The 139,907-nt window shown below is 43.4% G+C and overlaps 4 protein-coding genes and 1 long non-coding RNA gene across 7 annotated transcripts; 4 read left to right on the plus strand and 1 right to left on the minus strand.

Annotated features, from left to right (window-relative positions):
- Nucleotides 1-1,015: 1,015 nt before the first annotated feature.
- Nucleotides 1,016-15,275, plus strand: LOC130109121 (aldo-keto reductase family 1 member D1-like). Its single transcript, XM_056275862.1, has 11 exons — nucleotides 1,016-1,028; nucleotides 7,875-7,954; nucleotides 8,055-8,159; nucleotides 8,354-8,521; nucleotides 9,419-9,535; nucleotides 9,719-9,796; nucleotides 9,999-10,121; nucleotides 10,743-10,852; nucleotides 11,025-11,190; nucleotides 14,562-14,644; nucleotides 14,734-15,275. The coding sequence occupies exons 2-11, from the start codon at nucleotides 7,886-7,888 to the stop codon at nucleotides 14,774-14,776; spliced, it is 1,062 nt and encodes a 353-aa protein (XP_056131837.1). The 5' UTR covers nucleotides 1,016-1,028; nucleotides 7,875-7,885; the 3' UTR covers nucleotides 14,777-15,275.
- A 5,545-nt stretch (nucleotides 15,276-20,820) lies between these two features.
- Nucleotides 20,821-63,243, plus strand: kdm5a (lysine (K)-specific demethylase 5A). 2 transcript variants are annotated; one of them, XM_056276090.1, is made up of 29 exons: nucleotides 20,821-21,854; nucleotides 22,843-22,920; nucleotides 23,280-23,402; nucleotides 24,500-24,670; nucleotides 25,286-25,477; nucleotides 30,339-30,417; nucleotides 31,421-31,512; nucleotides 32,049-32,207; nucleotides 34,673-34,792; nucleotides 35,498-35,656; nucleotides 35,917-36,098; nucleotides 36,490-36,652; nucleotides 37,749-37,868; nucleotides 38,737-38,931; nucleotides 39,253-39,434; nucleotides 41,098-41,222; nucleotides 41,727-41,877; nucleotides 42,256-42,376; nucleotides 42,635-42,811; nucleotides 43,357-43,535; nucleotides 43,839-43,977; nucleotides 44,739-44,918; nucleotides 45,952-46,512; nucleotides 48,034-48,192; nucleotides 48,661-48,789; nucleotides 51,642-51,789; nucleotides 52,070-52,290; nucleotides 54,253-54,726; nucleotides 62,033-63,243. In XM_056276090.1, exons 1-29 carry the CDS (start codon nucleotides 21,708-21,710, stop codon nucleotides 62,339-62,341), a joined length of 5,235 nt encoding a protein of 1,744 aa, XP_056132065.1. In that variant the 5' UTR covers nucleotides 20,821-21,707; the 3' UTR covers nucleotides 62,342-63,243. The 2 variants fall into 2 exon arrangements, with proteins under 2 accessions (XP_056132065.1, XP_056132066.1); XM_056276091.1 differs by having other exon boundaries at nucleotides 42,259-42,376.
- Nucleotides 63,244-70,520: 7,277 nt separating this feature from the next.
- Nucleotides 70,521-82,284, plus strand: LOC130109691 (sodium- and chloride-dependent GABA transporter 2-like). The gene is made up of 15 exons (XM_056276685.1): nucleotides 70,521-70,542; nucleotides 71,236-71,427; nucleotides 73,245-73,379; nucleotides 74,453-74,593; nucleotides 75,812-75,899; nucleotides 76,163-76,295; nucleotides 77,306-77,440; nucleotides 78,603-78,706; nucleotides 79,317-79,441; nucleotides 79,705-79,817; nucleotides 80,216-80,353; nucleotides 80,901-81,003; nucleotides 81,391-81,491; nucleotides 81,666-81,836; nucleotides 82,135-82,284. Exons 1-15 carry the CDS (start codon nucleotides 70,521-70,523, stop codon nucleotides 82,282-82,284), a joined length of 1,851 nt encoding a protein of 616 aa, XP_056132660.1.
- A 2,112-nt stretch (nucleotides 82,285-84,396) lies between these two features.
- On the plus strand, nucleotides 84,397-130,624 carry LOC130109277 (ubiquitin carboxyl-terminal hydrolase 15-like). Of its 2 annotated transcripts, XM_056276092.1 has the most exons (22): nucleotides 84,397-84,485; nucleotides 85,247-85,374; nucleotides 85,808-85,938; nucleotides 89,066-89,192; nucleotides 91,088-91,233; nucleotides 97,482-97,543; nucleotides 98,338-98,427; nucleotides 102,268-102,415; nucleotides 102,736-102,909; nucleotides 103,384-103,542; nucleotides 115,919-116,143; nucleotides 117,289-117,372; nucleotides 118,364-118,458; nucleotides 118,753-118,941; nucleotides 119,556-119,674; nucleotides 121,379-121,660; nucleotides 121,979-122,049; nucleotides 123,655-123,770; nucleotides 124,647-124,796; nucleotides 125,466-125,569; nucleotides 125,929-126,017; nucleotides 128,264-130,624. In XM_056276092.1, exons 1-22 carry the CDS (start codon nucleotides 84,397-84,399, stop codon nucleotides 128,606-128,608), a joined length of 3,123 nt encoding a protein of 1,040 aa, XP_056132067.1. In that variant the 3' UTR covers nucleotides 128,609-130,624. The 2 variants fall into 2 exon arrangements, with proteins under 2 accessions (XP_056132067.1, XP_056132068.1); XM_056276093.1 differs by lacking the exon at nucleotides 98,338-98,427.
- LOC130109278 (uncharacterized) lies at nucleotides 118,709-120,105 on the minus strand. The gene is made up of 3 exons (XR_008809990.1): nucleotides 120,021-120,105; nucleotides 119,613-119,671; nucleotides 118,709-118,810 (listed from the first exon to the last, which is right to left on the minus strand). It is a non-coding gene; the product is annotated as an uncharacterized LOC130109278 (long non-coding RNA).
- Nucleotides 130,625-139,907: the final 9,283 nt, after the last annotated feature.

Consider the following 139,907-nt stretch of genomic DNA (forward strand, 5'->3'; position numbering starts at 1 on the left):
CATCTGTGAATGAGTCTAAGCCGGCCACAGTCATTGACCTGCCGAGTGTATCTGCTGACACTCAGAGAGAGGGGATTCATACTAGGCTGGGTAGGCTGGTTAAACCAGTTAACAGGCTGATTCAGATGATGCCCCCCCCCTTTTTTTTTTGGTTATTTATCTGACATCCTTTGAGTCTTATTGGAAGTTATAAGCCTGTGGTGGTCATCGCTGTCTATTGCATTAGACATAACTTGGTAACCTTAGGTGTGATCCAAGAGTATAAATGTGTACATAGCACGTGTTCCTATGGTTAGGTGAAGGATTAGCTACCCCTTATCTTTCCTAGTCCTTTGCAGGATAGCCTTTCGGCCAAACCTTTTGTGATTTAGAATGAAGGGATTGCATCGGGTTACATGTGACACTATAGGAGTGGTATTTCATTTCAGTTTATTGTTTTTTTCCCTTTCCTGTAATGGAGGTTACTGATGTGAGCTCGGTTCACTATCTAGTGTAAAACAGTGGGGGTGGATGTAGCAGAGTGATGTTGTTAAACTAGATTGTGGACTGAGTTTTTAATTTGATATACATCATAAGAATGACTGGTCTCTTATTGTGAAAGGTTACAGAGCGGAAGTTCTAGCGCAAAGGACGATACCAACTGGTTTTGTTTATGTGGGTGACTTCCTGGTTTCATATTAACTTCTTACAACGCACTAGTACACATATAATGGTCAAAGTACATTTCGGAAGTCATTATAAAGTTGATAGAATCCGGTCATAACATTTCAAAGCTGTTATTTGGCATTATGAAGAAGCTATAATATAATGGACTCTTCCGTTGTGGAACAAGCTCTTCGTTCGCACCTGGTGCGTTGAAAGAGACGGCTGTAGGCACTGTATGCGGAAGGCGACCTGTATATTCACTGCGGTGTACTGGTTTCGTACAGGCTCCTGATGTCAATAAATACGATATCATCTACCTGGTTAGCGTCGTCAGTCACACCAACAAACTACACAACGCAGAGAACCACGCTACACCTCCACAGGTATGTGATCTGAACCAACTGCCTTTCCACTCTTCATCCTCTTCATAGCTGCCCTCACTTCATCCTTGTTAAGCCACTGCACTTCCTGATTCACTATCCCCACATCAGCCAACCTTCTCTCGCTCTCATTTTCTTCATTCATCAGCCACTCAAAGTACTCCTTCCACCTTCTCAACACACTCTCCTTGCTTGTTAGCACATTTTCATCTCCATCCTTCATTGCCCTAACCTGCTGCAAATCTCAGCTCACACCCTGTCTAGCCAGTTGGTACAATTCCTTTTCTACTTCCTTAGTGTCCAACCTCTCATACAACTTGCCATATGCCTTTTCCAGCTCTCTCTTCGCCTTATGCCACATCTTGTTGTACTCCTGTCTACTTTCTTCATCTCTCTGACTATCCCACTTCTTCGCTTACCTTTTTCTCTGCATACTTTTCTATAATTTCTCATTCTACCACCAAATCTTGTCTTCCTCCCTCTGTCCAGATGACATATCAAGTACCTTCCTAGCCGTCTCCCTCACTATTTTTGTAGTAGTTGCCCAGCCGTTCGGCAACTCTTCACTACCACCCAGTCTTAGCTCCTCCCTGAACTCCACACAACAGTCTTCTTCAATTTCCACCATTTGATCCCTGGCTCTGCCTTTAATCTCTTCTTCTTGATCTCCAAAGTCATCCTACAGACCACCATCCGATGGTTCCTTACTAGGTTCCCCCATCACCACCTTGCAGTCTCCAATCTCTTTCAGACTGCACCTCCTCTGCAAGATATAGTCCACCTGTGTGCACCTTCCTCCTCTCTTATACGTCAACGTGTTCCTCCCGCTTCTTGAAATATGTATTCACTACAACCATTTCCATGCTTCTTGCAAAATCCACCACCATCTGTCCTTCCATGTTCTTCTCCTTGACACCATACCTACCCATCACCTCCTCATGACCTCCGTTCCCTTCACCGACATACCCACTGATGTGTACTCCAAACACCACTCTCTGCTGCACATGACGACATTACATTACAGTCATTTTGCCGATGCTTTTATCCAAAGCGACTTACAATAAGTGCATTTAACATAGGAAATCAGGAGAACTACTAGTCATCAGAGATCACAAGTGCATCTTCTCTCTAAACAAGCATCTAAGAGCAAAACCAGTGCTAAAGTAAAAGTGCAAGAAATAGATTTTTTTTAAATGAGTGAATACAATAAGTGCTAAGAGCAAGTAACAGGGTAGTAGTTCTTGAAGAGGTGAGTTTTCAACCTGCGCCGAAAGATGGGCAGTGACTCCGCTGTCCTGACATCAGTGGGGAGTTCATTCCACCACTGTGGGACCAGGACAGAAAAGAGCCGTGACGGGTCGGTCGGCAGCAGGGGCCTCTGAGCGACGGGGCAACCAGGCGTCCCGAGGCAACAGAGCGAAGTGGTTGGGCAGGAGTGTAGGGCTTGACCATGGCCTGGAGATAGGAAGGAGCTGTTCCTTTCACTGCCCTGTAGGCTAGCACCAGAGTCTTAAACTGGATGCGAGCAGCTACTGGGAGCCAGTATAGGGACATGAGAAGGGGAGTTGTGTGGGAGAACTTAGGGCGGTTGAACACCAGATGAGCTGCAGCTTTCTGAACAAGCTCCAGAGGTCCGATGGCCGATGCTGGGGCGCCAGCAAGGAGAGAGTTGCCGTAGTCCAGCCGGGAGATGACCAGAGCCTGGATGAGCATCTGTGCTGTCTCATTGGTGAGGAATGGGCGAATCCTCCTAATGTTATAGAGGAGAAATCTGCAGGAGCGAGCAACCGATGCAACGTTTGCAGCAAACGACAGTTGGTCGTCCAGGATCACACCCAGATTCCTTGCAGTCCGAGTTGGCGTCACCATGGTGATGGCCAGGTCTCAGTGCGGGCAACCTTTCCCCAGGAGGAACATCAGCTCTGTCTTGTCCAGATTGAGCTTCAGGTGGTGTGTTGCCATCCACTCCGAGATGTCAGTTAAGCTCGCAGCAATGTGTGTCAGAGGGAGGAAAGGACAAGATCAGCTGGGTGTCATCGGCATAACAATGGTAAGAGAAGTCATGTGAGTGAATAACAGAACCCAGGGATGTCGTTTACAGGGAGAAAAGGAGAGGACCCAGAACCGAACCTTGTGGAACGCCTGTAGTCAGTCTGCAAGGCTCCAACACAGATCCCCTCCATGTCACCTGGTAGGAGCGACCCATCAGGTAGGATGCAAACATTGAGAGTGCAGAGCCTGTGACACCCAGCCCCTTGAGGATAGAGAGGAGGATCTGGTGGTTCACTGTGTCGAATGCAGCTGACAGGTCCAGGAGTATCAGGACAGAGGAGACAGAGTTTGCTCTTGCAGAGTGCAGCGATTCTGTCTCTGCAAGGAGGGCTGTCTCTTTTGAATGACCCACCTTGAACCCAGACTGGTTGGGGTCCAGGAGGTTGTTCTGGTGGCGGTACAAAGAAAGTTGGTTAAAGACAGCACGTTCGAAAGTTTTGGATAGAAAGGGTAGAAGGGAAACCGGTCTGTAGTTTTTGACATCAAAGGGGTTAAGTGATGGTTTCTTGAGAGGGGGAGTGACTCTAGCAGTCTTGAAGGCAGATGGAAAGCATCCTGCCTGGAGGGAGGTGTTGATGAGGTGGGTTAGAAAGGGAAGGAGTTCAGGTGCTATAGACTGAAGAAGAGGGGAGGGGACCGGGTCAAGGGAGCATGTTGTGGGGCGACTGGATGTGATGAGGTTGAGGACCTCGTCAGGGGAGAGGGGAGCGAGGTGGGATAGGGTGGGGCGTGGAGAGGTGAGGGAGGGTGCAGAGGGTGGGCTAGTGCAAGGAGCACTAACCGGGTGGTGAGAAAAGGAGGATCTGATGTCGTTTACCTTCTTGTCAAAGAAGTTAGCGAAGTCATCAGGGAGAAGGAAGGAAGTAGGAGGAGGAGGTGGGGGTTGAGAAAGTGTAGAGAAGGTTTCAAAGAGTTTCGTAGGATTAGAGGCAGAGGATAGGATTTTAGAGTGATAGAAGGCAGCCTTAGCAGCAAAAAGGGAGGAGGAGAAAGTGGAAAGAAGAGATTGGAATTTGAGAAGGTCCTCTGGGAGTTTGCCTTTTCTCCATTTGCACTCTGCCATTCTTAGGCTCCGTCTGTCAGTACGTACTGAGTCGGACAGCCAAGGGGCAGGTGGAGTTGGGCGTGCAGGCCTGGAGGTGAGGGGACAGAGATTGTCCAGAGAAGAGGAGAGGGTAGAGAGAAGAAGATCAGTAGCAGTGTCAGGGGGTAGGAGAGAGAACGATTCAGGTGTAGGGAGGATAGAGGTAACAGAGGAAGAAAGATCAGTGGCAGAGAGAGAGAGCGGAGGTTTCTATGGGTGGAAACCATGTGGGTAGGGGAAGGGGCTGAGGGGGGGTGAAGAGAGGGAGAGAGAGTAGGACATGAAATAGTGGTCAGAGAGCTGGAGGGGGGTAACAGAGAGATTGGAAATAGGACAGTGTTTTGTAAAGATAAGGTCCAGCTGGTTGCCGGCCTTGTGGGTAGGAGGAGAGGGTGAGAGGTGAAGGTTGAAGGAGGAGAGGAAAGAGAGAAGAGGATCTAGCTTGTTAGTGTGGATGTTGTAGTCACTGAGAAGGTTAAGTGCAGAGTCATCAACAGGGAAGTGCGAGACAAGTGTGTCAAGCTCCTTCAGAAACTCACCAAGGGGGCCTGGTGGGTGGTACACAACCACAATGGTGAGGTTGACTGGATAAGAGACAGTAACAGCATGAAATTCAAAAGAGGGCGGAGAAAATTGTGGAATGGAAACAAGAGAGTATTTCCATTTCGGGGAGATTAGCAGGCCAGTACCACCACCTCGCCTCCCAGCTCTGGGAGTGAGAAAAAGAGTACACATCTGACAGAGCTGCAGGCGTGGTAGTGTTTTCTGGCATGATCCAGGTCTCAGTTAGAGCAAGAAAGTTGAGGGAGAGCAAGGATGCATAACCTGAGATAAACTCAGCTTTCGGCACTGCAGACTGGCAATTCCAGAGCCCTCCCATCACCACTTGCTCAATGTCAATGTGAGTAGAGAGAGTGGGATAGATGAGATTGGTAGGGTCACAGTGCTTAGGAGTGACCCAATGTCTATGCCAGCCCTGGGAAGAGGAAAGGACAGGAATGTGAAAGAAACACATAGTCTATACTAGGTACACAAAACACATATGACTGACCGGATCTAAAAAGACACACTCTCCACCACTTCATCCAACTCACTCCAGAATTCTTCTTTCTCTTCCCTCTCACACTCAACTTGTGGGGCATATGCGCTGACAACATTCATCATCACACCTTCAATTTCCAGCTTCATACTCATCACTCTGTATTACACTTCACCTCCAACACACTCTTGACATACTCTTCCTTCAGAATTGTCCTTGCCCCATTTCTCCTCCCATCCACACCATGGTAGAAGAGTTTGAACCCTCCGCCGATGCTCCTGGCCTTACTCCCCTTCCACCTGGTCTCTTGCACATACAGTATAGCTACCTTCCTTCTCTTCATCATATCAGCCAGCTCTCCCTTTACCAGTCATAGTGCCAACATTCAAAGTTCCAATTATCACTTCCACACTCCTACCCTTCCTCCCCTCTCGCTGCCTCTGCACATGCCGTCCCCCTCTCATTCTCCTTCATTCATCAGTAGCATAGTTTCCACCAACACCCTGCTGGCCTACAGTACCAGTGGCAGTCATTGGTAACCCAGGCCTCGACCCATCCAGTATAGAAATCTGATTTATGATCTGCATATTTGATTTGGCCAAGCTTTTACACCGGATGTCCTTTCTGACACAACCCTCCCCATTTATCCGGGCTTGGAACCAGCACTAAGCATGCACTGGCTTGTGCATCCTCAGTAGCTGGGCTCCCAACATACCTGTCATCTTCTTCTTCTTCTTTTTCTTCTTCTTTCAGCTTATTCCCTGTTTCTCAGGGGCCGCCACAGTGGATTTTACAGTTTCCATTGGTACCCTGTGATGGCACAGCACCAATGGCGGCCGTTGTTAACCCAGGACTTGACTGATCCGGTATGGAGCCTCGACCAATCCAGTATGGTCTTGTCAATCTGCATACTGATTTGGCAAAATTTTACGTTGGATGCCCTTCCTGACACAACCGCTAACCCTATGGACAGGTAAAGCACTGGATGCCATCCCACAATTCATGGACTTGCGCCCATGCCTGTCGCTGTCCCAACATACCTGTCTGATCTCCTTAAACTTTATAGTCCATCTCGAGCTCTCCGCTCTCAAAATACAGGGATCCTGTGTGTACCCCAAGTTAAAAAGAAACCAGCAGGTGGCGGGGCCTTTTCTTCTCCAGTTTCTGTGAATGGTGTGATGTGAGTCTACCCTGTGTGCATGTATAGTCTGTCCTCCTGCCAGGTCTACATGGTGATGGTGATCACGTGGCTCAGGTCCTAGGCTGTTCCGGTGGCATCTGGACACTGCTTGATTTTGATTTGATTTGATATACTTTAATGATCCCCATAGGGAAATTACGTTCTGCATTTAACCATCCTAGCTGTGTAGCTAGGAGCAGTGGGCAGCCACTGTGCAGCACCTGGGGACCAACTCCAGTTCGCCTTGACATGCCTTAGTCAGGGGCACAGACAGGAGTATTAACCCTAACATGCATGTCTTTTTGATGGTGGGGGAAACTGGAGCACCCGCAGAAAACCCACCGCAGACACAGGGAGAACATGCAAACTCCACACAGAGGATTACCTGGGATGACCCCAAGGTTGGACAATGCCGGGGTTCAAACCCAGGACCTTCTTGCTGTGAGGTGACAGTGCTAACCACTGAGGCACCGTGCTGCCATGCCGCTTGGCATCCTCCTCATCACAGTCTTTATGTATCTTATAATTCCATTGTAATTCTGTTATCCTCTTTCAATGTTGTATTCTGTAAATTGTGTTTTATTCTGTACACACATCCATTGCACGTCTGTCTGTCTTGGGAGAGAGATCCCTCCTCTGTTGCTCTCCCTTAGGTTTCTTCCTATTTTTTTCCTCCCTCTTAAAGGTTTTTTTTTTAGAGAGTTATTCCTTAGCTGCTACAAGGGTCTAAAGACAGGATGTTGTATTGCTGTAAAGCCCCCTGATGTCATGGTTGTGTTTTTCTGTTACTGCTCCTGCTTTGCTCACCTGTTCCCCATTACCTGATTGGCTTGCCATGCCTGGTCCTGCCCTGCCTTGCTCACCTGTTCCCTATTTCCCTGGTTGGCTCTCCATGTATATATTCCCCCCTGGTTGTAAGTGAAACTTTACCCTTGTTAGTTTACGTTGGCCTGGTGCTTCATTCCTTCCCTGTGTTTTTGTACCTATCGTTCAGTAAGTACCTTTGTTTCATTGCAGGCGTGTCCAGCTCCAGGCCTCGAGGGCCGCAGTGTCTGCAGGTATTTGTTGCAACCATGCACTACACCACCTGATTTAACTAATTCCTTTCCCTCCTTGGTCCAAGAGGCGAGCTAATTAGATAAATCAGGTGGTGTAGTGCATGGTTGGAACAAATACCCACGGACACGGCAGCCCTCGAGGCCTGGAGTTGGGCAACCCCTGCATTAAGGCCTTGCTTTATCCCAGCCTGTCTCCGCTATCTGCATTTGGGTCATGTTCCTGACACCTGAGGCAAATTTATAATTTGTGATAGTGGGCTATACAAATAAAACTGACTTGACTTGATCATGGAGATGGTATTTAGGACTATGTTATTAAACTGTTTACCTATGAGGACTATGAATAAATGGTTGCATTATAAGAAGTATGTTTACCTTATGTTTATAAGTCACCTTATCCATTTGAATCGGAGTTAATGTGCAAGCTGCCCTGTAGTCACATTCTAGATGACTTTATTGGCCAATGGACTTTATATGGAGGTGGGACTTGGGAAGAGTCTGGGCTGTTTGCAGCAGGTAAACAATACAGGGTCATATAATAAACTTTCTTGCAGTTGTGTGAAAGAACAGGCTTTTAATTGAAAGTCAAGTTATCACTTTCTGGGTTGCCTTGCAGAAAGTCAGTGAGATGGAGCTAACAGCTGAGAGTCACGCCATTCCTTTAAATGATGGCAATAAAATACCTTTAATAGGATTGGGAACTTATGGGGATCCCCGTACGGTAAGACACAGCAGCCTATGTTCGTAGTGTGCTTAATTTTGAAAGGTTATTCATAAATGTGGTACAACTTAGATATTTTATAAAAGAAGGCTACACTTGTTTCAAAAACTGAATATTACCCTTCATAATAATGATACTTTTACTTTCATGCTGATATAATAAAGTCACAATGTGTGTCTGCATGTGTTTGTTAGACCCCAAAAGGAACTGCATATGAATCCGTGAAAGTGGCTCTTGAAGCTGGATATCGACACATTGATGGGGCTTTGATTTATCTTAATGAGCATGAAGTGGGACAGGCCATACGGGAGAAAATTGCAGATGGGACAGTGAAAAGAGAGGATATTTTCTACTGTGGAAAGGTAAAAAGCGAGTTTATGCCTGTTAATGTGTAACAAAGATGTGTGACTTTTATACAGAGAGTAATGGTCAAAGGGAGGTTTTTGTTGTGGTCCAGACGCAAGGCGCGTCTCCGCTTGAGTCTACCGGTAGGGTTCAATCAGCGCGCTCGTTGAGAGCGCAGCTACGCACCAGAGGCTCATCGGCGATCAGCGCACCCGAAGCCAATCTGCAGCCAGCTATAAGAGAGGACGCTGACGTGCAATCGTTGCCAGATTGGGCCATCTAGTACGGTAGTTACCCAGTCGATCGCTAGACTCTTTGGCTGTGTTTTTCTTCTGCGATTCCTGTGTTGTGATTCCTGGGCCTAATTCTGTGTCTCTTTCCCCCGTCCTCCCAGAACCGCCGGTGCTTCTCGGGCTCCGTCTTCCTCGCGTCCCTTGTGTTCCTCGGACTCCTCCCTTGTGCTCCCACACTGCCTCCCGCAGAACCCCTACTCCTGGACTTGCGCTTCACCAACACGCACAAACACCCTCCAGTCATTTACATTCTTGCACACACGCACCACACTCGCCCTGCACACAGACACATAGTCTTTTACACACCCCACATCCAGGAGTCTAGTCGCACCATACACATCCCGCATTTCCCTTCCCTGAATAGAAATAAACGTGCCTACGGGCTTGACCCTGCCGGGCCCCTGCACTGGTTCCTTTCCGACCCTCAACAGTTTTGCGCCACAGTATGAAAATCACATCAGCCTGTTGCTCTGGTGTCAATTAGCCTGCACTGAATTATGTAAAAAATATCCAATTATATAATGAATATAAAATATAAATATAATATATATATAATATGATCTATGATACTAATATATATATATAATGAATATAAAAAAATATACTTACCATTGATTGCAGCTGTGGAATACTTTCCATCCACCGGACTTGGTGCGTCCTGCTTTAGAAAGAACTCTGAAGGCGTTGCAGCTCGATTATGTTGACTTATACATCGTTGAACTACCAATGGCCTTCAAGGTAAATCAATGTGTAAACCATCAAAATGAAAGAGACGTCAGTCTAATATGTGAAAAGAAAATTCAAAAATATGAATTAAACCTGATTATAAATCACAGTGGTATACACAAAGCATTATTTAATCCTTTCAGTTTATTTACTCATTTATGTATCTTTGTGTCTGTCTATCACCATTTTCTGAAGCCTGGTGAAACATTTTACCCCACGCATGAGGATGGGAGGTACATTTACTATGAGACAGATCTCTGTGCTACATGGAAGGTGAGACACATTGCTACTCCCCATTCCAGAGAGTGAGTCATCTTGTAGCAACGGTTGCAAAGTGTCCTGTACTTTGTTTTTATTGGTCAAAGATTGGAGAAAGAAAATCACACATTAATGAAGGGAAAATTAAAGTCTGAATCCTGACTTTGGACTCATGCAAATGTCTGGGTATTTTCTCTTTCCCTATGTGGACGAAAAGGCTTTGGAAGCTTGTAAAGATGCTGGGCTGATCAAATCTCTGGGAGTATCTAACTTCAACAAGCGACAGCTGGAGCTGATCCTAAACATGCCTGGACTGAAACATAAACCTGTTTCAAATCAGGTGACATTACATCACCATTACTATGTTCATGTTTTTGAATATGTGTACCCATGACTAGATCTAACAATGAAAAGCAATTTACAGATTGCAACTTAAGATGTAAGATAGTACATTGAAAGGGGCATCCGGGTGGTGTGGCGGTCTATTCCATTGCCTACCAACATGGGGATCGCCGGTTCGAATCCCCGTGTTACCTCCGGCTTGATCGGCGTCCCTACAGACACAATTGGCTGTGTCTGCGGGTGGGAAGCCGGATGTGTGGATATGTGTCCCGGTCACTGCACTGGCACCTCCTCTGGTCGGTCAGGGCACCTGCTCGGGGGGGGGGGGGGATAATGTGATCCTCCCACGCGCTACATTCCCCTGGCAAAACTCCTCACTGTCAGGTGAAAAGAAGCAGCTGGCAACTCCACATGTATCGGAGGAGGCATGTGGTAGTCTGCAGCCCTCCCCAGCTCGGCAGTGGGGGTGGAGCAGCGACCCGGCTGGCTCGGAAGAGTGGGGTAATTGACCAGATACAACTGGGGAGAAGAAGAAAAAAAGACAGTACATTGAAAGAAAATGACAACATCACACTTAATTTCAATAAACTTTGGTTGTTTTTCTCTCTTATGAGAACAGGTTGAATGCCATCCCTATTTCACCCAGCCAAAGCTGCTCGACTTCTGCCGACAGAAAGACATTGCCATTGTGGGATACAGTCCCTTGGGGACATCCAGAGACGCATCCTGGTAAGTGAAAAATAAGCATTTTATTTCCATTCAGGCTATGCACTGTTGGGGAACCTGAGGGCCACCTTCTCAAATATTAAAATACAGCATCAAAACAAGATATGTAAGATTCAGTTGGGTCACTAATGCAACTAAATTTTATGTCTGATAGATCTATCTATCTATTTAATAGGGTAAACCTAACATGTCCGCCATTAATGGAAGATGAGCTGCTTGTATCCATTGGCCAAAAGTACAATAAGACAGCGGCACAGGTAGCCCTGCGATTCAATGTCCAGCGAGGAGTGGTGGTCATTCCCAAGAGTTTCAACCCCAGTCGTATTAAGGAAAACTTCAAGGTTTGTTTGGTTGATATATATATATATATATATATATATATATATATATATATATAGAGAGAGAGAGAGAGAGAGAGAGAGAGAGAGAGAGAGAGAGAGAGAGAGAGAGAGAGAGAGTGAGTGAGTTCTGACAGGACCAAGCTACAAGCTTGGCTGTTCTTCTTTTCTTCTTTGAGAACAGATAAATTAAAAATGGATTGTAAATGTTATCAAACAGCTATGGCATTATGTACACACAGCCTTCACAAAGTATTCAACCCCATGAAGTTTCACATTTTGTTCCTGTTACACCCTCACATTTTAATACATTGATATTATTTTCCCCCTTCATTGAGAATAAATTCAATATGTTTATGAAGCAAAAAACTTTCCCCCCCCCCCCAAAAACTTGTATTTCTTGTGGTCAAAAGCATTCAACACCCCAGAGTCACTGCTTTATACAGCAGACATTTGGCAGCAATTATATCTGTGAGTCTTTTCAGCTGTGTTTGTTTGAGCTTTGTGATTAGATTTTCAAATGTTTGTTTAGTAAAGTCTCCTGGGGGCATCCTGGTGGCTCAGTCAGTCAAGTGCACGCAACATCTTTTTCTACACTCTCTTCCTCTTTTCTGTCTCCACTGTCCTGCCCAATAAAGGCTAAAATGCCATAAAACTTTGTAAAAAAAACTATTTATTTATTTATGGTTTATTTGATAGGGACAGATACAGTGTACATACACAAACTGAAAACAGCTATCTGATACAAGTATCATATTGTTTATAGCAGATGCTAATTTGCAACACTGTCATGAAAATAGAGATTAAAACAGTGAGGTAAAAAGAAGGTAAATTTGGTACAGAAAGATACAATAAAGCACATATTTAGCAGTAACTAGATTAGAAAAACTAGAAAACTTGGCAAAACTAAAAACTAGATATGAGTATAGCTTTGTTGCTGAATTAACCAGAATTTCGTAGTAGCTCTCTTAAAATTGGAGGAGTTTGCAGCAAATCTCAAGTGATCAGGTAGTGAGTTCCAGGACTTTTGTCCTTTCAAATAAAAAGCTGCCCAAGCAAAAGATGTTTTGCAGAATGGTAATGCGCATACTACATAAGGCTGAGTTCTTACCACAGCAGCCTGGGTTCAAATCTGGCCCCGGCCCTTTGCTGCATGTCATTCCCTCTCTCTCCCCTGCCTTTACTGTCTCTCTCTCGACTATTGCTGTCAAATAAAGGTGGAAAATGCCAAAAAAAAGAATGAAACTGTGTAGTTACCATTTGAAGCTGCTCTGGTGGATCTGCTGCAGCTCTGTAGTCTCTTGATATATTTGCAGAAAGGCTGAGGAACAAGTCCATCTAAAATAAGCTTTACATAATGAAAGACAAAGTTTGCTAAACTTAAAATCTTGTATTTACTTAAAATGTGGCAATGATGGTAACTTGTTTGCATTTTTGTCCAAGATTTTAAAGGCCCAACTGTAAAGACACTATAGATTTTATTACTGACTGGTTGGCCTGGGACCAGGTAGTTAAACCACAGGAGAACATCATTGAATTTAGAAACAGCAAGGCACAGTCAAATGTTAAGCAATTTCGTATCTTCCTAAAACAGCTAAGGTTAGCCTTAGTCATTTTACAAATCCTTTTGGCATGACTTTTAAAATTTAACTGAGAAGCTAAAATTATCCCTTCCCTAAGTACTCACCTCTGTTGCTTGTTCAATAAGCTCACCTTTAATTCTAACATTCAAGGATTCTGTTGCAGGCAGCTTTTCAATGGAAAAACAGATTGACTTTGTTTTCTTAGTGTTTGTTTAGTGTCAAACAGGAGGCATCAAGCCAAGCTAATACTTTTTCTAAGTTCAAGGTTAGCTTACCTGCAACAGCATCACAGGTTTTGCCAGATACATAGACAACTGTGTCATCAGCGTATATCTGAAGACCTATACCACAGCATATTTCTGGCAAACCGTTAATATACAAACTGAAAAGAATGGGACCCAAGACTGTTCCTTGGGGGATTCTGACACGCCTCGCTCTGTGCCCTAGCAGTGCCACTCCCTACCCTGTGTATTCCTGCCTGATTGCATGCCCTGCCCTGATTGGATTCATCTGTGCCTTGTTACCTCAAGTGTATTTAGTCTCTGTGCTCCCCTCTCTCTGTGGCAGTTCGTTTTGTGCCATGTCAACTCTTGCCAGCCTTTCTCTAGTGTTTGTATCTCTTGTGTATTTCTTTGCTCTGCCTTCGGACCTCGCTTTTGCCTAACCCCTTTTGAATCATCTGTTTAGACTATTGGATTTGATTACTTTGCTTTGAACCTGGGCCTCGCCTTCGCCTACTCCTTTGGTATTGGTTGCTTGGACTGCCTTTTCTGTGTACCGAACCCTGTCTTTCAGTAGAGACTTTTGAACTCTTACCTCGTCTCTTGTGTTGTGCAATTGAGTCCTCTGCCTAGTGTGTGTCTCAGATTCCTGTTTCAATTTTGTAAAAAACAGACTTGATGTTTTATTAATAACACTGTTAATGACCCTTTAAATATGAGTCAAACCATGATGGTGACCATTTTGACAAATTAAACATTGATAATTTTGAAATTAGGATGTTGCGATTTAATTGTTTAATCTTTTGTACTATGTTTTGCTTCTTTTTTTTGTCTTGCACTTAAATTAAAAAAATTTTAGGCTGTGAGTACACTTGGTTCCTCTTAAGTGATTTAATCAGTTTACATTCCTCCATGCAACCCCCCAACTCTGTCAAATTAAAGAGTGTCAGTAGAAGGCAATTTTCAAGCAATGCCAATGATGTTCAATGGGAATTACATCTGAGCTCTGGCTGGAACAGATCAGAATATTAACTTCTTTTTTAAAAAAATCCAGAGTATGAACTTTTGGTAACACTTTCTATGAAGCTTGCATCTATAACAACCTATAAGTGTAGCTATAAGTCATGTAAGATTCATTATAACCATGTACTATACGCCCTCACAACACCCCATAACCCCCTTTATGACACATTGTCAATTTAAAACGGATTTATGCATTATAAATATGTCATCATTAGCCTGTTTATCTGTCAAATGTAAGTGCATCATTGCCAACTTGTTTTGCCGAAGTTTTGTAGAAATGCATAATGAGACTTCAGTGCTATTTCACAGTCTTCAGCCATAGCCATTACTCATTGTAATACACATTATAGGAAAGTATGGCGTTATAGATGCAATAGATGCTTATAGGGCGTTATAGATGCAAGTTTCATAGAAAGTGTTACCGAACTTTCTTTTTTTAAGCCGTTCCTTGGGAAATGATCCATAGGGGTGAATACTTTCTGAAGCCATTGTATTTCTAGATAATTTTGTGCTTGCTGTGCCTCATGCATGTTGTCAACTTGTGCAGATTTTTGACTTCTCCCTTCCCGAGGATGAGATGAAAGCAATTGAGGGGTTAAACAAAGACATTCGTTTTGTGGAGCTTCTCATGTGAGTACACTCATGGAAACCTGCTCTACTCATTTAATGGCATAACAATAGATGCTATTCCTCTAATGAGCAATATGTTGGCTCAACAGGTGGAGCGATCATCCAGAGTACCCTTTCCATGATGATTACTAGATTGCCAAGATGTCAAGGCATTAAAGCTTATGAAATGAATGTATATGGGCTAATTTTTGTCCAGAAGCCTTCCCTCATTCTCATTAACATCAACCTGTTTATGCAAAAGGGTTCAATATCAACTGCCGAGAAAAAAAATGGTGCCCTCAATCTAAAATCAGTTTCTCCGGTGACCTCAACCGACATGTCCTGCCCTTTGAAAAAGAAGTTGGTTAATAGGGCCAAAATATGTATTCTAAGCCAAGAGGGCAAACTTCCAAAACAAGTATTTAAGAAGGAAACAGAAGTGAGAAAATGTCATTCTACCAGTTTAGATCTTCTGTAAAGCCTCAGTTCAGGTGCAGACTTGCGTATTTGCAGATCTTTTCAGGGACTTCAAATGTTGATACAGATTAAATGTAAATTCAACTGAGCAACCTCTCAGGTAATGTCCTCTTTAAATATACCTTCATAAACATTCTTCTGAGTGAGAGAGGAGAGGGAGAACAGACCCCAGGACCCCCCCCCCCCACACACACACACACACAATGCTGGAGCTGCTCCTTCAGACAGAGCGCAAAGAAAGCATGGAGAACTTCTGCACTAATCTACACTGGTAACAGTGAGCTATCATTACGTTCACATAAGTTATACCCTTTTCCTACTGGCCAAAAAACCCGCTAACATCTGCCTTTTTACATTGACCAAAGGCGGACATTAGTGGGTTTTTTTTTTTGGCCAGTGGGAAAAGGGTATTAGACGTCTGTTAATTTGCCACTTATGACCTTCCCTTGTGCTGTCCCATCCAGATCTATTTATGTGTAACAAGTTTCGACTGTAGGCGGCCTGTACAGGGTGTCCCCCCGCCTGCTGCCCAATGATTGCTGGGATAGGCTCCAGCATTCCTGAAACCCTGAGAGCAGGATAAGCGGCTTGGATGGATGGATGTACTAAGTTTGCTGACTCTCTCCTTTCTTCTGTATTGACATATCCTCTTACTCCACACATCGTATGTAAAGGAGTCTCTTTTCTGTTGTTCTTCAGGTCAGCCTATCTTGAGAGACATTTAATAAAATTTCTCTCCTGATGGAAATAACACCAGAAATTGACTCAAGCTGAGTTTCGACACTACATTTCAGGGTTGTTTTCTTTCTGTTGTTTTCAAGTGGCAATTTACAGTCTCATGGTTCAAAATGGTAGAATTAGGTCTTAAGACAAAGACATCTACATTTTCTTACTTTTGATACTGTTAATTGTAAGACCCTAAATTTAAAATAGTTGACTTTGATACTATATAGATTGTAACTTCTCTTATACAAAAATCATTACATCTCTCACCCACCATACTGCCGGTGCAATCATAAAGATAGTTAGTGTATGCTGTAAATGTATATACAACTCGATTTTTATGTAAGCAGTTTGCTATATAATTACAATTCTGAAGTTTGACTTCGCATAATTTGAAATAATTGTTTATTTGTTGAGAAAAATTGTGTCCTTAGCACAGTTTTACTTGTTTGACTTAAATGTAATCCTTTCTTGAAACCACACACACACGCGCGAGAGCTGGGTTTGATGATACTAAGTAAATTTCTTCTTCTGAAAGACTGCTTTTAAAAATAAATACAATTTTGCTTCGACTCTTGTAGTTGGTTTTTAAATGCATTTGTTTTGTTTTTTTAGGAATTTTCTCATTTAGAGGCGGCACGGTAGGCAGTGGTTAGCGCAGTCGGCTCACAGCAAGAAGGTCCTGGGTTTGAGCGCCGGGGTTGTCCAACCTTGGGGGTTGTCCTAGGTCGTCCTCTTTGTGGAGTTTGCCTGTTCTCCCCGTGTCTGCGTAGGTTTCCTCCGGGGGCTCCGGTTTCCTCCTACAGTCCAAAGACATGTAGGTCAGGTGAATTGGCCATACTAAATTGTCCCTAGGTGTGAATGTGTCAGCTCTATGATGGACTGGTGGCCTGTCCAGGGTGTCTCCCCGCCTGCCACCCAATGACTGCTGGGATAGGCTCCAGCATCCCGTGACCCCAGTTGGGATAAGCGACTTGGATAATGGATGGATGGATGGATTATGCCTTATTTGTAGGTTCATGATCACAAATACTCCACTCTTCCGAGCCATCCCGATCGCTGCTCCGACCCCTCTGCTGATCCGGGGAGTGCTGCAGACTACCACATGCCTCCTCTGATACATGTGGAGTCGCCAGCCGCTTCTTTTCACCTGACAGTGAGGAGTTTCACCAGGGGGACGTAACACGTGGGAGGATCACGTTACTCTCTCCAGTCCCCCCCCACCCACCCACCCACCCACCGACTGACCAAAGGAGGCACTAGTGCAGCGACCAGGACACATACCCACATCTGGCCTCCCACTTGCAGACACAGCCAATTGTGTCTGTAGGGACGCCCGACCAAGCCGGAGGTAACACGGAAATGCATTTGTGTTTGGCTGTAATATGATAGATATCAAGTTTCTAATATGCCAAAGTGAAGCCTTTTGTCAACAAGCAAAAGGGGTTTTCAAACACGGACATCTACCTTACCTCAGTTAAACTTTGAAAATGATTAAACAAGTCCTTAGTAACTAGATAAAAATTTTCTCCAGAGGGTTGAGGTCATGTCATTTACCTTGCTTAATGAGAGCTTGGTGACATTAATCAAGGTAACATCAACACAATTATTACATGCATAATATCCAAGTTGTACACTTTTGTTTATTTTGTCACCAAAATCAGTTTGATAGAAATGGGCAGTAAGCGGTCTATTCCGTTGTTTACCAACATGGGGGATCACCAGTTCAAATCCTTGTGTTATCTCCAGCATGGTTGGGTGTCCCTACAGACACAATTGGCCCCATCTGTGGGTGGGAAGCCGGATGTGGGTATATGTCCTGGTTGCTGAACTAGCACCTCTTCTGGTCGGTCAGGGCGCCTGTTCAGGGGGGAGGGGGAACTGGGGGGAATAGTGGGATCCTCCCACGCACTACGTCCCCCTGGCAATAACTCCTCACTGTCTGGTGAAAAGAAGCAGCTGGCGACTCCACATGTATCAGGAGGCATGTGGTGGTCTGCAGCCCTCCCTGGATCGGCAGAAGGGGTGGAGCAGCGACTGAGACGGCTCGGAACAGTGGGGTTATTGGCCAAGTACAATTGGGGAGAAAAAGGGGGAAAGCAGCCAAAAAAAGAAAAGAAATGGGCAGTAGGGTGGTGTAGGTATAATAGAGGATGTCAAACCCATGTTTAGATAATTATTTGTCCTGCTGCAAAGTCCATGAGGCAGAAAGTGAACATCTTACAATCACAAGTCATAGGGTTTTCACACAGCCATCATTGAGGCCATCCTCACATCCTCCATTAGCCTGGTTGGGTTCAGCCACCTCATGGGACTGAGGCGGACTAAAGCACATCAGAGGAGAACATTGGCAGGAAACATCCACCCGTCACCACCACCATCACCTCCAGATCCCTCACCTCCAGATCCTGGGAGCACACAGGCAAGATCACAGCTGACAGACAAGCATGCGCAAAAACACCACCTTGCTAAGCAGTGGTCCTCATTAACAATTAAGCTATCCACTGCACACCCTGCCAACACACACACACACACAAACAGGCTAGATTTAGACAAGATATGCAATTGTTAAAGACATTTAGATTTACATCTTATGGCCTTCAGCTGATCTCATGGTTGTCTTCAACTTATTATTCACCTGGATCGCCATTTTGCCATGGTGGAGAAGCTTGTGTGTACCAGTGATCCCAAGAGCTATGCCGCCTGGAACTTGGCCTCCTGGTAGGGGGGAGGGGGGTCCAGATGAAGCGCAATCCAACAAAGACCTCAACGGTGGAACTGGCGAAAGGTGTCTCCAGGTCATAACGACAGTGTAGGTGGATGAAGGCTGCAACAGAGGGTGGTCCCCAATCGTCTTGGTTCTCCATGCCTTTGGACTCTGGCCACCCCCTGCCAAAGATCGTGTGGTGGCTGTAGGCGCATCAGCCACTCCACATAAAAAGCTGTCACATGCAGGTGTCCTCCCATTATGCGGCTCCAGGATCGGTCTCTACGCCCACCTGAGGACCCAGAGGGAGGACGGTTATACTCAACCCTGACTGAGTGACCGCCGATGATGACGATTAGTTGAGTGGCTTATGAAAAGTTTAAAAGCAACATGCTTGATTACATTACAGATTACATGTTAAGCAATTACCATCTACTGTATTCATAAAATGACTAAATTATAATAATACATCTTGTTTACAGTGGCCTATTTTTTCTTTCAGTCACCATGTTCCATTTGCCTTTAAATTGAGTGGAGCCGCCACCTGGTGGTAAAAATGTAAAATGACTGCAAAAGTTGTCCCCATTAAAAATAATTGTCTGAAATATACCAATAAAGATGACCGGACTATTACTAAAGAAATATTAATGAACTTACATAACATGTAAAATGGTTTCAGCTGTTAGTAACCCTGGAGACGATAGACCATCAGCTGACAGCATAAATACGTAATGGATGATACATTTGAAACGTTTTATGGATTACAATATTTTGTGTCCAATCCAAAATCCAGGTGTCCCTGAGATTCAAAATGTGGGAACTACTGGCGGTAAATTTCAGGAGGCTCAGTCCCAAATTGCATTGGAGAGAACTCAATTTAGGCTAGTTTGATTGACATCTTTGCTATTTTAACTTCAGTCTTAAAAGCAGGAAATGTGAGGATGGGATTAAGCTTTTTTTTTCAAAGTCAACATGGTGCTGGATACTGAGGCGGCTTTCTGTGTCTCATTCATGCGGCCAAACAGCAGAAATGAGTTTGACTGTTCGGGCTGATGTTGATCATGTTCCAGAGAGCATCTCGTCTGAGGTTTTAAACCTACAGCAGACAGAATGCTTTTCCACACATTTAGTGGTTTAACAGCAACAACGCTGTTCCTCTGACGCATTGCTCTGCAGGTAAAGTGTTACTGCTCAGTATCGTTTTTTTCCGTTTGTCGACCGATCCCAAGAAAGTCTAGACGTCTCCCATTTACAAATGAAATAAACAGCCTCCCTACCTTGATTTTTCGTACCACAACTATGTCCGTCTAATGGGGGGGGGCTTATTTAGCAACAAAACCCAGTTAGTAATTCAAAATGTCATTTGCGAGATTTTGTAAAAATAAATCCTAAGCAGCTGTAGTGTTTCGTTTAATTCTTCTTACCCCATAAAACTGGTTAACTTTTATAAGGACGAACGCGCGATCTCGTTTGCGTAAGGATTGCAAATCAGTGTTTCCAATGTTGCGCGTGCGTTAGTCTAAGAAATAACAAAAGCTGCATAACATTAAGATTTGACAAAACAAAAAAAACAAAACACGAAATTCCTTGTTCAGATACTGTAAGAGAATTCGGTAAATCAATGTTAATCTTGTTTAATGGCGATAATGAGGATCTTCACGTTTGAACAGATGGCTCTACTTTTCGTCTGAAACGGAAGTGGAGGATCGGCACAATGTTATTACTTGGTAGTAATGCGGCTCGGGAAACGTTAGCAAAGGCTAAGTCAAACTTTATGTTAATATTAACTTTAATGCCAAGATTGGACGAGATGATATACTTATAACAGAACAATGGTCAAGACGTGAAAGTATCTACAGAGGACGAAGACCCGTTGTAGTTCCCACAATTTGAAGCTCTGTTTCCGCAGCGAGCTCACGAATTAACTCCAGGCAGCTAACGGCTGGCTATCTGTAGACTTGCTAGTCTTCATAGCGAACTCGGTGGCTAACAACAACAAAAACAACGTTGGCAGAAAGTCGCACCTCCGTGGACACAAAGTGAACAGGATGCTGTAAATGAACGACGTTGTGATTTATACTTTATCTCTGTACAAGAAATACGCCGCCCTCGTCGGATCGTGTCAGTGGAAATACTGCGGTTGGCCTTTCGCCGATGTAGCTAAGCTGCTCAGCCACTAGCGCCGACGAGCTGTTCGTTGCTAATATCGGTTAAGCCGATGTTAATTTATCCAACGCATTTGCAATTCTTCAATGAATTGGATTTCTGCAGTTGACGGATTGGTCAATACCAGGCCAGTCAACGATGTAACGCCTGTAGTTTATGCTACTAGCGAGCACCAAATCCATTGCTGTGGTCCGTCCGGGCTTCTCATCCGACGCCCTCGCCAAAGAACACTATGAGAATGATGGATTTCACCGGACGAAGCTGTACACGTTAAAAGCGATAAACCACCAAACTTTGGACGTCCGTTTAGCAACTTTGTTCTAAGATGCCATATGAGGATATCATCCATTACCCTGGCACCTAAACTAGTAGTGGTTGTTATTGTTGTTGTACTATCCCGGAACCTGTCCCAGCGGTGGCGTCCACTAAAATGTGGCAGCAGGTGTTGGATACCTCGGATGCTGTGTCTTGCAAGAGAATACAGACGGATATTTGATTCAGTTAGAGCGAGTGTGTTGAGCTTCTACCGGAGTGCATTTGGTTTCCTTCGCCTGACCCCCATTTTCAATGGGAATGATGGCTTTTTGGACTGATCCTGCCCTGCGTCCTGGGTAGCTTGCAACCCCGTGGTTCAGGTTGCTGCGTAGGGGAGTGGTAGGGAGGACCCCCCCCCCCCGGCTTGGCCCTGTTGTTTTGTGCGATGGAGAAGGCTTGAAAATTGCTTTGAGCTCATATGCTGTGTCCCCCCTCCCCATTCTTCTACATCTACTTTTAACATTTTTTTCTCATTGTGATACGTCACAGCAACTTGGCATACCTACAGATGACCTCGTCATTGGAGTGATTTTGCTTTTTTTTAGGTTTAAAAAACCATGCACACAGAGGAAATTCCCTCAACAAATGATGTTGATCATGACTTGATTTTACTCGGTCAAGTTTAAACGCTATACTTTTTTTTCTTTCTCCAAACAAGTGCTATTTCAAAGAGATTTTGACTGTTACAAATCCAACATGTCTGCGTTTGCCGAATTCGTGCCCCCTCCCGAATGTCCGGTTTTTGAGCCGAGTTGGGAGGATTTTTCGGATCCCTTAGGATTCATCAACAAGATCCGACCCATTGCCGAGAAAACGGGCATCTGTAAGATCCGACCCCCCGAGGTAAACTTTATTTTTTCTGACGTTGATCATTTCTCTTGTTCCACATAGGTCCGTGGGATTGCCCGGTTGCTCTTGTCATGTAACTAGTAGGTTTCTTTGGGCCTAACAGCTGCGTGGATCTCGCGTTGGAAACAAACCGAGGTCAAATTCAACATCTTCTCTGCGCTAAACGCAATTATCTCCTGAAGTGGGTGAAAGTTGTGTAGCGTGATATTGGGGGGAAAAAATGTATCTCGGTTTGGTAAAGGTGACTTCGTTTCAAAATTTCCGCCGTTACTTCTTTTGTTTTTGTTTCTTCAAAGCTAACGTTGCATTTTAACGCGTTAGCTGCAGAGACTGGCCGTCACATTCGTTCGCTCATCGTCTTGTTTAGAGAAATGCAGTCAACACTAATTATATCTATCTACGTTTTGCCTGTTTTATTTGTTTGTTCGTTTATGCACAGTTAGTCACCCAAGGATTTGTCATTTTATGACCAGTCAAGAATATACTTAATTGTTACCCAGAAGAGGCTATACCCTATTAAAAGTTTCCCTTTACCTGAAAAAAAGACTAAAGAAACTGGTGGCAATGCCTTTCAAACCAGATGATTGAATAACACTGCTATGGTTGCTTGAAGATGAGCACCAATTCAACCCTGCTGATGCTAAACCTAATTTTGAGTAAGACGGTGTTTTTGCTACCAACTGCTTAATTGTCTTTGTTGTCTTTTCCTTATTGCAGCAGTATTCAGTCCTGTGCTGTGGGGGGCAATGTGTATGCAGGTTCTTTTTCTAGTCCAACACTACACCAAAGAATTTTACTAATCTCTCTTCCCCTGTCTGAGTTCTAGTTTAGTATAGCTTATTAGTGAAATCAGCTGTTGCGGGGGGGGGGGGGGGGGGGTGATGCTTACACGTGGCCCTGCTCCATGGCACATGATTAAATACCACAGCCTAACTATTTGATTTATTGGGTTTTGCTCATGTTTGGGTTTTCCTGTTTTCAGGACTGGCAGCCTCCCTTTGCCTGCGATGTTCGAAACTTCCGCTTCACCCCTCGAGTCCAAAGACTCAATGAACTTGAGGTAATATTCCAAAGTTTTAAAATGATATATCATAGTATCATATCAGCATAATAATAACAACCCCCTTTTTAGCTTGAGAGCCATTAAAATTAAAATTAAATTATCACAGTGATGTTGGGTTTGCACTTTAGTGTAACAAGCCTCTGACCTGTTGATAAATGTGTTTAGTGCGTTGGCATGTTAACTTTAAGTGCTATTAAACAAAGAAAAATCCAGAATTAGGATCAAAAGGTTTTCACCTACCTCAAGTGATATGACCTTACAGTTGAGTCCAGGCGCTCAAGTGCAGTCTTGCTCAGTGGTCATTGTGGGTCTGCATTCTGATTCTTTACCCCTCAACCCCTCCCTCGCCTCTCCAGGCCCTCACCCGGGTCAAGCTCAACTTTCTGGATCAGATCGCTAAGTTCTGGGAGCTGCAGGGCTCCAAAATCCGCTTCCCACACGTGGAGAGAAAAATCCTGGACCTCTACCGGCTTAGCAAGGTAAAACTGGACCTTCTGTTCTTTGAGATTTTAGGTTGGGCATTTCCTTATGAGAAAATTGACCTAGCATCAGTGTATTACAGGACACACTAAGGGATAAACAGAATACAAAAGATGTGATACAAAAAGTGCATAAGATCATCAGCATAATAAACAGTAGAAACATTTTAACTAATAAAATAGGAGAGATAGATAAATGAAATTGTCATATGTAGGATTAAATGTGCAGAGAGCAGCCGTATAACCAACTAGCAGTATACCACACTGTACATTTATAGAAATAGAAAATGAATTAAATGCTTTTATGCAATACATTTTATATAAGAAAAATTCTTACCTGTTGGATTGATAACTATTTTGAATGGTGTCTTCTAGTAAAGGGTTATAATATTTTTTTTCTGGTAAAACACTGTAAAACAGTTTTCAAAGAAAAAAGCAAACACCAGTTAAGTGTTTGCATTTGAGTGCATTTTTACCTACTCTGATTCTAGTAGTCTTCAGATTGAATGAGTTGTTAGGTGGGTTATATTACTTATCTTGTTACAAGGTCTGCTTAAATTTAAAAAAAGAATATGAGGATTTTCCAGGCCCTGAAAAGTTTGAAAATGAGAGAAAAGGTGGAAAAAGTGCAAAAAACTTAAGCAAGTCCTCATATTTGTGATTTTGACTTGCTTTCTTACCATTTTACTAAATTAGATATTTGCTTTGAGCTGTAATCATCACCTGTTGAGTATTACGATCTGTGTGACAATCATATTCTGTGTGACAATCATATTTTCCAGCTGTCCTGTTGTATATTATCCAAATGCCGACCAGAATCTTCATATCCATTCTACAAATTGTAGTCTTGAGAAAGAATTGCATGTTGGAATTAGAGTACTGATGTTTTACATAAGTCTTCTTTCATAAGTGACCTCATAGTTTTTTTTTAAAGGCGCAGTGTGACTCAGATCTTCCCACTTATTTCTGTTATCTCCTCCTCAGTATTAAATTTGTTTCCCTGTTTCCCCACTAAATGTGGCCTACTTTCCTGTGTTGCCTCAATCACACCCTCAATGCTGGCGAGTGTTTTCAGATCCGACTGTTCCATGTTTCAGAACGTGTCATCGGAGGGTGGTTTTGAGAATGTGTGTAAAGAGAAGAGGTGGTCCAAAGTGGCCAGCCGGATGGGGTTCCCACAGGGTAAAGGCATTGGCTCGTTGCTTCGCTCCCACTATGAGAGAATCCTCTACCCCTACGAGCTCTTCCAGTCTGGAGCCACGCTCACTGTGAGTACTGACAACAGATGAACAGACAAAAATAGACGCCACCCTAGGGTTGTCCGTGTCACAGACCTTCACGATACAAACAAAAGAAATCAACATAGGAATTTTTCCTGAATTCAATGAATATTCATTGAGTATTGTCATTGAATTTTGAATGTATGATTTGCGGAATGTGCTCATGATGTGTTTTCGAAAGTTTCTGCATGTGGGAATGTGTCAAAATTGCGGAAATTTGGTTTGTGTGTTTTTTGTGTGTGCACACTCAGGCAGACCAGGTTACGTCACATTTTTGTGGTATAGTGCCCTTGCGTGTTGCCAGGGTGCAATCTGGAGCTCTAAGGAATGTTTTTGCTGGTATAGTACAGATGTTGTTACCAGCTAGTCAAACCTTTTCCAAAGAACTAGCAGCTAATTCAGAGGTATGACTCCCTCACTATATTATTTCCATCTTGATTAAAAAGAATCACAGATTAATCCTTGAATTCCTAATCCTTCCACTAGACTAGAGTTTACTCTGCGTGCTTCAGATGTCATACTTATGAAATAACTGTTTCTTTGTAGCCTCAAATGGGCAAATCTTTGTTGACTTTTGAAGAATCTCATTTCCTTTCACCCCAGGGCATCCAGCGGCTGTACGAGGAGGGAGACGATGGAGAAGAGCCAGATGAGGGGGTAGGTGATGAGGCAGCGGAGGAAGAGGAGTTTGAGGAGGAGGAGCAAAAGGAGAAAGACCGGGAGGGACTTGGGGACGGAATGCAGACCAAGGAGCGGCTCTTGCCTGAGAGGCGTTCACGGCGGCTGAAATCTGAGGTAAAAAGAAAAGGAATTTAAAGAAGTTTACAAGAGGGTTTTTGAACACAGGGGTCTAGATAGTGAACTGAGAGCTCTTATGTCTTGTAAACCAGGATACCGGATACATTCAGAATGATACATTTTACCCCAGGATGCTCTAATGCACATGTAATAAGCTGTGGTTCAAGGAAAGTTCACTTTTTAAAAACCCAGACATCATTAAAACATTTGCATCATTTAGCATCATGCAGCCAGACTTCACTTATCGCTTCAATATTGAGAAATTTCCCACTCTTGTTTCTACTACTACTACTACTACTACTACTACTACTACTACTTTCAGCTGCTCCCGTTAGGGATCGCCACAGTGGATCATCCATTTCCATCTCTTCCTGTCCTCTGCATCTTCCTCTTGTCACACCAGCCCCCTGCATGTCCTCTCTCACCACATCCATAAACCTCCTCTTTGGCCTTCCTCTTTTCCTCTTACCTGACAGCTCCATATTCAGCATCCTTCTCCCAATATATCCAGCATCTCTTCTCCACACATGTCCAGGCCATCTCAATCTTGCCTCTCTTGCTTTGTCGCCAAACTGTCCAACCTAAGCTGTCCCTCTAATATACTTGTTCCTAATCCTGTCCTTCTTCGTCACTCCGAATAGAAATCGTAGCATCTTCAACTCTGCCACCTCCAGCTCCTCCTCCTGTCTTTTCGTCAGTGCTTTCCAAACCATATAACATAGCTGGTCTTATAACCATCTTGTAAACCTTTCCTTTAACTCTTATTGGTACCCTTCTGTCGCAAATCACTCCTGACAATCTTCTCCACCCTGCCTGCACTCTTCTTCACCGCTCTTCTGTACTCCCCGTAACTTTGGAAATTTGACCCCAAGTAAACTTAGCACAAAAAGTAAGGAAATTTGTGTTTGGTAGATGATTTCTTTGTTGTAACACTGCTTCTTGGCAATAAATCTTATATCAGGCACCTGATTGTCAGCACCTGGGGTACCAGAAGCTCAAAACAAGAGTCAATAGCAACAGCAAAATAAGCTGTTTGGCATTGGCAGAGAAGATTTGGCAAATTTTTCATGGGCGCAACCCACATCCTCAGCTCTGCTGCTCATCCCACAAATACATGTTCCTTACGAATTTGGCACCATTTAAAAGGGAAATAAACAGGCTTTCCAACGACATAAGATTTATTGCCAAGAAGCATTGTTACAACAAAGAAATAATCTACCAAACACAAATTTCCTTACTTTTTGTACTAAGTATATTTAAACTCGTAGGCCTTCGTCACCTCTACTTCTTGCATCCCCACCATTCCACTGTCCTCCCTCTCATTCACGCATATGTATTCCGTCTTGCTCCTACTGACTTTCATTCCTCTTCTCCAGTCACTCTTCCCGCTCTTGTTTAAGCCCTCAAAAACTATATCTCCTCAAAAGAGGAAGCTCACAGAACAGTCAGATATGTTTTAATGTGTTCTGTCAAAACAAAAGGTTTCAAATCATGTTTTTAATTACAAACCCCAATTCCAATGAAGTTGGGACGTTGTGTGAAAGGTAAATAAAAACAGAATACAATGATTCGCAAATCCTTTTCGACCTATATTCAATTGAATATATTACAAACAAGATATTTAATGTTCAAACTGATAAACTTTATTGATTTTTTTTGCAAATATTCACTCGTTTTGAATTTGATGCCTTCAATATGTTCCAAAAAAGCTGGGACAGGGTCATGTTTACCACTGTGTTACATCACCTTTCCTTTTAACAACACTCAATAAGCACTTGGAAACTGAGGACACTAATTGTTGAAGCTTTGTAGGTGGAATTCTTTCCCATTCTTGCTTGATATACGACTTCAGTTGCTCAACAGTCCGGGGTCTCCGTTGTCGTATTTTGCGCTTCATAATGCGCCACACATTTTTAATGGGTGACAGGTCTGGACTGCAAGCAGGCCAGTCTAGTACCCTCACTCTTTTACTACGAAGCCACGCTGTTGTAACACGTGCAGAATGTGGCTTGGCATTGTCTTGCTGAAATAAGCAGGGACGTCCCTGAAAAAGACGTCGCTTGGATGGCAGCATATGTTGCTCCAAAACCTGTATGTACCTTTCAGCATTAATGGTGCCTTCACAGATGTGCAAGTTACCCATGCCATGGGCACTAACACACCCCCATACCATCACAGATGCTGGCTTTTGAACTTTGCACTGATAACAATCTGGATGGTCCTTTTCCTCTTTAGCCCGGAGGACAAGATGTCCATGATTTCCAAAAACAATTTGAAATGTGGACTCATCAGACCACAGCACACTTTTCCACTTTGCGTCAGTCCATCTCAGATGAGCTCGGGCCCAGAGAAGCCGGCGGCGTTTCTGGGTGTTGTTGATATATGGCTTTCGCTTTGCATGGTAGAGTTTTAACTTGCACTTGTAGATGTAGCAACGAACTGTGTTAACTGACAGTGGTTTTCCAAAGTATTCCTGAGCCCACGTGGTAATTCCTTTACAGAATGTCGGTTTTTAATGCAGTGCCGCCTGAGGGATCGAAGGTCACGAGCATTCAATGTTGGTTTTCAGCCTTGCCGCTTATGTGCAGAGATTTCTCCAGATTCTCTGAATCTTTTGATGATATTATAGACTGTAGATGATGAAATCCCTAAATTCCTTGCAATTGTACATTGAGAAACGTTGTTCTTAAACTTTTGGACTATTTGCTCACGCAGTTGTTCACCAAGTGGTGAACCTCACCCCATCCTTGTTTGTGAATGACTGAGCCTTTCGGGGATGCTCCTTTTATACCCAATCATGGCACTCACCTGTTTCCAATTAACCTGTTCACCTGTGGAATGTTCCAAACAGGTGTTTTTTGAGCATTCCTCAACTTTCCCAGTCTTTTGTTGCCCCTGTCCCAGCTTCTTTGGAACGTGTTGCAGGCATCAAATTCAAAATGAGTGAGTATTTGCAAAAAACAATAAAGTTTGTCAGTTTGAACATTAAATATCTTGTCTTTGTAGTGTATTCAATTGAATATAGGTCGAAAAGGATTTGCAAATCATTGTATTCTGTTTTTATTCATGTTTTACACAACGTCCCAACTTAATTGGAATTGGGGTTTGTAAGATTACTTTAATTTGGGGTATCCGGGTAGCATAGTGGTCTATTCCGTTGCCTATTAACACTGGGATCGTCGGTTCAAATCCCCGTGGTGCCTGCGGCTTGGTCGGGCGTCCCTACAGACACAATTGGCCGTGTCTGCGGGTGGGAAGCTGGATGTGGGTATGTGTCCTGGTCGCTGCACTAGCGCCTCCTCTTGTTGGTCGGGCGCCTGTTCGGGGCGGAGGGGGAACTGGGGGAATAGCGTGATCCTCCCACTGGCTACGTCACTCTGGTGAAACTCCTCACTGTCAGGTGAAAAGAAACGGCTTGCGATTCCACATGTATCGGAGGAGGCATGTGGTAGTCTGCAGCCCTCCCTGGATCAGCAGCAGGGGTGGAGCAGCAACTGGGACAGCTTGGAAAACAGGGTAATTGGTCAAGTACAACTGGGGAGAAAAAGGGGGAAGATTCAAAAAAAAAATTAAAAGGGATTAATTTGCAATGCTGCAAATATGTTTTCCTTGATACAACCATGGCCAGTCACTGGAAGTACGCAACTAATGCTATGGACTCCCGCACTCACAAGTATAGAGTTTACAGATGGTTTAGAAATACTGTCAACTGCAAAAAGTTGTTCCAAAAGTTGTTCGACTGTGCTGTAATGCAGAACATATTCTTAACAAGCATAAAATGTACCTGACTCTTCTGTGAAATTCCCATTTTTGAGAAGGAGATAAATCATGGTTTTTGAAGGTTTAAATGATTTCTCAGTTGAACAGGCTGAAGCCAGCAAAGAGATCCAGCAAAGTGTTGTCTTTCTCAATACCGGAGTGATCAATGAAATTGTTGTCTGTACAATTCTAAATGATGCCTCACAATTTATTAATTATGTCTGTTAAAAAAAAGTGACTATTTTAAAGGGAAGATTCACCAGTTTTTAGCCTTATCTCTTGTCTACCTGCAACAGGGATAGTGCATGAAAAACACCTGCAGTTGTTCTTAATTATTTCTGCATCTTGGAGTGGCAGTGAAACAAGTTTTTTTTTGGGCAGCCAAGTGACGTCAGTTGGTGTCTGGAAAATATACAGCTTAGTAGGGTTTCTAACACTCTAATCTACTCTAAACATGCTGTTCAAAAAACACATCCTTGTTCTCTCGACAAAGCAACGTTTCCGTTGGTGTAAATGATGTCCCACAACACTAACGCAGAGGATTGTATGGTTGACGATACAGAGCTTGCGCGCAATACATTCTGGTACGTTTAGGCACCATGGGAAAGACTGAGCAGGACAACACCGATTTCTCCATCAGTAAAGGACACAATGAGGACTTTATTGCTTCAATCCACTAAACATAAAGGGTTGGTTCCCCAGACACAGGTTTAAGACTTGTTCTGGATTAAACTGAATTTTGAGAGTCTCCATACAAAAGTCACTTTAGTCCAGGACTAGGCCTAATCTGTGTCTGGGAAACCAGCCCAGAGTGTGCTAATTCTTAAGCTTGCTTTGTGGCCAACTAACTAAATTTTGGACTCATGTTGTAAAATAATTTGGGTGCTTGTTTTAGAGGAGAAAAAAAAATCTTGTTTGTTACCTTAATATCCCTTCCACTGCCACATCCTCTCCCTCCCTGCCCTGCCCTAGATTCTCAGCTGCAGCAGACATGCTCCCCAAAGGTTGTTAGATATTTGGCCTTTTTAGCAGGATCAGAGCTTTTCTTCAACATATCCCCAGTGCTGTGTCATGATCTGCTGTTGTTGTTTGTTTCCAGCGGGAAAATAAGGAACCGAAAGGCCTCAAAATTTTTGGCACAAGTCCCAAAATGGTGGGACTAGAGATTGTACCAGCTGGTAAGGAAGAAACTTCATATTTCTACTTTTTTTTTGAGTCAGTTTCCAATTTAATGGTGTATGAGCTTAAATGGGTTTGATTTTATGCAAATAGACTGAACTGGTATTTGTCAGTGTGATATGTCCTGGCAAATTAGTTCTACCTGTGTTGACAGCGTCACAGTGCTAAATCTAACTTGTATTAGTAATAATAATAAGCTATATGACAAAGTGATTAACATATTATGTTTGTTTATAAACGGACTAATAGAGCCCCTAGTGTCTGACAGGCCATGCACAATTTGTCGAGTCGAGCCGGTACCATGCAGTGGAAAAGCGCAATTGGTGCCGAGCCAAGGCCGGTAACAAAGAGATCAAATTTCAGTAGGGGTGGGTCGGGGGAGATGCACACGGTGCAGTGTGTTTGTTTACTTTGTTATGGGGGTGATGAGAGAGATGAGATATGGCAGAGTTAGTGTCAGTGAAAACGAAAACTGCGCCAACATAGCAACATTTCGGGTATGAAGCCGACAAAAGAGGTGAGCCAAAAAACATAGACAAGATTTTGATATTTTGATTATTTGATATTTTTCTAAGTTGCACTTGGACGAAATAGTATTTTATTTACTATTCTGAGGTTTAGAAGAAGAAAAGTTGAGTTGAATGGTTGTTGTGAGGAATAAAACACAATGTCGCTGCAGTGTCATTATGTTCCACTCGGGAATGGCAGCTGCCGAGTCAAGTGTGACACCTAGTGGTAAAATTGGGTATATTGGTCTAGTCTGGTGTTTGGCTTAATATCAAGTCAGTTTGAAAATTTTAAACCGGCCCATCCCTAATTTCTGCAAGTATTTGTACGCAGGATGGATTTTAAACAACAAAGCACTAAGGGTCACTAAGATTTGGGACTCCCCTCCAAAAAAAAATTCATTAACAATACTGTAATAGAACTTTTGCGTTGATGCTCTTTTAGTTTCTTGTTCTATGCTTTTTCTGTTCTAACATTGTCTCTTCAACAAACTAGATGATGGATATAACAAAAGGCAGCGACATCTCAAGGCCCAAGCCTTTGCCATCAAAATGCGTCCACGTAAGGAGACGTTGGAGGTCAACTTTGTGAGTACCAATTTGTGGTTTGGTTGCCTCTAAATTGCTAGTTAAACTTAGTTTTTGAAGACAATTTTCAAGACATGTCTTAATGCATGCGCATAATCCACGTAAGACAATCAAAGAAAGTTGAATCAGTTCATCTGGACACACGTTTATTGAGAGATTCAATGGCCATGTGTACTATTCACAGAGGATTTGGGAATGTTTGCAATCTATGTGAAGAGGCCATCTATGCTGTGATTGCAAACATTCCCAAATCCTCTGTGAATAGTATACATAGCCATTGAAACTCTAGTTAATGGTCAGGCCTATTTGCATGTGAAACTGATCGTTGGTTTGGGTGGTTATGCAGCTGTATTGTTTATACTGGTAAGGATACCTGCAGTCAGTTGAGACAGAAGAGGTCACTTAGATGAACATTGTGTCCAGATGAACTGATTCAACTTTCTTTAATTTTCAGGACAATTTTCCAGTTAATCATGTCATGTGTAATTTAGCACTTTAACCACTCTTGCATGTGTTCTGTCGTACTGATCCCCCAGATTGACCTCTACCTCTGCCTAATGTGTGGGCGGGGTGACGAGGAGGATCGTCTACTACTCTGTGATGGCTGTGATGACAGCTACCACACCTTCTGTTTGATCCCACCCCTGCATGATGTGCCTAAGGGAGACTGGCGCTGCCCAAAGTGTGTGGCTGAGGTGAGACTTTAATGCTGACTTACAAGTCCAAATGTAAATTAGTAGTACTGCAAACACAAAAGCCTTTATATTATATATACAATAGCCTTTATAGTTACAGACCCACAGTCTGTTGTGATATTTTTTGTTAAGAGGCATGAGCTGAAGCTATGGGGTGTTATATATTTAAAAGTCAAATATCTCAGCCTCTTTCAGGACAGCTATCTGAGCACTTATCAAAGTCTTGAAACGAATCAATAATTTAAAAGGTCTTTAAATTTGCTCTACTGTTTGTCAGTGCAAGAATGATTTGTCTTGAATGAAATACAGTGCCATGAAAAAGTATTTGCCCCTTTCCCGATTTCCTCTATTTTTGCATATTTGTCACACTTGTTTCAGATCTTCATATAAAATGTAATATAAGACGAAGAGAACCCAAGTAAACACAAAATTCAGTTTTTAGATGATAATTTTATTTATTTAAGGAAAAATGTTATCCAACTAACTATAAACTTCTATAACTTCTATAAACTAATATATACATTTATATGTGTGTGTGTGTATATAACTATTGAAAAGCAAACAAAAACTACATAAAAAACCTCTTCAAACAACTGAAAAATACAAAAATATGTAACTTTGGTCTGTCTCTTTCAATAACTGTATCCTCTCGCTCTCTCTTTCAATACATTCTCTTGCTCAAATACTCCTCTCCTCAAAGAGAGAATTTGAGGTGGAAGGGCGTAGCCAGGGATTGTGACTTGTATTACATCACATACCCGAGCCTATAGGCCCAAATATACTTGGGTGGAACGTACGCGGAGCGGACTCCGCCAGACTAAAAGTGGACTAAAAGCGGACGTCCGCGAGCCCTGTGCGCGCAAAGCTCAGATTTTACGACCACGATGAGTCCGCGCCGCGCACCAGTGTCAGCGGTGCGGACTCATCGCGGTCGTAAAATCTGAGCTTTGCGCGCACAGGGCTTGCGGACGTCCACTTTTAGTCCGGCGGAGTCCGCTCCGTGTACGTTCCGCCCGAGTATGTTTGGGCCTTAAAACAGTCCATGGTTGTAGTAATGCAGTTATAACCACAGAAGCAGCATGTAGCTGAAATTTACTGCTTCACGTATAAATCTTATAGATTGCGCTAAATTGTCAAGATAAGCACCAGGGTCAATGTCTCCGACTTGTATGTATCCAGGTACATCATATTAAGTGAAAATAAGTTGTTTTAGTGTTGTGTAGACTTTTAGATGAGCAGTTCATGTTCGAAAACCCTCCAGTGTCACTGAATTGGAGCAATTCTGCAAAGAAGAGTGGGCCAAAATTCCTCCATAGCGATGTGAAAGACTGATCTCTGATTATAGGAAGCATTTTGTTGCAGTTCTTGCTGCTAAAGGGGGTACATAGTCAGTTATTAAGTTTAGGGGGCAATTACTTTCTCACATGGGTGATATGGGTGTTGGATAACTTTTCCCTTCAATAAATGAAATGATCATTTAAAAACCATATTTTGTGTTTACTCGATTTCTCCTTGTCTCATTACATTTTGTATAGAGATCTGAAACCATTCAGTGTGACAAATACGTAAAAATAGCGGAAATCAGGTAGGGGGCAAATACTTTTTCACTGCACTGTACGTAAGGGAGTCCTATTCTAGAGAGCAAAACTGGCCTAGTTTTGGTATGGATTGAGCAATGCCAGATGTTAGTTATGTACTGGTAAAACATGGTATTAAAACTACTTACCATTTTGCCATGGTTTGTGTCAGGCGAAATAAAATCACATTGAAAAACAAGACTAGGTTAAAACTTAGTATATGGTTGGACTGCGACTACATTTAGAAAGCAGCTGTTTTTGCACAACTACATTTAAAATGCGGCTGCGACTACATTTAAAAAGTGGCTGTTTTTACATCGGTTTCTTGAACAGCGGTTGTACTGGACAGCAGTTTTCAAACCATTAATTTTCACTCTTAACTGCGTGTGGCTATTAGCGCTGGTGTTTGTGAATTGGACTTGTTTGTGCAATGAGGGGTTTCAGTATTATCCACGAGCAGCAATATATTACATTCATTAGCGTGCGAACCGCTGCACTGATTCATGGCCAATAGGGAAACTCCCAATTCCGTGTTTACCAGCTGTGTTATTGGTCAGCCGAGCAATCGTGTAACTTCAGTGATATTGTTGGTCACGTGATCCAGCGGCCCAATCGTGTCAAAGCGATCACTCAGTCTGTCAGTCAGACACACCAAACATGAACACTCAGTCAGTCAGAGGGTTTGTAGGGCTGGCCCTGCCGGCCAGTCCAGCCAAAAACTAACCTACTAAATAACATTTTTAACCTATTGCATAATCACACCCCTGGACAACTGCTACATTGCAAACCAGGGGCAGTTTGTCACTCGTCAGTCAAGGAGCCACTCAGGGTGTGCATTAATTCCTACTGTTCATATGATAGCGTCTGCTGTTCATCTTATCCCTACAGGAGTGCAGTAAACCAAGGGAGGCCTTTGGTTTTGAACAGGCTGTGAGGGAATATACTCTGCAGAGCTTTGGGGAGATGGCTGACCACTTCAAGTCTGACTACTTCAACATGCCTGTCCATGTATGTAAAATGCTGTCACAGTGTTAGTCGATAAATGAGTGGACATAAACCCATACAAACACCTAATAAAGTTTGTGGACTGCCCACAGTGTTGCACTTGAATATGTGTAACTTAAAATTTTGTTTTTCAAGGGAAGGTTTGTTGAGAACAATCGTATTTCAATAAATGCCTTCCTTTGCATCTGTAGTGTGAGATATACTGGCACCTGGGTGCTGTCCATTACAACAACCGCCTTCTACTGTTGGGTGTACACTTACAATTGAGAGGCACTTCAGTTGTTGGGGGAAGCTTTTCCCGACACAGATTTTCCTCTGCTGTGTGGGGGTTTGAATCTAGTCACAAGGCTGCTTCACAAACCTTAAGGCTGCTACATCTGTCAATCAGGTTCTCACTGATGACAACAAAATGTTTCTCCCTCAACAGTTTTAAAAGTTAGGGTTCTGAAAGACATTTCTCCTTGGAAAATTAGAGCCCCAACCCCGTAAAACCACATAGAATGATACCGCTCAGGTAAAATATGTTTACAGTTGTACATACTATTATTAATTGATCAGTGGTAAGTTTGATTTCCAACGCAACAGTAGACATCACAGTCATTACTTAGCATCATTCACATGTAGCGTACACCTGGACTAACTGAAAAAAGGATAAATATCTGTGTGCTCTGTGGCTTAGTCTCCTGTATTCCCCGTCATTTTTCCCAGATGGTCCCCACGGAACTGGTGGAGAAAGAGTTCTGGCGCCTGGTCAGCAGTATCGAAGAGGATGTTATCGTAGAGTACGGAGCTGACATTAGCTCAAAGGAGGTTGGCAGTGGATTCCCGGTACGGGATGGCAAGAGGAGGTTATTGGGAGATGAGGAGGTAAGAAATTTGCTCATAAAGAATTAATTCTAAACTGGTTAACATACATTTGGAGACATGACATGAAAGGTATGAGTCAATGGATAAACATGCAAATGATTCTGTCCTAAAAATGAAACTACTTTGTTAGCAGTGAACTTCTATGGCGACTCATAACTTAAATTGAAATCAGTGTTATTAAAGGCACAATCCTGAATATTTAAATGCAACTGAATGTCCTTTTTGAAACATTGTAAATGAAAAGAGATTTTTTTTCATAGGAGTATGCCAACTCAGGCTGGAATCTGAACAACATGCCAGTGCTGGAGCAGTCGGTGCTCACCCACATCAATGTGGACATCTCGGGCATGAAGGTACCCTGGCTGTACGTGGGCATGTGTTTCTCTTCTTTCTGCTGGCATATTGAAGACCACTGGAGCTACTCTATCAACTTCCTGCACTGGTGAGGTGCTGCACACACTGGGGATCTGATTTATTCATACCAACTATTTTCCCCATTTGAATTTAGTGGAATGTATTTGTTTAAACCTGATGAGACCTGTGGCTATTAGCAGTTTAGGCTCATTACTGAAGAGAATGGGCAAGGTTTTAGATTTTACTGAGTTAAACTGATTGTGTATATACAGTTACTTTTTACAGATTATATCTGCCGAAATTAGTAACAAGTATCAGGCTCAGTTTGGGTATAAATCAGACAAGGACTTTAATTTCAAGCCTATGCAGACTTCTTATAGAGATTTTCTCTCTAAGTCATTCTGGATAAGAACGTTAATTAAATGCCTAAGATATGAATGTATTTTAACACCTCCTTCCTCTCCCTGTGTCTCCTTCAGGGGGGAGCCGAAAACATGGTATGGAGTTCCAGCCTCAGCTGCTGAGCAGCTCGAGGCGGTGATGAAAAAGCTGGCACCGGAGCTGTTTGACTCCCAGCCTGATCTCCTTCACCAGCTGGTCACCATCATGAACCCCAACATCCTCATGGAGCATGGCGTTCCTGTATGTGGGCTGGGCCTTGTTGGTTTATGTGGGGTTGGGGCAGTTCCATGATCAGGGCTCACACAAACATTTTGAAATTTGACCAAAAAAGTCGAGAGAAAATGTAAATCAGTTCCAGCACACATGGAAAACCACTGTTATTGGAATATTTGCTATTATGAAGAAAAAATTTAACCCACAGAGTGTAAGACAAATTGACTACTTCCAGTGTTAGCATATATCATATTTAATATCTACCAAAATATAAATCCAAGAAGAAACTAAATGTCTGGAGGGGAAAATGGAATTTAAGAAAAACCGTAAAATGGGTGGCGTACAAGAGTTAAATTTATTGTATTCTGGAATGTGATTTTTATTGATTAGTTATAGATTTGTAGTATATTTTGGGCAAACAATTTTTTTAATGAGAAATTACTTTTGCCCTGTCATTATGCGTTATGGGTGGCATGTTGGTACAGTGGTTAGCGCGGTCACCTCACAGTAAGAAGGTCCTGGGTTCGAGCCCCGGGGTAGTCCAACCTTGCGGGTCGTCCTGGGTCATCCTCTGTGTGGAGTTTGCATGTTCTCCCTGTGTCTGCGTGGGTTTCCTCTGGGTGCACCGATTTCCTCCCACAGTCCAAAGACATGAAGGTCAGGTGAATCGGCCATACTAAATTGTCCCTAGGTGTGCGTGTGTGTGTGTGTGTGTGTGTGTGTGTGTGTGTGTGTGTGTGTGTGTGTGTGTGTGTGTGTGTGTGTTAGCCCTGTGATGGACTGGTGGCCTGTACAGGGTGTCTTCCCCGCCTGCCGCCCAATGACTGCTGAGATAGGCTCTAGCATCCTGCGACCCCGGTTGGGATAAGCAGCTTGGATAATGGTTGGATGGATGGATTAAGCCTTATTTGTAGGTTCATGATCACAAATAAATCAGTGGGACAGCTATTGTGATATAGTTCATCTCATTTTTATTTGACATTAGTGTTATTATCAGCGTTCTCATCATCATTTTATTTATATGAAATGTATACTTTTCTGCCTTTGTGTGAGTGTTTTCCTGTGATGTAACATTTGCTGACTATCTAATTGTCTCACAGAAGCGTGCGTTATCCCCCTTCAGGTGTACAGGACCAATCAGTGTGCAGGGGAGTTTGTGGTGACCTTCCCCAGGGCCTACCATAGTGGCTTCAACCAGGGCTACAACTTTGCTGAGGCTGTCAACTTCTGCACCGCTGACTGGGTAATGGGAAAGCTGCCATCTGTTTAGTTTAAGCCATTCACACAAATGCAAGAGGTGGTCATATTTGAGGGAAAAAAAGAAAAGAAAATTTAGTTGCCAACTTCCCAAATAAATGAATTTTCTTAATTTAGCAGTCATAGTAAAACAATTTTAGCCATACATCCCTGTCTGTCTGTCTACAAATAAATGAAAGAAATCAAAATGGAAAGATGTGTTATTGATAAATCAATAGAAACAGTTCTGTATTTAAAGATTTCTGGACCCACCATATGCTCTGTGTTTAGGATGTGACCCCCCCCATTGTTCCACAAAGAGATGCATCATATTTTGTCACTGACAACAAAGTTCTATTGAACCTCACCAACTTGCTGCCACTCAGAAATTACTTGTACAGGGGGTCCGCGGTGGTGTAGCGGTCTAAGCATCGGCTTTGTGTCGATGCAGTTGCCCACTGGGGACTGGGGTTCGCGCCCCGGTCTCGTCAGATCCGACTATGGCCGGACTCGATGAAGCAGCAATCATTGGCAAACGCTGTCTTCGGGAGGGGGGCGGAGTCGGCTTGTGTTCGTCACGTGAATGCGTCTCTGTGTGTGTCGGAAGAAACAGTGGTTCGGCCTGGAGTCGCCTTGTCACGAAAGTGGGGAGGCGGTCTCCTTCGAGACTGCCGGCCGGAGAGATGCAGTTGGCGAATGCATGCAGTACGAGGGTGGGTGTTTGAATTAAAATAGGGATCGATTGGCCACTAAATTGGGAGAAAAAAGGGAAAAATCAGAAATAAATTTTTTAAAAAAAAAGAAAGAAATTACTTGTACCCACCTATTTTCTTTGTCTCTGTGGCTGTGTCTGACATTCTCGGGCCCACTTTCAGTTACCCATGGGCCGTCAATGCGTAGCACATTACCGGCGTCTCCATCGCTACTGTGTCTTCTCCCATGAGGAGCTGCTTTGTAAGATGGCTGCTGACCCTGAGGGCCTAGATGTTGAGCTCGCCGCTGCTGTATTTAAAGAAATGGGGGAGATGATGGATGATGAAACACGCCTCAGACAGGGCATACAAGAAATGGTATTAATTAGTAAACTAATTCGTTTTCATTCATTTTTTTAAAGAACATGTTTTACTTCAATTTTTCTTTTCATGTTCACAGTAGGCGTGAGTCTTTGTTGAGCCGTTCACTGAAAAATAACCTGTTAATTTTTGAGTAGGTTAATTGTATTTATGGACTTTGTCTACAATTTTATTCCCATATGTTCAGTCTCCTTGCTAGTGCCTCTCCTGTGGTCCTTTCAAGTGGCAAGCTGCAAACTTTTATATTTCACAATACTGGTAAATGTCATGTGGCAAAAGTAGAGCTTTTCAGCTGTTCTTCTTCCTCCTTACCAACAGGGGGTGCTGTCCTCAGAACAGGAGGTGTTTGAGTTGCTGCCTGATGATGAGCGGCAGTGCCATAAGTGTAAGACCACTTGTTTCCTTTCTGCACTGACCTGTTCCTGCAACCCTGACCGGCTGGTCTGTCTTCACCATGCAACAGATCTCTGTGACTGCCCCAGTGGCAACAAGTGTCTACGGTAGACATCCCTATTTCTATTGTATTTTATTTATTTGTTTTTGTTTTGGCACTTTTAAATCACTTTGAGAATATACTTTTTCTGCTGTTTAGTTGCTGTGGTATGTAGGGCTGCATGATATTGGAAAAAACTCATATTGCGATAGGAAAAAATACAGTTCACCAGATGACTTGAATAGCTCTATTTGGAAAGAGATAATCATTCTAGACTGATTGGGGTGATGTTGTAGGGTAGTGCATCTGCATAGAAAATAAGAATAATAATCAACTAGAAGAATGACCTCAGTAGAGTGCAGATTAGATCCCCGCCAGGCATATCTCCCTTCTTCTGGTCTTTGGACTTAGCGACAAAATACTCCTTTTTTTTCACCTACCGGGAGAACAGAAAATACGTAGGCACTGCCTGCGTATCTCCCCCTTCTCCGGTGCTCAGACTTAGGCGAAAAACCAGCTGAGGAGTTAGCAATCAATGAAAGTATAAAACGTGTTTTTCAAAGGTTTTGAATTACCGCAACCGCGAGAGGTCCTTAATCATTCAGTTATAACTGTGCACAAAAATCATTAGTGTCTTGATGCATGCTCAATAATCCAGGTAAGAAAGTCAAAGACAGTGGAATCAGTTCATCTGGATACAGCGTTTATTGACAGATGTGTTTCATCACTCAACTAAGTGACATCTTCAGTCTGATTCAACCTTCTTTGGAAAATTATTAGGCTGATAGGCCCAGTTGTATGCAAGATTATGAGTGGACAGATACACGCACATACAGACAGAAAAAAAAGTTTTTTTCCTGCCATTATAAGACATTTGTGCAGCGTCCAAGTTGATTGAAAAGGAAATATGGAAGAAAAAAAAGTGTTTGATAGCGCTCAAGCTAAAAAAAAATCTACCTAATAAAAACATTTAGCCTGTCTGTAGATGTTCAGCCTCTCGACCAAGTGTAGTATGAACTTGCACTTTCCAAAAAGAAAAGGTTTGCTGTGCAACCATTTTGGTTGCAGTGTAGTGGCTCTGCTTTCGCTAATGTTCTGGACGATCACAGTCAGGTCAGCTCTGACTTAAGGAGAATGAGAGAGAGAGAGAGATTTGATTTGATAAGACTTTTACATATTTTCAGGAAAAACGGTTTAAAACATGTTACAAAAAGGACACTTTTGGGATTGTGAGATTTAAAATATTCACAAATGCATTTACCGCAAGACTACCATAGAGCAAGTAAGAGAGTGAGAGACGTGGTCGAGTGAGCTAGAGTGAATGTAGGTTACTAATGGTGAATTTTCTTTTTGTATCAAGCAGCAAAAAGTTGAAGCATGGGGTGTTTGAGTTTATTTGCCTTACTTCACATCATACATCCTGTGACGTAGCTATTGCGCATGCTCAAATCACGATGATGATGCTGAAACGATATATCGTGCTGCCCTAGTGTTAAGGCAGAAAAATTTTCCACTCAAGGTTCAATAAATTATATCTAATCCTATCCCATCTGATTTATACATTTTTGTTGTCTAACAGAACCATTAGATATGTGTTTATTTTCTTTTATATGTCAAATTTGCTGTGTTTTCATTTCCCACATTGAACAGTCACAAGAGGAAAAATCTCCAGAGCATCCTTATATATATATTATAATGTCCCTTCATCTTAATGTTCCACGTTGTTCCAGTTACCGGTATGATGTGGAAGAGTTTCCGTCCATGCTGTATGGGGTGAAGACACGGGCCCAGTCTTATGACACTTGGGCCAAGCGGGTCACCGAGGCCTTGTCTGCGGACCAAAAGAACAAGAAGGGTAGGCAATTGTGATGTTGGCAGCTATTGGTCAGATGCCTACTTTGCTTTTCACCACAACATGTATTTCTCATCTTTTCTGTTCCTTTGTCTGTAGGGTGTGTGTGTGTGTGTGTACAATAATAATAATAATAAATTAAACTTATATAGCACTTTTCTAGCACTCAAAGTCGCTTTACAATAAACGGGGTGAAACAAGACAACAGATAAACAACACAGACATACAGGGGTGGATGGGAAGGGGGGCTACGAGAGGGAGAAGCGGCAGCCACACATGACGCCAGCAGTACTCTCCGACTTAGACAGATACAAAAGGGGAAGAAAAACAATGAGAACATTCACAGACAGGAAGAAAAACATTCACAGACAGGAAGAAAAACAAACCTCATAAATCACGGATGAAGTCTGAAGAGGTGAGTCCTGATTAATGACTTTAATGTGGGCAGATCGCACATGTGTGTGTGTGTGTCTCTCACTCTGTTACCTGTCTCTGTCTCTCTCTCAGACCTGATTGAGCTTAAAGTGCTGCTTGAAGATGCCGAGGACAGGAAGTACCCAGAAAACGCTCTCTTTCGTCACCTAAAGGAGATGGTGAAGGAGGCTGAGACCTGCTCTTCTGTAGCCCAGCTGCTGCTCAGTCGCAAACAGAGACATAGGTTATTCAACAAGTTATATACACACACACACACGCACAATTCTGCAAATATTTGTCCAGTTGAAAAGTGTACTTACTTTTCAGATACAAACATGCACACAATGTAGATAGTGTAGTCTGTATACTGGCTAATCAGATAGATAAGCACACAAAAACATATACACGCCTACCCATGCATAGCAATGCCACACACAATCACATACCAACAAAAGTGTGAATGCAGTATGTATAACCCAAAATCAGACACAGCTGCAAACAGTTGTTCACTTGAAAATCGATAAATTTATTGTGCAGTTCAAAAGTGTACTAAGTTCCAAGTATATATGCAAGTGCTAAACGATTAGTGTTGTTGACTTTGTTGTTCCCTGTGTGTTTCCAGCAGCCGTCTGCGTCCGGAGAGTAGTCGGGGTCGTACCAAGCTGACAGTAGAGGAGCTCAAAGCCTTCGTTGAGCAGCTCTTCCGGCTGCCTTGCATCATCAGCCAGGCAAGACAAGTCAAGGTAAGTCCCTGATTGCCTTGGCTAATCAAATTTGAAGTTAAGTAGACTTTGCTGTCATCATTTCAATCATAATGTAATTCCTTACCTTTTTTTGGTTTTCTTTTCTTTTCTACCTGAATCTGTCTCTTCTCCTCTTCCTTCTTTTTGTCTGTCTCTGTTTTCCTTTACCTCTTATTCCTATATCTGTTCTGTTGAACTACTACTGCTGTTAAATCTCTTCTTCCATCTGTCTCTTTCTCGCCCCCACACCATTTCTAGGAGTTATTGGAGAATGTGGAGGATTTCCATGAGCGTGCTCAGATGGCGCTGGCAGACGAGATGCCTGACTCCTCCAAGCTGCAGGCCCTGTTGGACCTGGGCAGTGGCCTAGATGTGGAGCTGCCTGAGCTTCCCCGACTCAAGCAGGAGCTCCAACAGGCTCGCTGGCTGGATGAGGTGGGCGCCCACTATGCTCAGGATCACTGTGTGTGTGTGTGTGTGTGAGAGAGAGAGAGATTTGAGATGAGTGGTTGTATTCAAACCGTCCGCTTTAATTTTTCTGAAGCTGTGGATTTCACCTGTATTCCCCTCCACTGGCTATTCACTACAGGTGTTACCTGCAGTTTTCCCCCCCAATTCCTTGTTGGGGTGAGGGCTCTGCAACCTGTTTTCTCTCTTAAACCCATGTTCTCTTCCATGCCCACCAAGGCTCTGAGGCCAATCCAGGATCAGCTTAAGTACAGTAGCTGTTTTAGCTTAGAAATTGATCTAATTTTGATATTTGTCATAAGAATTGGGCAGTCATTTAGGAGGCTGAGTGTAACGCAGCATAATGAACACAGGGGAGATACTGCTTCAACTACTCTACTCCATTTTAGACAGGCAACTTGAAATGCTAAACAAGAGGATCCCACAGTATGAAAAGTCAGATCCAGCCCAATTGAAAACATGTCGACAATTCCTCTTTGAAACTTGACTATAGTGTCGTCATCACATCCAAGGTGCGAGTGACTTTGGCAGAGCCCCATCGCGTCACACTGGAGCTGATGAAGAGGCTCATAGACTCTGGGGTGGGACTGGCCCCACACCATGCTGTGGAGAAGGCCATGGCCGAACTGCAGGAGATCCTCACTGTATCAGAAAGATGGGAGGACAAGGCCCGTGCCTGCCTACAGGCTAGGTGAGGTCACATGCATACACAAACACACACATCTTTGTATTGCTACTTTTTTCCTGTGCATGGTATGTTCATAGAAATGCCATAGTTTGGCTTACACAATATCAAAAGTCTGAGCTCTCACATGGAAAGATCAAAACATGATAGTTTTTATTATTATAAGGGCAGTGTTACAGATTTATGCTTCAGTAGACAGTTTTCACCCTCAACAAATCATCCAGTTCTGACACATATTCAAACATCATAGCCTTCCCCACTTGAATCATACTTCACTGTTTTGTTTCTATCTGTCATTTATCCCCAAAGGCCTCGCCACAGCTTGGTGACCTTGGAGAGTATTGTGCTGGAGGCCAGGAACATTCCAGCCTATCTGCCCAATGTGCTGGCCCTCAGAGATGCTTTGCAAAAAGCCAAGGATTGGACCACCAAGGTCGAGGCTATCCAGGTAACAGTAAAACACATGGTAACATACACTAGATATGCGGAAATCATATACGTTCATGCTGGTAAATGTGCATGTAAGAACTTTAAATATTTGGTTTGTACATTGCAAACCTAAAATTGTGAGTAGAGAGACTATCCCAAAGTTAAACCAAAAGGTTTAAAGGGTTGGATACCTGCCATAGCCAGTCATTTTTCATCATACACCACATATCCTGTTTAAGTTCGCTTGGGCAAAGGTGCTGCATGTATACTTGCTCATGCACTACAAATCTAAAAACTTTGGTTTTTCTGGGATTGATCAACTGGTTTTAGATTGACATTATGTATGTAACAAGGCTCAAGCTCTTTGGAGAGATTATGCAGAGACAGTGCTCCAATTTACAGTATTTATCAACAGCATACTTAAAAAGCCTGGCAAACTGATCTGCTCTTTAAAGGGAATTTTTATTGACTAACAAAACAGCCATTGGGAGATTTGCATATCCAGGCTTGCTCTCCTTTCCTGCTAAGGCACACACCCCTTAAAAATGCAGGGAAATTTTTTTCGAAACTGGTGTTCCTCATTCTCCAGATGAGCCACTCCTAATTCTCACTGCCCCCAAACCAATGCCCAAACCATGCCCTTGCCACAATGCTTTTTTTCCCCTACTCATATTACAGGGAAGTAATGAACCCATAGTTTGTTTATCCAGTGCACTCTTGACATGAAATTATTTGAATTTGTGTTTCTAACCCCAATCACTGTACGCGTTGCCTATCCAGAGTGGCAGCAGCTATGCCTATCTGGAGCAACTAGAGAGCCTGCTGGCCAGGGGCCGCTCCATCCCTGTAAGGCTGGACCCTCTGGCTCAGGTGGAGTCTCATGTAGCCTCAGCCCGAGCCTGGAGAGAGAGGACTGCCCGTACCTTCCTCAAGAAGAACTCTACATATACACTACTCCAGGTGGGACAACATATCTAGATTATTCTGTTGAACTGCACACAGTCAATGCGTTTACATGCACAGTTAAGTCGAGCTACGGTTATAGCTTGATTAGGCCATGTAATTGGACTACTGTCATTGTCCCAGTATACAAGAACTGGGGGAGAATCAGTTTATTGACGGAAGTATGTCCGGCCCCGGTACGGTAGATGGCGATGTGCCCCCTTTCAGTTGGTTACTATTGGTCCTTCTTCCAGTTGACCTATTGCGTCACATACCAAACAAGCGACAAACAAGTTAGCAAGCAGCAAGTGGGTTCCATGTGGAGCGGTGAAAACATGGACAACTGTTTTTCTTTGCATTGTAGTAGGCCTGTTTGAGGTGCTTCCACCAAACACGGATTTGCTCGGGGGGTTCTTTTAAATCCTGCTTCATCCAACTTTTCCACCACTTTCTTAAATAGGTCGCCATTCCGCGTTCTCCTTCCATCCATGTACTTTAGGATATTCAACTCCTTTTAGCTGACACAACATAAAGTTTGTCTCCTCATCTGTCCAGAAATGCATGGTTCTCACTCTAGCACTCGCCATGTTGATACTGTTGATACTATGCTGTTCAACTTCTGGGTGAAAGACCGCCGCGGGAACTATGGATCATGCACAGAACACCTAGGCCAGTGCGGGGCCGATTGAAGCGTATAGATGCCAGAGTAAATCGATCCCCAACTGCATTATCAAGGTGTGTTAGTCCGACTTTGAGAAATTCGATTTAGTACGATTTCAGTCGGACTAACACGTTTACATGTATTTTAAAAGTCCAGTTTTAGTCGGACTAACACAATAAATCGACTCTTTCTAACATTATGTGAACGTACTGAGTGAGTGCTTGCAGTGCACAGTCTGTGTGTATGTGTGTGTGTGTGTGTGTGTGTGTGTGTGTTTTAAGCCAGGTTGCATGGTTGAATATAGGATTAAAACCAACACCCCATAAGCCTCCGTTACTTGCATTGTAACCATCCTGTGTGCGTGTGCACGTGTGTGTGTGTTTCACTCAGGTACTCAGTCCGCGTGTAGACATTGGGGTCTATGGCAACAGCAAAAGCAAGCGGAAGCGTGTCAAGGAGCTGCTGGAGAAGGAGAGAGGAGGCTTTGACCCAGATGCTCTTAGCGACTTGGACGAGGGCCTGGAGGAGGTGCGAGACCCGGCCTCCGTTGTAGCAGCCTTCAAAGCCAAGGAGCAAAAGGAAGTGGAAGCCATTCACTCTCTGCGAGCGGCCAACTTGGCCAAGATGGCCATGGCTGACCGCATTGAGGAGGTAAAATTCTGCCTGTGTCGCAAGACCGCCAGTGGCTTCATGCTGCAGTGTGAGTTGTGCAAGGACTGGTTCCATGGAGCCTGTGTGCCGCTGCCCAAGACAGGCTCACAGAAGAAGATGGGTACAGGCTGGCAGAACAACAGCAAAGATTCCAAGTTCCTGTGTCCTCTTTGCCAGCGCTCGAGGCGGCCGAGATTAGAGACTATTCTGTCATTGCTGGTGTCACTGCAGAAGCTGCCAGTGCGATTGCCTGAAGGAGAGGCTCTTCAGTGTCTGACAGAGCGGGCCATGAGCTGGCAGGTATATAAGGATTAATGGCTGCGACATTGTTTGACTGGTTCTTCTTTTAAACCTCTAGCTCAATCTTAAAATATTATCCATAACAATAATCCATAATGTTTTTCATTAAATGTATGTGTTTTTTCCAAGGTTGTCAGCTGCTGTATATTGCATAATTTGTTGTCATGCAGGCCACTGTTTCTTTCATAACCACATCCCAAATCACTCAAAAGTACAGGTTGTGTGTCTTTATGCATGCTCAATAATCCAGGTAAGAAAATCGCAGAAAGTTGAACCAGTTCATCTGGACACAACGTTTATTGAGAGAAACGTTTCATCACTCATTTAATTGACCTCTTCAGTCTCAACTGACTGCAGGTATCCCCACCCTTATAAACAATACAGTGGCATAACAACTGAAAACAATGATCAGTTTCATATGCAAATTGACGTGACTTTACAACGGCAATGTGTGCTTTTCACAGAGGATTTTGGAATGGTTGCAATTATTACATCCATCTCCACCTTACAATGCTATGATTGCAACCATTCCCAAATCCTCTGTGTTTAGTACACATAGACATTGTAACTCAAGTTAATGGTCACAGCAATTTGCATGTGAAAACGGTCATTGTTTTCAGTTGTTATACCACTGTATTGCTTGTAAGGGTGGGGATACCTGCAGTCAGTTGAAACTGAAGAGGTCACTTAGATGAGTGATGAAATGTTTTTCTCAATAAACGTTGTGTCAGGGGCGTCCGGGTGGTGTGGCGTTCTATTCCGTTGCCTACCAACATGGGGATCGCTGGTTCGAATCCCTGTGTTACCTCCGGCTTGGTCGGGCATCCCTACAGACACAATTGGCCATGTCTGCTGGTGGGAAGCCAGATGTGAGTATGTGTCCTGGTCGCTGCACTAGCGCCTCCTCTGGTAGGTTGGGGTGCCTGTTCGGGGGGGAACAGGGGGGAATAGTGTGATCCTCCCACGGGCTACATCCCCCTGGCGAAACTCCTCACTCACAGATGAAAAGAAGTAGCTGGCAACTCCACATGTATCGGAGGAGGCATGTGATAGTTCGGGACAGCTCATAGGAGTGGGGTAATTGGCTGGATACAATTGGGGAGAAAAGGGGGGGGGGATCCGAAAATAAATAGATAGGCGTTGTGTCCAGATGAACTGATTCAACTTTCTGTGATACAGGTTATATGGCTCTGTATTTTCCATAATCTTTTTCCCCTTTTTGTATGTTATTACAAATCTACCATCCTATCACCTCCACTTATTTATTGCATAACTTATCTAACAATTCACCCAACCCACTTATTAGATTAACAACTTGTTGCTTAGTTAGTTGAGAAATTACTTTAGTTACTTAAATGGAGAAATTTTCTGCTATAGAATGAGTCAGTACTCTGTTATTATGGAAATGGTCAGTAAAAAGCAATAGATTATTACAATCTAAAAGAAATAAGAGTTTGCACCATGGTTTGCTTTGGCATCAGTCACTTACTAAGTTACCTGCCTGGCTCTCTGTACTTTTAGGACAGAGCACGTCAGGCCCTGGCCACTGACGAGCTCTCCTCTGCCCTGGCCAAGCTGTCTGTTCTGAGTCAGCGTATGGTCGAGCAGGCTGCCAGGGAAAAAACGGAGAAGATAATCAATGCTGAGCTGCAGAAAGCTGCTGCCAACCCAGACCTGCAGGTACAAGTCATCTTTTTTTTTTGTGTGTGTTTTTCACTTTATTTGACAGTGACGGTAGAGAGAGAGACAGGAAAGGGAGAGGGGATTACATGCAGCAAAGGACCCGGTTCAGATTAGAACCCAGGCTGCTGCAGTCAGGACTCAGCTTGTATGCGCTCTACCAGGTGAGCCACCAGGGCTCTCCAGAGACAGTCATTTTAACTGATTTTTTGTCAGACCTTCTTTTATCATTGGAATTGGACTAGAACAGTGAAGGATTCGAAATAACTAGGATTTGAGTTAAAGTTTATTATCTTGGGAAAATTCACTTGATTGTCTATTGCAATCAAAACATGGGGTTGTGCTTTGTACTTTCTCAGGGTAAAAATAAACACTGTCATGACATTTATGTGTGTGTGTGTGTGTGTGTGTGTGTGTGTGTGCGTGCGTGCGTGCGTGCGTGCGTGCGTGCGTGCGTATCTTTTCAAGGGGCACATCCAGACATTCCAGCAGGCCGGCTTCAGCAGAGCCACATCTCCTCGCCAGTCTGTGGACTACGATGACGAGGAGACGGACTCAGATGAGGACATCAGGGAGACCTATGGCTACGACATGAAGGTAAATATGACAGGATGTCAGATTTAAATTGGGAATATCATTGTGAGCCCAATAGATTTGGGCAATTGGACATATACACTCACTGGCCACTTTATTAGGTACACCTTGCTAGTACCGGGTTGGACCCCCTTTTGCCTTCAGAACTACCTTAATCCTTCGTGGCATAGATTCAACAAGGTACTGGAAACATTCCTCAGAGAGTTTGGTCCATACTGACTTGATAGCATCACGTAGTTGCTGCAGATTTGTCGGCTGCACATGCGAATCTCCCGGTCCACCACATCCCAAAGGTGCTCTGTTGGATTGAGATCTGGTGACTGTGGAGGCCATTTGAGTACAGTGAACGCATTGTCATGTTCAAGAAACCAGTCTGAGATGATTCGAGCTTTATGACATGGCGCGTTTCCTGCTGGAAGTAGCCATCAGAAGATGGGAACACTGTGGTCATAAAGGGATGGACATGGTCAGCAACAATACTCAGGTAGGCTGTGGCGTTGACACGATGCTCAATTGGTACTAAGGGGCCCAAAGTGTGCCAAGAAAATATCCCCCACACCATTACACCACCTCCACCAGTCTGAACCGTTGATACAAGGCAGGATGGATCCATGCTTTCATGTTGTTGACGCCAAATTCTGACCCTACCATCCGAATGTCGCAGCAGAAATCGAGACTCATCAGACCAGACAATGTTTTTCCAATCTTCTATTGTCCAATTTTGGTGAGCCTGTGCGAATTGTAGCCTCAGTTTCCTGTTCTTAGCTGACAGGAGTGGCACCCGGTGTGGTCTTCTGCTGCTGTAGCCCATCTGCCTCAAGGTTCGACGTGTTGTGCGTTCAGAGATGCTCTTCTGCATACCTCGGTTGTAATGAGTGGTTATTTGAGTTACTGTTGCCTTTCTATCAGCTCGAACCAGTCTGGCCATTCTCCTCTGACCTCTGGCATCAACAAGGCATTTTCGCCCACAGAACTGCCGCTCACTGGATATTTTCTCTTTTTCGGACCATTCTCTGTAAACCCTAGAGATGGTTGTGTGTGAAAATCCCAGTAGATTAGCAGTTTCTGAAATACTCAGACTAGCCCGTCTGGCACCAACAACCATGCCACATTCAAAGTCACTTAAATCACCTTTCTTCCCCATTCTGATGCTCGGTTTGAACTGCAGCAGATCGTCTTGACCATGTCCACATGCCTAAATGCATTGAGTTGCTGCCATGTGATTGGCTGATTAGAAATTTGCGTTAACGAGCAGTTGGACAGGTGTGCCTAATAAAGTGGCCGGTGAGTGTATATTGGCTATCGGTGATTGGCTTAGTCCAAAGTGGCACAGTGGCCCAGTGGTTAGCGCTGTCGCCTCACAGCAAGAAGGTCCTGGGTTCGAACCCCAGGGTTGTCCAACCTAGGGGGTCATCCCAGGTCGTCCTCTGTGTGGAGTTTGTGTGTTCTCCCCATGTCTGCGATGGGTTTTCTCCGTGTGCTCCGGTTTCCCCCACCATCAAAAAGACATGCATGTTAGGGTTGATACTCCTGTCTGTGCCCCTAACTGAGGCATGGTAAGACGACGAACTGGAGTTGGTCCCCGGGCACTGCACGACGGCTGCCCACTGCTCCTAGCTACACAGCTAGGATGGGTTAAATGCAGAGCATAATTTCCCCACGGGGATTACTAAAGTATATGAAAAATCAATTGGCAGTTGTTTTTTTTTGTGTCTTTTTTTGCGTCAATTATTTATTTATTTGCATGATTTTTGTCCTTTTATTTTGCTGATTTAATGGTCTGCCTCCTCAAGAATTCAACTTGGTAAACAAGTAACCTGTAAAGCGTAATTCAAAGCGTGCACGAATAGGCACTGCCAGTTTGAGTTGGGTCATATGCATGTTCTCGGTGCACTGATTTCCGATGAGTCTTTCACATAACAGGGCAGTGACTGCAGTGACTAAATGACAATTAAGCCATCTTTAGTGGTTGCTGTCCAATCAATTGGTGCTGAAAAGCAGTGTCAATTCATAAATCTTATTTGAGAACTAGACCAAAAACTGTATATGCAGTTAGAATCTTTTGCTGGAATTACTCGTTTGCAAAGATGGAGAATTACTTAATTAAGGTCCTTCAGCTTGCCAGTTACGTCCAGTTTAAAATCAAAATAATCCCGAACAGGGGATTTTGTATTCTTTTACGCAATGAGCTCTTCCATGATTGCATTCACTGAAAATGGTCAGCACACATGGAGGGCAGGGCGAATATATCAGCAATCGCCGTTTGTTGGGCTGATGGTGGCCGGTAGAAAAATTTCTACAGATCACTCAACCCTAGATCCCAGTATTGTCAAATGTCTTGTCTGCTGAAGTGTCCTTGACCAAGATAATAAATCCCATACTAGGATGCTGTTATGTAAGTGACCTTGTGCTGTGGACCCCACAGAAAGAAACTAGGTGCAAGCACAAAGAAGTTTTGCTATGGACTTTTCCCCACAATACATTTGACTTTATTGCATATAAAACATGATGACATTGAGTCACCTGATCCCAAGATATTTGTTGCCTCTCTTCAAAAATAAACTGATCATCTCAAATGTTACATACCTCACCTCAACAGTGTGCTTCACATCTCTCCCCAGCCACGTTTAAATACCCTCAAATGATTCAGAAAGAAAAGCTTTCCTGTGTAATCCAGCACACACGTGTTGGGTAGCAATTTTCAGCCTGTTGATTTCTGAGCCACTAACTTCCCATTCAGGTTTCCATTTAATTTGGTTGAGTCTACGTGACCTACCTTGATTTTTAAATTTTATTTCTATGATATATTCGGTATCTGTCTCTTTCTGAGTTGAGTTTTCTGTGCTTCCTCCCAGGACCCAGGTGAGGTGAAGCCATACCTGTTCTGTGATGAGGAGATCCCCGTCAAGTCAGAGGAGGTGGTCAGTCACATGTGGCCAGCTGCCACACCTTCCTTCTGTGCTGAACACGCCTACTCTTCAGCCTCCAAAACCTGTGTCCAGAGTAAGATGGGACCCAATGCAATACTCTTGTCCATTTCATTTATCAATGCATTTAGGATGTTAAGGGGACTTTTATCTTACAGTTGTTTCTCTGAACAATGATTGCTGCTATTTTGTTTTAGTTTCTTTTATTGTTGCCGATCTTATCACTGGTGATTATATTATGTTCAACATCATTTATTGTAAACATTTCTGTATCTTCTGTTTCCCAATTTTGACACTTTCCTTGTGTCCACCTCTCCATCTTTCTCTCCTCTACTTTTTTAACCACCCCTACCTAGACATGGGCACCCCCAGGAAGCAACCGAGGAAGACTCCCTTGGTGCCTCGCAGCCTAGAGCCCCCAGTGCTGGAGCTTTCCCTCCAGGCCAAGGCCCAGCTAGAAGAGCTGATGATGGTGGGGGATCTGCTCGAGGTGTCCTTGGATGAGACCCAGCATATCTGGAGGATCCTGCAGGCCACACATCCTCCCTCTGAGGAGAGATTCCTTCAGGTCATGGAGGTAGGGAACACACCCATTATGCAACCTGGTCTCACAGCTGGACTCATTGGTGGACACAGTCAAACATTAGGTTTGGGATAGAAGAAATTATTGTTGGTAGACTTGGTTGGAAATTCTACTAATAGACAGGCCTGCACATGGATGAGGAGGTCTGTGTAAGACAGTACACAGCTGCAAAATAAGTACTTCTCCTTGTCTTGCTTCCAAGCCCAAATCGTATTATTTTAACATTATGTGGTTTTTGTTAGTAACAATGTTATCCAACTTGAATCTTTCATATTTGGCTGTGTCCACTGTCAATAGACTGCGAAAGTGATCATTTTTAGTGCAGTATTATTAAATTATATTATGTGTGTGTGTGTGTGTGTGTGAGAGTGATGATGATGATATATATAGTGTGTATGTATGTATGTATGTATATATATATAGAGATATATATATAGATAGATAGATAGATAGATAAAACTTTGTTAAAAGAAACACTCAAGTAGGAAAAGCGCTCAACAAATAAGGAGCAAAATAATCCAGTGATTCAAGTACATTCTTTAATAGACAGTACAAGCCTGTTTCATGCCCTAAGCTGGTGATGCTTATGGCATGAAACAGGCCTGTACTGTCTATTAAAAGAATTTACTTGAATCACTGGATAATATCTATCTATCTATCTATCTATCTATCTATCTATCTATCTATCTATCTATCTATCTATCTATCTATCTATCTATCTATCTATCTATCTATCTATCTATCTATCTATCTATCTATCTAAAAATATACACACACACACACACACACACACACACACACACACACACACACACACACACACACACACACACACATACACACACACACACAGATGGGTGAAAAATTAAAGGAAAAACCTGAATGCTTGATCCCTACAGTGAGGGGGTCCAGGGACTCTGTCATGCTGTAAGGGGCATTTTCCAATCATGAATTAGGTCCACTTGTCCCCTTAGAGAGAAGGGTCACTGCAAATCAATACAAAGTTATTCTGAGTGATCACCTTTATCATATGAGGAAGCATTTCTATCCAGATGGGAGTGGTTTCTTCCAGGATGACAATGCCCCCATCCACAGGGCACGAGGGGTCACTAAATGGGTTGAGGAGTATGAAAATGATGTAAATCATATGCTATGACCTTCACAGTCATCAGGTCTCAAACCAGTTGAACACCTATGGGAGATTTTGGGCTGACCTGTTAATGCTCTCCACCACCATCATCAAAATACCAATTGAGGGAATATCTTTTGGAAGAGTGGTGTTCTATCCCTCCAGTAGAGTTCAGAGACTTGTAGAATCTATGACAAGTAGCATTGAAGCTGTTCTGGAGGCTTGTGTTGGCCCAACACCTAACAAAGACACTTGATGTTGGCTTTTCCTTTGTCATCCGTGTGTGTGTGTGTGTGACATAAACAGAACAGATTGGTGACAAATTAAAGGAAAAGGGCACAGACGGCTTAATACTCTCTCTCTCTCTCTCTCTCTCTCTCTCTCTCTCTCTCTCTCTCTCTCTCTCTCTCTCTCTCTCTCTCTCTCTCTCTATATATATATATAAAAAATAACAGTATTAAGAAGAAATTGGTGATGACAGTAGCCTGTTGAACCCCTGTGTTTTACATACTTATTGAACAGTGATCTAGGGCTAGCTAGTTGTGGCTGCGTTAGAGAGGACCTCCAGTATTGTAGCAAATGGTGGAATGTCCTGTCAGTATGGTGTGTCAACTAGACTGGCATATGATTGGAAGGTCCTAGGCTCGCTGTCTACCACATCCAGTGTTCATCAATAGCTTTGTGTCTCAGTGTCTTCAACCAAGTAATTGAACCCCTACCTGTTTACTCGTAAATCACTGGGGCAGCTGAGTGTCTCAACTGTAATCATAACATTTTCCACACCTCTGTCTCTCTTCACCCTTCCTCTCCACATGTCATCCCTCCAGCCTGATGATTCTCTGATGGAGAAACCATTGAAGGTCAAACTGAAAGATTCAGAGAAGAAGAGGAAGAGGAAGCTTGAGCGGGCTGAGCACCACCACATGCTGATGGCCGCCGCAGCAGCAGGTGGGGCTTCTGGCATGGGAGACATCCGGCCAGCTAAATCCAAGGAGCTGAAGAGGTCCAGCTTGGAGCTTAGCCTTGGAGGGAAACCCAAGAAGAAGAAACTCAAACTCAACCTAGATAAAAATCGTGAGATGAAGCAGCTGGCCAAGAGGCTAGCAAAGGAGGAGAAGGAGAGGAAGCGAAAGGAGAAGGCAGCAGCCAAGGCAGAGGCCATCAGAGAGGGGCTGGAAAAGAGAAAGGAGAAGAAGATTTTGGACATCCCGTCCAAGTATGACTGGTCCGGTGCTGAAGACTCCAATGATGAAAATGCTGTGTGTGCTGCCAAGAACTGCCAACGACCCTGTAAAGATAAGGTGAGTACCTGACACTGTGGACATGTTCATGACATTGTGATTATGAAATAGTTTATGATACATGTAGATAACAGCTTTTTTACCTAAATATAGTTTAGATTACTAGCACTTGGAGCCTGGTATTTGGGGGGTGGGGTAAGGTGAAGAATTAAACAGTGTTTTGTCATTAGTAGTAAGGACTTGGATTTACAATATTTTCAGTTAAGAGGATAGCTCTTTTTACAGTAGATCAAACTGTTGCCTTTCTAGATTTACCTCATTTAGATAAAAAATTAAGAGTTAGTGAATGGGACCCCAGCTGAATGAAAGTTTAAGGATATTTGCTGTTTTGAAATGTAACACAGTGTTTAATTGCTGATATCAACAAAGAATATGTTGTAACTGATGTTCTTTAATATCCGAAGACCTTTTTTCCTTGGGAAATAGACCCCCTTAGAACCATATACTATATAATTAGCAATACGGTTCTTTTTTTTTAAACTGGTGACCTTTTTAAAAATGAACAGTTTCCTTTACAGCAAAAAAGCAATTACCTCAGTTTAGCACAAATCCAATGAAAATTTTTCAGATCAGTCACAGTATGAGGCTACAGCCCAAGTTTTTCTTAATATCCTTTATTTAGTCGTTATTCACAAAGGGTGGCCATTTTTTTATTTTATTTTTTTGTTTCTCCACGAATCACCTCTAGAACAATAGGTTAGGAATTTCAGATCTTCGTAATTTTTGATACACATAGTCTGGACTCTCACAATATAGTCAAAAAGAAAAATTATAATCTTTTTTTTGCCCGTTATTTATATTGTGCAGACCTTAGAGGGATTTTATATAGTATTCCTGTGTGATTTTCAATATGAATAAAATGTCTGTTTTAAATCTCAGTTTTTCACTCCAACTCAATATCTCTGACACTGTTTCCCTTTGTCTCTTAAAAGTGCATTGGAAATTTTTTTTTTATAAATCGTTTGAGTCTTATCTGGTTGTTAACTGCATACATTTTTTGAACATGTGACGATAGGGACCTATATTTCCACTTGCTTTTGTGAAAATTATAAAATGAGTAACCCATGTGATAGTATGATACAGAAATGGCTGTATCTCAAAAACTACAAGCAATTATATCAAATGCTCGGTACCATTGGATTCAAAACAACTTCAGTTGCAATAATACGTGCTTTGATCCAGTATAAATCATCAAATGAATGTTAAACTTATTTTGGCCCTTTTTTTTTGCATTTTTAAAAGAAAATCAAAATTGTCTACCAATTAAGGCACGATTTTTGTCATGTGTAGCCGAGTCTTGACAGTTTCCACAACAAATTTTGTGTTTCCAACTCTTAACAGAAAATATTCTTTGGGGCTTTTACCTAACATTTACTTAAATATACACGTTAGTCATTAGTGGATTTGCTGTATCTTGAATGAAATTCTTTAAAAACACAATGACATGATACAGTGGTTCTCAACTGTGGTTTAGCCTCAAGACCCACTTTGTATGTGGTCATTAAGTCTCAACCCAAAAATAATTGAACTTGCAAATCATTCTTATTTATTTTAAAATATGATCAGTGAAACATTCAACAATACTATCACGTACTGTTCAAAACATGAAAAAGCAAAAAGGCCATCTTCCCAATACAAATAGCTCTGTTGCAGTGCAACATGAACAGGTCAAAACATGGAACAAACTAGAAAATGTAACAAGGGCTTTTTCAAAATAGTGCCATACATGAAACCAAAGTGCATGAAATGAAATGAAATCTATTGAAACGTAAATAATTTTTGGATTCCAAAACCCCTATTAAGCCTAGCTAGCATGAATAACATTTACAAGTTCCTTTAGGGAGGAACATATCAATGGAACTGAATTTAGTATGCTGAGTATAGATGCACTGCTGTGAACTAATCGTTTCGGATGCTTTTTGTTCCTGACAAGTCTCAAAATCTGGGATGATGATAGACAAGGCAACTCTTAAGACCATGTTCAAAGTCCATTCTGTTCCTGTGTTTTGTCTTCAGCTGGACCAGAGCTGAGAAATCACTCTTACAAAGATAGGTTGTGCTGAATGGCAGGACGATTTTGATCACATGGGTGGTGACGGATGGATATTCAGTCAGCACTACACCAGGACTGAGAGGCTAACCTTAGTGAATTTATTTTTCAATACCTGAATCACATGAGAGCTCCACCAACTGGCTTTCTTCATTGCTTTGCAACATGATGCTTTCCATCTTGATTCCAAAGGGATCACATACCCAGTCATTATCCCGGTGTTGCTCAGAGAAGTAGTCATTGAAACATTCCTGCAATTTTTTAAAATGTGGTGTTAATGTTTCCTTCAGTGTGTTTTTGCCTGTGCTGTCCAAGTTTGTAAAGTCATGACGAGCATTGGGGAACATATCAGATCTCCTTTTGGAAACATGACTTGCCCGCGTTGCCATTTTCTTTTTGAAAGCCCTGATTTTTTTCAGGTTCTGCAAACATATTGTTTGCCTTCCCTTGCAAAGATACATTTAACATGTTTAACTGCTCAAAAATATCCGCGAGACAAGTAAGTTGCACAAGCCAGGCATCATAATAAAACGGGCTGGCGAGTGGTGCATTGCATTCCAAGAGGAAAGCTGCCATTTCAGTTCTCGGTTCATAGATGCGTAAGAGAACTTTCCTGCTCCATAACCAGTGCACCACCGTATGGTACAGTACCTGCAAATGTTCATTGCCCAGGTCTCGGCACAGCTTCTGGAAACATCTGTTGTTCTTTAGGCTCCATTTAGTAGAGTTCACAATTTTCACGACATCGTTCAAAGTGTCATGAAGCACTGTCACCATATCCTTGGCTGCCAGGACCTCTCTATGCAAACAGCAATGATTCCATGTAGCATTTGGAGCCCTGGAGGGTTTCCCAGTCATGGCAGCTGTGCCATCAATTGTAATCCCAACGCGTAATCCCGACGCACGTATCCCAGGTCAGGTCCACCAAGCCCAAGTAAAAGTCCACAGAATTGAAAATGTCCCATGTAGTTGTGGTGGGAAGCTTTCTACTGCAGGGAAACTGTTCTTCAAAGTTCTTTTACCACACATGGGTCACATACACCAGCAAAACTGCATGGTTTGTCAAATCTGTGGATTCAGTCATCTGTAATGCATAGTATTCATTTGCCCTAAGTGAGCTGTGGTCTTGTTTTATGTCATCAGACATGTCTTGAATTCCCCTCCTTATGGTATCATTGGACTGCTACAGATTGATCCAGCACCTCTCTAGCGATGTCAGTGGCAGCTAGTAGAAGTTCTTCAGCAATCATGTGGGACTTTTTGCATTTTGCAATATGATGAGCTATGTGGTAAGACATGTGCAATACATGCTCTTGCATAGAACGTGAAGACTTCATCAACTTTTGGGATGACCTCAGCAATGTGTATTTTTCTTTGGAAATACTCAACTGGTTTCTCTGCATAGGCTGAATGTTTCATTTCTAAATGGCGCTTCAACTTCGACGGCTTCATGCTTTCATCTGCTTGGAACTTGTTACAGAAAACGCACTGAGGTTTCTTTCCATCTCATCTGTCTTCAATTAAAAAAAACCCGTATTTAATGTAGTTTGTGTGTCATATTTTCGTTCCAAGGCCATGTTGAAAAGAGCTGGCGCTTAATTAGTAAAGTTCGCTTAAGCTGGTTGCCTTGACAACTGTGTCGGACCAGTATGAGCACTGTAGATAGGAAGCACGCACCTACTCAAAGTGTTTCAAAATAAAAGTGCATAATAGAAAGTTCTGTAAGACCTATGAAAATTGAAATAAGATTTTTTTTATTTTTTGGAGCAGAGCACGTATGAGCAAGTACCCGTCCGCGACCCACTCTGCGTCTGTTCACGACCCACTTTTATGCCACTGATACAACTGTTAGTGTAACATAATTTAGCCAAGTAACAGGTTAGTGTGAGAGTGTAACACCAACACACTGTTTAGTTTGTTTCATTTGCCAAGCCATATCAAGTCCTGGCATTGAGTCATCAGAGGGCAGGATTTTATTCTAAAGTTTTACAACTAGCTATAGAAGTCAAGAATGATATAGCTTCATTCTTAGTGGATGACCCAACACTTATCTTAACCCTGTGTCCAGGTCCATGGGAAAATACCGCCATCTGATGAAAACGGTCAAACGTGTAGTACGTTTTTGTTTTTCAGGATAACCCCGTCTCCTCCCCCTCTTGCACATCAAGGCTACACCAAGGATACTTTGATATTCATACTGCTACTCGTATCTAGTATTGGATCAATACCAGGATGAAATGTATTATGTCAGTATTTCCCTAGCCAGTAAAAATTCAAAAACAAGAGCTGTGTATAACTTTGAAAAGCAAAATTACTTTTTTTTTCTTTTTGAGTGTGTTTGTAACAGAAAATTGGAAAGAAATGAATTATATTTCATTGATTTTTGCCCTTGGACAAGCATAGGAGAGAAACTGAAGTCACCAGCCTTTGCTCATAAGGCTGATGTAGCCACATTATCGTTGGCTGCCTAAAACTAAAAGTCGTAGTCTATAAGGTTCAATAGAAGTAATGGATCTAAACTGGTAGCCAGAATCATTATTAGTAACGGTAGTTCCGGGGTAAAAAGTTGTTTTCTCAGCAGAGTTATTGGTGCCACCTTGGCTATTAGAGCTGATCTGAGGGGCCAGTGAAAGCCTACTGATATAGAGCCCCACATGGAGGCCAGGGTTGCCTGGAGAGGTTGTGTTTCAGTAAACAGGAAAGACAGATGACCCATAGATGATTGACAGATACAGCCAGGGTTTACCAGTTAACAGAAGTCAAAGATATTCTGATTTGGCTTAGCTGTTGGGTATTGGAAAAATAAAGCTCCATGTTTCATGTGCTTCAAAATAAACTTCAGACTTAATACATTTAAAAAAAAAAAAAATAGGACGCTGACGCATATTTTGGTTTAGGCTGTCTCATATCACTATTGGAACACAGTAATTTGACATTATTCTATTTAACACCAAAATTCACAAGGATCTGAATTCGTCCAACTGGACTTTCACGTCACCGTTAATAGATTGATAACAACAAATGCTTAACCTTTTATTTTTATCATTTTATTCCAGTTCTTTTTTCTTTCTTTTTTTTTCCATTTCTTGCACTGTACTGTTAATGTCCCTTTAAAAGTTCCAAGATGTCAGCATTCACTTGCTAGCACCCACATCATGGAAAAATCTATAGGCTTCATCTGGATTGTGTTTTGGTCTTATTCTGGTTCTATTCTGAACTAGTGGAGTGCACTCAGTAGAGTGCAGCTCTCCGCCAGGCATACGTATCTCCCCTTCTCCGGTGTTCGAACTTGGTGACAAACCACCCTGGAAGAAGGGAAATACACGCAAACACGGACAGAAAAACCTTTGTTTTGCCTGCCATTATAAAACTTTGGCGCAGCGCCCACGATTGAACAGGAAATATGGGGGGAATTTTTTTTTAATAAGCAGCGCTCAAGCTAAAAAAAATCTACCTAATAAAAACATTTTGCCTGTCAACCTGTGGATGCGAAGCCTCCTAGGCGGACCCTCGCACAAATACAACTAAGTCTGACATGAAATTACAGAGATCAGGCTATCATAATTTGAAAGACTTTATTAGAAATGTATAATCAAATGTTTTAACCGTCATTGTTTTCATGATCTAAAATGAATGAAGGCGAATGGCTGCTCTACTGATTGACTTTCATTCATTGCAATAAAACAATGGTAAGAAAAGACTTCAAATGTGTTTAACCATCGCAATTTTCATGATATAAAATTAATCAAGGCAAATGACTATGATTCAGATAACAGTAAGAAAACATAGCTCAGCTATGGGAAATGTTTTATTGTAGCTACTGAGATGGTTCCAGCTGTGACTGATTAATCCTACTCTTGAAATTGTATTTTTGTAGCGGCATTTTAACATTGGAGACTATGGCACTTCTGCGTAGTGGCGAGATGAATAAGGCGAATTATTTTTGATTTGTCCAGTGTTCCTCCAGTTCTCCTGTACTGAGATCAGCAGTGGATGATTTGCTGGCTTGTGGAATACGATCGACTTTTCCTTTACTTTCAAGACTCGTACCCGAATACGTAATGTTTTGGTTTTGACACTGTCGCTGCCCGATCTGACTCAGCTTTAGATGGGAGTCGCGCATGTGCACGGTTGACTTGGATCAGGCAGCGACCAAGCGCAGTGTTGGTCGAGCGAGCTAGAAAGTGAATGAAGAGAGGGAGGGGCGATAGCAAGAACCAATGTTTTTCGAAGGTTTTGAATCACAGCAACCATGAGAGGTTCTTCATCATACATTCATAACTGTGCACAAAACAATTGCAAGCTGATAGGTCAAGTAGTTTGCAAGATTAGCCATGGATGCACACACACACACACACACACACACACACACACACACACACACACACACACACACACACACACACACACACACACACACAAGCATGATAATTATCTCCCCTGGCGGAGATAATTATGAGCGTTCCTTCCAATGCAGTCTCAAGGACGTAAATTCCATATGATACAGGCCCCAATGTCATGTGTTAAAACTTAACCGGTTCCCGGAGCTTATTCCACATTGTGTAAGGCAGCATCTTGATGTTTTAACCAGTCACCAAGATGACCCTCAGTATCCTCCATGGGTACTGCAACCCTGAGAGAGGTGCAAGTTTCCCTTATTCGATTGTAACATTTCCTGAGTGCAAATTAGAACTGGGGTCTCTCTCTCTCTCTCTCTCTCTCTCTCTCTCTCTCTCTCTCTCTCTCTGAGTGACTCAGAGCTTTTGTCCTTGCTGAGTACAGAGTTAATAACAAACACCAAAAAACAAAACACCTTTCGAAATGAACATGACACTTGAATATCAACAGCTGATAACAGCACTGGAACACCTTAAAGAGAGTTACACATAACGTATTAACAGGATCAGCCAATGGGGTCCCTTTTGGAGACGACGCTGTAAATTAGCCACTGAGTTAACTAGTGGCCAGTCTCCTTTCCCTCACTGTCCACCAGTCAACCAGTGAGAGTGATGGAAATTGTAGGCTTGCAACAATGTGAGGGGAAATGGAGAAGAGATTACCAAAAACGGCACACAGCCATGTGATCTCTTGTGTCAGCATTGCAAAGCATCAGCAATACATGCGTTGTTTCATGGATGCATTTAAAAAGAAATTTTTTTTTTTAAAATTATTCCGTCGGCTTTTCGGTGTTACCTTAATCACATGTCTAATTCCATGTGTGTGTGTTTGCACATGTGTGTGCTTGTGTCCCCTCAGGTGGACTGGGTGCAGTGCGATGGGGGCTGCGATGAGTGGTTCCACCAGGTGTGTGTGGGCGTGTCATGTGAGATGGCCGAGAATGAGGACTACATCTGCACAGACTGCTCTCGCAAGGCCGTCAGCATGACCACGGGCGGGGCCACTGTGGAGGTCAAGGTGGAGGAGATAGCAGCAGAGGAGGATGTGGTTATGCTGTCTGTACCAATTGGCGGCTCGCAGGGTCTTCCCTCAGCGTCCTCTGTCTCCCACCTGGCCCCAGGCACAACACATCACCACCAGCAACTACAGCCACAGCAGGGCAGCTAGCACTAAAGGAGAGCCTAGGACTGAGAATGTAAAGGGCAGAAGACTGGACCGTGTACACACACACACACACACACACACACACACACACACACACGCGCACACACACACAACATAACAGAAAACACTGTACCCACACACAGGATAGCCCCAGGCTAGCATTTAACCTCTTAACCTGAAAGACTACCCAGGGTCTGATTAAGGTAAATATCCCTTCTTTATTAAATGGGCTTGCCAGATGAGGGCACATACGAAGAGACTGTCATAAGCCTGAGTTTTTCAGCACATACAAAAGACAGTAAGAGGGGAGAAGGGGGGGAGCAACAGTTCCCCCACCGCCACACAGACTGAAACTCCAGCTGATTTCCAGAGTGTTGACTCAGAAAGGGATGGGAAATGAATAGCTATGCCATAAACAGGCCTCCTTTCCTGTATGATGTGACGGATAATGAGGATTTTGATGTAACCTGCTGAGAAAGGTTTAATAGTGCACAGACGGGCAAGGTGTAAAATCCTAGTGCTTCTCTAGAGTTTAAAGTCCAGAACCATCAACCAGCCACGTTCCAGTCCTCCCAACTAAATCTCTTGCAGTAAAAGTGTGTCAGTACATATACAGACAAACAGCTGTTTTCCCCTTTAGTGCTCACTGCAAAAAGTATTGTCACTCTTATGACTCAGTCTATCCACCATCAGTTCAACCCCATTATCTTGAACCGCTCCTCTCTGGCTTGCCCCTCAAATGGTAACACCCCAGAAATAATAGGACTCAAGACTAGGAACAAGAGCCGGTTGTAACGTAGTCAAATTATTTATAATGTACATAGCTTTTAAGCAATTAAGCAATTGGATTGTGAGTTTTTTTTTGTTGTTTTCTCACCTTTAATAAACTATTCCTAGTCAAATGACCTATTTTTCCCTCTGATTTTAATGAGCGGCTTGTTTGAGTCTTGTGCTTGTCAGAATTTCAAAGCTGACATCATTTCATCAAAATGCAGTGTGTTTCAGAATCAGAGTCAGAATACTTTATTCATCCTCGAGGGGAAATTGGATTTTATAAAGGGGCTCATATTAGTCACACTCTGCATAGCCTTGATCCCATTTTAGCCTGTTTACCAAAACACAGGACAGGAAGCGGGTATTCCTTGTGTCATTTTAGGGTGAGTGCATGTGTAGAAAGCAACAATGTTTGTTAGTACAGAACTGGTTTGTACAAGAGCGGATATTTCATTGCAGTGGACTCTTCCTATCGTTCATGGGATTTCACTCGGGGGGGGGGGGGGGGGGGGGCTCCAGAAAGTTCAGAAATCTACAGACATGCTCACGTTCAGCCCTGCTCAGCATTGCAACACACTTTACATCCTCTCACATTGCGTCCCAGCTGATGCTTGGACCTAGTCCACAGCCGGTTTACGTTTGCAATAAAAGTGTGGGAAAACAGACCCTTCAGGTATTAAATAATCCTTGCAGCAGTTTGGGCACAGTGCTGTACCAGCAATTGATGACCATGGGGACAGACAGCGGCTCTCCTGCTGAAGTGGTATTTCCAGCAGCTATAATTTCAAAATGCCTTCATTTAGAATTAGATTTTTTTTTTCTGAGATGCTCGGCGGATCTTTTTAGGAGGCTAATGGATTTTAAAATGCTTGTTGACATATCCCTTTACTTTTTACCGCCATAAAGCGGGCCGTGCTAGCAGGCTGACTTTCTACTGTTTTCAATCCACTTCACCAGCTCAGTTCTGGACAGATTATTTATCATCTTAAGTTTCTGTGTCCAGTCTGAAAGTACTCGAATTGATCAACAGTCCTTTTTCCAGTTTCAGGTGATTTTATATTTAATTTTGAGATGATGGATTTTTATTTAATGGCTGATATAAAGGTCTTCTCATTTAATATTGATCAGCAGCATACCGCTTCCCTCGCTTTGTTCATCACAAGTCTCATTGTGCATGTGAAAATTCACAGGCAAGGATTTCTTAAAAGGCTCCGATGGACACCTCAGTGTGGTGAAGCTGTTACAATAGTTAATATTGGAAAAGTTTCAGAACAGATGGCATGTCTTTTAAAAGCTGATGACCAGTAGGAACAAAGAAGTAAATGGTAGCATTTGGATGCACATGACATCAAAGATCCCACTTGTTCCTGGATATGAAATTGTGCCATAGTATTTAGAAAAGTATTCGTGTGTGCATGTTTCAGCTGATGTGCACCTCCAAGAAGTGCTAGTAGAAGGAGGGGGTCAGTGAAGACCACTTTAGTTCAGTCAAGTCAAATCCGGTATGAACTTACCTCAGTTGCCCCCCCCCCTCCCCATTCCCCTTATCTGAGCCTCTCACTTCTGTTACGGTACCGTCACTGGGAGAGCGAGTTAGAAACAGGCAAACAAGAATGGTATCGCCCTTCCTTTCTAGTCAGCACAGTATCATTAACAAAGATGAACTGTTGTGATACTGTAGCGATTGCACAATTTCTGCACTTTTGTCATTGGTGTGGACATTCCATTACATCTTCACCACCTGTTGCTTGTAATGTATACTTGTTCTCTCTCTCTCTCTCTTTTTCCGGATGTGCTGTGGAACTGCTGACCAGAACTGTGCTTTAATCAGCACAAAGGGCTTTGCTGTCCAGCAGGTATGCTGTATCCTGGCAGCAATGGTCTAAAGTACTCTGGACCATGCGTTAAATTGGGTCGGGGCTCAGCGCCGTTACATAGCATCTCAGACGTCATCAATCGGAGTTGAGCACTGGCAAAAAAAATCTCCCATCAACAGTTTATTTATATATTTTTATTCTGTCTTTATTGTTAAAAGAATACATATTACATGCTGACCATTCAAATAAATAACTATTCATGATTTTTCTTGAGTTTAAAATGATGTTGCGTTATCACTTTTGCGGTCAGCGGCGAGCTGAGGGTCGTGTCCACCGCCTGCCGCGCCCTACTTGTGCGGGACCCAGCAAAGGAGCACCCCCGGAAATAAAGTCCCGGTCAGTGTGTCCGGTAACACCTGCTGTCATCATGATTTCATTTACTGGTGGTAAAATTTCCTCACTGTGGTGCGAGTGAGTACACCACGCAGTTCGTCCGATATTCCCACCAAACAACGTCTCCTCTGTCAACACTGATGTTTTAGCAAACTGCTGTAAATTTAATTAACTACAAACCAGTGACCATGGTCATTCATTATAGTCTAGTGGTTAGTTTTAAATCAAGGCAAACTCATCATATCCTCAAGACAACCAAGTTGCTATGTGGGTATGGCAGTAATCTCAGCACACTGGCTAGATTACTCTTCGACTCTGTGCAACCAGGCCCATTTTGCTCGGCTTGATTCTGTGACTGTAAATTGATATGAACCATCCCGTTATTCAAGTTAGGCTGGAGGCGAATGTGGCAGTAGGTGGATGGCAAGGTAGGGAGAAAAATAGGTTAGAAACTGACAGGTTTAATAACAATGTGAATTGCTCTGATATTCTGCTTAAACAACGGTTTTACCAAATGATACTTACGCAAGCTTGTTTGCGGCAGGTTGCCTCCAATCTTTGGTAGCTAGCTATTACATTAAGCTAGCTGGTAAGCTCTAGTTCGAGTTAAACTGTCAAGCCAGCTAGCATGTATTGAAATCTATGCGCGCACATGTGCATCCATAGCAACCATGGTACTGCATCCATTTGTTGTCTTTTTCTTGGGAGGTGGGGGGGTCTTCAGAAAGGTCCACTGTGTTAGCCTTTTATGAAAGACAGTCAGTTAAACCACTCATTCTTTATCTTTATTTTATTTGTACAGTTTGTTTGTCATCCTGTTTGCCACCCCGAACTCGGCAAAGTCGAGGTGAGCTTGAGATGTTTTCTCTCCCACGTCACGGCTGTGTGTCTGTCTTTCTTTCACATGCACTGAGTCAGCATAATGTAAGGGGGACCTGCTCTCTGTGGAAAACAGACCAAACAAGTGAGACAGGTTGGGATCCCTTACTGATTTTCACCAATCAAATCCACTCCAATTTTCAAGGGGGTGGGGTTTTGGTGGTGGTGGGGGGGGCACCTCTGGAATTCCGAGGGGAGATGGCAAAGTTCAAGGCATGTGGCATTCAGTAGTATATGAGGACACTTATACGTATACATACATGGTTACCATGAAGGGGTGTACTTAGTCCGCAACAATGTTGAGGCAGGTGGTACATGTCAAAGTAACAGCCACATGAATTCCAGGACCCAAGGTTTCCCAGCAGAACATTGCCCAGAGCATCACACTGCCTCTACAGGCTTGTCTTCTTCCCACAGTGCATCCTGGTGCCATCTCTTCCCCAGGTAAATGACACACACGCATCTGGCCGTCCACATGATGTAAAAGTAAACGTGAGTCATCAGACCAGGCCAACTTCTTCCATCGCTCCATGGTCCAGTTCTGACGTTCACATACTCATTGTAGGTGCTTTCGGCGGTGGACAGGGGTCATCATGGACACTGACTGGTCTGTGGTTATGCATCCCCATACACAGCAAACTGTGATGCACTGTGTGTTCTGACAGCTGTCTGTCAAAGTCAGCCTTAACTTTTTCAACAGTTTGAGCTACAGCAGCTCTTCTGTGGGATCAGACCAGATGGGCTAGCCTTCGTTCCCCACATGCATCGATGAGTCTTGGGTGCCCATGACCCTGTTGCCAGTTCACCAGTTGTCCTTCGTTTGACCACGTTTGGTATGTACTGACCAGTGCATACTGGGAACACCCCACAAGACATGCCATTTTGGAGATGCTCTGACCCAGTCATCTAGCCATCACAATTTGGCCCTGTCAAAGTCGCTCAGATCCTTACCCTGGCCCATTTTTTCTGCTTCCAACACATCAACTTCAAGAACTGACTGTTCACTTGCTGCCTAATATATCCCACCCATTGACAGGTGCCATTGTAACAAGATAATCAATGTTATTAACTTACCTGTCAGTGGTTTTAATGTTTTGGCTGATTGGTATACGTCACCAATCAGCCAGTAGGCACTTCCAGGGAGACCTGTTTGGTATTTTTGGCCTGATGCATGTAATCCAACCAAACTGTGGAATAATTTTCCTACAGCAAAATAAATTCTCAAAGTCAGCACTTGTACAGTGAAGCGTTCAGTTCACCAGGGCCGGCCCAAGGCTTTATGGGGCCCTAAGCAGAATTTGATTGGGGGGGGGCACTGCCTTGGGCACTGCCCGCTGCTGATTATTGACTATAGTCAATGCTTGATAATTCACACAACTACTGTAAATCTAACACACCCGTTATCAATTTTATTAGTTGTAGCTGTGTTGCTCACATCATTTCAATGTCAGCCTGGCATGTTTTACCCTTCTATGGTTTTTAAACTCACAACAAGAGTGGTCTGGTGTTAATTTACACTTTAATCTTTAATATTCAAAGTGATACAATACTTAGTGGCATACTGAACACGATGTACTGAAAAGTAACAAAATAAACCAGTACACAATGCATTTACTGTAAACATGTTAACCACTTTAATTGCTTTCGGTTTGAAAAATTTGCTACATGCGAAAGTGCAGAACAATCAACCACAATTAAAATCAAATAACTTTGATAAACAGTACCTCCCTCGGTAAAGTTTCCTTCTTGTATATAAAAAATAAATGCAAATGTAAAAAACCGGCAATATTAAAGTGGAAGTAGACAACTTTTCAACCCCTTCCTCCTAGTGTTTCCAAGTTGTGGTATTGTTTGCAAGAGGATCCTGAGTTCGAGCCCTGGGGTAGTCCAACTTTGGGGGTCGTCCCAGGTCAGCCTCTGTGTGGAGTTTGCATGTTCTCCCCGTGTCTGCGTGAGTTTCCTCCGGGTGCTCCGGTTTCCTCCCACAGTCCAAAGACATGTAGGTCAGGTGAATCAGTCGTACTAAATTGTCCCTAGGTGTGAATGTGTGTGTGTGTGTGTGTGTGTGTGTGTGTGTGTGTGTGTGTGTGTGTGTGTGTGTGTGTGTGTGAGCCCTGTGATGGTCTGGCAGCTTGTCTGGGGTGTCTCCCTGCCTGCTGCCCAATGACTGCTGGCATAGGCTCCAGCATCCCCACGGCCCTGAAAACAGAATAAGCGGATGGATAATGGATGGATGGATTATTGTTCGCGCCACTGTCACAAAGACAACAACAAAGGATCGCTTTCTATTTATTAGCAGCCTGGCTACTGTCCAAAGCAAGAAACAACCGTAAGCATCCCAATTTGAGCTAGAAACCCCGATCTCAGTGCTGTGATAAGGGCAGAGTAAAACATCCGGTAGTATTAATAAGTAGGCAGTTTGTGTTACTTACTGATCCAGTAGAAATAATGCCGGCTGAAAGTCGGTGTGTACCCTCTCAAGTCCCGGAGATCTCTCCATCGAGTGAATGCCTGTCTGAGGTTCACTCTTATTTGATCTCGTCTTTTATCACTCTCCCTCTTCACCTTCTTTGCCTCCTCCATCAGCTGGATTCTTTTTCTTTTGCTGGGTAGAGTTTCTACAGTTACTTCAGCTGTTCCACCGTCTGCCATTGCCTAGCCCGCTACTGGGTGGTCGATGCACTCTCTGTCCTGTAAATTGATTTGCCATGAAAAGTCATGCCTGGTGGCAGACAGAATTGCATAGTGAAAGCGAGGCTTATAGAGAACCAGTCTAAACACTGATGGTGTCATTATTCTATAGCCATTACACTGTGCAATCAACATTTACTTCACTATGACAAGTTAAAGCAAAAAAAAGTTGTCTATTTCCTTAAATAATGACATAAAATGAACAGAGGAACCTATAACGAGATAACAAGAATGGTTCAAGCATAAAATGCAAAGCTGAATAATTATTTTTGAAAACGATGTATAGAAGTGCAAAAGGTTCAGAAAAAAAGGCAAAAATTCCAAAATAAACCACTTTAATTCAGACATTTACTCTTCTTATTTCTTCCTCTTACAAACTACCAATCAATATTCCACTTTCTCGTGCTCTTGGGGGTCCTCTAGTGGCCACGGGGGATGGGCCCTGAGCAGGCACTTAGTTCACTTGTGTGTCTGGCCAGCCCTGCCAGTGGCGTACAGTAGTTCTGATGGACTGGCTCCCCAAATGTAAAGGAGCAATTCTTTTTATACAGTGAATAGCAATATATACACACACACACACACACACACACACACACTCATATATATATATATATATATATATATATATATATATAATATGGTTTGAATTCACAGGGTTGTGTCAATTTCATTCACGATAGCATGATAGACTTACAAGCTCCAATGGCAAGGTGAAAACAATGTAAATAAATTAACATTGAACGCCACTGGGTTTTGGCCTGGGAGATAGACTGATGGGTGTTCTTGGCAATAAACCAGAATAGTTAGCATATAGAAAGGGCAGCAATTGTCTCACAGGTTGAGCGAGAGGAAGAATCCTCTAGGGCAAGTGATGGATAACTCAATAAGGGTCAAGTTAAGTAAGGTACTCAGAACTATGTGCCTTCCTGTCTGAAGCAAAGCCCTTGATTATATCAAAGGTGCTAAAAAATATGCTCCCACAAAAACCATCACAAAAGTCTGTACAAAGGGCATTGTGAACGTGCTCCCCCCTTTCCCTCCCATTAGTGGCACTGTATCGTTAGAGGAGACATCCATGGTTGTCGAGCAGTTTATTATAATGCAAATAAAGAGGCATGCATGCATCAAGACACCAGCCGGTTAAGCAAGGGCAGCAGTCGCGGGTAACGTTTGTCGCAGTTACTACACCATGATGAAGGCACAAAATCTAAACACTTGTCCATGTTTTGGAGTTGAATTACAAGACTTGTTAAGTCCAGCCTATCAGTTTTGGCATGGGCCGGCTGAGATGCTGTGTTTTCTTGTAGCAGCGCTCCCACCTCTGCTAAATGACTATAGCGGTTATCCTGTTCCCGTCTTGCAGTCGTCTGCTCGGGTTTCCGTGTGTACTTTTAGACCCAGACACATGGAAGGTACTGTACTTTGCTCAGAAGAGGGCAGACAATGGGGGGGGAGAGTAGAGGCCGTCCTAAGTTTAGCATTACAGCCCCCCCTTCCCCGCCCCTGATTCCTGTCATGTTAAATACTAAAACTTGGAACGTTTACAGATCAATGTTCAGCCATAGCTTCAGCCCTGAGTCAAGAGGTACGCACATCAGAGCCACTGACACTGCAATGAATGGTAAGACATGATCACCGCGAGGACAGAAGGTAACTCCATCTCGCAATTTTTGCGCATCGTCTCTTAAATCTCGGACCATTTTCGGTTCAGTTTCAACTGAAGTTGCTTCAGGCCCAATTTTCTTATGTAAACGGACTCTCATTCATTGTTTGTTTAAGACTTCATGATGCATTTTGTTCTCGAGCAATTGTAAAAGGTTAAATGGAAATAAGGAGTAGTACATCACACATACAACATAGGCAAGCACACCCAACATAATGGATCTTCTCTTGAAATGTGTACTATTAAGACAAGAAATTCCACTTTAATCTTATTCACTGTTTTTGTGTGCTCCATTCAGTCTTTTGTAGATAAGAGTTTGAAGAGATAAGTAAACAGTTAAAGTAGAAGTCAGTTTTAGATTATATTGGCCCAGGGATGGTTGACTTCAAATGCATGCTTTTCCCCTTTTATTACGTACAGTTACAAACATGTACAGCTCGAGTCTGCTCTGTATAGCGACGGTCCTCTACTTTTGAACACCTCAGCAGCAAACCAGCAGCGGTTTTAGGTTGAAACACCTTTTGCATGGGGGCTTTCATGATCATTTCTAAAAGAAGGTAGAACATTCCCATTCACCCCATCCTGTCTAAGATTCAAACCTGTGAATGCTAAGGGACAAAGCTACCTCTCATATATCCTGGCTTCCAGATTACACTCCCTTGTATCCATTTTTTTTTTAGGAGGCGCTGCCAAATCGGGTTTCTCCAATGGCACCAGCCAACCCAAGGGGCTGCTGCCTCCCTCAGAGGAGAAGATGGAGGAGAGAGGTCAGTGGAGCAACAAGCTGGAGTTTGTCTTATCGGTGGCTGGCTCAATCATCGGACTGGGCAACATGTGGCGCTTTCCTTACCTCTGCTACAAGAACGGAGGAGGTGAGCAGATGGATTGCTTGGATGGACGTATGGATGGGTGGATGGATGGATGGATGAGTCATTGAGAGAAAGAAAAGTAAAACAACCATTTACTATTGACCGGATACAAAGATACCTGTTTATAGATACAAAATAAAGACCAAAAAAAGAGGTGCAGTTGTGCATAGCTGTGAACACAAATGTACCAGTGGACATGGATATCCTCATTTATATCCACTGTAGCTGTTCTTAATGTCAGAGGGGATACGCGCAGATGTGTACTGTAAATATATTAATATGAATGAATGTCCCTTATTTCCTGTATGTGAATTTTGAAAATAAGTAATATTGGAAGTCTGTCTTGACCGTAAAACATCAAGTTTGTCGGGTTTGTATTTGGATAATTCCTTGGATCTAGTTGTCATTAATTCAGTTAAGTAGTGGTTATTTCCCACTTGGCACAATATTCATATGGGACAGTGCTCATAAGTGACAGCTGAGAGTCCACTAAAGTGTGTCAAAGTCTAAGTCATATTGGAGCAACACTTTCACTATTACTATATATACCCATTACCTTTAGAGCTGCATACTTATCTAGGATAGTATGCTAGTAAATATGGGGACTTGTTGTACCCCTAATATTTGAACAATTTGTCTCTTCAGTAAAGATCAGTTCATAAAAACTGGGCAAGGTGTTTTTTTGGACAAACTTTAGGCTTATCTATGCCTTGCAAATAATCCGTTTTAAAGCGTCACAGTTCACATTTTTCCACACAGTGTTGTGTGAGGGCATGCTTGTGTAGCTGCTAAATCCAAAGTGCCTCCCTATTTGTCTCGGTGGGGTAGCTAGGTCAAGGGGTCAGGGGTCAGAGGGGGTCAGACAGCTGTTGTTGCTCCGTCTTCGCAGGCCATTGGCAGCTGTCCCTGCAGAGAGGCAGAAATTTAAGAAACCAAACATCTTTAGATGTCCAAAGGAACATAAACGCAAAAACTAAGGAAAGTGGCATTAAAGTCCCCCCGAAGTCCTTGAACGGAGCTATTTTAAAGCGGAACAATTCAGAAAATATTTCATTTGTGGTTTGGTGCATTTTTGTTCATCATGGCAAAGTAACCTGAAGAATCATTGAACTTGAAATGGTGCATTACTCATACACTTCACTGCACATTATTCCCAGATTTCAATGTCATCAAAATATTGAGGACTTTTTTTAAAATTATATTTTCAACAAATCTCATCAAGACAGTAGCACCATATTTAATCAATTATAGTAAAAAAAACAACAACACACAACATACTTGACTTCTGCATAATACAGAGAGACGAGAGTGGCACAGTCCTTAAGCAAACAAACAGGCCAAAAAAACCCCAACCCTCTCTAATGGATTCATATTTAATCATCTTTACAACTGTTTTAAAGTCAACTGTTTCAAGCTAGCGGTGACAAGCCCCTTTAGTTTTTAACTTTTTTTTGCATTGTATTTGACACAGATGGACTTTCTAAACAGACTGTCCAAGTTTCAGAGACCATCTACAGAAATCGTCATTAGGACCTGGGCACCACGTGTCTTAATATTTTACACAAATAGTGGAAAACGTTTCCAAAACAGAGCTTAACAGGTAAATGTATAACAGCCTTTTAATGGACAGGGATGATCAACAAGCGGCTTATATTTTCACAGCGTGACCCCAGCAGGACCTCGGTTTTCAACTTTCTGCTTTCGTATGTAAACTCGGTATAGCGTGGCGCCGCCAACCCCACCCTGCCACCGCCACCGCCACCGCCACTAAACACCCATCAGCTCCTCCTTCCTAATCCCTCTGCCTCCTCTCACCTCAGGAGCCTTCCTCATCCCATACCTGATCTTCCTGTTCACCTGTGGCGTTCCCGTCTTCTTACTGGAGACAGCCCTGGGCCAGTACACCAGTGAGGGAGGCATCACCTGCTGGAGGAAAATCAGTCCTCTGTTTGAAGGTAGGGGAAGACGCTTATTAATCCTCGCTACCTCCTCCAAGTGTAGAGATGTATTATACAAGTATTTGATAACTCTTTGTAGGCATTTGAGCCAGGATATTATTATTAAAACAGATGAAAAAAGAATTTCTCTCAAAATGTCCCCAGTGGGGGCGTCTGGTAGCGTAGCAGTCTATTCCGTTCCCTACCAACATGGGGATCCCGGTTCGAATCCCCGTGTTACCTCCGACTTCGTCAGGCATCTCTACAGACACAGTTGGCCGTGTCTGCTGGTGGGAAGCTGGACGTGGTTGTGTCCTTGTCACTGCACTAGCGCCTCCTCTGGTCGGTCGGAGCGCCTGTTCTGACCTGGGGGGAATAGCGTGATCCTCCCACGCGCTACGTCCCCCTGGTGAAAGTCCTCACTGTCAGGTGAAAAGAAGCGGCTGGCGACTCCACATGTATCGGAGGAGGCATGTGGTAGCCTGCAGCCCTCCCCGGATCAGCAGAGGGGGTGGAGCAGTGACCGGGATGGCGCGGAAGAGTGGGGTAATTGGCCAGATACAATTGGGGAGAAAAAGGGGGGAATTTAAAAAAAAAATGTCCCCTATTGTTTTGCAAAAAGAAATTTTTTTTTATCTTGCGACCAAAATAATCCAATCAGCTCTTTGTAGCTAGCTGTATTTTTTAGAATTGAAGGAAAAATTATTCGTTTCCAAACAGACACCTTGCTGTTTTCCCCGTCTGTCATGGGCTTTGATTAAACTGTTTTAGTAATAAAACATGTACTCCACACGCATGAAGTTACTGAGTTATCTGATCTTCATAGCTTCGAAGTTGAATCTTTTACTTTCATGACCTGCGAGGTCCTCGGGGTTGATGAGAAGGTGTCCTCTGTATTGCGGAACTCAGTCTGACTGTGGGTTAGAACACCTGTTGACTCATCTATGTGTATGATGCATGCCGCGGACTCTTAGGCGCCTCACATTTGAAGAGCACTTAAGCGCCTAATGATGTTAGCTATGGTGCAAAAATGATTGACTATTATTTCATGCGTAATTCAATATGAGCTGAAGAAATTGTCATTTCTGCAGGTCTAGGTTATGGCACCCAAGTGATCGTGACCCTGTTAAACTTTTACTACATTGTGGTGTTGGCGTGGGGAATCTTCTACCTGTCTTTTTCCTTCTCCTGGGACCTGGCATGGTCCTCCTGCAACAACACGTGGAACACAGGTGACCACACAATACACTGGTAACCAGTGAAACAACACACTAACACACTGGTAACCAGTACACAGGACACACCAACATACTGGTATCCAGTGTTATAGCCTGGCTCGACAAACCACAACAAATGCGGGAGGAACAACTAAATTTATTGTTTAACCAGTCTCCACTAAATACGAATAAGTCTCTAAACATCTCATCCGCCATCAAGTGGGCAACAGCCTGTTTTAAAGCCTGGGAGCACTGGGCCCATGTGCTTCCACTTGGCACTGATGAGCCCCTGCTCCACCCACCGGGTATCTGCAAAACAGGAAGACAAAAGACAGACTGGCAGGGAAGGGCAGGGGCCGTCACACTGGTACACATAACACATCAGTCAAATCAAGTCAGTTTTATTTGTGTAGCCCAGTATCACAAATCGCATCAAAATTACATCAAAAAGGTCCGCGGTGGTGTAGCGGTCTAAGCATCGGCTCTGTGTCGATGCAGTTGCCCAATGGGGACTGGGGTTCGCGCCCCGGTCTCGTCAGATCCGACTATGGCCGGACTCGACGAAGCAGCGATCATTGGCAACGCTGTCTTCGGGAGGGGGGCGGAGTCGGCTTGTGTTCGTCACGTGAATGCGTCTCTGTGTGTGTCGGAAAAACAGTGGTTCGGCTTGGAGTCGCCTTGTCACGAAAGTGGCGAGGCGGTCTCCTTCGAGACTGCCGGCCGGAGAGATGCAGTTGGCGAACGCATACAGTGCGAGGGTGGGTGTTTGAATTAAAATAGGGATCGATTGGCCACTAAATTGGGAGAAAAAAGGGAAAAATCAGAAATAAATGTATTAAAAAAAAATTACATCAAAAAACGACATCAGTCACAGGTAACCAGTACACACAACACAACAACATACTGGTGCCCAGTACACGTAACACATCAGTCATAGGTAACCAGTTCACACAACACAACAACATACTGGTGCCCAGTACATGTAACACATCAGTCATAGGTAACCAGTTCACACAACACAACAACATACTGGTGCCCAGTACACATAACACATCAGTCATAGGTAACCAGTTCACACAACACACTACTGTCAGATGGACAGTTTTCCCAAATTACATCATATTTCCAGCCCCTGTTTGCTTTTAAATGGTGGGAGGGAAGTATATTTAACAAAGTGAGGGAGGTTTAAGCCGATTGGTGCATTTTATATATTTTTGTTTGTTTGTTTTTCAGAAAATTGTGTGGAGTTTCAGAGGAGAAACAACACAGTCAACTTTACAATCAATCCAAATGTTACCTCTCCCGTCATTGAGTTTTGGGAGTAAGTTCTCATACGTTCTTGAATGCAGTTTGTGTTACGTTACTAATACGGTTTTGATAATGACAGCGTATCTGTTTCTTTTGCTCTCTTTTTTCTCTGTCCCTGTTTCTGTGTCTTCATCTTTTCTCTTTCTAATTCTCTCTCTCTCTCTCTCTCTCTCTCTCTCTCTCTCTCTCTCTCTCTCTCTCTCTCTCTCTCTCTCTCTCTCTCTCTCTCTCTCTCTCTCTCTCTACCTCCCTCCCTCTCTCGGTCTCTGTGTAAAGGAGAAGAGCTCTGAGGATATCACCAGGCATAGACCACATGGGCTCTCTGAACTGGGACCTGGCCCTGTGTCTGTTCATTGCCTGGGTCATGTGCTACTTCTGCATCTGGAAGGGCGTCAAATCCACAGGAAAGGTGGGCAAGGGACTCTCTGGGCCCCAGGTCGTATCAGTGACGATGCATGCAAAAACAAACTCGACTTTACATGTGTCTGGAGTAATGGCCCAATTTTCTAGATTTAGTTGCCCTACTTTGTCCTGGAAAAAACAAACAGTAACTGTGTGGTGGCACAGCAGGCATTTTATCAGTACGCTGTGAAAATCAACATCCCAAAATGCTCAACTTTTCCCATATTGCCAAAAAAAAAAAAAAAAACATTGTTTGCAAAATGTGTTTTTGAAATTCTTCACAGGGTTCACATTAGATTATCATTTTTCTTTGGGTTATAAAAACGCCTGTTCTCAAAACATGGATTTGGTTTCAGTGAGATATCTGCTATTTATCAGCATAATTATCTTAATATGAATTAAAATTGATATAAAGTTTTATACTGGCATCCCGGTGGCATGGCAGTCTATTCCGTTGCCTGCCAACATGGAGATCAGCGGTTCGAATCCCTGTGTTACCTCCAGCTTGGTCGGACGTCCCTACGGACAAAATTGGCCATGTCTGCGGGTGGGAAGCCGGATGTGAGTATGTGTCCTGGTCTCTGCACTAGTGCCTCCTCTGGTTGGTCAGGGTGCCTGTTCAGGGGGGAGGGGGAACAGGGGGGAATAGCGTGATGCTCCCACATGCGACATCTCCCTGGTGAAACTCCTCACTGTCAGGTGAAAAGAAGTGACTGGCGACTCCACATGTATCAGAGGAGGCATGTGGTAGTCTGCAGCCCTCCCCGGATCGGCAGAGGGGGGTGGAGTAGTGACTCGGATGGCTCGCAAGAATGGGGTAATTGGCTGGATACAACTGGGGAGAAAAAGGGGGGAGATTATCATTGTTCTTTGGGTTATAAAACACCTGTTGCTCAAAACACGTATTTGGTTTCAGTGAGATATCTGCTATTTATCAGCGTAACTATCTTTATATAAGTAAACGTTGATATAAACTTTTATGTTAATTAACACTACTGTATATGGATGCACATGTAGGTGGTGTACTTCACGGCCACTTTCCCGTACCTGATGCTTATTGTGCTGCTCATCCGCGGGCTGACATTGCCTGGGGCCGGGATAGGCATCCAGTTTTACCTTTACCCTGATTTAGGACGGCTGGCAGACCCACAGGTACCACATACACAAGCAAGCAGATACCAACTCATACAGCACTTCACTCCTCTGGTAAATATGGAAAGCCCATGTTTTCTTACATTTGTGTTTAGGATGGTGGGGTAAGTTTTAATTTGACCTACATCACCAGTAGTGGGTCTCATCACGGTATTATCGTAATCAAATTAGAGAAAAAAAACCCACACCACACACCTCACTCATGCACGGGCGACATCAGAGATTCCCTCTCAGTACCTTTGTGAGGAGTTTCGGGGTGTACTGCTCCCCGTAGGCTGAGGCCAGGTGCAGGTATCCCAGGGCTCTCTGCTGGGAGGCCCAGTGTCTGCTAGGTCCATCTGCGCCCCATGTAAGGAACAGGGAATGCAGGGTTCACACGCCGGGACAGGACACCGTGGGGACGGTAAACAAAAAAAAAACCTCCACGAAGGCCTTGGTGCAGTCCGTCAGCTAGCTAGGTTTCACTTTAAGGGAGGACGAGGTTGTTCAAACCAGCTCGGCCTTGCTTAAACCAGACACAAGGTCCCATCGGCCCCTCTCTCGTTCGGATCGGCCCCATCTGTGAAAGAAAAGGGGAAGGTGAGGTCAGATGGAGAGAGGCGTCCCCCTTTATTGATTCGAAAGATTCAACACAACTCTCAAGTCATCTGAAAAATTGAATTCCTGTTATTCAAATTATCGCATCTTTGTTTGTCGTGTGGTTTTTATTGAGTTTGATCGGTTCTGCCTGTGTTTATTTTACCACACTTTCCTGGTCGATAACTTGCAATACATGTTATCTTCCAATTTGAAAAGGATTTCTTGCTGTTTTCAAATCACTCCTCTGCATCAGATTCCATCTTCATACCTTGGTCATCCATATGCATCTTCCCTGTCATAGTTTTTTTGGTGGGCTAAGTTTGTTAATCAGTCTCAAGACAAGTCACACAACCAAAAGAGTTTACCTCCATTGTGACAGTCAATGATTATGTTTGAACTCTAAGGAAAAATGAAATTACGTGAAATCTTTTTTTCCGAACACCGCACAGCCCGCTCCCATGTATACATAAACTCGAAATATATCTTGCTTTTTTCCTTTCTTTTTTTTAGCACTTTTTGTAAAGTTGGTGCTAGTGTTGTATTACCTGAGGAAACCTTGCGATGTTTTCTTGTGTGGTTTCAGGTGTGGATGGACGCCGGCACCCAGATATTCTTCTCCTACGCCATATGCTTAGGCTCTCTCACCGCCCTGGGCAGCTACAATAAGTACAACAACAACTGCTACCGGTAGAGCAACACTATATTTATCTCTTCACACAAGGAAGTGTAATGACCTTTTGATCGTTTTGCAAAAGAAGGTATCACTTTTGTCAGATGGTGGACGCCTCATTGCAGAACCTCATTGCAGAACCTAATGAATGGCCGGCACGGTGGCCCAGTGGTTAGCGCTGTCGCCTCACAGCAAGAAGGTCCTGGGTTTGAACCCCGGGGTTGTCCAACCTTGGGGGTCATCCCAGGTCGTCCTCTGTGTGGAGTTTGCATGTTCTCCCCATGTCTGCGGTGGGTTTTTTCTGGGTGCTCTGGTTTCCCCCACCATCAGAAAGACATGCATGTTAGGGTTAGTACTCCTGTCTGTGCCCCTGACCGAGGCATGGCAAGATGAACTGGAGTTGGTCCCCCGGGTGCTGCACGGCGGCTGCCCACTGCTCCTAGCTACACAGCTTGGATGGGTTAAAAGCAGAGCATAATTTCCCCACGGGGATCAATAAAGTCTATCAAAATAAAAATAAAAAAAAATGATTCTTCAACAGGAGCGTAGCATTATATTCGTAATTCTCAGGCTTATATTTGCACCAATTACCGTGAATAACCAGTTATCTTTTTCTTGTTGTTACAGGGATTGCCTGGCACTGTGCTTCCTGAACAGCGGGACCAGTTTTGTGGCGGGCTTTGCTATCTTCTCCATCTTGGGGTTCATGTCCTACGAGCAGAACGTCCCCATCTCAGAGGTGGCCGAGTCTGGTGAGTCTGTCTGAATTACGGTTGTTTGATGTCACTGTGTGTACATTCTGGGATGTCTGTGTCTCCTCCTTGCCTATTTCTTCTCACTGCCAACCATTTAGACACTGCGTGTTGAGGGGCTTTTTTCTACCCTATTGAGTTTCTCTATAAACACAATGAATAATCGATGTACTGATACCTTCAAAATGGCAGGAAAAGAAATTGCTGCTTGAGACATTTTCCATTTTTATAAACTTTTATATTTCCGGTTCGTCTTTGCGCAGGTCCAGGTCTGGCTTTCATAGCTTACCCCCGTGCTGTGTCCATGATGCCCTACCCTCCTCTGTGGGCCTCCCTCTTCTTCATCATGATTGTGTTTCTGGGGCTGGACAGTCAGGTGCAGAGTTCAAGACTTTAATTATGTTCAGTTATTTGGCAGCTCAATTTTTTTTTATTTTGTACGTGCTTTCTCCTATAGTGAGAATCACTTTCAAACAAAAAATAACCATTAAACAAAAACAAAACACTGAGATAAGTTCACCTAGAAATAATAGGGACTTCCCATAACTTCCCTTAATTTTTGATAGTCCTTCCCTTTATTGTGGTCTTCTGTTGATGTGTTTTGTTTTACGCAAGCATCATTGTTATTATTAGCAGTACTAGCAGTTGTAGTTGTCGAGGTGGTAGCAGTGATGGTAGTTAGTTCGCATCAGTAGCGGTGGTGGTAGTTGTAGTGGTGGTAGTAGTAGTGATAGTAATTCTCTCTTTCCCTTTTCGCCCACCCTGTCATCCCAGTTTGTGTGTGTGGAGAGTCTGGTGACGGCGATTGTGGACATGTACCCTGCTGTGTTCCGCCGCAAGAACCGCAGGGAGCTCTTCCTGTTGGCTGTGGTCCTCGTCTCCTTCCTCATGGGCCTCATCATGCTGATGGAGGTGGGGGGGGGGGCTGACACACAATGAGGCCACACACACACGCTCTCTCTCTCTCTCTCTCTCTCTCTCTCCCAATCATGCTGATTCTGGGGGTCACACCTGGAGGGTTGCTAAGGAACAAACTGTGTCAGGATGCTTCGTTGTGTGGAAATAAACTGCAACAGAGAGCTCCACGGTTCACATGTCTTCAGCTCTGTGCAGCTGGCAGCACGAATGCCCCATGTAGCATGTTCATGTAAACAAGACGTGAAGAAACTCTGCTTGTTTTTCATAGTTTTTTTTTATTGTCTCATTCGAACTTCCTCTGTTGCGTTTGTATACGTGTCTGTGCATGTTTCTACAGTATGTGAGTTTGTGCTTGTGGAGGATTGTGGTAGTTAGTTAGCAACTGTATGGCGCCACATGTATGGCAGGGCAGCTTAAAGTAAACAATATCAATGTTCGCATTCAATTCTCGTATGTAATTCTTAGCATTTTTGCCACATTTGTCTATTACTCTTTTTATATGTAGACAAATGGGTTCTCATCATGTCCCTTTTCTGTGTAGGGCGGAATGTATGTCTTCCAGCTCTTTGATCACTATGCTGCCAGTGGCATGTGTCTTCTGTTCATGTCCATCTTTGAGACAGTTTGCATCGCATGGGTCTACGGTAGGTCAGCTTCTCTGTATTGCATGAATCCACAAGGGAATCTAATTGGTTAGTATTGACAGAAGAAATGGGTTTTTACAAATGTTTTCAGATAATTTAGATGGCTTTTTTTTTTAAAAATCTGCCATACAAATGGCATGATTTTAAAATAATAATTATCTAATAATAATAATAATAATTAATAATAATATTATTATATATATTATAATATAATAATATTATAATATACTACTACTACTACTAGTACTACTGCTACTACTACTAATAATAAATTACTTAATTAATAATCATAATCCAAAAAAAGGGATTTTTTAAAAATCCTTTTCATTCTCACACTGCTTTTGCTTTTAAGGAACTGTGTGGCAAGATACGTCTGTGTTTTCACAGGTGTGGATCGCTTTTACGACAACATTGAAGACATGATTGGCTACCGCCCAGGACCTTACATCAAGTACTGTTGGTTGTTCTTCACCCCAGCCACATGCATTGTGAGTAACAACAAACTAATTCAAGGGCTTTCCAGAGACGATGGAAAGACTTGAGAGCAACAAAGGGAAGACCTTCTCTTTGGTTCTCCTCTTGGTGACCCTTTGAGGAATTGGGAATGGAGATAGTTGAGAATCAGTTGGATGTACCTCATGATCGAATCCTCTTTTCTGCAGGGTACCTTTGCATTCTCTCTCATCAAATACACTCCCCTGAAGTACAACAATGAGTACGTGTACCCATGGTGGGGATACTTCCTTGGCTGGCTGCTTGCTCTCTCCTCGATGGTCTGCATCCCCTTCTGGATGATCTATAAGATTAGCACCACCCAGGGGACACTGAGAGAGGTGACTGTCGATCTTTGAGGAATAATAAGTTATTTTCAACATGTGCACATGTCTAGTAAGGGACGTGGGGCAAGCTTACGCCTCTTTTTATGCAGCTGAGGCCATTGTCCTTCATGATGATGTGTTCTTTGTCACCTTGTCTGACTGAATAAAGATGACTGAGCAGACTGTTAATGGTCCAGTCACTTGGAAACCTTGATGAGATGAGAGTAACCCAACAACTGCTAAAAGGAGCTATGTTTAATTTCATTGTTGTTTTTCATTTTAACATTTCTTTTCTTTTTTTGTCTTTCTACAGCGCATCCAGCTGCTCATCGTACCTTCTGATGATTTACCCAAAACCAAGAGGGAACAAGAGAGATTACTGGCCATCTTTGCTCCTGAAGGCGACACCCCCATTAACAAAAACGGCTACTTTCCCGTCTCAGAGAAGGACTCCAACTTGTGAGGCCTGAGCGATGAAAAAGCAGACATGGAATTTTGGTTCCTTCTGGAAAGTCCGTCCTTGATGTGTTGCATCTGTCTCCCCGCAAATAAAAAAAACTCATTATGGTCAAGATAGGCGTGTTATCCTCTCCTAATGCATTTTGAAGGTTAAGGAAGGGGCAGACAACTGAATAGGAAGAATTTTGGATTGTGGAAATACGTGTCAAAGATTGCAAAAATGCTCATTATCTGAATAAATAGAAAAGTACATATGCTTTGGGGAGAAAAGATTGAACTATTGGTTGCTCGGAAACATGTTTGAGGAACAAAGGCATTCATGCTACGACGCTCGTTACAGTCTGTAAATTTGTATAAATTGTTTGTTCATCTTTATGTTTTATGGATTGTGTAGGCAAACTGATCCAAATATAATCCGAAGAAATCCAGTTTCATTATTAAATTTGGATGACTTTGTCACTGGTTACAAATGAAAGGAGAAAGTCAGTATGGTTTGAAGACTGCTTTTCGGGAGTAACCTTTCCAATCCTGGCCAGAGAAGGCATCGAAGTGTTTGAGATTAAACTGTTTTATTTATCACTTTTCCATCTAACCTCTCTACCTCTCTCTAGTTATTTTGGTATTTCTGTACTAACACCACAGGTATACACTCTATAAATGATGTATTTCATTCAAATCACTTGACAGCCATTTTGCAAACAAATGTATAGTGATGGCCAGTGACCTCTGTGATAACCCATGGGTTAATCTCCTTATGTTTGTCATCATTTTATTTGAATAAATGTATAAATGGTTATCTAATTTTAGAAGAAAAATCTTAAAATCTGTTTCCCAGGAACATCATCACTGCACTTTGGAAACAAGACGTACTGGTTCCTCCTAAGGTTTAAATTCAAAGAAATTATTACTTTCGTGTGAATGGTAAGGAGGCGTTTGTCTTGCAAATGCAATGAAATTAGGTCACTGAAAAAGTAATAGAAGGAAAAAAAATGTTATACACTATAGGGTGCAGTAACATCTTTGTATTATCTCCCTATATCTTTCTCAGCACAAAGATTATGAGAAACATTTGTATATTATTTTCATATGTCATGGGTCAAATGATTGTTATTGTTCTCCTTATTGCAATTAGATGAATAAGTGCGAATTCTTAATATTCTCGTAAGTGAAAACATCAAAGATCATTGAGTAAAACGGCACAACAGAAACTGTACAACTAACGTGTGTGCGTGCGTGCGTGTGTGTGTGCGTGTGTGTGTGTAGTAGGCTCATTTTGTAACATATGACTGTACAAAGACATGTGAATCCTTTGTGTTGGAATAAATGACATGTACAACGACTTCCTCGAACTTTTCCCCACCACACATTTGAAATTCCCTCTTTCGTATTTTGATCATATTGTGCAATATCATATCATATTACATCATATATCATATCATATCATCAAGGATAGTCAGCGGTTAGCACTGTTGCTTCACAGCAAGAGGGCCCTGGGTTCGAACCCCAGGCCGTCCCAGATCCTTTCTCTGTGGAGTTTGCATGTTCTCCCCGTGTCTGCGTTGGTTTCCTCCGGGTGCTCCGGTTTCCTCTCACCATCGAGAAGACATGAATGTTAGAATACTCCTCCTGCCTGTGCCCCTGAGCAAGACAATAGGAAAAAGAACTGGGGTTGGTCCCCGGGCGCTGCAGCTGCTCACTGCTCCTATACAAGAGGATGGGTTAAATGCAGAGAACACGTTTCACTGTAACCTACAACGAGAAAATAAAGTGGCTTTTTTTCTTCATAATTACATGGACAATTCTTGGTCTGTTGCTTATCCGCACTTGAGCAGCATGTCGCGCCAGCATGGGCTGGCATCGGCTCAATTTTTGCTTGCTTTGTGGAAATGACATGGTTTGCACGTCGAAAAATATAAATAAAAAATGCGTTAGACCTTCGCTGCTAGAACGATCCATATTTCTAGAAACTGCATCGCCAGGGGGGTGTCACACTTTTCTCACGCTGCCAACCGGCCGTTGATTGGTTAAAGAAATCCATGCTCGTACTCATTCACCATATGTACGTCGGTGACGCCTTCCTTTCCCAGCATGCAACGGACGATGTCTAAGAGGAAAGATGGCGGAGGGAGGAGCGGCTGACTTGGATACCCAGAGAGGAGAGGTCGCGTTGCTGTTGAAAACACAGTTGCGAAAGGGAGACACTTGGTGAGAGTTAAGCCGTAACTCCGCGTCTGCCGTTGACACCGCTGACTGGCTTCATCGAGGCTGTCCAAGTGCTGAAAGATGGCAAAGGAGGAGTGACAGGCCGTGTTGACAGTTGGCTACCAGTTAGCCTGTTAGCTACGAGTTAGCCTGTCAGATTCATGTGTGTCAGTCTGGCAGCCGAGCCGAGTAGAGCCCGCTAACGCTAGTTAAGTTTACCCTAGGAGACAGACACCACAAATTTTGTATTCTATGGGTTGCGTTTGATACGTTTAAAGGGCTGTCTTGTTTACTCTTGGTGACATGATTTGTTTGCGTTGCCTTTATACTGATCAAGCCAGTCAGCGGTGTAAGCTAAGCAGCCCTGCGGAGCTTCAAGTGGTTCACCCGTGAGCTCATCCAGGGCGGAGTCGGGAAAAGCACCTGTCAAAATCACAGAGCCAGCTGGCTAGACGAGCAGCAACCTGAACTAACTTGTTGGTTGCAACGGTGCTACTTTCAAAACGTACAGTCTGTCTTATGTTAGCCTCTGAGAGCTAACTCCATTTGCGTTGATGACGGCCGTTGATGACGTAGCGCAATCAATATCTCAGGCTATAAAGTTGCTAAAGCGTCACGGCTGTGGCCATTATGCCTTTAGAAATACTGTTATCCTACAGAGCTTTTGTTCATCCTGCATGTGCGTACTGTCAAAAACTGCATAATACTGAATAATTGTCATTCATCTCTTGTGACTGGAATATTTTCTGATACACATTCACCAGGTACCTAGTGGACAGTCACTGGTTCAAACAGTGGAAAAAATATGTGGGATTCGATAGCTGGGACAAATACCAGATGGGGGACCAGAATGTCTACCCAGGACCTGTGGATAACTCAGGCCTTCTCAGAGGTAAGTTGTAGATAAATCCCGCCTTCCTAAATATGACAGCCTGTTATAGGATTGTTGTGTCATTCCTTGTCATATTTTCCATATATTGAACAGAGAGCCTTCCTTAAAATTTCAGGAGCCCATTTAGAGTGTGGCCCCTAAAACACCAATTATCTAAGGTCAAGTTCAACCCAATAGTTCTAGAAGTAATGATAGAGAGAATACAAAGGAGAAGGTAACAAAGAATCATTGTTAGCATACAATATGGAGTAGCTTGTTGTGAGCTTCATAGAAAGATCTCTGGCATGCTTTTTCTCTTTGTGTGTGTGTATGTGAGAGATTTCAGAGAGTTTGTTGGCTAAGGGTAACCAGTGAAAAAACATGGCGTTATTTAGCAGGCCTGGATTTTACCTGCTTAAATCTAAACTCGCGCTTTCTCTCTCTTCCCCTCTAGATGGAGATGTGCTGGCCATTAAGGAACACCTCATCGATGAGCTTGACTACATCCTGGTACCCACAGAAGGCTGGAACAAGCTAGTCAGCTGGTATGGATTGACAGAGGGTCAGGAGCCAATCTCACGCAAGGTAACACTTACAGCATTAGTGTATGACTGTAAATGGCTTTTTCTTTGATGTAGGGTGTACTGCCATGCTACATGCATGACAGATCCATTGGGGCTCAGTTGATTGTTGAAATTGCAGTACCAACAAGTGAAATTGTTGGTTTTCTGAGATACATTGTAATGGCTGTAGTTACTGGCAACTATGAGCTACATAAAAGAGTAGCATGACTTGCTCTTAGTTGTTAGGAGATGCTCATAAAGCCATTTGAGGCCTGGGTTTAGGAGTGCACAGCAATTGTAAATGCGAACTTGAGTTATTGAGTCAATCTTGCTCAACATAGAGCACAAAAGGACACAGATAGAAGATAATGGTGAATTTTATTATATCAGAATACCCTCAATGTCCCCCTCAAGAACAATATGATTGGAAGCTGAATCCCAGAGGTCATGGGATATTTTCACCTAAGCCGTTGTCTTAATGCATATTGGAATGACTCTGCAGTCACTGGGTTCACATTTATGCAAACGAGCCCTGACAGCAAATGATAGCAAAAGATAAAGTTCTATGCCAGGGTTTAACCACAAGGAACACGGAAGCATGTCTTGGACTTGGTGAATGTGGTAAATGTCTGCTGTGAAAGGCCTTATATACTTTTATTGCCTAATACTCATATTTATCAGAGAAATTGTTTTTTATGTGCAGAAATTGCTGATGCAGCTTTTCATTCATTTGAATTATGATTTCTTTCATTCTTTTTAAGAAAAGATTTTCTTTCCTCAAGAAAAGTCAGTAGTTTCGAAGGAGTTCTGGGACAGTTACACACTCGACTGTTTGTATTAGCAGCAGGGTAGTCAGTGGACATCTTCACTTTGGCTATTTCTAACTAGTGTACTTGCACAAAGCGCACAAGTAGCTTCAAATCTTACTAGTCATGGCATAATGGCTGCTGCATTGGTTTTTTCCCCCCATCTGTCTTGCTCTCTTTCTTTGTCTGTCACACTTTCACTCTCTTTCTCTGACACACTCTCTCTTTCTCTCCTTCCAATGACCCTCCCATTTTGCCATGTATGTCGCATGGGGTATCGGGTAGCTACAGAGTTTCTATTTTCAGCCAGCGTTCTGGATGACTGAAAAGCTCCATGGAACAATCTGCGAGACACAACATGCAGGAGGTTCATCATTATATTTTTCGTCTTCCTCTTTTTCTTTTTCTTCTGTTTTGCACTTTGTCACTGTTGCGGGGGGCAGCCATGCGAGCGTTGAAGAGAATAAGGCAGACTGTTTTTGTGGGCACACCACCGCCACGGCTCTCTGCTGCGTCTTCCTCACGTCTGATGGCCGAGTGATTCTGCGCGTCCTTGTTTTGTGAAGTGGGAGAATGCCGGCTGAGGTCAAACCGAGAGAGAAGGAGCAAGGGGAGAGAGAGAGTGATAAGCAGGATGGAGGGGGTCGGTGGTAGTGAACAGTTCTGGCTTGGCTCTACTCTGAGAAATTCTCAGAGTTTGGCGAGGAGTTTGGCTTTGTGTTGTTAGAAACACGTGTATTGTGCAAGAAGCAGGGTGGGCACTAGATGGGTGAAGGGGCTTAATGCAAGGAGAGTGGGTGGAGGGGTCTTGTCTAAACTGTGTGTGTGTGTTAGGGCTGGGCATATCGATATGACAAGGCTAGAGACTCCTGAGATTTTGGATATTGTAATGTTGTGATATGATGTAACTTTTGTATTTTCCTAGTTTTAAAGGTGTGATTATAGTAAAGAGAAGCAATTTTCTGAATTTATTAGATTGCGCTAGCTGTCATTATTTGTCTCTACCTGTTTGGACATTATTATTATTGGACATTACATTACTAATGAATATTTATCAAAAAAGTCATTTTGTGACAGCAGCGATAGTCATCTCTACAATATCATCAAAATGTCGATATCGAGATATTCAGTCAAAAATATCATGATATTTGATTTTGTCGATATCGCCCAGCCCGTGTGTGTGTGTGTGTGTGTGTGTGTGTGTGTGTGTGGTTGCATCTCACTAGGACAGCAGTTGAATGCTTGGTGCTGTGTGTATGTGTGTGAGCATGTGGTTGTTGCATCTTACTAGGACAGCAATTGAATACTTGGTGCTGTGTGTGTGTGTGTGTGTGTGTGTGTGTGTGTGTGTGTGTGTGTGTGTGTGTGTGTGTGCGCGCGCGCGCGCCCGCATGCATGTGTGTGTATCAGATTTGGGGGCTAGCAAAGGGGCTTGATGGGGAAATAAATAGGCTGGTAGCCCTCAGCTGTCTCCACGCACTGAGGCTAAATTAGGAACCTCTCCCTCTAACTTGTGCCTGTCAAGGCACCCACATGAGTAACAACCAGGACTGGAAATTTTAAAGTTTGTCATCCATTTAGGACAGTGGCTGGTAGTAGCAAAAATCCACTAGCCATTTTCACTAGTTAATTAGACAAGAAGGTTTATAGGATATAATGGAACCTCAGAATAATAGCTGGCTCTCTGTCCAAGTGGCTGATAGAGTAGGTAACCTTACTAGTCAAAGTCAAAGATGAACTAGCATGGCTGGGGTTTATTTCTCATTGTGGTTGAAACTAACCTAATGGATAGTTAATGCCAAGGAGCAAATATGTTTTGCATCATGAAAGTCAACAACAAACAAGTCATATTTTCACCTACTGTGGCTTGTTGAAAAGTGCATAAATGGTGGGAAAGGATGAAAGGGAGAGACTTCTTTCTTTTCACTTCTTGCTGGGTTTAGGTTGTTGCAGTAGCTAAATCAAGTAAAGTAAAGAAGTCAGCTCACGTGTTTTCTGGGTGCATTAAATTAACGTCACACAGGGTTGCTCATCCTCAAAATAATGTGATGGAAGGAAGCTTATTTGTTTATTTGTCATTTAACCTTTTTTAAAAAAAAACATGTACTGCTGTGTGTGATGCTTTGACTATGAGTGATGTTGTTACATTATAGGTTTGTAATAGTAGTGTCATTAGAATAACATAATGATCTATAGTAAACACCTTACTGTTATGCGTAAACACACTGTTTGTGTATTTAATTGCTAATAAATTGAATATGCAATCAACTAAATCAGTCAATGCTGACCTGAATAACTTGATACCATTTGCCACCATCTCCACTTAATTCCTCTTTTGCCCAGGTGGTTGAACAGGGGATGTTCGTCAAACACTGCAAAGTGGAGGTGTACCTAACGGAGTTGAAGCTGTGTGAGGACAGCAACATCGACAATGTGGTCACCAGGCGCTTCAGCAAAGCCGACACAATAGGTAGGCCTGTTCCCCTCACCCCCACCTCCCTCAGAAGTCTCAGTGCCCACAAGATGCTGAAACTAACTGAGTGAGCTACCCATATGCAGTAGAAAACCGTAGTAAATGGCACATGTGACTATGAAGCAACATCTAATGCTGACTCCTCACATTTTGTACAAAATGCAATTCCATTCATAAATGATTTGATCAAGGAGTATCAATTCCCACAACAGCGGCCAAGTCTTTGCTTCCTGTGGGGCAGAAGATTTACACATGCACACACACAAAGCAACAATTACGCATTAGCTGTGTCACAGTTGAGTAATCACAGCACATAAACATCTAAATCTTAGCTTGATACACCTTAGATTTTGCACGTTCTTGGTGACTCGGCTAGTTTAAACTTCTTTTGGCTCAGGTATTAGTTCGAGGTCCTAGGATGAAATCCGGCCAAAGATTTTTGTTGCATGTTGCCCGTTCTCTCTCCACCCCGTCCTTCCTGTCTGTCTTCACTGTACAGTCCAATAAAGGCAAACTGCCAAAGAAAAACGTCTGTAAAGCCCATAAAAAGCTTGTCAATTCTACCCTTGTTCCTGCATCCTAAACAAAATTCTGTTTATTTTTCCAAAGTCTATAGGTCATGCCATCACAGAGGGGCCAGATCTTGTTAGTAAAAATGCTGACTAAAACATCATGTGCTCAAAGGCATGACATCCTTATTTGGGAATTTTACCCCAGTTCACCTCCTCAATCTCCATTCATTAAGATGCAGAGAATAAAATGTTCCTAAATGCTGGAAAGTCCATGGATGTATGGAAAATAGATTTGAAACCTGTTATTTCCAAATTTGAAGGTTTGGAAATAGCTGAAGGTTTGGAAATGCCACATAAATTTGGAAAAAGTGTAGAAGATGTTGTGTGACTGCAAATTTTGTCTAGTTTTAGTTGCATACCCTCTGTCCTTTAACATATTGTCATAAGTCATTTTGAGCTCGTGACTGAATCAGCCTTTTTTTTTTAATCCATTGCCCAAACACCACGAGCACCACTCGCATGTCTCACATCAAAAGCTGACCAAAGGATTATCAAGACTTCAAGAGATATTATAGCATTTTGAAATAAAGATGTCTTGGATGCAGATGATAAAGAATCACATGAGATTTAATTTTGGGAAAAATCCAAGTCTCAGGTTGGGATTACACTTGAGGTATTTCTCTGCGATGGAAAGTTACACCTTTTGTTTTTGTTTTTTTATTTTTCCCATTTTCTTCCCAATTATACCCGGCCAATTACCCCACTCTTCCAAGCCGTCCCGGTCACTGCTCCACCCCCTCTGCTGATCCGGGGAGGGCTGCAGACTACCACATGCCTCTTCTGATACATGTGGAGTTGCCAGCTGCTTCTTTTCACCTGACAGTGAGGAGTTTCGCCAGGGGGACGTAGCGCGTGGGAGGATCACGCTATTCCCCCAGTTCCCCCTCCCCCCGAACAGGCGTCCCCCGACCGACCAGATGAGGTGCTAGTGCAGCGACCAAGACACATCTCCACATCTGGCTTCCCACCTGCAGACATGGCCAATTGTGTCCGCAGGGATGCCCGGCCAAGCCGAAGACAACACAGGGATTCGAACCGACGATCCCCGTGTTGGCAGGCAACAGAATAGACCACCACGCCACCCAGATGCCCGGAAAGTTATTCTTAAACAAGGGAATCCATTATCCCTGCATCATTCTGATGTAGATGCTTCACATTAATCCATTGTGTTGACAGTGTTGAATATGTTTATTTTATTTATTTATGATATACTTGAATCACTGAATCCTTGTGTAGAACGCCACACATAGCTTGCAGTGATGCACATCCATTAGGGATAAAATGTAACACCCCCACCTCTCTGTCACCTCTGCACCACAGATGTGATTGAAAAGGAGATGAGGAAGCTGTTCAGCATCCCAGATGAAAAGGAGACCAGGCTATGGAACAAGTACATGAGCAACACCTTTGAGCCTCTCAACAAACCTGAGAGCACCATCCAAGACGCTGGCCTCTACCAGGGACAGGTAGGGACGGAGTTCAACAACTTGGTCCTATTTTGCCATTATGTGGGAAATTGCTAAAATACCCCATGTATAACAATTGTTGTTATAATTGTAAATTAAGATGATATTAGTGAGATAATTGCTGAATTTGAAGAGTTTCTTGTCACCACCATATATGCACTCTGGGGAGTCGTGGGGGGCAGGGAGCATGACCCGAGGCTCATTATTCAGTATTTTCATAACGTACGAAAATCAGAAGGTAAATGTGTTGTAATTTGATATTGGGATGACATATATCCTTAAATTTCTTTATGTCTATATACAGTGGATATAAAAAGTCTACACACCCCTGTTAAAATGGCATGTTTTTGTGCTGTAAAAAATGAAAACAAGAGAAATCATGTCACCCCCCCCCCCATTTCGTTTCATTTCATATACGCAAGTGCATGAAGTGAAATGACAAAGTGTTCCTGATTCTCCCACACACTTTTTTAAAAATTGTAACCTGTAAAAATAAAATGGGAAAAACAATCAGATTTTGCTTTGGGGGCGGGGGGAATACAAACTTACAATAATCTGGTCGCATAAGAGTGTACACCCTTTTATAATTAAGGATGTGGCTGTGTTCAGAATTAACCAATCATACTCAAACTCATGTTAAATAGTAGTTGGTATAAACCTGCAATCAACTGAAGTGACTCTGATGAACCCCAAATAAAGGTCAGCTGTTCCTGTAGGATTTCTCTGACATTTTTTTGTTGCATCCCCTTGCAAAAGCCATGGTCCAGTGTGTACAACCCTTAGCTAATACTTTGTTGAAGTACCTTTTGATGTTATTACAGCACTCAGTCTTTTTTGGTAAGAGTCTATCAGCTTGGTACATCTTGACAAGGCAATATTTTCCTACTCTTCCTTGCAAAAACATTGTAGATCTTAGAGTGCATCTCCTGTATACAGTCCTCTTCAGGTCATCTCACAGATTTCAAATATGATTCAGGACTGGGCTCTGGCTGGGCCATTCCAAAACATTGATCTTGGTGTGGTGAAGCTGTTGCTTTGTTGGTTTGGCTTTATGCTTTGGGTTGTTGTACTGAAAGGTGAAATTCCTCTTCATTTTCAGCTTTCTAACTGATACCTGAAGGTTTTGTGCCAAAATCGATTGGTATTTGGAGCTATTCATGATTCCCTCCACTTTGACTGAAGTCCCAGTTTTGACTGAAGAAACGCAACCCCGAGCCATGATGCTGCCACCACCATGCTTTACCGTGAATACGGTGTTCTTTGGTGATGTGCTGTTTTTCTTTTTGGGGGGGGGGTGCCAAACATACGTTACCATAGCACATTTTTCCACCCAACCTCTGGGGATGCACAAGCCAGTGCATTCTTAGTGTCGGTCCCAAGCCCGGATAAATAGGGAGGGTTACGACAGGAAGGGCTGGATCAGTCATGGCCTCGGTTATCAACGACCGCCACCAGTACTGTTGGGCAGCAGGGTGCTGGTGGAAACTATGCTACTGTTGGGAGAAGGCGAGGGGGAAGGCATGTGCGGAGGCAGCAGGAGAGGAGTAAGGGTAGGAGTGTGGAGGTGAGAGTTGGAACTTTAAATGTTGGCACTATGACTGGTAAAGAGAGAGAGCTGGCTGATATGATGGAGAGAAGGAAAGTAGATATACTTGGTGTGCAAGAGACCAGGTGGAAGGGGAGTAAGGCCAGGAGCATCGGAGGTGGGTTCAAACTCTTCGACTTTGGTGTGGATGGGAGGAGAAATGGGGTAGGGGTAATTCTGAAGGAAGAGTATGTCAAGAGAGAGTGTGTTGGAAGTGAAGAGAATGTCTTATAGATAGTGATGAGTCTGTGTCGCCTGAATGACCATACGCGAACCCTGAGGTGCTTTGGCACACTTGTCTTCATACAAGTGAGCCAGGTCGGAGACATCAGTGAGGGATACATCTACATTACCCACACCATCCCTCTCTAGGTGTGGGTTTAGTAGTTTAACGGACGAGACTGATGACCAGCTCTTCCACCAGGCTGTGAACGGAGCTGGTTGGGCGGCTGAGGGTGAGGACTGTCCCTCTTCCAATGACCAGGAGACAAACAGTTTATACATCGGTTCTCCCGGCTGCAGTGGGAAAATGTGGAGTGATCCGGAGACTTACAAACCCTGCACAACCGCTGCGGTGCATCTGGCACCTGCCCTGCGGCGCTAGCTGGCGGTTGAGTCTGCGTCGGTGTCCGGACTGCAGCGCTAACTGGAACCCGAGTCTGCATTGTGACCAAACGGTCTAGCAAGCTCACCAAACTCCTCATATAGTCATCACCGCCAGAGACAGGTGCAGGAGACGGTGTAGGAGACCTTGCACAAAATGGTATAGGAGATGACGCATGAGCCGGGACGGGAGATGGCACTACCGGCACGGTCGTGTTCAAGTCGGGAGCCACGTCGACTACAGGGACATGAACCTGTGAATGGAACCTACGCTCTACCGCGCCTGCTTCACGTTGTCCACCTGCAGCAACACGGGACTTTCTCTCCAGCATGTGCTCATCAAGCCTCTCTTGGATCTCGCTAGCAGACCATTTCCCTGCGGACTTGAACTTATGTATGAACCACCCTCTGCCATGTTCCTACCTCTAACACTCAGATAAAATAAAAAATAAAATAAAAAAGTGAAAAGCTCAATTCATTTAAATAATTGAATCTAGAAAGCACTAAGAGATTGAAACAATCGCACACAATCAACAAATTCACCAATAGATTAATTACATATTCACATATCTAGTAGTTTACATCAATAGATTATTCACACGAGTCCTTCAATCACATCAACATTAACTTTTTTCCTTTTTTTTTCATGTGTTTTTTTTTTTCCTTCAATATATACAAATGTCCTGTTCACAAGCCCAGTCCATGGTAACCACAGCTATGACTGTCCAGTGTCCACACAGCTCAACTCCAGTCCACTGTAACATGAGTGTACAGTCTATAGAAATACCTGAGGACGTCTGGGGCTTGGTGACGACAGCAGCCTCCCGCGGCGAGCAACTGATGTCGCTCTCAGGATCAAGGAGGGTCACGGCACCAATGTAACGGGGGCAGTCCTATGCTGTTCTATGCTGGTTAGCCTGCTGCACGCCCGTCACTCTCATCATTAGCTCTGCGTTGTGTTCTATTTTGGGTGGGGCCCCAGGTGTTGTGGGGGGCCCTCAGTCTCTCATCATCATCATCATCATCATCATGATCAAGGAAGGAGGGGGGACACACAGGACTCTATTTGGCCCACCTTGCCATTTATTTTGGTTTCAAACCCTTCGACAAACGTCCCGTCCTCCAGCTGGAGCGGTGTTTCTTACAGACGTGGGGGTCGAAGTTCAACCACTGCCCGGACTTCACTCGTGTGCGTTAGAAGGAGAAACCGTCCATGGGACTCCGATGTAAGAAAGGATAAACAAGTATTTTATCCCACAGCTTGCAGTATCTTCTTACAGGGATACTCAAGGTTACGTTCTCCTCAACCAGCAAAACTGTGCTACGGTAAGAAACACGCGTGGCTCGGCTCGGTCGCTGCTTGAGACTCCCTCCACAAAAAAAAAGAAAAAAAAAAAAGCCTCTCCCGCGTTCCCTCTTCCATGTACCCACAAGACCTCGCTCTTAAAGCGACAGTACATGTATATGACGGTCGTTGTAAAACATACATAAAAGTAAATAATGACATAAAATAAAATGTAGTAAACACAAATAACAGCACACAGACAGGATTTGGTGATATTTCATACTCAAACAAAATAAAATAAAAACATTAATTTTAACCTGGTTACAGAAACGTAGTTTACCTTCTAGTTTTGTAGGGAATGTTTGTCCGATATTAGCCGTCCAGTCCAGTGAGTATATTTCTCTTCCCTGTTCGTCTGATATTTTCCCACCAATATAATCCACAAAGTCGTGTGAAAACGTTTCCGAGGTAGAGGACGGCGGGCGGGTCTGCTAACTCTGGCTCCGTTTCCGAGGAGGAGGGCAGTGGGTCTGCTAACACTTGCTCCGGAAAATCGGTAACGTTAGTGACCAGATCATCTGTAATGTTCTTTTTTTTCTTTTTTGAGTCGGGACACGTTGAAACAAAAAAATCACTGATTTTACAAATATTAACTTTACTGCTCTTGCCTGATTTACAGGTAGCTTTCGGCAGCTCCATTGCTTTTGAAAAGCAAACTATAGATTGACCATTTAGCTAGCATAACCAGTGGCAGGTTGCTTAGCTGACTCGTCGGACCCCTGAGCCAATCAAAAGCGTGTGATTTTATTTGTTTTACGAAACAGACCAATAAGATACATCATGTTTGGAAACAAATTAACTGACAGGTTTAACGCCTGTCCGTCACGATAGATGCAGTGTATGAGTAGGCTAGAGGGGCGGTGACAAATAATCAAAACGATAACTAAATAATTATTGGTGCCATTTCAGACGGGCCGTGGGGTTTCGGGGGGGGGGGGTTCAGACACGAAAACCACCTACCTGGCTACGTGCCTGTAGCCAGCTAAATGTTTCAGTGCGCATCGTTTCTTTCAAGTCAGTGCGCTTCGAGGTTTCGCGCTGTCTATTGGCCGACGCAACAGCCAATCACGGCTACTTCCGTGCCTACGCCCCGTTGGATCGAGCATCAACAAAAGAACAGTGTAGAGGGGAAATACATGTTAACAGATGGCACTGATGAAAAGACAGGAGGCGGCGCTGTAGGTGGCAGAATTGAAGGATGCTAAGATTTTCATTGGGAGTGACTAAAATGGGCAGGATTAGGAATGAGTATATTAGAGGGACGGCTCAGGTTAGACGGTTTGGAGACAAAGCAAGAGACGTGAGATTGAGATGGTTTGGACATGTGCAGAGGAGAGATGCTGGGTATATTGGGAGAAAGATGCTGAAGATGGAGCTGTCAGGGAAGAGGAAAAGAGGAAGGCCAAAGAGGAGATTTATGGATGTGGTGAGGGAGGACATGCAGGTGGTTGGCGTGACAGAGGACGATGCAGAGGATAGGAAGAAATGGAAATGGATGATCTGCTGTGGCGACCCCTAACAGGAGCAGCCGGAAAAAGAATAAAAAGTAGTAGTAGTAGTAGTAGTTTTGGGAGATTGGATCTATCTTTTAACAAAATTTAGCTGGGATTAGAGGGGTTTTTTTTCCATGTGAAAAGGCTCCCGTCTTGCCACCCTACCCCATACATAGCCCAGACACATGAAGAATACAGGAGATTGTTGTCACATGTAAGGGAGCAACCACTACTTGCCAGAAATTCCTGCAGCTCCTTTAATGTTGCTTTAGGCTTCTTGGCAGCCTCCCTGACCAGTTTTCTTTGTTCTCTCATCAATTTTGAAGGGACGTCCTATTCTTGGTAATGTCACTGATGTGGCATATCTTTTCCACTTGTTGATTGTCTTACTGTGTTCCATGGTATATTTAATGCCTTGGAAATTCTTTTGTAACCCTCTCCTGACTGATACCTTTCAACAATGAGACCCCCTTGATGCTTTGTAAGCTATTTGTTGGAACATGGCTTTTGCAGTTGGATGCAACCAAGATGTCAGAAAAATCCTACACGTGCAGTTTACCTTTACTTGGGGTTAATCAGAGTCACTTTAATGGAGAGCAGGTGTATACCAACTACTAGTTAACATGAGTTTGAATGTGATTGGTTCATTCTGAACACAGCCGCACCTCCAATTATAAAAAGGTTGTTGTGTTTTTCTTCATGAAAATATTTCTGATTATTTTTCACTTTATTTTTATAGGTTGCAATTCAAAAAAAGTGGAAGAAGTTCTGACATGATTTATCTTGTTTTAATTTTTTTTGCATCACAAAAACCTGCCATTTTAACAGGGGTGTGTAGACTTTTTATATTCACTGTATATAGACATATCAATAGTTAAGGATATATGTCATCGCAATATCAAATATGACGCATTTACCTTCTGATTTTCATGCAGAAACCTGCCATTTTAATGGGGGTGTGTAGACTTTTCATATTCAATCTGTGTGTGTGTGTGTGTGTGTGTGTGTGTGTGTGTGTGTGTGTGTGTGTGTGTGTATATTTGTCTTATCAATTACTTGTTACTTTGTTCAAATGGTTAGGATCATTGTGAAAACTATTAAGATATGATTAGCTACATTAGCTACTCATGTAACCCGTCAATTCAAACTACCATGGTCATGAATGAAGCTCTCCATTCTCTAAATTTACCATTTCATCGTTTTACTTCCTCCTCTCCTGCAGGTTCTAGTAATAGAACAGAAGAATGAGGATGGAACGTGGCCCCGGGGCTCCACAGCACCAAAGTGAGTAAACAGCAAAGTGTCTGTCACCTTTTGCTGGGAGTAGGAATTAGGCACCCTTTACCACTTGAATTTAAGGGTGGAGGTGAGGATGGATTGGTTCTGCAGGATGATGGCATCTGTTTTCCAATGTCTTGTTTTTATTTTCTCTGCTCAGCAGTATGGCAACACAATAAACAAACAAACAAAAAAAAACAAAAAAAGTTGTAAAGCGCTGTCCCTTGATATTGCAATTTGGCTGTGAATACAGATGCATGCTTTTTCTGCAATTCTTTTCCAGCGCCAAAATATACAAAAATATTTGGCACAGGGAGAAAATTAATTGTTAACGTCTAAAATGGACTCAGTTTAAAAAAGGAAAATTCTCTCCAACTTTTAACCTAAATTGTTGGCCAAGGTTTTTTTTTTGCATAGGAGCAGAACATTTCATCAAGGAAGCTGTCTGAAACCTCCGTCATCCAGTAAGAAAACTGCAGCACCCTGGGATTTGGACATATCTGTTGTCAATATAGGAATTCCCCCGCACCCCCTTGCAGTTGTACAGTCTTGCTTTCCAAGCACTTTTAAATGGGCTATATTTATATCCCTTCCGTCCCTCACCTTCAAAATCGCTCTGCTCTATGAATTTCACCTCGGTTTATCTGGTTTGCTTCAGCTTTTTTTTTTTCACCTGATATGTTCCTCTGTTTATTTCTATCATCTCATGGTTTGATTTGAATTGACTCTCACTCACCTTTCTTGACAGCCTCCTTATTTCCTTCCTGTCTAACTCATGATCTATTCTTTATCTTTTGAAGGTCATCTGGTGCTTCCAATCTCTCTGCTTTGCCAAAGATCTCGCCTTCATCTCTTACAAACAATCATAACAGCAGCTTCAACAGCAGGAAGTAAGGTCCTGTAGTGTGTAGGGGGGTGAACAGTAGACAGAGGGGGGGTTGGGATTTAACCAGAGATGGAGCTTTGAGAGAGCCGAGCTCAGCAAAGAGTCCCACAAACCTGGCTGATTTGGAACTAATGAGCATCCACAATAGTTTATAAAAATGCTCTGTTTTATTCTACTCTATTCCATTCAAGAGTTGCAGAAGTCTGTAGAGCTTTGTTCTGGACAGACTTATCTCTGGCTGTGGTCTGGGGCTTAAGATTGTCACCTGACTGCAGTTTCTGCAGCAAGAGGCTGCTATTGGGGAGGTGGCAGGATTACATGGGATCGATCTCTAGGACATGTGCTACAGCCACAGCAGTGCTCTCTCGAAACCCAGACAGTGAGGGCTTTTGGGTAGTGTAGTCCTGTGGTCAGTTCATGCTCTTTCACTCTCTCTTTACCTCTCACTGGCTTGTGATACCAGCCTTAAGACTCAAGTGTAAGAACTCTTCAAGAGTCTCAAAAGCATCTTAACTGTTAAAATAACCTTATTTTTGATGCAATGTGCGCTGTATAAAATTATTAAGTTGTTATTTTTAGCCAGTTCAGCTGAGGTATATCCCATGGTCCATGTAAAATGTGTTGACCTTCACTATGACACTATGATAGTGAAGGTCAACAAAAGAATAAAAACTTGTGCTCCTTTTCCCATTTTCAGAGATTTGGGTGTAGCATAAGTTAAGGAGTGTTGTTATGGAGCTCAGAAGCTCCATCAGCCTTGTGCAAGAGGGCATTGGCTTGGGCGGGTGTTAGCCTGTTTTTGTCCAGTTAGTTTTTGCGATTCCCTCTGTCTGCCAAATGTGTTCGTATAGTGTACTGCATGCTTTATGAAATGTATAACATATAATACGTAATGTGTATAAGAGATGGAAGATTTTGAATTGCTAACTACAACAGGCCAGTCCTGACATATGTACATGTTTATACATGTTTGTACAGGCTATCCTTGCTACACACTCAGTCACTCCGTTTTTCTTACAGAACACAAGTGTAATCATTGCAGCATGATACCACTAACACAGTTTGGCAACACTATACTGACACACTATGCTGGCTTACTCTGTCTGCTCCACTGTTTTTTTTATTGGCTCAGAATTGTATATTATGTTATATGACAGACATATATTTTACATCATATGATAGCCTAGGAAAAGCCTTAGCAAAGATATCATTGTCTACTGAGTTTGTGAATGTTTGGAAAGGCACACAGCAGGTGACTTGGGGAAATTGAATCTTCAATTCTTGGTAGCTATCCTGTCCCTGACTCGCTGTACTGCCAGCACCATCATCTTAACTGAATTATGCATAAGGCGGCCTTTTTTTCTCTTATAAAGAGCTCCCACATCACATAAGGCCCATCTTTTTGCGTGTGCTGTTCTAGCCTGGTCAGCTTAGCTACAGTAGCTACATACTGTAACCACAATGCCTGTAGCATGGGTCTGTTCCAAGGCAGTGGTAGGCAACCATTTCTCTCTCTCTCGCTCGCGCTCTCTCTCTCTCTCTCTCTCTCTCTCTCTCTCTCTCTCTCTCTCTCTCTCTCTCTCTCTCTCTCGAACCCTCTATGACTCTTCTCTTCCCTGAGCTTGTAGCGCTGCATATATTCTGCGGTGTAAGTGACCTTCAGAATACATTTTGGCTGCCCCTGCTCCTTTCCTCCTTTGGATTCACACACACACACACACACACACACACACACACACACACACACACACACACACACACACACACACACACACACACACACACACACACACATATATATATATATATATATATACACACATACATATACATAAAAACACACGCCCTGGGAGTGAGTCCCTGTGTGTTGCTTTCTCAAAGTGCGTCTTACTTATTTACGCTCCTCTTCCTAAAGCACCAATATAGGCACCCATGGCATATTAAATAGAGTGACGGATAGTGTCAGTGTGTGTGTCACTTAAAGATAGAAGGGGTGAGAAAGAGAGGAGGAATGTGTGTTTGTCGGAAGGGGAGAGTTTGAAAGCAAGATAACAAGAAGGAAAGATAAAAAGGGTGTGTGTGTGTGTGTGTGTGCACATTTAAGAGAGATAAAGAGGGCGAGATGGAAAGCCTGAGTGTGTGTGTGTGTGTGTGTGTGTGTGTGTGTGTGTGTGTGTGTGTGTGTGTGAGAGAGAGAGAGAAAGAGAGCGCGCGCCTGTGAATACTGCAGCCTCAGCTGGATGCAGTGGATCAGCTGCTCCCTCCATTCCCTTCTCATTTCTCTTCTGTCAGACCCCTGCACACACACCCTCCTATCTCCACCTCTTTCTTTCCCCTCTACCTTTTTCTGCTTACTGCCCATATCTTCTGTCATCCTCTCTTTTCCTTCGATCTCCTCTTCTCCCTCTCTTTTCTCATCTTTATCGCTTTCCCCTCTCTATCTCTCATTCTCTCTTTCTCTCTCTCTCTCTTTCTCTTTCTCTCTCTCTCACTGTGTGCACCTCTGCCTCCTGTAGCAGCTGTAGTCTTAAGCATCCTTACCACTGCTGCTGATGCGGCTATAAATATCTGCGGGTAGCAGTAGAGCAGCACAGAGCAGCAGGCAGACTGGAGGGAAGAGCAAAGGACCGAGACAGGACAGGACAAGAGCTGGTGGGGAGGGTTCACGGATCAGAACCAGAGGAGATGACATCATGACACACAGCCCAGGTCAGATGAGAAGAAGGGGGGAGAGGAGAGTGGAGGAGTTGCCCGGCTAGCTGACACTTGGGAGTCCTGAGCTTCCTGGATGCCCAGCCTGCTCACTCAGATCCTTGTTTGTGCTTATGTGTGTGCATGTGTGTGTTTGTGAGTTTGAGCCAAAGCCACTTCTTTTGTTTACTAAAGGCTACGGGGCTGCGACAGAAGTAGGAACTTGACCAGATACAATCTCAGAACTGAGACCTTCAGATTGAACTACATTGTTTTTATTACCTGTGGGACAGGACTGAATTTGGGCAGCGTGGATAAATGCACTGGAATCCAGGGGTTGATTTGGACTAGACCACTTTCATCTGCTCAGCCCCAAACCGAGCTTTGGATGTAACAGAACCAAACACAAACCAGTACAGGTTTTTAAGTTTGTGCGGCGATGTGGGCTGGCGTGGGCCGGGGCGGGGCTGAGATGCCATGCTCCTGTGCTGCTGGTGGTGCCTGAGGCCTGAGGCGGTGGAGCTGGACAGCAGGAGGGTGGACCGGGTGCTGAACTGCGAGCCTACAGCTGCCACCACAGTTTCAGCTGCCTCCCTGGACCAGTGGGAGCCGACAACAGCAACCGCCGCCTTGCCGGCCTCTCCGAGGTCCGCCTTGTATCACCATGGGGAGGGGGCTTAGCTTTAAGCGCTCTGGATGTACCTCTGATGCTCTGTGGAGCCTGAGAGTTTCCCATTAGGCCTGAATGGGGGAGGTTCTAAGTGTTCTCCTCTTGCGCCATATGATTGTCATTTAGTGTAATATTTTGTTGTTGGTGCAGCTGCAGAGGAAGCCAAAGCTGTATTCTTGTGTTGTGGTCCCTCTTGGTGTATTGATGTAACTACTTATAATCTTTGAAATAATTTCGAGTGATAACCTTGAAGTAATGCAGACCAATCTATCTCAAAGTAGACCTGGTAATAGTAAATTAAGCCTCATAATAGAAAGTAGGTTATCATCTTAAAGTAATCACTTTAACATAAACTTGGTCATCTCTGTGGTATACCTAGTAAAGTTTGTGCTTTAGTGTGTTTACTAGCGTTTCTGTGCATGTAGTTTGAAAACAGACTGTCCAGCAGTATGTGACTTGTGCATTGTTGTATTTGTATTGCAGTGTAAAGAACTCCAGCTACGGTCTCCCATCCTACCATCCTTACAGCACTAGCTATGACTACTCAGACCAGGGCAGACAGAGCGAGCACTCTGGCCTCTGTGGCCTATCTAACCTGGGAAATACCTGCTTCATGAATTCTGCAGTGCAGGTAACGCAATGCTTTCAGGATTCCCCAAACTGGTTTTGAAAGTGGGTAATACTAATCCAATCACCACTAAAAGGGTTCCCATGTTTGTCTAGAACATCTGATGAATGTGTAGGGATGTTTCTGATTTCCAGGTCTTGAAAAGTTTGGAAATTTGGCTAAAAGACTGGACAGATATGGGAAACACGGTTGTTCCGGCCAGATAACATAAATGACTGGGCTGAACTTTACATGTGGCTATAGGCTGCCTTACAAGGTGTAAGGAAATTTGGACTGTCACCTCAGTTGCCAAGTCCTTGTGACATGTTATTTGCTGTCCACAGTGTTTAAGCAATATCCCTCCGCTGACGGAGTACTTTCTCAAAGACAAGTACACAGATGAGCTAAATGAGGACAACCCGCTGGGCATGAAGGGTGAGATCGCCAAGGCCTACGCCGAGCTCATCAAGCAGGTGTGGTCAGGCAAATACAGCTACGTCACCCCCAGGCCTTTCAAGGTAACCACTTCACTTCATTGTTCACACTCCGTCTGAATGCCAATGCTGTTTCCTAAGAATACCTGTGTCCTCTGTCTTTGATGTAGACGACGGGATGAGACAGGCTATACATGTCAATGAACTCAGCTTTTCTGCCAGTGAAGAATTCATTTCTAAATCACTCAATATACAGTTTTGGAAAATAATCATGACCTGATTAGCTTTTCTTGATATTTCTAAAATCTGAAAGATCTGTTAAGGGGTTATTTTGTCAATCCAGTGTTAAGGCTGCCTGCTATCTTTGAAAAATCACCATCATTTCATTAATTTAAAATCGGTATATTCTCAGTTATAGCTCATGATGATGTCATGTCCCTTTATGCCTTCTGGTCTTTGCCATTGTGTGTTTGTACTTCGTATGGTGGTTTTGTTGTGCCTCTGCACACATTTGTACCTTTTTTTTTCTTGGTCTTTATATGTGCCTCTGCCCTCCAGACGCAGGTGGGCCGTTTTGCCCCCCAGTTCTCTGGCTACCAGCAGCAGGACTCCCACGAGCTGCTGGCCTTTCTCCTGGATGGCCTCCATGAGGATCTTAACCGCATCAGGAAAAAGCCCTACATCCAGCTCAAGGATGCTGATGGCAGGCCTGATAAGGTGGGATATATTCAGCTGGACTCTTCAACATGTCTAACAAATCCAGGAAAAGTACAGCAAAAACAAAGCTAATTACTCCCCAGTCTGCAAATAGTATGCAAACAGATGAAAGGTCAAGGAAATTGCAGAGGAGAGCAGTTCTCATAAAATGATGTTCGTGTTGACTAGATTTTGTATGCCTGTATATCTGATAAAATTTTTAAATCCAGTTAACAAATACAAGTCTGGAAAATGTACATCAATCAGCCAAAACATTAAAACCACTGGCAGGTAAGTGAATAATATTGATTATCTCATTACATTGACACCTGTCAAAGGGGTGGGATATATTAGGTAGCAAGTGAACAGTCAGTTCTCGAAGTTGAAATGTTGGAAGTAGGAAAAATCGGCAAGCGTAAGGATCTGAGCAACTTTGACAAGAGCCAAATTGTGATGGCTTAGACCCTAGGTTCCCAAATGGTGTGCCGTGGGATTATTATTGCAATATACAACTAAAAAGTTATTAATGAATTTTTAATTTTCTGTCTGTATGTTCCACACCCTCATTTCCAAATACAGAGACAAATTATCTGCCTAAAAAAAGCAATTTCTTTAAAAACTGTCCGTCAAAGGGAACCACAGTTTTCGCCGTTCACGCAGTAGATGTGGGAATTATTAGAGCGTGACACATCAAAGACCCTGATTGACAGCCAGTGTGAAGGTGGATAACAACATAAGAAATCCGTGAGGGGTAAATTGGATTGCTTTCTTGTGTGGCGTAAACCACCACTAACCACCAGTGCAGACAATGCACCACCTACAGAAAAGAGGAAAAAACCTGTCCGTAGTATCACGAAAGCTACCTTTGTTATGGCTTCAGCTGGACCGGGGATGTCAGCAGCCCTCAACCCAAGTGCATCATCTGTTGGGAGAAGTTAGCTAATGCTAACATGTTGCCAAGCAAGCTGAAGAGGCATTTGGAAACCAAACATCCCTTCTACTTTGAGAGAGACTTGGCGTACTTCAAAAGAGCACGGGATCTGAACCAGAAGCAGCAAGACCATTTGATGGATTGTGGGAAAGTGTCTGATAAGGCGATGGAGGCAAGTTATATGCTAGTGGAGTTTATTGCAAAGCAGAAGAAACTTCACACAATAGCGGAGACAGTCATCCTTCCCGCTTGCAAAAAAATTGCAGGTGTCATGCTAGGTCCAGATGCTGCAAATGCGGTATCAAAAGTGCCTTCGTCTGACAATACAATCAAAAGAAGACTCGACGACATATCAGATGACATTGAGCAACAATTGACCTGAGAAATTGCAGATGAGCGGCACATTTTCTCTACAAATAGAAGAATCCACTGACAAAGGTGGGGCTGCCCAACTTCTGACAAACGTCAGGTATGTTGATGGTGACTCTATTAAAGAGACTTCTGTTCTGCAAAGACATGGGAAGCCATACAACGGGAGGAGAAATATTCAGGGTAACTGATAACTACACTGCTCAAAAAAATAAAGGGAACACATAAGCAATGCAATGTGGCTCCAAGTCAATCACACTTTTGAGAAATCAACCTGTCCAGTTAGGAAGCAACACTGATTTGTGAATCAATTTCACCTGTTGGTAAATTGTCTAATTTCCACCAGGTGGAAATTAGACAATTTGCAAGACAACCCCTATAAAAGGAATGGATTTGTAGGTGGTGGCCACAGACCATTTGCCTGTCCTCATCTTTTCTGGCCGATCTTTGGTTAGTTTTTCATTTTGCTAGTGCCCTCACCACTAGAGGTGGCATGAGGCGGTATCTGCAACCTACAGAAGTTGCTCAGGTAGTGCAGCTCATCCAGGATGGCACATCAATGCGTGCTGTGGCAAGAAGATTTGATGTGTCTCCCAGCACAGTGTCCAGAGCATGGAGGAGGTACCAGGAGACAGGCCAGTACACCAGGAGACGTGGAGGGGGCCGCAGGAGGACAACAACCCCGCAGCAGGACCGCTATCTGGTCCTTTGTGCAAGGAGGAACAGGAGGAGCACTGCCGGAGCCCTACAAAACGACCTTCAACAGGCCACTAATGTGCAGGTTTCTCCTCAATGAGTGAGAAACAGAATGCATGAAGATGGTATGAGGGCCCGACATCCACAATTGGGGCCTGTGCTCACAGCCCAACACCGTGCAGCCCGATTTACCTTTGCCAGAGAACATCTTGGTTGGCAGATTCGCCATTGGCGCCCTGTGCTCTTCACAGATGAGAGCAGGTTCACACTGAACACATGTGACAGATGTGAGAGAGTCTGGAGACGCTGTGGAGAACGTTCTGCTGCCTGCAACATCCTCCAGCATGACCGGTTTGGCGGTGGGTCAGTGATGGTCTGGGGAGGCATATCCTTGGAGGGCCGCACAGACCTCTACGTGCTAGCCAGAGGTACCATGACTGCCATTAGGTACCGGGATGAGATCCTCAGACCCCTTGTCAGACCATATGCTGGTGCAGTGGGCCCTGGGTTCCTGCTCATGCATGACAATGCTCGTCCTCATGTGGCCAGAGTGTGTCAGCAGTTCCTGTATGTCGAGGGCATTGATGCTATGGACTGGCCTGCACATTCCCCAGACCTGAATCCAATCGAGCACCTCTGGGACATCATGTCTCGTACCATCCGCCAACGCGATGTCGCACCACAGACTGACCAGGAGTTTGACCGATGCCTTGATCCAGGTCTGGGAGGAGATCCCTCAGGAGATCATCCGTTGTCTCATCAGGAGCATGCCCAGACGTTGTAGGGAGTGCATACAGGCACGTGGAGGCCACACACACTACTGAGCCTCATTTTGAATCGTCTTGAAGAATTTCCAGAGAAGTTGGATCAGCCCATGTTCTCATTTTCCACTTTGATTTTGAGTATGATTCTGAATCCAGACCTTAATGGGCTAATGATTTTGATTTCCATTGATCATTCTTAGATTATTTTGCTCTAAACACATTCCTCTGTCTAATAAATAAAGATTTTCAGCTGAAATATTTCATTCATCGAGGTCTATATTGTGTTTTTAGGTGTTCCCTTTATTTTTTTGAGCAGTATATTTAGAAGAGAAAAGTCTGACCTGGGATATGTGTGTCAGTCTTTGCACAGATGGTGCGGCATGCATGACTGGGAGAGTGAGGGGATTTATTGCCAAGGTGAATGCACAAAACCCAAATATTGTGACAAACTACTGTATTTTGCATTGAGAGGCATTAGTTGCCCAAATCAGGCCCCCGGAGTTGGCTGAGGTGCTGGATCAGGCTGTACAGATGGTGAATTACATCAAATCAAGGCCCCCCGAAGTCTCGCCTCTTCTCCAAATTGTGCGCTGAGATGGGCGCTGATCATCAGAACCTTATCCTCCACACAGAGGTGCATTGGCTGTCACGGGGGTAAGTCCTGTCCTGTTTTTATGAGCTTCGAGAAGAGCTTTTGGAGTTTTCAAGTGAACACAGTCCCACATAAGGACAGGCTTGCGGATGAGAGGTGGTGCGCCAAGCTGGCTTACCTTGTAGACATATTTGGGCATCTCAACGAGTTAAACGCCATCTTCAGGACAGGAATGAAATCATAGTCTTCCACAGACAAGATTCGGGGGTTTATGGGCAAGCTTACCCTGTGGCACGAGGCTTTGGAGCAGGGCTCCATGGACATGTTCCCACTGGCATCAGCCTCACCACAGGCAGCCAGGGAGCGCGCTGTATTTGCCGAACACCTTCAGACATTAAAAGAGAGGTTTGAGCGCTATTTTCCACGTGTGGCCGATATCAAGGTCTATGACTGGATTTGAGACCCATTCAGTCAGGAATCCTCAACAGAAAAGCTAATTTTGAGAGAGAGAGAGAGAGAGAGAGAGAGAGAGAGAGAGAGAGAGAGAGAGAGAGAGAGAGAGAGAGAGAGAGAGAGAGAGAGAGAGAGAGAGAGAGAGAGAGAGAGAGAGAGAGAGAGAGAGAGAGAGAGAGAGAGAGAGAGAGAGAGAGAGAGAGAGAGAGAGAGAGAGAGAGAGAGAGAGGAATGCGTAGAGCTCTGTATGGACCGCACATTGAAGCTCAAATTTAGTGAATTCCCACTGGATCAGTTTTGGTTGGCTTCTGCATCAGAGTACCCAACCATCTCCAGCCATGCTATTGAGCAACTTCTTCTTTCCCCCACTACCTACCTGTGTGAGCTGGCATTCTCTACTCTGGTTTATATGAAGAACAACAGGGGGTCACGGCTTTCGACTTGCGAGTGGCCCTCTCTTCAGTACCACCGAGGATTAAAAAGATCTGCGAGCACCAACAGGCACATGTGTCTCACAAGTTTGGAAGTAGCCAAAAAATATTTACGATAGCAGATGTTTTTAAAGCTGCAAATTGAAGTTACATTTACAATTTCCGACTAAAAGGTTTCTTTTCAACTCAATGTCAAGTGCGTTGACACTATGGTTGTAGTCACGTTTTGCATGCTAATTAGTTTTCATTCTCAGTGCGTCTCTTTTTTCTTTACATTTTAGACTAAAGTTTTGTTTTCAGCTCAGTGCATACTCTGTTATGAATTTACTGTTTATATGCAAATTAGTTTTTGTTCTCCGTGCATCTCGCTTAGCTTGGCCTGTAAAGAGTGATTGCTTCTTGCTCGACCAGGGATGCTGCTGTCCTGAGCCAGCTCTCTCTCTCTCTCGTCCTCTCTCTTTCTCCTCCTCTCTTGCTCCTCCTCTCTTGCTCCTCCTCTCTCGCCTTCTCTCTCTCTCTCTCTCTCTCTCTCTCTCTCTCTCTCTCTCTCTCTCTCTCTCTCTCTCTCTCTCTCTCTCTCTCTCTCTCTCTCTCTCTCTCTCTCTCTCTCTCTCTCTCTTCTCTCTCTCTCTCTCTCTCTCTCGAGCGGATGTGCGAGTGAGTGTACGGAGCAGCAGCGTGTTGTTTCGGTGTGAGTGAGTTTCTGAATTTTGGACTTTTTTTGTCTGGTCCCTTTCACGTGCTTTCTGTGGGTTTGTTGTTGTTTAGTTTTTAGTTCGTTTTTCTCGGTGGTAGGTTTAAGCGGAGTTGTTTATTTTCGGTAGCGCTGCCACCGGCCCGGCGGGGCAATATGGCCGCTGTGGGAGGTGGAGGAACGGCGTTCGAAAAATTGACACGCCGGCACGCGATTAAAGTGGCTCCGGTGGTCAAATGCTCGGTGGAGGAGTGCTGCCTCGCGGTAGGTGAGCATGTGGGCTATGGAAGCATCAAATCGGCGTCCAGAATGAACGGTGCAGTAGTCATGTTTCTGGACAGTATTGATAAGGTCAACCAGGTGGTGGAAAGTGGTGTGGTGATAAGGGACATGTTGACTCCCGTTCTGCCGCTGGTTAACCCAGCCAAGAGAATCACCATTTCCAATGCTCCCCCGTTCATGAGAAATGCAGCTTTTGAGAAGGAGCTTGCAAGATACGGACAACTAGTGTCCCCCATAAAAATGGTCTCCTCCGGTTGCCAGTCTCCTCACTTGAAACACGTTGTGTTCCATAGGAGGCAAGGTTTCATGATTTGAAAAATAATGCAGAGGATTTGGATCTGAAGCTGAAATTCAGGATTGATGACTTTGATTATATTGTGTTTGTTACTTCTGGTATGATGAAATGTTTTGGCTGTGGGTCAGAGGGGCATTTAGTAAGGTCTTGTCCCGAAAGGAGTGAGGGTAGATCTGAGCCTCAAGGGCCGCCTTCGTCCACCGATGCCGCCGCGAGCGGCGCATCTCCGGCTGGAGACGGCGCGGCCGAGTCGGCACAGGGCAGACAGAAGGCTGGGGAGCGAGGGGTGGGAGAAACAGACCAGGTGGTGACACAGAAAAAGACCGAGGCTGGGGAACATGAGGAAAATGGACGGACTGAGCAGGCAGGAGAAGGAGGTGTACAGGCTGAGCATATTAAAACCGTTGAGCACACTGAGAAGGTGACAGAACTTGGGCAGGTCACAGCTGATGGCCAGGATGAGCAGGTAGGGGAGGTTGAACGGAATGTAACGGAAGAGGGAAACTGCGAGACCAGGGATCATAGCAAATTGGCTGGGCCAGATACGAGTGGTGGTCGGAGGACGCAAATACAGCAGACTGCTGTTAGAGTGGCAGAGTCTGTACTCGAAGAAGAGGCAGAGATTATGTTGGACGATGAAATAAAATCAAAAAAGTCAATTAAAAAGGAAGCCGACTGAAGGTAGACAGGAAAATTTAAAAGTGAAGAGGGCTTCAAAAGATAAAAAGCCATCCTCTTTGTCTGATGAGAACACAGACGAAAGTGAGTGTGAGTTAGGTTCCTCTCCTCGTACACAGGTGGACACAGAAGGCAGCTATGCCTTTCTGAAGATCAGGAAGTTTTTGCAGGTTACCAAGGTTTGAGGGCGGTCAAGGTGGAAATACTTGCAGCTTTTTATTGAATCAGTTAAATGCTTTATGAAAAACACAGGGGTCTTGGAGGTGAACACATTCACTGAGCAGGAAGTCTTCAGACTGAAAAAACTTGTACAGAAGGTAAAACTGCAACTTCATGATGATGATTAAGACACATTTGGGTATTGTTATCTTTTTTGGTCAGTGTACGCTTGTTTCTGGCACAGTTCAGCCCCACTCTCCTCATGTGTAATATACAATTAGGCACTTTAAATCTGAATGGAGCAAGGGATGGCATGAAAAGAGCTGCTGTGTTTAAACCTAGTTGAGCTGAAGAAAATAGATGTCTGCTTGTGCAAGAAACACATAGCACAGCAGATAATGAAACTGAATGGAAGAGGGATTGGACTGGAAAATTGATTCTCAGTCATAAATCCAATATTAGTGGTGGGGTCGGATTCTTTTCTCAAGAGATTTTTGTCATGCTCCCTTGAGGTAGAGGAAGTAGTCGAAGGCCGGCTACTGAAAGTAAGGGCGCAGTATGACAACGCAACACTGGTTTTTATAAATGTTTATGGTCCAACCCTTGGCCCTGAAAGAGTAGTTTTTCTGGATGTGTATCTGATGTTATTAGTAAATGTGACAGTGAGGAGTATTTATTTCTGGGAGGGGACTTTAACTGTACAGAGAATTGCAAGTTGGACAGGAACCATCAGGAACCACATCCTGCATCTCTTAGTCGGCTCACACGCTTGGTTAATTCGTGTGAACTGACAGATGTTTGGAGAGCTTTTTATGGGACCCAGAAGCAGTATACATGGACACATCTAAAAGATAACGCACTATCCATGGCACGGCTTGATCGGTTTTATTGTTTTAAACATCATTTTAATGTGTTTAAACAATGTAACATGCTTCCAGTTTGTTTCTCTGGCCACTCTCTTGTACAGTGCTCGGTTTTCATACGAAGTGTTAAAACAAATAGTGCTTTCTGGCATTTTAACACAGGCCTCCTAAATGATAACAACTTTAGAGATGCTTTTAAGTTTTTCTGGGGCCAATATAGGAGCCGAAGGTCTGAATTTATTTCTCTGCAGCAATGGTGGGACATTGGCAAGTGTCAGATAAAGCAGTTTTGCCAGCAGTACACTCGCAATGTCACCAGAGACATAGCCAGATCTATGAGAGATCTAGAGGATGAAATGGTGGAACTACAGAATTTGGCAGATTCCACAGGAGACAGAGGCCATGTAGAAGCTCTCAAATCCAGAAAGTCTGCTTTGGCTAGCCTGCTGGGTATTACAGCACAGGGGGCACTGGTCCGCTCGCGCTTTCTGAATGCCACACATATGGATGCTCCTTCTCACTTTTTCTTTAGTCTAGAGCGCAAGAATGGGCAGAGAAAAACCATTCACTCTCTGCGTACTAACACTGGTGTGCAGCTGTCAGATTTTTCTGGAATTCTGAAATACGCAGCAGGGTTCTACAGTGACCTCTATAAGAGCGAACTCAGGCAGGATGTGCTGGGGGCTGAGTCATTCTATCATGGGCTAAAAAGGGTTGAGGTAGCGCTCAATACAGACCTCGAGGCTCAACTGTCCCCTGAAGAACTCCATGACGCCCTGCAAAGTCTGGAAAGTGGCAAGGCACCTGGTATAGACGGGTTACCTGTTGACTTCTATAAGTCTTTTTGGCCGGTGCTCGGAGGGGATTTGTTGACTGTACTGAGGAATAGTGCAACTGAGGGGCGATTGCCTCAGAGTTGCAGAAGGGCCGTCATTACTCTCTTGCCGAAGAAAGGGGATCTGCAGGACATTAAGAACTGGCGGCCAGTGTCCTTGCTCTGCACCGATTACAAGATCTTTTCTAAGGTGCTAGCAAACAGACTGAGAAAGGTGATGAAGGAGGTCATCCTTGTTGACCAGACTTACTGTGTGCCCGGTAGGCTGATCACTGACAACATTGCATTAATTAGGGACGTTTTGGACATCTCTAGTTCATTGGGAGTTGAAACTGGTCTTATTTCCATAGATCAGGAAAAGGCTTTTGACCGGGTTGAACACCAGCACTTGTGGCAAACCATGAAAGCTTTCGGTCTCAGCCCAGGTTTTATAGCTACGATCAAGGTTTTGTACAGTGACATTGAGAGTGTACTTAAAATTAACGGTGGTTTGAGTGCTCCTTTTAAGGTTCAAAGGGGAATCAGGCAGGGATGTTCTTTGTCTGGAATGTTGTACTCCCTGGCCATTGAGCCCCTGTGTGAGTTGTCTGGAGTTGCTTTTGCTGGTTGCAGCACAACTTTTAAGCTCTCTGCCTATGCCGATGATGTAGCTGTTTTTGTAAAGGACCAAAGAGATATTGATGTCTTAGTAAAAAATGTTATCAAGTTTGGTCAGATATCATCGGCTAGGGTAAACTGGGGAAAAAGTGAGGCACTGATGGTAGGAGAGGGACTGAACAGTAAACTCATGTTACCTGGGGGATTGACATTGAAAAGGGGAGGGATGAAATATCTGGGAGTGTTTGTGGGGAATGACACCTTCTCAAATAAGAATTGGGAGAATGTCTTGGAAAAAGTTGAAGGGCGTCTTAGGAAGTGGAAATGGATTCTACCACAACTGTCGTATAGGGGGCGCATGTTAGTAATCAACAACCTGGTGTCATCAACGCTATGGCATCGATTAACATGCGTTGATCCTCCAACCAACCTCCTGGCCAAGATTCAGGCTGTGCTGGTGAACTTTTTCTGGGACAACTTGCACTGGATTCCTCAGAGTGTGCTGTACCTTCCTAAAGATGAGGGGGGTCAAAGGCTAGTCCATCTGGCCAGCAGGGGTGCAGCCTTCCGCCTCCAGTTCATTCAAAGATTGCTCACTGGGCCTAGAGATCTACTGTGGCGACCAGCAGCCTGTGCAATACTTCGACGGTGTTGTGGACTCGGAATAGACCTGCCCTTGTTCCTAATGGCTATTAAGAACTCAGACCTCAACGGATTGCCTGGATTTTATCGTGGGCTCATGAGAGTGTGGAATATGTTTAAGAAGGAGAGAATGGGCTGTTCTGACTCTCTGAGCTGGCTTCTAAAAGAGCCGGTGGTGTATGGTGGGCGTATGGACACGTTCTGCGACTTTGGACCCACGGTATCAAAGCTGTTCTGCCAGGCAAAGGTCGTCACATTGGGTCAGGTGGTGGAGCTGGCTGGGCCCAATCTTGACAACGCTGCCACTCTAGCATCTCACCTGGGAGTGAAATCTACGCGCCTCCTTAGTCGGGTACTACTTAAGTGGAACGGTCAGCTCACAGCAGTAGAACGGGGGCTTTTGACATCGTACTGCAGTGGTTCTACTCATCCCAATTGTGAGGATCCATTTCCTGTTTTAAAGGTTGTTCCTGATCTGAAAAATTGTATGGGGCCACTTTTGGATTTGGGAAATGCTCTTAATGAAAGGCTGAATGTACTTAAAGGTAAGACCATGTATAATATGCTTGTAAAAGTCTTGAATAAAGATAAACTGAGTGGTCGGACTGATACACCCTGGAGGGCCCAGCTGGGCTTGGGGGAGAATGTGAAGCCAGTCTGGAGGGGCTTATACAAACCACCGTTAATTAAGAAAGCTGGTGATCTGCAGTGGAGGGTCTTGCGTGGCATAGTGGCGGTCAATGCTTTTGTTTCTGTGCTAGACCCTAATGTGAATGACAACTGTCCCTATTGTGCCCAGAGAGAAACAGTGTTTCATTGCTTTTCAGAATGTGTGAGGCTTACACCCCTGTTCCTGCTACTAGACCGCTTATTTAGATCATCTGGGGAAAGTTTCTGCAAACAGAATTTCATTTTTGGTTTCAAATATAGTCAACGTGTAAAATTTAAATGTCAACTCTTAAATTTTATTTCAGGGCAGGCAAAGATGGCTATCTATGTGAGCCGTCAAAAGAGAATTAAAGAATGTATAGAATGTCATGTTGAACTGTTGTTTTGCAGGATGGTCAAGGCCAGGATAAAAGTAGACTTCAATTACTACAAGGCAATGAAAGACCTGGTCACATTCACAACCTTGTGGTGTTATAAAGGGCTGCTGTGTTCCACCATAAAAGATGAGCTGGTCTTTTCTAAAGAACTTGGATAAAAGAGGTCTTACCTGTTTTTTATTTTTTGAGTTGTCGGTGAATGATTGTTCTTTTGGGCTTGTAAAAAATGCTTATTGATTGTTTATACCTCGACAAGTATTGTTTATGTTCGGAGGGATTTCAAGTCTGCTTTTTGTCTAAATTTTTCTGTTAAATAAAGACTTGGTTTAAAATTCAAATTCTCTCTCTCTCTCTCTCTCTCTCTCTCTCTCTCTCTCTCTCTCTCTCTCTCTCTCTGTCTCTCTCGCCCTCTCGCTGTCTCTCTCACACACACTTTTCTATCCCTACCTCTTTCCAGTTTTAATTTTGTTACCTGTCTGGTTGAAATGGTTGTGGTGCTGCTCTTTTTGAGGAAATTTTACAAGGTTTAAAATGAATTATTGTATTATTTTGTTAATAAATATTTCCTGAGTAATGTAGTTGTTTTCTCAAATGTTATTCGGCATTAGTAAATAAAAATAAGCATTTACAGAGTAATAACAGGTTACAGAGGCTATTTTGCATGGATATGAATACAGGCATGCCTTGAGATTGTGGCTTGCCCTTTGGTGTGCCTTGGGTAGAAAAAGTCTGAAAACCACTAGCTTAGACGACTGGGTCAGAGCATCTCCAAAATGGCAGGTCTTGTGGGGTGTTCCCAGTATGCACTAGTCAGTACCTACCAAAAGTGGTCCAGTGAACTGGCAACAGGGTTATGGGAACCCAAGGCTCACTGATGCACGTGAGGAGCAAAGGCTAGCTTGTCTGCTCTGATCCCGCAGAAGAGCTACTATAGCTCACATTGCTGAAAAAAGTAAATCCTGGCTATGATAGACAGGTGTCAGAACACACAGTGCATTGCAGCTTGCTGTGTAGCCTCAGACTGATCAGAGCGCCCATGATGACTCCTGTCCACCATCGAAAACACCTGTAGTGGGCACATGAGCATCAGAACTGGACTTTGGAGCAATGGAAGAAGGTGGCCTGGTCTGATGAATCACGTTTTTTTTTAACATCATGTGAATGGCCGGGTACGTGTACATCATTTACCTGGGAAAGAGATGGCACCAGGAGAAGGAGACTATGGGGAGAAGGCAAGCCGGCACAGGCAGTGTGATGCTCTGGGCAATGTTCTGCTGGGAAATCTTGGTTCCTGGCATTCTTGTGGATGTTACTTTGACAAGTACCACCTACCTAAATATTGTTGCTGACTAGATGCAACCCCTTCAAGGTAACGGTAGTCCCTGATGGCAGTGGCCTCTTTCAGTAGGATAATGTGTCCTGCCACACTGCAAAAAGTGTTCAGAATGGTTTGAGGAACATGAAAAAGTGTTCAAGGTGTTGCCTTGGCCTCCAAATTCCCCAGATCTCAATCCAGTTGAGCATCTGTGGGATGTGCTGGGAAAAACAAGTCTGATCCATGGAGGCCCCACCTCGTAACTTAGAGGACTTAAACAATCTGCTGCTAATGTCTTGGTGCCAGATACCAAAGGACACCTTCAGAGGTTTTGTGGAGTCCATGTCTCGATGGGTCAGAGCTGTTTTAGTGGCACAAGGGAGACCTACACAATATTAGGCAGGTGGTTTTAATGTTTTGGCTAATCGTATGTAGTTTTAAACAGGAAAATATTATATTAAAGGTATGAATGCATTGGTAATTACATTTTTGCATGTTGGTGTATAAGTTGTGTGCATTTTCTATGGTTATATGGCTAGATTCCTCTGCTGTCTTGGTGTTTCAGGTTAACATTTTCATTGTTGTAGACTTTCGTTTGTCTCCCCTGCTGGGGACAAAGGACTGTGGATCCTATCAAACTGCGTGTCTCTTTCTGCTGCATTTTTGTGGTATTTTTCTTGGTGGTGTGTGCTCACTTTGCTGGAATACTACTGAGGAGTTACTTTTTTCCCCCTTTTTTTCTTTGTCTCTGCCAGGTGGTAGCAGAGGAGGCATGGGAGAACCATATCAAGAGGAACGACTCCATCATCGTTGACATCTTCCACGGCCTCTTCAAGTCTACCCTTGTGTGTCCTGTCTGCGCCAAGGTGTCTGTGACCTTTGACCCCTTCTGCTACCTGACCCTGCCACTACCAATGAAAAAGGAGCGTACGCTGGAAGTTTACCTGGTCAGGCTGGACCCTGTGACCAAACCCACACAGGTAAATCTCAATGCCTGGGGACCTAGTCCCCCCCCCCCCCCCACCATCTCCCCAAATTGGACGAGAAAATGAACAAATACATTTTGATTTTCGTGTAATGCACCTTACCAGTACCAGTCACAGCCTCAATAGTTTGTCACTTAATGAACTGTCCCACCTCTTAAGGTAAAATGAATTAGTGAATTGTTTACATTTGCAATTTGTTTATATATATATATATTTAGCCCTGTGATGGCCTGGCGGCCTGTCCAGGGTGTCTCCCCGCCTGCCACCCAATGACTGCTGCAATGGGCTCCAGCATCCCTGAGAGCAGGATAAGCGGTTAAGATAATGGATGGATAGATGTGTGTGTGTGTGTGTGTGTGTGTGTGTGTGTGTGTGTGTGTGTGTGTGTGTGTGTATACATACATACATATACATACATACATACATACATATATACACACACAAACACACACACATATATACACACACACACACACACACACATATGTATATATGTGTATATATGTATATATATGTATATATATATATAAGTTAGGGGTGGAATCTTTCAGAATCTCGCGATTCCATTTGATTTCGATTCTTGGGGTTATTATTCGATTCAAAATTGATTTTTCATCAGAAGGATTCCCGGTTCAAAATCGATTCTAGAGTTGGTACATAGGGGTACTAATTTTAGGAGCTGCTCCAGTCCACTGTGTGCTAAGAAAGGTGGTGTGGCAAATTATGGCACAAAAGCAGACTAAAGTGTGTATAAGATTATGTAAAAAGACTGGGGAAAAAAAGGTTTTTGAAAATCAATTTTTGGAATTTGTGAATCTGTTCAGAACCATAGAAGATAAGAATCCTGATTCTTACGTGAATTAGTTTTTTTCCCCCACCCCTTTCATACCACCTGGCATAAGCACAAGGATTGCTTATGGCATGAAACAGGCTTGTACTGTCTATTAAAGAATTTACTTGAATCACTGGATTATTTTGCTCCTTATTTGTTGAGCACTTTCCCTACCGTTGAATGTTTAATTTAATGAAGTTTTATATAGTGTGTATGTATATATATAAAAATTCAAATTGCCGTACCCTGACATGATAACATCTGAAGACAATAGTTCACGGCCATGTTTTGTCTCATTATGTTGCAGTATAAGTTGACTGTGCCAAAAGTGGGCTACATCTCTGACCTGTGTACCTCCCTCTCTAACCTGTCAGGGGTGCCTGCCGAAAAGGTAAGAATTCCCCTCAGCTTTGTTTCTAGTCAATAATGTCAATGTCTTATTAGCTGTCACAGTGTAATGTAGTGCTGGCTTTGCACTGCACAGTCCAGTAGACTTTTTTCCTCTCCACACTGTTCCAATGCAGTTTCAGCAGCTCTGGGCGGGGTGTTGTATCACCCTCCTGCCTAATCGATTGTAAAGCAATTTCAGCAGGTTAAGTTTTAATGCTGATGCTTTTGATACAGATAAAAGCACTGGAAAAGCAGTCAAGAAAAGAAATAGGCACTCTTTCCTTGAAAGGCTTTTTAAAAAATTTTGCAGTCTCCGGCACAAAGATAACCAAGGAGATTCACTGAGGAGACCTCTGCACTGTTGATTTGAATACCGGCCCTATACTACTAAACTTGAGCTACTGATGTATGTTGAGCATGGATCCCTTCCTTTTATTGGGTGTAATTGACTTTGACTGGTGCCTGTCATTTTTTCAAGTGTTTTTTTTAGCTGTCTGAATTTTGTGTATATGAGGCTTTTGCATAGTATATACAGTTTAGCGGACAGAAATAACTTAAGATATAGTTCATTTATTCTTTTGTGTCATTAGAGACCCAGCATCTTTTTTTTAAAGAGGAAAATTGAGAAAAATATAGTTTTTAGTATCAGGAAACTTTGATATATATATATCCTGTATTAGCTATTTTTGCTATATGATAACATCATTAACACAAAAGCAATCTTGAGGCCAAAAGCCTGAGCCTGTTTTGAGAAACATAGAGCTGTTAAAATTGGAGAAGGAAGTTTCAAACATATTTGAATACCTGGTGCATATTGTCTTTTTAACTTTGTATAATTTCATAAATTCCATATGTTGGTTTAGTCAACTAAATGGCACAAGACATTGTCACATTATTCTACACAACCCCCTACTCCCAAGAAGAACAAGGGTCTGCTAGTGGTATTTCATCTAACTGACTGTGCTATCTAACATCCTTTCTCCCAACTCCAGATGATCGTAACAGACATCTACAATCATCGCTTCCACCGGATCTTCGCCACCAATGAGAACCTGAGCAGCATCATGGAGAGGGACGACATCTATGTGTGAGTGACAACAGCAAAGTTTGCCTAACAGTGGAGGATAAACTTCATGAGCCAAACCAGAATCAAAATGACCTTATTCTCAAAGTGCAATAAATGCAGTATAATTTGTTTCGGTGACTTGTCAGAAAATACCACCATGACATAGGTGCATGTTACCCAGTGCAGCAAGAACAAGAAGAGTGCTAGACATACAGTCGAGAATAGATCATATTTATAATGACAAAACAAATGGCTTGACTGCAGTGTTAATAACAGGCCAAATGTCCTGCTGTCCTCTCTCTCCTTTCTGTGAAGCTTCGAGGTGGCAGTGAACAGGCTGGAGGACACAGACCACGTTGTTCTCCCCGTGCACCTGAGGGAGAAATACAAGCAGTCGGGCTACAACCACACCAGCACGCCGCTGTTTGGACAGCCCTTCCTTGTCACAGTCCCCAGAACCCTCAGCGAAGACAAGTTATACAACATGCTGCTCCTACGCCTCTGGTAGGCCCGCTGCACCCATTTTATGATATTATCTTTCACAACTGATTGTAAATATTTAAACTCCCTGGCCATTGTGGCTGCAGAGCTCTGAATTTCATTTTCTGTTTCTGCTGTTTCACAAGCCAAATGTAATATTTTAGAATGGAAAAGAATTGTCACTCGTTGGTTGGTTGGTTGGTTGGTTGGTTACCTGGAAAGTCGGCAGTCAAAATACAGAATAAGTATTGTTTGGTCTATGGTACAACTGTTGGTTGTCCTTCACTTGTATGTTGGTGTCTGACCAGTATTGTTCTGCAACTATTATGGACATCTGCAAAAGCATGATTATGTTTTAGGGATATAGTATTAATGAATATAAAAACAAATTTTGAGGTCATATTCATTGTAGTTGTTTAATAAAAAGCCTCCCTAAACCATTTTCTTCATTTTTGTGGAACATTAAGATGGGGAAAACTGGCTGACTGGGTGTAGTATAAAAAGAAACACATTTTTCAAAAATTAATGCCCACACAAAGACTTCTGATGGAAAAGTGCAAATTATTTACGGCATATTTTAAGTTCACAGGCAGCAAGCTGTTATAGTAATAACTTATTTATTGTTTGTGTGTTTACAGCCGATTTGTGCACTCAGGTGTGGAGGATGAGGATGAGGAGTGTGATGAAACACCCACCTCCAAACAACACACCGTCAATGGCAACACCACCAATGGACTCCTGGAAGAGGGATCACCTAGTGAGTACACATAGGCACATGCTGAACTTGCACATAATAACAACACATTGACATACACTCAATTTATACTGGTGAGCCAAAACATTATGACCACTCACAGGTGAACCAAGTAACGATCATCTCCAAACAAGGGCACACGTCAAGGTTTGGTAGATTAGATGGTAAGCGAATGATAATCAGTTCTCGTAGTCAACGTGTTGGGTGCAGGAGAAATAGGCAGGAGTAAAGACCAACTTTGAGCGACTTTGACAAGGGCCAAATTTTTATGGCCATACGACTGGGTCAGAGCATCTCTGAAACGGCAAGGCTTGTGGGGTGCTCCCGGTCAGCAGTGGTGAGTACTTACTGACAGTAGTCCAAGGAGGGGTAAACCAGCGACAGGGTGTTGGGCACCCAAGGCTCATCGATGCGCGAAGGCAACAAAGGCTATCCCATCTGGTCCGAACCGACAGAAGGTCAATTGTGGCACAAGTCACAGAAAATTTTAATGATGGTTATGGGAGGAATGTGTGACAACACACAGTGCATCGCACCCTGCTGTGTATGGGCCTGCGTAGCTGCAGACCAGTCAGTGTCCATGATGACCCCTGTCCACCGTCGAAAGTGCCTTCAATGGGCACATGAGCATTGGAACTGGACCTTGGAGCAGTGGAAGAAGGTCACCTGGTCCAATGAGTCCCGTTTTCTTTTAGATTTCATGGATGTACGTGTGCGTTATTTACCTGGAGAAGTAATGGCATCAGGATGCATTGTGGGAAAACGACAAGCCGATGGAGGGAGTGTGGTGCTCTGGGCAATGTTTGACTGGGAAACCCTGAGTCCAGCCACTTATGTATATGTCAATTTGACACGTGCCACCTACCCAAACGTTGTTACAGAACAGGTACACCCTTTCATGGCAATGGTATTCCCTGATGACAGTGGCCTCTTTCAGCAGGATAATGCACCCAGCCACACTGCACACATTTTTGGGGAATGGTTTGAGGAACATGTTGAAATGTTATATGTTGCCCTGGGCTCCAAATTCTCCAGATCTCATTCCGATTGAGCATCTGTGGGATGTGCTGGATTGATAAGTCTGATCCATGGCAGCTTCACCTTGCAATTTACAGGACTTGAAGGATCTGCTGCTACTGTTTTGGTGCGACATACCATAGGATACCTACAGGGGTCTTGTAGAGTCCCTGCCTCGGCAGGTTGGTTCTGTTTTGGCGGCACCTGGAGGACTAACTGTATATTAGGCAGGTGGTCATGTTTTGGCTCATCGGTTTAAGTGTGTGTCTATAAATAAACCTATCAGCAGACCTTGGGCAAACATTCTGTATGGAGTAATTGCAAAGGAAGTTTTAGGGATATGGAGGGCTTCAGAATACTTATTCCTGCTAAGCTTGAGTTCATAGTACTGATCATCAGAATAAAAACCACCACAGTTCAAGTTGAAAGAACCTGAAAAAAAATCTCATGTTCACTAGATATAAATGTATATCCCACCATTATAGATAGGTCTGTGTTGTCTATCTTAACTGTTTGTAAAAAAAAAGTAAAAGAGAGAGACCCTAATGTCAGTCTCCCTCTCAGTTGTTGGAGAGCCACAGTTGTTAACTAAATACCTGTTTTTGTTGTTGTCACACAGTGTCACTTGTTTGTTGTTATCTTTCTTTGAAAGCAGTCAAACGGCGCTAACATCTCTTGTACCTCCTCCAGGTGAGATGGAGACTGACGAGCAGGACGATGAGTCCAGTCAGGACCAGGAGCTGCCCTCTGAGAATGACAACAGCCAATCAGAGGACTCGGTGGGTGGGGACAATGAGCTGGAGAATGGCGTGGTTGGTCCAGAGAACTCCACCAAAGGCCACCAGACAACTGGGCACAACAAAAAGAGACTCTTTACATTCCAGTTCAACAATATGGGCAAGACAGACTTCTCCCTCATTAAGGAAGATAGCAGGCAGATCCGCTTTGATGAGGGACACCTCCGACTCAGTGGTAGGCACTGTTTTTAAGAGGAAGAGAATGAATCACTGCACCCATTACTGAATTACGGAAAAAGATGGATGAATAAATGGTAGTTTGATGAATGTGCAGTAGAAGGCATAAATCATTTAATTTCTCTACATAAATATAAAGATGAATTGATGCACAAAATCAGGCAGTCAAGTAATATATGTATGTACAGGTGGCAGAAGACAGAAATAAAAAAAATGGTGCCAATATCAAAGTTTTCAAAAGGGAGAAAGCAGAGGTGGAGTTACTTCTGACTCTTTCTTGACTCACTGGTATTCTTACAATCCCTCCCCTCCACAGATCGTTCCTATCTCTCCTTGGACTGGGAGCCTGAGATCAAGAAGAAATACTTTGATGAGAGTGTTGTGGAGGTAAAGCAAATAAACTCAAAGCTATAGGAAAACGTGTTTCACTGTTGAAGCATGTATATGCCCTTTCATGGGCCGTCAGCAACCAAATTTGGCTTCCTGAAGGATCCAGCTTTGGTTTACTTTGATATTCCGCTTGAAAGAAATCATGTCCAATATGCCTCCAAATTACAGCAATGCAACACAACTGCAGCAATATGACAGACTAGCGGCTCTATCAGACATTTGATCCTTCAACCGTCAGTTTGACTCTTCATCTGTTAAGTATCTTTGAGCAAGACACCCACATTCCCTTTTGCTCACAGATTTGATGAGAACATCAGCCAAATGACTAAAATGTAAATGCACCATTAAAATGTGATATTTTATGCTTAAACACTATTTTTAACCTATTTTCACTGTGCCACATTATAGTTAAAGAAAATTATTACTGGAGTTTTCATATTTCGTGGTTAGCTTTTAAAGGAGGTTTACTGTCATTGGACTCATCAAATTTACAGTTTAAGAACACTGACTATACCGATGGGAAATACTGCTTTTATTTAGTAGTTCAATTTAAATCCACTTTGAGTACTACTCTCCATCTATACACTGAGCCTAGTGTGTAGATTGAGCAATATTTCAGGTTATACTGTCCTGAAAGTTGTAATAACCTGAATATTATGTAGAAAAAACTTCAGGTTATACTGTATATTACCTTACAGTGGCCTCATACAAACAAACTCACCCAAGCTTTGGATTATGGAAAAGTATTAAGTACACTGTAATATTGTTAAAATTTTTTACATTATGTCATAACTAGAAGAACCCCGCTACAATGTAGCGGTTTGGTTATCCACCCGTCTAAATCTCCCTCCTTTTCATCCTGCCAGCTCTCCGCCTTCCCCCTGCCCCTAAACCCCCCCTACTCCAACTCCCTCCCCCCAAATGGTCAGAATCATCTGAAATGCCGAGAAAAGTGGTTTTTAGCAATTTTTAGAAAATGCATATTTTGCATAATTATGCATAATTATTATAATTATATTTTAATGTTCTGCTATTTTTCTGGTCCTCTCTGGAACAATACATACCACCTCCAAAAAAAATTAGGATCATAAGTGCATTTTTGCAAAAACGCATATATTTTGCATAAGTCCTAGAAAATCTTTTTTATATAGGTGAAAAAATCAAAGATGCTCAGAATCATCTGAAATGCCGAGAAAAGTGGTTTTTTAGCCACTTTTAGAAAAATGCATATTTTGCATATTTATGCATAATTGTGCATAATTTTAATTTTCTGGGATTTTTCCCTTACTCTCTGAGACAATACCTACCACCTCCAAAAAGAATTAGGATCATAAGTGCTTTAGTTTTCGGTCCCGCTATCTACACTAACACCACACACACACACATTACGAAAATATATGAGTAGATATCCAGCTATGTTTATCATGCACAGGAATATATTGTCCTCAACACACAGGTTTGGTCATGGAGTAAATCCATACCGGTGGTTTAATGGCAGCCCCAAGGCTTGCTGTTTTGTTCTTCTTTTTCTAATTCTCAACAAAAGGTCATAGAAAGTGTTCAGACTAAAAATGTTTGTTTTGTCTTTGTGCGTGTGAGCAGGACTTTGACAAGCATGAGAGCATGGAGTACAAACCTCAGAAGAAGGTCTTCTTCAAGCTGAAGGACTGCATCGAGTTGTTCACCACTAAAGAGAAACTAGGGGCGGAGGACCCATGGTGAGACACACTCACAGCTCAGTCAAAACACCTTTACTGTGAATATGGAATAAAAGTAAGAGTGGAATAGTAACACTTAATACAACCAGCCAAACCAACTGCCTAGTATTTGACTGTGGTTGGTTAAGTTGGTTAAGTAATAAACACAACACCCATTGCACGTTGTCCGTCTTGGGAGAGAATTCCCTCTGTTGCTCTCCCTTAGATTTCTTCACGTTTTTTTCTCCCTGTTAAAGGTTTTTTTTAGGGAGTTGTTCCTTATCTGATGCAAGGGTCTAAGGACAGGATGTTGTGTTGCTGTAAAGCTCCTTGAGGCAAATTTGTAATTTTTGACATTGGCTATACAAATAAAATTGACTTGGGCGTCTGGGTAGCATAGCGGTATATTCCGTTGCTTACCAACACGGGGATTGCCGGTTTAAATCCCCGTGTTAGCTCTGGCTTGGTCAGGCGTCCCTACAGACACAATTGGCCGTGTCTGCGGGTGGGAAGCCGGATGTGGGTGTGTGTCCTGGTCGCTGCACTAGCGCCTCCTCCGGTCGGTCGGGGTGCCTATTCAGGGGGGAGGGAGAACTGGGGTATAGCGTGAGCCTCCCATGTGCCAGTCCCCCTGGTGAAACTCCTTACTGTCAGGTGAAAAGAAGCGGCTGGCGACTCCACATGTATTGGAGGAAGCATGTGGTAGTCTGCAGCCCCCCCCCCCCCCGGATTGGCAGAGGGGGTGGAACAGTGACCGGGATGGCTCAGAGAGCAGGGTGATTGGCCAGGTACAATTGGGGAGAAAAAGGGAACCCCCCCCCCAAAAAAAGTGACTTGACTCTTATGTGTGTGACCGCCCTCTTGCAATAATGTACACATATGTGTCCCATCTCCCAGGTACTGTCCAAACTGTAAGCAGCACCAACAAGCCACTAAAAAGTTGGACCTGTGGTCCCTGCCACCTGTGCTGGTGGTCCACCTGAAACGCTTCTCATACAGCCGCTACATGAGGGATAAGCTGGACTCCTTGGTCGACTTCCCTCTCAGGTACAGAAATGTCACCTCCCCCACCCGCATTGCCACTACCACAGACTCGCATGCAAGAAGCAATATATCATTGCGGTAGTAAAGATAGTATGCTTTGCTTCAATCAGTGTCACATTATTTTTAGCTGTGTATCTGTTTATCTTATCAATCCTCTACCTCTTCTAACGAGATCTGCTTCATTTGTACTCCCCCAAGCCCACTGAAGGCCTGCACCAACACAATAAAACACAATCTTGCACACATACAGAAACATTTGCTTAAATGTGGATTTTGATCAACATGCACAGCTCATGATTTAGTTCCACAAAGTCCTGTACTACACTGGCTGGATATTATTTTGACTTCTTTATGCATGCTCAATGACTCTAAAATAACGTCTTTATGCATGCTCAATGAATCTAAAATAACCTTAATCTAGTGGAGAACCTGAGTTCTTGCCGTAGGGATGAAATGTATTAATGTGTTGAGGGTTTTCATTACTTTTCACTTTCTGTCAGGGCCTTCTTGATAGATATCAAAGCCCAAGGCCTGGACTGCACCAGTAGTGGTTTTTTTTTTTAGAAGCCCCATATATTGCTACATGTCCAAGGCCATTACTACACAGCATACACCTGCATAGATCTACAAACATAACACATAGTGACTTGTCCACTGGTGTGCATCTTGCAGAGATCTGGACATGTCCGAGTTCCTGATCAACCCTAATGCGGGGCCCTGTCGCTACAACCTCATCGCTGTGTCCAACCACTACGGAGGGATGGGTGGCGGCCACTGTAAGAACCACCATACACACATCGCAGCTGTTTGCACACCTGTTTGTGTAACAAGAACATGTGTAAACATTACTCCAATGTCTGCTCCAACACACATGAAATACGTATCTTGTATAACTTCTCATATCTATTGAATTTACAGTCATATTTGTGATACGTTTGCTTCCATTTAGCTTCATGGCAATAGCATTTCACACTCCACTTTAGTTCCTTAGCACTCTGTATCTGATGGTAGTGTGTGTGCTCCTGCTATTACCCACATGCATTTACTATTGTAATCCCCAGGTTATACATCGCCCCAGAAATGTGCACTACTTCCTATTCTCACATACTGTTTGCTCTCATCATGTTCTGCACAGATACAGCATATGCCAAGAACAAAGATGACGACAAATGGTACAACTTTGATGACAGCAGCGTGTCTCCTGCCAGTGAAGATCAAATAGTGGTGAGTGGTTTTGTTTATGAAAGCAAAGCCGTGAATTCAAACCAGAAAGTACTCCCACTTGCATCAGAGATAGTTTATCTACAGAGACTATAAAGTTTTCTGACTCAATCAGCTTTGAAGGTCATCTCTCGGTGTAAAAAGTATTATCTAAATCAGGGGTCCCCAACCACCGGGCCATGGACCGGCACCGGGCCGCAAAGCAATTGCTACCGGGCCGCAAGGAAACAATATGATATACAATATTAAAATAAAAGCCCGGTCCAGCCATGGGACTGTGTAATGCTACAGGGCTTTTAATTTGAAACAGATACTTGCAGTATGTACAATGATGTAATTTTATAACGTGGCATTCGGCAGACCAATGGTAACTAAATTCATAATTCAGAGACTCACTCAGTCAACTAGTTACTAGCAGCTAGTTTTTTTTTTTTTGCCCCCCCTCCCTTTTTTTTTCTTTTCTTCTTTTCTTTCTCTCCAATTGTACTTGGCCAATTACCCTACCCTACCCGCAGACATGGCCAATTGTGTCTGTAGAGACGCCTGACCAAGCCAGAGGTAACAAGGGGATGCGAAGCGCCGACCCCCGTGTTGGTAGGCAACGGAATAGAACGCTACGCTACCCAGCGCACTAGCAGCTAGTTAGCTACCATGAGCGGTAAAAAACAAACATTGCTTGAGAGTTTCTTCGGAAGAGGTTGGGGAGATAAAAGGTCTAATGACGATGATAATGCAGAGACAGCAGAGGCCGAGACAGCAAAAAAGAAAAAAGAAAGTAGGAAATATGGCGAGTCGTACCTAAAATATGGCTTTATTGCGACCGGTGACTTGCATCCTCCGAACCCCCTGTGTGTGATATGTGGAGACAAGCTGTCTAATGAGGCAATGAAGCCTTCAAAACTGCTTCGGCACCTTGCGTCCAAGCAGCCTGCTCTTAATGACAAAACGGGAGTTCTTTGAGCGAAAACAATGCGAGCAAGCGGGACAGAAGCGCGTGCTGAGAGCCACCACCTCTACACATGCTGCTGCTCTGAGAGAGTCATACTTAGTGGCTAGTCGTATTGCTAAGGCTAAGAAGCCTTTCACTATCGGCGAAGAATTGATTCTGCCCGCTGCCAAGGACGTGTGCTGTGAACTGTTGAGGGAAGCTGCAGCTAACAATGTGGCAAAGGTTCCTCTGTCAGCTACCACAGTTTCAAGGAGAATTGATGAAATTGGTGAGTTGCAATGTTGTTATATGTTTGTTATGTTAATGCGAGGAAAATATGCGCTGTGCTTGATATCCAAACGTAACTTTAAATATTATGATACTATTGATTTATAAGCCTCACCTATATTCCAGTTGTTATTAACCCTACCCCGCCCCTCCCCCGGTCCGCCAGGTGTTGTCAATATTAAACCGGTCCGCGGTGCAAAAAAGGTTGGGGACCCCTTATCTAAATGAAACATTACTAATGTCATTGTTATAAAAGGATTAATTCGTGCACAATGGATAGTTTCAGGTGATGTATCTCATTGGTCAAAGAAGTTTTCCATCAATACGTGAGAGCTTCATTGGTTGCTGTGGCATCTTCTGCCAACCAATGAATCTCTGCTCTGGAAACTAGTTATCAATGTGTCGAACTTTGTCCTGCCTTTGAATCCATATACACAACTACATGCCTTTTCTTTATTGTAGTGTCTGGTCTGAAAATATTCAGCTGCCGTGTCCCTTTTGTATCACTGCTGTTCTCGTAATCTCATCAAGAACCACCCAGGTTAGGGTATTATGGCTGTAGTCCATTGGGACCCTCAGTTAAAGATTTCACATTCTTAAACGTACCGGAGGTCCAAGCAATTTAAAGCAACACTAGCATTGGCAGGCCAGTGAATGCACTCTTATGGTAACGCGTCCTACAATTTATTCTGACAACAAACAGTGCGGATGTATGGAATTGAATCCTTTTGCAAAGCAAAACTATTTGAATTGGATCCTGTATTGACAAGGGATGTCATTTATTTAAAAAAAAGAAAAAGAAAGAAGCTGTCATTGAATTAAATTCAGTCATTTATTCTCCTTGGATCTACAACTGATCCAACACAAAAAAGGAGCTTGTCAAAGTCAGCAATGATCGGTTCACCCCTGCAGAGTCATGTTTGCGTAGAGGCAATGTATAATGAGGTTGAAATAATTGCTTTTCTTTATTGTTTTTACTTGGTGTGACTATGACTACTCTTTGTGTTTGTGTGTGTGTGTGTCATGCCTGTAGTCCAAAGCAGGCTATGTGCTGTTCTATCAACGCCAGGACACGGTGAAAGGAACTGGCTACTTCGCTCTGGACCGTGAAGAAGAGGAGGAGGAGGAGGATGACGAGGACGAGGAGGGAGAAGAGGATGAAGAGAATGGCGGGGACGAGAGGCAGGAGAGAAAGAGCACCTCCTCAACCCAGGGAGCCAGTGCCGCCTCCTCCTCCACTGGTGTGGCCCTCCAGAGCGACGAAGAGGACCTCAACGAGAACTGGCGCAGGAAGAACGACAATGAAAAAGACGAGGAAGAAGATGAAGGGGAGGAGGAACAGGCGACCAATAGAGACGTCGCAATGAAAACCAACTGAGGGCCAGAGGAGAAGCGGGGGGACAGAATAAATGGAGAGAGGGAGAGAGAGAGAGAGAGCAACTTGAGATCTTTCCATCCAAAGCCATATGGACGCACAGCACGGCAGCAGGGCCCCACCACTCCTGACCAGCCGGCCCAACCCAGCTGGCCAGCAGGGGGAGCCACTGCGGGCTGGATGACTGTTAGGACAGGGAGCTGCTGTGGTACACTGACAAGCAATCAGGGCCCTCCTTTGTGGTTCGATCACTGTGTGCGTGCGTGCGTGTGCGTGTGTGTTCTGTGTTAGAGTGAGTCGCCATATCCATTTATTTCTTTTTATAAATAACCACCTCCCCCACTTTGCCCTCTAAAAATCAACAAAAGAAATAGCCTCTCTGGAAAAACCAAGTCACTGAATTACATCAGGGGTTTGATTTTTAGGCGTTGCAGTGCTTGAAAAACATTCAAGAATCGATTCTTGGAATGTTGGCGTTGGTGGGGCGCCCAAAACCTCCCGTCACCGTTCGTTTCTGCCCTTTTTATAATTTGGAGAGCACTGCATTGTTTGCATATCATTTTACCATTGTTTATGTTATCATTTAGGCCGAGTAAATATTTCAAACACTGAATTATACTGAGTTTTACATGATGCGCTGAAACCTTATTTAGAGACTTGTTGCACAATCACCAACCCCCCCCCCCTCACGTCATTTGTTTTCTTAAATAGAAACGTATTAGTGCCAGATGTACTGCAGTTGTTTTACAGTTATTGTCAATGTGGTGTTCTCATGTAAAAAAATGCTTTTAAAGCTGCCTTTATAAACCAGCGGGGAGTTGCATCTACAGCTAGATTTTTAGTTAGGAATCACATCCATTTCTTTTTAAAAAATTTTTTTTTATATAATGTCAAACAGCCAAACTATCTTAGCTATGTATTGCTGCTGCTACCTTTACTATCTTGCTTTTATTTTTATTTTTTTAAATTATTTTTAGAGACAAAAATCAATGTATTAATGAAGACTTCAGCATTTTAAGGTCCTGAGCTTTCCCTCCCTGGTCTCTTCAGCTGATATATTTCTATAGATTTCTTTTTCCCACCGTCATCAGAGAGCAAATAAAAGCAGGATGTAGAGGAAACCCTGGACAACTTTTCCAAAATAGCCACAATGCAGTTGATTGTCAGAATAATTGAAAAGGGATATAGTGGACATGTTTCCGAAGGTCTTTGTGTGCATCTGTACGAGTGCACTTTTTTTCCTTTTTTTTTTTTAACTAGCTCTGCAAAGTTCACAGTTTGACGCAATTAAAATCCACTGGAAATTAGCTAAATACCTCATAGATCCTGCTTCTGAAGTCCTCTCATGGCTTTTACCTCTTTAGGTTGTAGATGATGTCAATAGCTTTACCAGAACTTTTCTTCCCCTACCTTATTTTTATTCTCTCTTTCTCTCTCTCTTTTTCTCTCTCTCTCTCTCTCTCTCTCTCTCTCTCTCTCTCTCTCTCTCTCTCTCTCTCTCTCTCTCTCTCTCTCTCTCTCTCTCTCTCTCTCTCTCTCTCTCTCTCTCTCTCTCATCTATACACACAGACATCATTCTTGAGGCGCTGTGAGATTAAGAACATCGGTGATTATGTTGACATCAGATGAATCATCTGTTTGGATCACCTCGGCCTTAAATCTTAATCTCGGGACTAGTCGCCTTTTCTTTGCACACAGTTATCACAAAGTCTGTCTCACTTGACCCTTTCCACGCATAGCCCAGACGCACACAACCACACAACCGATGTGCAAAAACGCACACACACACACACACATACACACAAAGTCCGTATTATTGTGACGTTCTGCTCGTTACATCGTCGCCAGTTGAGCCTGAAAACAAGGTTTCTCATCCACAAGAGGGCCAGAATGTATGCCGAATGGACTGACTTGAACAGATGCGTGTGTGTGTGTGGTTGATGCCTTTTGATTCATTATAGGGCCAGGAGTAATAATAATAATTATTATTTGCCTCCACTTCTTGCTTTGGTCGATTGTGGTGGGAATGGGTGGGTGGGGTCATCTTTGGGATTTTTCGCCTTTGATATTAGCTGTATGAATTCATGAGTACTGCTGTTGGACACGTTCCCCCCCTCGAGGGGGAAAATGCTTCATTGTGGTTGTTTTACTTGGGAGCATGGTGGGGGGGCGGGGTCCAGGGAAACCTGCAAACCCAAGGGTTTGCCAGCTTTAAAGGTCATGGTGCAACAATGTATTTTGAGGCAGAACTTTGCGGGACATTGAGACCCATGCTGAAGTCTGTTCTGCACGGTGGTAGTTCATTTCTCACCCCCAACCCGTTCCCTCCAGTTTCCATTGTAAACAGCGTAATTACACCTGTTGTTTGCCTCAACATATCTGGCGTGCACCATGTCTTAAGGTTGCGTCAGGGCCGTGTTGCTTCTTGGATGACTCACCCCTCCTTGGGTATGACATGATTACTATTATAGGCTTATACAATACTGTACATAAGAGTTCACTCTGTGAGTGCACATTTGATAAAATTTATTTATTTATATGTAAGCATTTAATAAAAAGAACAGACAAATGTATTTAAAGACCTTGGCAAGACTTAAAATGTGTGTGTATGCGGCTTAAATCTACAAACACTAGTTGGAAGGTCTTGCCTGTTTTCTTGTCGGGGAAGGGAATTGGGGATATTTTTAAGAAGGGTTGTTCTGTTGTTTGCGGACTTTTTTTTGTAAAGTTAATCCAGACATCCATGCATGATGAAACGATGGGGGTTTCCAGAGTTGGCTGCACTTGAGTTCACTTGGGTTTACATTTTAAAATGTGCATGTGTATTTATACACAATCTTCAATAAAGTTGTGTAAAGCCTCCCACAGGTCCTACTCCCATTTTCCTCACTATATACAGCTTTGCCGTGTGTGTGTGTGTCTTTTTTTTGTTGTTTTTTTGGTTGGGTTCCCATACCTGTCCCTAATGCATTCATTAAGCACTGAACTTTGACATCTCTGTGAGTGGCCTTTTTTCCCCCCTCCCTTCCGCCCACTACATAATAACCCATTTGCCAGATCCTCTCTCTAAAAGTGTATGAAAAGGGTTCTCTTTGTTTATCATCAACAGCAGCACTAGATAGAAACATTTCAGATTTCATTTATACTAATCCTGTGGTTTAGGTTGTTTCAATGTTTGTTAACAACTCAGCTGGATATAACTCATGCTATGTAATCAAACTGTCAAAATCAAGAATGTTTCAGGCCTTTTTCTTTTTTTTTTTTAAACAATTTTTTCTTTTCGTCAACCATTGGCTGGGTTGCGGTAGATTAATGGACTCCATCCATGTACCATTAAGAACTGGGAACATGCAGGTTTTCACTCAAACCAAACACTAGGGCTGGGCAATAATTCAATATTATTGTTTATTGTCTTTAAATGGTATTGATTAAATTTGGATATTGACATATTGTAAAACACAATTTTACCATCCAAATTAATGACAATGAGAACCCATTACCCAAAATGTCTCACAGAATGTCTGAAATATCTGAGGGAGCATTATTTGAAAACTAGCTTTAATTTGATATTATAGTTCAGATGTGATGAATATCGTTGGGTTTCTCAAACATGGCACTTTTGCACGTGAAAGCCGTAGCCTAATGCAGTGGTTCTCAATCAGGTCCTCAGCTGCCACCAGTCACTCCAAAAAAAAATTTAAGCCAGTAAGTTAAAGTTTATGTATTTCAATTACATGTACATTTCCCATCCAATTTGATCACATAACTCCAGCGTAAAAATATGACATTTCACGAAGAAAAATTTCATATTTTACATTGGAGTTATGTGATCAGATTGGATGGAAAATTTGCATGTAATTGAAATACATGAGCTTTAATTTATGAGTTAAATATTTTTTGAGTGTACTGCTGCTTCTGCTCAGGCCAGGTAGTTTCATTGTACTCACCTGTTGTTGTTGTTGTTGGTGACTGTGGTGGTTTTGTTCCAGGTCTAAAGTCTCTGGCGGAAATAGGAAACCATGCAAGCACGAGTGGTACCCGAGGACCTGACTGAGAATCCACCGTCCTAATGTATATGAACTCTGAACTTTGAGAGGTATTTCCCCTTTAAGAATAAATAACTGGGTGAGTTGCTGCAGAGTTAACGCCCATCTTTACAGGACACTTTCAGATGAGATACATACCCCCCCTCCCGTCTTGGCTTTTCAAATGAATTGACGAAGAGTCTTCGTGCGTAGGTTAACGTACCCCCCCCCCCCAACGCACACGCAAATGAATTTGATACAGGTTAATTCACAGTACACTGTGTACTATTGGAGTTTAACTCCCTCTTGTGGCCGAGATGCAGAACTGCAATTACTTCACAATGAGACGATGATGATGATCAGCTCTTTATCAGCTCTCACTTTTTGAGTAAGGGGCTCTACTCTTGTATTACCCAAAGACGAGACAAAACAAACAAACAAAAACCCAGATGTTATTCGCCTGCTTCGCGGTCGTCAGTTTCGTGCACTCTTGCGGAGAGGCATTCCCTCCATCTCGAGTCCAATAGGAGGGAAGACTGGACGCGGTGCCTCCGCCCATCCTGACGTTCCCCGCGAATTTTATCCACGCTGCTCCCCCAACAAATTCCCCCTTCATTTTTCCACACCTCCTGCCAGGAAGGACAGTCTGCAGGCATGCGGCGCGTGTCGAAAGGGAGAAAGAAAACGCACGACTCTGACTCGCGTCTCGAGTGAATGCGGATGTAAAGACGTTCTTGTTTTATTTCATTGCGAAGCGAATGGATTTTACTTTTCCCCCTCTACTACTACGAGATCATCCTCTTTTGTGCTTAATTTTGTGTGTGTGTGTGTGTATATAACAAGACAGAAAGGGCATGGACAAATTGATGTAACAGTAACGTTATATTCCTTTTTAGGGAAAAAAGACGGTAAGGGGATGCATAGGAAGCCACGTTGCTCTAGATTGGGTTTTTTTATTGTTGCATATTTCTGTGAATGTGTGCTATGTTTCCTATATCTGTAACGAATACGACAGGGTTTGCATCGTTAATATTTGCTGTGCATTTTTTGGGGGGGTGGGGGGGTTATGTTGAAAGACACTGAGATGCTTTATGGTGCAGCGTGTCCGTCCTCATGGCGCGCATATTTTGTGTACTCAAGTGGTTTAAAAATTCAGTGCAGCCCCCGACCGCATTAGTATTATTATGAAAATAGTACGCGTTAATTTCACGTTATTTTGCTGCACTCAAACGTCACAATCGTTTTAGTCGTTCGGGGTTTTGATGTCGTTTTAATGTAAAAATCAATTTTACCCTAAATTCGCTAATATGTGTATGTGTGTGAATATATATATATATATAATTTCTACGTATAGGCTTAGACGAGGACATGCCGTCCAGTCTTACTGTGCCATATGTCATGTTAAGTAAGGTCATCTGAGGAGAACTGTTAAGGAAATGGAGACGGCGGTGGGGGTGGGGTGTTGGTCCCCTACACGAGTTTTTTTTTTCCTTGGGTGGGGTTTTTGTCTCGGTTCATGTGCGGCCACGTTTTTTTTTTACGCGCATTACTTTCCTGCGCGTCTTGGAATTTCGCGGAGTGTCTCGGAGCGACGCACGGGAGGACGGCCGGCCGGCCGACCGACAGAAGGGGCGCCGGGTTCCGGCTGAGGTAGTAGTTTGTGCTGTTGGTTGGGTTGTCATATTACCCGTTGTGGAGATGACTGCGCAATCTACTGCCTTGCCGGCGCCGGCGACTTGCGACGCGGTGGAAGTCCGCAGGGGGAACGAACTGCCTTCGGAAGACTCGTCGCTCGAGCCGGACCCTCCCGTCCAAGTCCCAAGTGGCGGGGACAACAGCTGGGGCTTTCATGTGAGGGCGTTTAGCGATGCCTCTCAATTTCACTTTACCGACGTGAAGACGTTTCGGAAACGGAATTTACTGTTTCAAATAAAATGTGTGTGTGTGTATATACACGTTGCACGTGTTATATTTATTTTGAGCATCCTGTTGAGAAACCACCCCCCCCAAGGTTTGGACAGAAGTCAAGAGATGTCTTCTGGAAAAGCGAGCACTAAAGGTGCCCAAGCTGATTATCAAACCTCATGCACAGCTCATTAGTGATGTGTTGGTCGCGGACGGGTCGGCTCAACGAGCCGGCTCCTTTAAGTGAACGACGGGAGCCGAGAATAATAGCATGACAACGTTGTGTTTTGTGTATGCTTGCGCCCCATCACGTGTCATGACAGATAGGAATCATACCACGGGGGGGGGGGGGGGTTGCTGATCTGACGGTACAGCTCATGGAAACGTAACAGGAAATGTATTGCACGCCGACTGTATAACGGAATATGCTTCTATTCTGGATAAGTTGTCCCGGTAGCCCACAAGTTTTCCAACGCCTCATCCAACCACAAGAGGCTGAACTGCCACGCCCACCGGAAGTAACTGACGATTAACGCTTTGGCCCCAAAGCTAGTGTAACCATTTCTATGACGTTTGATAATTATAAAAAGAAGCAATGAGCAGAAAGTTCCAGCTAACGGGGGCAGAGGGGGTATCGGCCTCGTGTTGGCGATGGGTTATCCCACAGGGACTCACCACACCAAGTACCGACTGAAGGCGGTTTGAACGGTCTTCACGAAATATGCTCATTCGCATATCAGTCCGAATAAATCTGGTCAAATCATTGTTATAACCAACAACGTCTCAAGTTATACTACAGCGGGTCCGGTCTTTATTTCCTCGTATAGTCCGTTTCCGTTTCCTGTTGAACAATTAAAGAAACGGACGTGAAACAGTTCCAGTAACAAAAGCCCCCTCCTCTCTCCAATCCGAAGCCCATCTAACCAGCAAACTGACTCACTTTACTTTTCCATACCGGGGGTGTTAGCAATACAAACGCTATCAATGTGGATTTGGTTCACTTCTACTTCTTGGCCCCGGATATTAAGCTGGTCCGGTGATTGATTGCGACTGTAACGAATTTAATCGTAGGCAAGTTATGTATCGATTTTGATTGCGTGCGTGTTGCGTTCAAATCCTCCGAAGGTTTGCGACTCTGCGTAACGATCACACGAGATGCAGCGGAAGTCCAGTTTGCCATTCACATCTAGTATAACAATGACCACAGCAGAAACGTTCCGTCCTTTACATCAACGCTTTATACATTTACTTTTCATTTTTGGAAAACGACACTGAAGGTAAACATTTTTTTCTTTCCAACCTCATTATTTGAGAATGAAACATTAAAAATATCATTTACACTTAAGTTATCTTTTTTCCCCTCGTTTACAAAATGTACATTTCTCATTTCACAAAGAAGGAAGTTGAGGATAGAGGTACAATGGGTCTGAAATGGCCACTTAAAATGGATTCCCGATGGGTTTTGAAACTCCATTGATGCAGCTGCAAGATTTTTTTGTTGCTCAGTCCATGGCAGGCCCCTTATCTACAACCTGAGCCCGCTTCCATTGTCCTGTGACATGTCTGGGCACAAACACAGCAGTGGATGTTGCCCCCGAAAGAGATGTCACCAAACACAATTTTAAGTCCTCAACCTTCCCAAATGGACCCTTTCACCCCCCCCCCCAATGCGCTACAGCAAATGCAGAACAAAACGTACCACATTAAAAGGATTTACATCAGAATTGTATCTCACCTGCTCGACCCACCTCACTGTGGACACACAGTAGTTGAACCGGAGCTGATGTCCATGTGTAGTAAGTGTTGGGTGGCACAGTAAGATCGGGGGGGGGGGGCATCCTTCTTTCACATTCATCTCAAGAGAAATAAAGGCTTTGACAAGCTGAATAACTTTTCATTATGACAGGTGGAGAAATTTTAACATTCAACACAAAATGTACAATGTACGTGTTGCACATATCAAGGCCCCATTCACATGTTGTCTTAATATGCTTGCAGGTACAAACATTAGAGTACTCTGTCTACGCCTGATGAAGTCTGGTTATTCCAAGTCAACCCTGCTAGGAAAGGACACACAGTTTGACCCAGGACACGCGCTAGAAGACAAGGATGTGTTTTCCAAGGTAACAGAAAATTCAGCAATGTCACATTCCTACTCTTCGAAACTGATTTAATTCAAATTCCAGAAAAACAAAACCCATAAGCTGATTTAAATCATACAAAATAGGACAAAACAACAGAAATAAACGTGTTTAGGGATCATTAAATAGCTTATATCACTGATGAAAAAAAATGGATTCAAGCAATGCAATGGTACAACTGCACATAACGGCAACAAATTACATCGTCAAAAAAAATGTAACATGGATATATTAGTAGAAATCACATAACATTTAATATTTCATCCAGAAACTCTTTCTATTATAGAATTTATGAAGAAGAAGAAAAAAAAAACAAAGACAAAACTTGCACCATATAAAATGTAGGTATACGCAAATCTCTGAATTTTGAGGAACGTTTTCAAGTGCCAAATGCGAAAAGTAAATACACATAAATAAAATAAATCCCACGTGTTTCGGTGCCTACCAGTCATAGCTAATATACACCAGAGCGGCACGCACCACACACACACACACACACATTTTCTCCTGCTCAATGTACTCCCCCCACCCCCCACAGGGCTGCAATAACAACACACTTCCTTTTCCATACACTGCATTGAGTCAGCGTAAGGGTCTCCTTTGGTTTTAATCAAAACTGCCATCAGTCTGTATAGTAATCCTCTGGCTTAGTAAGCAGCATGTCAGGAAAACAGTCAGCTTTAAACCACTCTGGTAGACAGGAGGAGACCTCATCTAAATAAACACCTGATAGCTGAGTGGCGATTGCTGTGATTGAAAATCAAAAATTGAGCAACGAATAAAGGTTCCTCTATGGAAAACAAAACGTTTTCCTTAAAGCTACAACCCTGAAGATTTAAATTTTTTTTTTTAATTTACTGGTGCCTATATGGTGATACCACTAAGTGCATTGGTGTTATGCCCAATCTGAATCCAACACCGTCACCAGCATTGTCCTGGCCACAAACCCCCCCCAACAACAACAACCACCTATAAGTGTTTTATTATCGATTGTCACACTTGATGTTTTTGTGTCCTCTTCAGACTAGACACTACTCGCCTTATTCATCTACATTCGGCTGCTGTGATGAAGACGTAACTGTCCAACCCGACAGCAAACGTCAGAATGGGAAAATAAAGAAAGCATCCATGATTTGGATGAACTATTATTCGCTATCGAAAAAGGACGCTAGCCTTGCATGCATGTCAATCGTCAGGGTTGTAGCTTTCCGTTCATCCGCTTAATAAGTCTATCAGGTGGAGGACGCAGGCTCTCACAGCATTTCCATCGTATCAAGGACTTCAGCTATCCATCTACAAACGTGACCGCACACGCAGACCCCCACCCTGATCCCATCTCTCGTCAGCCCTCCTCATTGAATTCAATGGTAACAGCTTATCATCCACATAGAATGACACATGCGAGTTCAGAAACGACCCTTTAAGATAGTTATTTTCCATGCTAGGGGAAGGCCAAACCTGCTCACCATGGAAATGATGACTAGCCCATCATTTCCTAAGGCCCTCAGCAGGAGGATGATGCTACATACGACCCACACGAGGGCCGCAGTACAAAATGAGAGGGAGCAGAAACACGCGAGTAGGTATGCGTTTTCAAGACCTTCATTTCTTGCCCAGATTTGATGTTTCTGAGTGAATGTGTGACGTTAACATAATGTTTACCGTGATAGTGTTCTTTACAAAATGACAGTGGATCGACATCACCACGGGCTTTTGTTGCCCTATATTTATCCAGCCTGAATAACAAAACTATTAATGTCTCCATCTTAAGGTGATGCATAGACATGCAAAAGCAACGTACCTGCAAATTTATTCCTCTTGGCAAATAATTGAATCTAGCTTTGATCCCAATATTGAATTTAATATTGATTCAAGGAAAATTTTATAGCACAAACAACTTGTTATAGGAATTTTCTAGAATCGAGTGTTTTCTTGATTTTCCTTATACACATATAGTTATCTAGCTTATTTTCAGGGCAGCGGCGCTTGTTTCTAGAATAAAGTAGAAACGGCATTCAGGACACATGGATTTAACTCACACTGTCTGCCGAGTTTCTTCACTTATTGTAAGAAAGCGAATAATATTACATTAGAAGGCTGAAAAAGAGAATTATGATGATGGGACGTGTTTTGCAGATGCATTTGGCTTCAGTTTATAGTGTTTCTACAATGACCCTTGTGTTAACGCCAGCCCATTTCCCACGACTTTAGTTTGACTCTCTTTCACAATGACTGAATTCCTTTGCCTCTAAAAAGGAAACAGGACCCAGTTATTGTTGCAAAAAATTTGACAACCTGGGTCAGTGTGTGAAACTTATTACCTGACAAATCATTTGATCCGGTATTGAGTCTTATTGTCTTCCGTATTATAAGACTGTGGAAAACACGAGCCGATGGCGTGACGCGACTGCGTTGACTCAATATGAGATTCAATTACTTGTCAGGATTAACCTTTTGCCCCCCACCATGGTATATATCGGAGATAGTGTGTAGCTAGCTGAGAGAGTCCCCTCACCCATGTGAATTGCTCTGACCTTTTTGAAACCATCACTCCTACTCAGCCTACACACATCTGTACTATTGGTACAGACCCAGCTCCTTTCCTCAAAGGTAAAGCTGAGTCTTCGATTGGGCTCCTTCCACACACCTCTATCTTCAGGCCTCCATCTCTTTTCCTTCAGCATCCACATTCTCACGTATATCTCTATCCGTGCACTTTTCTAAAAAAAAACAAAACAAACAAAAATAAAAAAAAAACAAAAAGGTGTGTGAAGGAAATGGCCAGTGAAATCCACCTGCCACTAAAACACCCTCCCCTAAAGCATCGTCCTCTTCCCTTGTCACTTTAGATTTTAGGCTCGCGGTCCTCCAGCTGGGTGAAAACCTCCTCGTGGGCGAGGTGATGCTCAGAGATGCACAGAGCGGGTAGAGACAGACGGAGGACCTTGGGGGGGGGGGTGCTTCAAAGCCACATTGTGGTGAAGCAGGAATGCAGCTGACCAGTCAGCTCGGTCCAAGGTTACATGACGGTGGAGGCGCTCTTAGAAAAGACGTTTCTGTTGGGCGGTCTGGGCCAAAAAAAATGGGAGACTGAAAAGGGGAGCTGGATGGGAGAACCCAGTATAGTAGAGCACTGCTAAGAGAGAGACAGAGAGAGAGAGAAGGGGAGGTCTTCTCTTTCAAAGAGATATTTCACTTTGGAGGAGCCTTTTCCCTTTTCAGAAACCACAT

The sequence above is a fragment of the Lampris incognitus genome, chromosome 3 (genome assembly GCF_029633865.1).
Source record: "Lampris incognitus isolate fLamInc1 chromosome 3, fLamInc1.hap2, whole genome shotgun sequence".
NCBI classification, from domain to species: Eukaryota; Metazoa; Chordata; class Actinopteri; order Lampriformes; family Lampridae; genus Lampris; species Lampris incognitus.

Bases quoted from the DNA above. Each gene is read 5' to 3' on its own strand.
- LOC130109121 (XM_056275862.1), top strand. From the start codon at position 7,886: ATGACTTTATTGGCCAATGGACTTTATATGGAGGTGGGACTTGGGAAG. The intron at 11,191-14,561 runs GTTTGTTTGGTT...CAACTTGTGCAG, and splicing joins GTATTAAGGAAAACTTCAAG to ATTTTTGACTTCTCCCTTCC. The intron at 14,645-14,733 runs GTGAGTACACTC...TTGGCTCAACAG, and splicing joins CGTTTTGTGGAGCTTCTCAT to GTGGAGCGATCATCCAGAGT.
- kdm5a (XM_056276090.1), top strand. From the start codon at position 21,708: ATGTCTGCGTTTGCCGAATTCGTGCCCCCTCCCGAATGTCCGGTTTTT. The intron at 32,208-34,672 runs GTGAGACTTTAA...TTATCCCTACAG, and splicing joins GCCCAAAGTGTGTGGCTGAG to GAGTGCAGTAAACCAAGGGA. The intron at 44,919-45,951 runs GTGGGACAACAT...TGTTTCACTCAG, and splicing joins CTACATATACACTACTCCAG to GTACTCAGTCCGCGTGTAGA.
- LOC130109691 (XM_056276685.1), top strand. From the start codon at position 70,521: ATGATCACCGCGAGGACAGAAG. The intron at 75,900-76,162 runs GTAAGTTCTCAT...CTCTGTGTAAAG, and splicing joins CCCGTCATTGAGTTTTGGGA to GAGAAGAGCTCTGAGGATAT. The intron at 78,707-79,316 runs GTAGAGCAACAC...TTGTTGTTACAG, and splicing joins TACAACAACAACTGCTACCG to GGATTGCCTGGCACTGTGCT.
- LOC130109277 (XM_056276092.1), top strand. From the start codon at position 84,397: ATGGCGGAGGGAGGAGCGGCTGACTTGGATACCCAGAGAGGAGAGGTC. The intron at 89,193-91,087 runs GTAGGCCTGTTC...TCTGCACCACAG, and splicing joins CAGCAAAGCCGACACAATAG to ATGTGATTGAAAAGGAGATG. The intron at 97,544-98,337 runs GTGAGTAAACAG...TATCTTTTGAAG, and splicing joins CGGGGCTCCACAGCACCAAA to GTCATCTGGTGCTTCCAATC.